At 42.4% G+C, this 142,489-nt stretch overlaps 1 protein-coding gene and 1 long non-coding RNA gene across 5 annotated transcripts; one reads left to right on the top strand and one right to left on the bottom strand.

Moving 5' to 3' along the window:
* The first annotated feature begins 57,128 nt into the window (after window positions 1–57,128).
* On the top strand, window positions 57,129–130,462 carry LOC117406037 (runt-related transcription factor 1-like). Of its 4 annotated transcripts, XM_059030335.1 has the most exons (8): window positions 57,129–57,222; window positions 57,405–57,543; window positions 111,059–111,312; window positions 114,990–115,146; window positions 117,759–117,863; window positions 119,703–119,879; window positions 125,388–125,546; window positions 126,182–130,462. In XM_059030335.1, exons 2-8 carry the CDS (start codon window positions 57,486–57,488, stop codon window positions 126,664–126,666), a joined length of 1,395 nt encoding a protein of 464 aa, XP_058886318.1. In that variant the 5' UTR covers window positions 57,129–57,222; window positions 57,405–57,485; the 3' UTR covers window positions 126,667–130,462. The 4 variants fall into 4 exon arrangements, with proteins under 4 accessions (XP_058886318.1, XP_058886320.1, XP_058886319.1 ...); XM_059030337.1 differs by lacking the exon at window positions 119,703–119,879; XM_059030336.1 differs by lacking the exons at window positions 57,129–57,222; window positions 57,405–57,543 and adding an exon at window positions 108,895–109,978.
* Window positions 101,694–105,814, bottom strand: LOC131737948 (uncharacterized). Its single transcript, XR_009329529.1, has 2 exons — window positions 105,648–105,814; window positions 101,694–103,547 (listed from the first exon to the last, which is right to left on the bottom strand). It is a non-coding gene; the product is annotated as an uncharacterized LOC131737948 (long non-coding RNA).
* Window positions 130,463–142,489: the final 12,027 nt, after the last annotated feature.

The following is a 142,489-nucleotide window of genomic DNA, read 5'->3' as shown; positions in this document are numbered from 1 at the left end:
ACTGTCCACGGTACATTTGCTGTGTGATTGTGCTGTTTCCTCCACATGCTTTTCCCATGGTTATACTGTGCATTGTTTCCATGGTTTGCCATGTTTTTAAATATGCTTTGCCGTGCCCCTCTGTGCTATTCAGTGCTTAACTATGCTTTACCATGCTTTCACTGTGCTTTATTACACTTTGCTCTGCTTTTACTATGGGAAACTTTTATTATAGAAGGTGAAGACACATTGCACTAACGTGAGCCACTATAACACACAGAACTGGATCTCTTTTGGTGCCACTGTATTGCATGGTGTACTGTACTGTACAGTGTGTGAGAGAGAGGTGGCATCTCTTTTGGTGCCACTGTATTGCATGGTGTACTGTACTGTACAGTATGTGAGAGAGGTGGCATCTCTTTTAGTGCCACTGTATTGCATGGTGTACTGTACTGTACAGTGTGTGAGAGAGAGGTGGCATCTCTTTTGGTGCCACTGTATTGCATGGTGTACTGTACTGTACAGTATGTGAGAGAGGTGGCATCTCTTTTAGTGCCACTGTATTGCATGGTGTACTGTACTGTACAGTGTGTGAGAGAGAGGTGGCATCTCTTTAAGGTGCCACTGTATTGCATGGTGTACTGTACTACAGTATGTGAGAGAGGTGGCATCTCTTTAAGGTGCCACTGTATTGCATGGTGTACTGTACTGTACAGTATGTGAGAGAGGTGGCATCTCTTTAAGGTGCCACTGTATTGCATGGTGTACTGTACTGTACAGTATGTGAGAGAGAGGTGGCATCTCTTTAAGGTGCCTCTGTATTGCATGGTGTACTGTACTGTACAGTATGTGTGAGAGAGGTGGCATCTCTTTAAGGTGCCACTGTATTGCATGGTGTACTGTACTGTACAGTATGTGAGAGAGGTGGCATCTCTTTAAGGTGCCACTGTATTGCATGGTGTACTGTACTGTACAGTATGTGAGAGAGGTGGCATCTCTTTAAGGTGCCACTGTATTGCATGGTGTACTGTACTGTACAGTATGTGAGAGAGGTGGCATCTCTTTAAGGTGCCACTGTATTGCATGGTGTACTGTACTGTACAGTATGTGAGAGAGGTGGCATCTCTTTTGGTGCCACTGTATTGCATGGTGTACTGTACTGTACAGTATGTGAGAGAGGTGGCATCTCTTTAAGGTGCCACTGTATTGCATAGTGTACTGTACTGTACAGTATGTGTGAGAGAGAGGTGGCATCTCTTTTGGTGCCACTGTATTGCATGGTGTACTGTACTACAGTATGTGAGAGAGGTGGCATCTCTTTAAGGTGCCACTGTATTGCATAGTGTACTGTACTGTACAGTATGTGTGAGAGAGAGGTGGCATCTCTTTTGGTGCCACTGTATTGCATGGTGTACTGTACTGTACAGTATGTGAGAGAGGTGGCATCTCTTTTGGTGCCACTGTATTGCATGGTGTACTGTACTGTACAGTATGTGAGAGAGAGGTGGCATCTCTTTAAGGTGCCACTGTATTGCATAGTGTACTGTACTGTACAGTATGTGAGAGAGGTGGCATCTCTTTTAGTGCCACTGTATTGCATGGTGTACTGTACTGTACAGTATGTGAGAGAGGTGGCATCTCTTTTAGTGCCACTGTATTGCATAGTGTACTGTACTGTACAGTATGTGTGAGAGAGGTGGCATCTCTTTAAGGTGCCACTGTATTGCATGGTGTACTGTACTGTACAGTATGTGAGAGAGAGGTGGCATCTCTTTTGGTGCCACTGTATTGCATGGTGTACTGTACTGTACAGTATGTGAGAGAGGTGGCATCTCTTTAAGGTGCCACTGTATTGCATGGTGTACTGTACTGTACAGTATGTGAGAGAGAGGTGGCATCTCTTTAAGGTGCCACTGTATTGCATGGTGTACTGTACTGTACAGTATGTGAGAGAGAGGTGGCATCTCTTTTGGTGCCACTGTATTGCATGGTGTACTGTACTGTACAGTATGTGAGAGAGGTGGCATCTCTTTAAGGTGCCTCTGTATTGCATGGTGTACTGTACTGTACAGTATGTGAGAGAGGTGGCATCTCTTTAAGGTGCCACTGTATTGCATGGTGTACTGTACTGTACAGTGTGTGAGAGAGAGGTGGCATCTCTTTAAGGTGCCACTGTATTGCATGGTGTACTGTACTGTACAATGTGTGAGAGAGAGAGGTGGCTGAAGCTGCTGGTCCAGCAGAGCCCCTGATTGCTGGCTTTAGGGCACTGTCACAGGCAGGTGCACTCAGACCCATACAGACAATGCCACTGAAGATCACTATGAAACATGACTGGTCCTTTAGAGATCTGTCCTACGAGTCCTCCAGCGATCAGAGCGCATTAGAGGAGTGATGGACAGGGAGAGGCAGCAAGAACACATCAATACAAAGAAACTTTACCTTTAAATAATTCAATATTCCTAATGAAGCCCTCCATGACTGAGAGACATATCAATGCAACGGGACAGCAGGCTAGGCCAGCTAGGAGAAACGCATTACATTACTTGTCATTGTTAGGACTTTTCTTTTTCACTATATCTGCAATTAAGTTTTCTGACCAAATGTGGTGGAAATGCATTAACTTAGGTTAGGAAATGCATTAACTTAGGTTATACATCAAGCGGACAATGCGCTCACCCTGCTTACTGCTTCACACGGAGGCACCAGTCCTGCTCTCAGAAAGAACGCTTTCTGTGTCTACAGTGATTAAGATGAAAAGAGGTAAAGAAATAAATATTGACTCAAGAGTTCCATTATTGCCTTGTTACACTGCAATGCAATTATATGACTTTACATTGTTGAAAACCGAATGGCATATATTTCAGATATGTATTTTTTAAAATTATAATATAGGTATTAGCCAAATACTGTATTGGTCACTTAATTCCTTACATCACATATTATGTGTTTAACCAGAATATGCATTACCATGCTTTCACAATGCTTTATTACACTTTGCTATGCTTTTACTAAGTTTTATATAGCAGTTTGCAGCTAGGTCTTGACCATCTTCACTCATGACCTGCTAAGTCTTTAAATCTTTTGAAATTCTTGGGTTCTCAAAACCTTACTTTATCATGCAATTGAAACTCAGAATTTAAGCAAAACATGATGCCTTCCTGGCAGCACCAGAGACCTGTACAGTGCGTACCAGTCTTGGTCGCCCCTGTCAATGCTGTTTCCATGAGCGAGCATTGCCTGGCTCGTCAGTCCAGTACATCTCAGAAGTCACATGGTCTCCGGGCGACCTGCCCACATTCCCTGCCTTAGTCTCTAGACTTCAAACTGTTTAACTGCTTCAGGGCGGAGGAGGGGGGCGGAAGAGGGGGGCGGGGTCAATATGTTGTCTTTTCCAGGAAACCATTTGCGTGTTCATGTGCTGGACCTAAATAATAATGGCACATTAATATTAGGTTCATAAAAAGCACACACATATATATATATGTATAGTAGCATGCAATAGTTTGGGACCACATATGAATGTATTTTGTCTAAAAATGATTGTTTCATTCAAAATGAAGGTAAAAGCAAGTAGTGGCGCTGAAACTGAAAGAAGAAAAGGTTGTACAGTTAGACAGAATGCAATAATATTGAATATCTCACCCAGCACTGTCAGCAGGATATCAACGGAAATTGATTCCTTGCTTAGATAGCCCTGCTCTGTACATTGTGCTGATATACAGTACGTCATGGTCATCGACAGCTTCCTCGTCTCAATTTACAGCCGGGGCGAGGGATGAATGGTTGTTTATGAAACAGGGTGGAGACTGGCTATGCGAAAGAGCTTTTAACCTCATTTCATCTCACTGACAGCGAACAGAATCTGTAATGGCAGCGCATCACACAACAGTTACATTGCATTTAGATTAGTTCATGCCCCTAAAGATCCCATCAACCATCTCCCCTCTCCTGGTCCTGTTTCCATGGGGCCATCTGGGCGTGCAGCACTGGCATCCTGCTTGCACCTGGGGGGCCTCTTCCTCTGTGTTTCTGTGCTGTGAAAGCATGCACGCTTTTACTGTGCTGTCCAGTCCACATGTCTCTTCTGCACACAGCTCTCAATGAAACATGCACATGTCAAACCCTACAATTGAGGTGGAGATGGGCAAGCTTGGTTTTAATGAAAGAGTAGTTGTGTGATCAGTGAGATGGTGACATGGCATGACTTGTACTTGAGTGAGGTCTGACAAACACCCAGTGACTTATGGAATAGGACGGGGGGCTGGACACGAATCAGTGACCATACACACCGCCAGTGTCCAAAGGATGGGTCAGTGGGGAGCCACCTGGTGTGCTTCACGGCTCTGTGCTCTCCAGGCTGCAGCCGCCTCTCTCCCTCTCTTGCAATGAGCTACAGGCTGTGTTAACCTGAAAAACTCTTTCTCTCACTAAGCACTCTGGTTCTAAATCTGGCGCTCGGCTCACTCTTCCAGTAAGGCAGGACGTCAGCAGATTCCTCATTGTGGCTGGCTGTGACTCACCGCATCTCCGGGGGCTGACGATGGTGGTGGGGAGGGGTCCTGACTTCTAAACTGCATGGGCACTGGGGAAACTCCAAACACAGCAGCGCTGTTGTGGAATTCAGGAGCAGAGCCAGACACCTCTGTTAATAGAGTCTGTGGAAACCAACTGAGCCTCTGTGTCAGTGTGTGTGTGTGTGTGTGTGTGCAGTGTTAGCAGACAGAATAATATCTTTATTGCCACAGGGTGCTGATGGTATCACTCTTCAGGGGAGCCTTTTATTACCCTGAGTAAACTAATAGTGGTCGACACTCTTCACTTATCTCTGTCCTTCTGCTGAAAGCTGCTAGGCACACCACTCTTCACTGCCGGTCTCTAATCTCGTCAGGGAGACCAGGCCACATACTGTACTCTGCCTCTCCCTTCTCAGGCTTGCTATACTGTTGTCTGCTTTCATATACCCTGTCATAGGCTCTCTGTTCCTCCAGTAATATAAAAGGAAGCTTGTATAAACTCCAACCTCCACTGATGCTATGGAATTCATGACAGGTTAGAGAGATGTTGTATGTCTGTGTGTTCAAACCCCTGGCTATCAGTATATGACTGCTGGGCTCCCATAGTACTCTGTTTTAACAGAAATGCAGTGCTGTTACTGTTCTGTAGATATCACTGTTTCCATTGGTACACGTGTCCTTTGGTGTTATAACACGGTACAGTAAAGTCTTGCTTATTCAAAACCTCAACATCCAAACACCTCTGTCATCCGAACTGCCCCTGGCAACCTGTGGAGTTGTGTGCTGTGCTCTTCTGCCCTGTTGTCATAGAATTGCTCGATTGCAACCTCAATCTCTGGTATTTAACAGTACATTACTGTGTGCTGTATATTTATAGGCAAAGCGGCTGGCGCTCGGCTAATTGAGTGCCGTCCCCTGGGAACTCCCATCCTCGGGCGGCAAAGGAAGAGCCTGGACTCGAACTGGCGATGTCTAGACTATAGGGCACATCCTGCACTCCACGCAGAGCGCCTTTACTGGATGCGCCACTCGGGAGCCCTCGAATGATATCTTTTTAGGATGATTTCCACTGGTTTTACTCTTTACTGTATTACGGTAGAGACCATGGTCTGGATTTTCCACTTGCCCTTATTCAATTGTGTTGTATAGGACTCTTCATTTAGGGTAGGTATGCCAGTTTAAGGGGCATTCAATATGAAACTTAATATATTTTAGGAGTAAAAGAAACATATAAAACAGTGGTTATTACAGAGTGCTGTTATAGCAGAATATTTCAACTTTACTAATTCATGCCTTCTCATTAGAACACAGTGGAATACAGGGTCCAGTGCCATTCCCCGAACTGTGGATCTCAGGACTCAGGACTCCAGACATCTCCATCAATTCACACTCCTAATGCCAGCCTCATACAGCAGCTGTCTCTGGCATCACTGAGCTATAGAAACAGGGTCTAGTACCATTACCCCCACTCTGGATCTCAGGACTCAGGACTCCAGACATCTCCATCCTTCACACTCCTAATCCCAGCCTCATACAGCAGTTGTCTCTGGCATCACTGAGCTATAAAAAAGGGTCCAGTGCCATTCCCCCCACTCTGGGGATGAGTCTGAGGATAATGACAAGCATGGCCTGTAGGTGTACATGTCACACTGCTCGTGAACAATCACAATGATGAAAACATTTAGATTAATAATGAGCAAACTGGTTAAGTTAATCACATACAGGCCCACTGGGGCATGGCAACAATACTTTGGAATGTGTGTGAATACCGCTAAAATGTCAGATAATCTTTTCATTCTTCACTATTTTTTTATACTTAATTCAGATTAAACAATACATTTTAAATACAATACTATAGACGTGTTGCGTTCACACGGGTTTGACTACATGATTTTGAGAAGCTGATCTAATGTGATCTTTATTGTGATTTTGAAAGCTGACCTTGATAATGTGATTTGTATTGTGATTTTGAGAGCTGATCTTGATAACATGATCTGTATTGTGATTTTGAAAGCTGACCTTGATAATGTGATCTGTATTGTGATTTTGAAAGCTGATCTTGATAATGTGATCTTTATTGTGATTTTGAAAGCTGACCTTGATAATGTGATTTGTATTGTGATTTTGAGAGCTGATCTTGATAACATGATCTGTATTGTGATTTTGAAAGCTGACCTTGATAATGTGATCTGTATTGTGATTTTGAGAGCTGATCTTGATAATGTGATCTGTATTGTGATTTTGAAAGCTGACCTTGATAATGTGATCTGTATTGTGATTTTGAGAGCTGATCTTGATAATGTGATCTGTATTGTGATTTTGAGAGCTGATCTTGATAATGTGATCTGTATTGTGATTTTGAAAGCTGATCTTGATAATGTGATCTGTATTGTGATTTTGAGAGCTGATCTTGATAATGTGATCTGTGTTGTGATTTTGAGAGCTGATCTTGATAATGTGATCTGTATTGTGATTTTGAGAGCTGATCTTGATAATGTGATCTGTATTGTGATTTTGAGAGCTGATCTTGATAATATGATCTGTGTTGTGATTGTGAAAGCTGATCTAATGTGATCTGTATTGTGATTTTGAAAGCTGATAAGCCAGGGAGATGTGTTGCCCCCTGGGGAAGCGTTGCTCTGAGCCAATAAAAGTAAATTACATTGGAGCTGTGTGGAGAGGAGTAGCTGTGCTTCCTAGAAAGAGTGTGGTGCTGGCGAGACCTCAGCAACTATCAGCTCTCTGTGGTTAGACCTCAAGTTGTGTGTGAAGCGACTCCCACAAGCACCCTCGCAGAGCACTTGTCATTGTGTGTGTAACCACCGTGCAGGGCAGCGCTGCCAGCTAACCGCAGGCTGAATGAAGACAAAGTGTCTTTCCAGGCTAGGAGTTGGAGTTGAATTTCCTCTTTTCTCTCTTCCACAAACAGGATGCAATGTAATTATGCCACATACTAGCTTGAAACTGCATCTTGTATTTGATTTTACTCATACAGGTAACCATGCTCAGGTATTTGATTTTACTCTTACAGGTAACTGTGCTCAGGTATTTGATTTTACTCTTACAGGTAACCATGCTCAGGTATTTGATTTTACTCTTACAGGTAACTGTGCTCAGGTATTTGATTTTACTCTTACAGGTAACCATGCTCAGGTATTTGATTTTACTCTTACAGGTAACTGTGCTCAGGTATTTGATTTTACTCTTACAGGTAACTGTGCTCAGGTATTTGATTTTACTCTTACAGGTAACCATGCTCAGGTATTTGATTTTGCTCTTACAGGTAACCATGCTCAGGTATTTGATTTTGCTCTTATAGGTAACCATGCTCAGGTATTTGATTTTGCTCTTACAGGTAACTGTGCTCAGGTATTTGATTTTACTCTTATAGGTAACCATGCTCAGGTATTTGATTTTACTCTTACAGGTAACTGTGCTCAGGTATTTGATTTTACTCTTATAGGTAACCATGCTCAGGTATTTGATTTTACTCTTATAGGTAACCATGCTCAGGTATTTGATTTTACTCTTACAGGTAACCATGCTCAGGTATTTGATTTTGCTCTTACAGGTAACTGTGCTCAGGTATTTGATTTTACTCTTATAGGTAACCATGCTCAGGTATTTGATTTTGCTCTTACAGGTAACCATGCTCAGGTATTTGATTTTACTCTTACAGGTAACTGTGCTCAGGTATTTGATTTTACTCTTATAGGTAACCATGCTCAGGTATTTGATTTTACTCTTATAGGTAACCGTGCTCAGGTATTTGATTTTACTCTTACAGGTAACCATGCTCAGGTATTTGATTTTGCTCTTATAGGTAACCATGCTCAGGTATTTGATTTTGCTCTTACAGGTAACTGTGCTCAGGTATTTGATTTTACTCTTACAGGTAACTGTGCTCAGGTATTTGATTTTACTCTTATAGGTAACCATGCTCAGGTATTTGATTTTGCTCTTACAGGTAACCATGCTCAGGTATTTGATTTTACTCTTACAGGTAACTGTGCTCAGGTATTTGATTTTACTCTTATAAGTAACCATGCTCAGGTATTTGATTTTACTCTTATAGGTAACCATGCTCAGGTATTTGATTTTACTCTTACAGGTAACCATGCTCAGGTATTTGATTTTGCTCTTATAGGTAACCATGCTCAGGTATTTGATTTTACTCTTACAGGTAACTGTGCTCAGGTATTTGATTTTACTCTTATAGGTAACCATGCTCAGGTATTTGATTTTACTCTTACAGGTAACTGTGCTCAGGTATTTGATTTTGCTCTTACAGGTAACTGTGCTCAGGTATTTGATTTTACTCTTATAGGTAACCATGCTCAGGTATTTGATTTTACTCTTACAGGTAACTGTGCTCAGGTATTTGATTTTACTCTTATAGGTAACCGTGCTCAGGTATTTGATTTTGCTCTTACAGGTAACCATGCTCAGGTATTTGATTTTACTCTTATAGGTAACCGTGCTCAGGTATTTGATTTTACTCTTACAGGTAACTGTGCTCAGGTATTTGATTTTGCTCTTACAGGTAACTGTGCTCAGGTATTTGATTTTACTCTTACAGGTAACTGTGCTCAGGTATTTTATTTTACTCTTATAGGTAACTGTGCTCAGGTATTTGATTTTACTCTTATAGGTAACCATGCTCAGGTATTTGATTTTGCTCTTACAGGTAACTGTGCTCAGGTATTTGATTTTACTCTTATAGGTAACTGTGCTCAGGTATTTGATTTTACTCTTACAGGTAACTGTGCTCAGGTATTTGATTTTACTCTTATAGGTAACCGTGCTCAGGTTTTTTTGTAATTGCTCTTATTTAAAATCATTCTGATCCATTGATCATACTTACTACGTGTTCTTACTGGACTTTACTCATATATGCAAATATTTACTATGAGTTTTAACTGCTCTTAGTCAAACTCACTCTTATAATTTACTGAATTCTTTATTTTGCTCTTACTTGAATTGATCTTATTGTACTTTCAGAACTGCTCTTATCTGTATTATGATATTCTGTAATGGGATATTTTATAATGTAGTAACTTGTAATGTGATGTTTTATAATGCGATACTTTGTACTGTGATGCAGCTTCCTTCTTGCCTGAGGCTCAGACAGTCCAGTGCCGTGCTGCACGACAGCTTTGATTGTCACAATTGTGGACTAACCCCAGCTAGCTGTTGCTGTGGTGACAGAGTTGTGGAGAGTGTTTCCTCTTGACTGGACCTCAGTGACATGACTGTATCTCTCTGGGGAGAAAGCCTGCTGTGGCTGGAGGGGACAAGGGGGCCACACCTTGTTCAACCAAGCAGGGGAGCTTTCAGCTTTACTACAGCTGGACCATGTTTTCATCCACCTTCAGGAGTAAAAAGGTCATCTGGACATTGCTCCGTATTCCAGAATCTAGCTGAATCTAATCTGTTAATTGTATTGGTGTGTGAAGGAAGTGGAATCCTGAAATTCAAACCATACCGAATCTGGGGGTATTCAGACTGCAGCCTGACGCTCTAGGCTGTCTAATTGGTTAACTTTAGATCGTGTTTTCTCTATGCAGATGTTAACTCTGGCTTAATAATTTGAATCCAGCAGGGTAGTTTAAAAACTAGAGGAATGCAATAACGGGAAGAAGTAATACAATGTACCAAAACTACCGTTGTGCTCAGTCCTGCCTGCCCTTAATCTTTCATTTCCAGTTGGGTGAATCAGTTGGCATGACTTTCCGATCGCAGGCTCTTTCTTTCCTGTTGTCCGTTTGAAGTGAATGCAATGCTCTGCTGTGATACTGATAACACAGCAGCAGCAACAGGGGCAGCAAGCTGATTTGCATAACTGCCAGGACTGGCTCAGATAGAGGGGTCATTGTTTTCTATGAGAACAGCACTGAGGGCGTGGAGGAAGCGCTGCTTGATAAATGAGAACGTTGTTGTTGTTGTTGTTGTTGTTGTCTGGAGAATGGTAATGTCTGTCTGCCCGAGGACTGCACGTGGTCAGGTTCTTCCTGGAGAGGCCAATGTGAGGCTCTAATCAGTCCAGTCCAGAGCAGAGCCGCTGCCCACAACCAGGCAGACAGCTGTGCAGGACGGGGAGCAGGGGTTTATTTATTTAGTTGTTAGCTGCTACTTTTGCTCACTGGGAATACGTGCCCATGAGTTTTACATTTAGTAAAATGATAATGTTAATGAAAATAGTAATGGTAATAATAATCATAATAATGATAATGATAATTGGTCATCTTAACAATTTTTCAGTGTACTGCAGTGTAACCATTATATATTGCCAATACACCTTTAACAGTTACTTAACTTCCCTCTTCTCATGTCTCTCTTGCTCTCTTTTTAATTATGAAAAATTCCCTTACCCAAGAGTTCCCCACAACCGCTTAGGATAACTGAAGGTCCCATGATCAGGCCAACTGCCTCTTTAGACCCAGGAGGACTGACAAACTCCCAGTTGCTGGAAGACAAAGGCCAAGCCTTGCCCTTTCACACTGCCAGGACTCACACTGCACTCCATGCATACAGTATGTGAATCTATCTCCTCATGTCTCTTAGCACTGTTGACATAGAGAGTGGGAGCAGGCTTGTTGAATGCAGCTCAAACCTGGCCACTGGTAAATGGTGCCGTCTCTTAGGTCTCTTTGCACTGTTGACATAGAGAGTGTGAGCAGGCTTGTTGAATGCAGCTCAAACCTGGCCACTGGTAAATGGTGCCGTCTCTTAGGTCTCTTTGCACTGTTGACATAGAGAGTGTGAGCAGGCTTGTTGAATGCAGCTCAAACCTGGCCACTGGTAAATGGTGCCGTCTCTTAGGTCTCTTAGCACTGTTGACATAGAGAGTGGGAGCAGGCTTTTTGAATGCAGCTCAAACCTGGCCACTGGTAAATGGTGCCGTCTCTTACGTCTCTTACGTCTCTTACGTCTCTTATGTCTCTTACGTCTCTTAGATCTGACAGTTGTTGTGCTGACCTGGTTCTGGACCGAGTAGATTGCGAATCAGTTCAGGTTAGGCGCTGTGACTGGAACTTTATTAATAAGCTCTAATTCTGAAACGTACTTCTGCATCACCTGTGTCAGTCACTGAGCAATCCGCCTGTGGGCAGACCTGCTTCAGTGTTTCCGTGATGCATTCTCAGCTAGATTATGCTCATTTTGTTTTCGCTCCTAATGTATTAATTTATTTCTGATATAAAGAAGCTCCCATGAAAAAGTGTCATTTACAACGTCTGACTCGGGTATTACGTACAAAACGAAAGTGATTCTGCTTTATATAGGAGTGAAGGCTGTGTGAAACAAATCCTGCGTTTAAAGGAAAAGAGAAGTGACATTTACAACAGAGAACTGAGAGAAGATTGTACAAACCAGGTGACTGTTATCAGCATTCTGAGAATTCACAAGGACTTCAATACAACCACACGGCATACATAGACCTGGACACACAGCAGTGGAGTACTATTCCAGGTGGGAATACTTTACATGAAGTGTCTCTAATTACTGTGTATTTACATGAGAGTTACTTAGTAAATACATGTGTACTTACACATAATTACAATGTACTTAATGTGTAAATCGTGTTGCACAATAGAGTTAGGGTTAGGGTTAGGGTTAGGGTTAGAGTTAGGTTTACAGTTAGGGTTAGGGTTAGAGTTAGGTTTACAGTTAGGCGATCAATCACAGAGTGTAAAAGCTGCTCCTTGCTCTTCGACTGTGGGGCTTGCAGGTGGGAAGTTATTGTCAGTTACTTTCACCTACTTGGAAGCAGATCAGTCTGAGAACTCACTCTACTTGACTTCTCTGAAGCCACAGGAACACAGAGGGATGGAATAAGGAGATGTGAAACACAGAAGTCATGAATTTATCATTTCCTGTTCATGTTGGGGTCAGTGCTTCAGTAAGATGCAAACACACAAACATACAGTCAGTTTGCTGTCCTAGTTGAACCGTTTGCAGAGACTATGCACAACAACATTACCAGAACTGGTAACACAATGGATATGCACAGTGCCCCCGATGGTAGCACACTGGTACTGCAATGGGTTGCGGTGCGTATTGGTTCATTGCCTAAGTAAAAAAAGACCATATTGCAAACACAGGCGCAAACCCTGTTCTGCACAGTAAAGGAAGGTGTTCCCTTTCCCTGTGTGTTTACAGCAATAAACAGCAGCTTACATGTTACAGTATGAGCCTGAGCCCTCAGTGATGGCAGTTTCTATGTAGAGGTTCCAGGAGTCGAGGATGTCGGCTGGTATTCAGTTCTTGCAGATCTGTGCCGCCGAGTGTTCTTCATGGCCAGCAGCATGGCATCACAAAGCAGCTACATTTTTAAACTACTTAAGCTTTTTTTGATTTTACATACAGATACATAGATGCATGTATATCTGGAGCGCACCGTAATGTCTAATATTTAAATGTTTTTAAAGATGACCCCTTCACGTGCAGCCTTGCCAGATATAAACCAGGTTCTTCCAGTTTTTAATAAACAAACTTCTTCTTTCATTTCTTTTTTTTTGGTTCCATGTCCTTAGAAACCAACCGTTTGGGGTTTTCACCTGGGAAATGTTACCAACTTCCCCATTTTACAGCAGATTGATATATATATATATCTATATATATATATATATATATATATATACAGTATACACAAACACACACACATATACATGCACGTTGATTGGCTATATCTAATAAGACATCTGTCTGAGGTAAAGTATTAAAAATGGCCTTCCATTCTGTGAAAAAAAGCTAACATTTCAGTTCTTTGCTAATAACCAAGAAGGCTGCAAAATGAGCACCTATTATTTAAAATAGTGTTTTTAACTGCTCTAATAACTACTATTAAAACTGGCATCTCCACAATTCTTTTACCCAAGTCAATTCTTTTACCCATGTCATACAATTACAGGGAATAGAAAGAAACTATTTGGGAGCCATTTGCAAGTAGTGGGGTATGTACCCAAGCAGAACCATAACACAGTGGGTCAGGTAATAATACATATAAATGGGTTGGAGTTGAATAGGGTATCATCCTGAGTATGCACATCACTTTAAAGTTGCAGTCCTCTTTTTTTCTATGAATTGGCATCTCAGCCCACTGAATTGAATGGAAAGGGAAGGGCGGGATGCGAATCGCAAAGCATACAGTTCCCATATGGAAAATAAATATATTTTTAACATATGGAATTATATATTTCTTAAACCTGAAATGGTTTAAGAAATATATATAAATGTATAAATCACATTTATACATTTTATTTTTCTAAATTATATTCAGAATACATTGTAAAATATGTTGTATATACAGTGCCTTGCGAAAGTATTCGGCCCCCTTGAACTTTGCGACCTTTTGCCACATTTCAGGCTTCAAACATAAAGATATGAAACTGTAATTTTTTGTGAAGAATCAACAACAAGTGGGACACAATCATGAAGTGGAACAAAATTTATTGGATATTTCAAACTTTTTTAACAAATAAAAAACTGAAAAATTGGGCGTGCAAAATTATTCAGCCCCCTTAAGTTAATACTTTGTAGCGTCACCTTTTGCTGCGATTACAGCTGTAAGTCGCTTGGGGTATGTCTCTATCAGTTTTGCACATCGAGAGACTGAAATTTTTGCCCATTCCTCCTTGCAAAACAGCTCGAACTCAGTGAGGTTGGATGGAGAGCATTTGTGAACAGCAGTTTTCAGTTCTTTCCACAGATTCTCGATTGGATTCAGGTCTGGACTTTGACTTGGCCATTCTAACACCTGGATATGTTTATTTGTGAACCATTCCATTGTAGATTTTGCTTTATGTTTTGGATCATTGTCTTGTTGGAAGACAAATCTCCGTCCCAGTCTCAGGTCTTTTGCAGACTCCATCAGGTTTTCTTCCAGAATGGTCCTGTATTTGGCTCCATCCATCTTCCCATCAATTTTAACCATCTTCCCTGTCCCTGCTGAAGAAAAGCAGGCCCAAACCATGATGCTGCCACCACCATGTTTGACAGTGGGGATGGTGTGTTCAGGGTGATGAGCTGTGTTGCTTTTACGCCAAACATAACGTTTTGCATTGTTGCCAAAAAGTTCGATTTTGGTTTCATCTGACCAGAGCACCTTCTTCCACATGTTTGGTGTGTCTCCCAGGTGGCTTGTGGCAAACTGTAAACAACACTTTTTATGGATATCTTTAAGAAATGGCTTTCTTCTTGCCACTCTTCCATAAAGGCCAGATTTGTGCAGTATACGACTGATTGTTGTCCTATGGACAGAGTCTCCCACCTCAGCTGTAGATCTCTGCAGTTCATCCAGAGTGATCATGGGCCTCTTGGCTGCATCTCTGATCAGTCTTCTCCTTGTATGAGCTGAAAGTTTAGAGGGACGGCCAGGTCTTGGTAGATTTGCAGTGGTCTGATACTCCTTCCATTTCAATATTATCGCTTGCACAGTGCTCCTTGGGATGTTTAAAGCTTGGGAAATCTTTTTGTATCCAAATCCAGCTTTAAACTTCTCCACAACAGTATCTCGGACCTGCCTGGTGTGTTCCTTGTTCTTCATGATGCTCTCTGCGCTTTAAACGGACCTCTGAGACTATCACAGTGCAGGTGCATTTATACGGAGACTTGATTACACACAGGTGGATTCTATTTATCATCATTAGTCATTTAGGTCAACATTGGATCATTCAGAGATCCTCACTGAACTTCTGGAGAGAGTTTGCTGCACTGAAAGTAAAGGGGCTGAATAATTTTGCACGCCCAATTTTTCAGTTTTTTATTTGTTAAAAAAGTTTGAAATATCCAATAAATTTCGTTCCACTTCATGATTGTGTCCCACTTGTTGTTGATTCTTCACAAAAAATTACAGTTTCATATCTTTATGTTTGAAGCCTGAAATGTGGCAAAAGGTCGCAAAGTTCAAGGGGGCCGAATACTTTCGCAAGGCACTGTAAATATATTCACATTAATATATTTAAAAGTGTATGCAGTGTTTTCAAACAATATATTTATATATTGCATATAATGGGAGACTGCGATGGTCAGGCAGCACTAAATTTAAAACAAGAAGGCTTCATAAGTTTATTCATGTACGGCAGATAAAAACACAGACACTGTGATTTTAATTCGGTAAATAAGTGTATTCTTGACGGAACAAATATGGTTGTTAATCAATCTTTCTGCAGATACAGAAGTGTTACAGATACCTCATAAAAAATAACTGGGCTAAGCCTAGTATTTAGAAGAAGAAAAAAATAGAGGTCAATAACAATCAAGGACACAATAGGCTGTTCATATTTCAAGCCTGTTCATAGTTCAAGTCAACTTATATTTAAACTGTATACCCACCAATATGAAAAAAAGAATGAAATTGTAAAAATGTATTTCCAGTTTATTAGTGAGTTTTTTTTACTTTCATAGCTCTATTTTCAGCAACAATTCCATAGCTATTAATGCATTTTTAATTGGAAGCAGCAGTTTTTTGTAACGTCTCATAGTTTCAGAAGAACAATGTTAGCAGGTCTACAGAGAAGCAGCCCAAACACCTGTTGTAATGCAAACAGTCTTTTAGCATATGTTGAAAGCTTTTCATTTTTGTACTTGAGTGTTTTATATACACTGAATTTTTACAAAACGTTGATATATTCCGTTATGTTTAAAGATAGTGGTTATTTTTAAGTGAAATTGCGGAATTCCATTCCTTTCTTATTTATTTGCTTCATATCTGTTTGGTGGAACACATGCAAAATATGATGTGTGTCCAGGCACTTTACAAAAACACATTTCTGTAGAATTACTTGAGCATCAATTGCTACCAGACGATCATCTTTATTAACTGGAATAACTGGAATAATGTGTTCCAGTGAGAGCTGAACAATTTGCTTTTCTAAATTGTAACCGAAACATGTGTGAAGTTTTCATAATTTGCGCAGCACTGCAGGGTTACAATATTGTAAACTTACTGATGTAGAACTTAATCGTCTGATTATAAGGAAGGCTCTTTCCTTGGCTGTTGCATGTTATTGTGGTACAGTCTGTTTTAGTAGCAAAACAGTGTATATGACTTGTTAAATAACTTCTTTTTTTGTTAGCCTGGTGAGTCGTTTTTTTTTGTTTATGACACCAATATGGTAATTACATGCAGATTTTTTTTTTTTAAATTAAAAATGTTTTAAATTTAAAGTCATGTATGAAGAATATATTATTTATGTAGCCTACTTTTTAAAAGGTATTAAATATTTACTGGGCATTGTGAATACATTATATAATACATGTTTAGTAAATATATTGAATAATACATTTCTAAAAAATACATGGACAATATAATTGATATAGTGTTACCTGAAATTATATTTTAAATATATTTAAAGTATGTTTAAGCAAATACATTGTAAATATATTTTCCATATGATGAAAACGGGCCAATTTTGTAATATGTTAAATATATTTTATATAACGTTACATACATAATACATATATTTTTCCATATATTTTATCATTCCCAAAGACTATGAGTTTTATATGAATAATATGTTTACAAAAATATATTTAAAATATATATTTTTTTAGTATGGGTTGAAAGGCGGACATGATCCCATTCAACTGAAGAGCCAGCTCTGTAGTCGCTAGGAGGAGATTCATTCCTCTCTTTACATTACATTGCAAATGCTGTTTGCAAAATACCCCCCACTCTAAGTATAAAAGGCCCTTTGAAATGTATTCTGTAAAGAAGTACTGTAGCAAACAATAGAGTAACAGACCATGACAGCAAGGGCTATCATTTATAGTACTGTACTCAGCGCCTATTCCCAGGGCAAATCCTCTCATAGAGAACTGCTGTAGAAATGAACCAGGGAATACTAATTAGGAGTCTTGATAAACATAGAACTTCTGTTACATTTCCACAAGACAGTCCATGTGATGCACAGCACTACTTTACATCCTTTATATCCTCATTTCTATAGTATGTATGTGAATTAGCATGCCAGAGCACTGAGCACAGGAACAGCAGATCCACGTATTCTGATTGTGAGAGGAGTCACAAGCAGTAAGAGTTGGGAGAGTTGAGTTGTGTGGTGCTTGCATTACTCTTATCTCTCTTCCCTGAAGTGGCTTTCTCTGAGATGTGGCCATTGATAAAGACACACGTGTTTCTGAGAATGCAGACGCATATCTCCTTCCAGCAGAGCAAAGGAGCTGTTGTGCAAACAGGAATGAGGGGCCCTTGTGGTGGGCTAGATAAGGGGGTCTGGGCCTCCCCTGGCTCATCACACTGTTATCAGAGCTTGTCCACAGGGGAGCGCAGGCCAGCACTGGGGCAGACACTTCCTGAGCTAGTTTCACTTGTAAGAAAAAGAGAAGCTGCACAAGAAGCTGCAAGGTCAGACCTGACGACAGCTAAAGTACAGAGAACATAGAGTGGGGGAAGTGTCCCTCATGATGGAGGTGAAAGGCTGCTTTGTCACCACTCTGTGCGTTAGCAAGCACCCCTGACAAAGCACAGGTCCCAAGTTTCATCTGCTGGAATGCTGGTCCGCACTATTGGCTGCGAATGTTGTTTGCTTTTTCTTTTATTCCTTTTTCTTGCCCACGCGTAACTCGTAACAGGTATTCAAGTGCAGTGGTAAACGTTTTTTTTTTTTCTAGACCAGAAAAATAAATCCAAAAATTTGACCTGCAAGACCCCAGCAGTCCCAATATGGGTCACAGAGGGACCTGGAGCTGTCTCCTATCATTGCTGTCTTCTATCATTGCTGTCTCCTATCATTGCTGTCTCCTATCTTTGCTGTCTCCTATCTTTGCTGTCTCCTATCATTGCTTGTCTCCTGTCATTGCTGTCTCCTATCATTGCTGTCTCCTATCTTTGCTGTCTCCTATCTTTGCTGTCTCCTATCATTGCTGTCTCCTATCATTGCTTGTCTCCTGTCATTGCTGTCTCCTATCATTGCTGTCTCCTGTCATTGCTGTCTCCTGTCATTGCTGTCTCCTATCATTGCTGTCTCCTGTCATTGCTGTGTCCTATCATTTCTGTCTCCTGTCATTGCTGTCTCCTATCATTACTGTCTCCTGTCATTGCTGTCTTCTATCATTGCTGTCTCCTATCATCGCTGTGTCCTGTCATCGCTGTGTCCTATCATTGCTGTCTCCTGTCATTGCTGTCTCCTATCATTGCTGTCTCCTATCATTGCTGTCTCCTGTCATTGCTGTGTCCTATCATTGCTGTCTCCTATCATTGCTGTCTCCTGTCATTGCTGTCTCCTATCATTGCTGTCTCCTATCATTGCTGCTTTCAAAGCATGATGTCAGCACTGTTTATCACAGTGATACCAGTGCATTCAGAATCTCTTTTTCCCATCGAGCTGCGGCAGGTATTGCACAGTTAGTTTTCTCACCAGGGTTTTGCATTGCTTTGTTGCTTTGTGGAATCTTGCACGACAGACTGATGTTTTTTTCTAACTGTTTAGTCATAACAAGTGATATTGTGAAAACGATGCTGCAGTCATTGTCAGGAATTGCTCAAAGTCAAGCCAACAGCAAACTGTTTTTGTTTTAAATAAAGTGGCGTCCTTGCTCTTTTGTGGGGGGGGGGGGGGGAGGGGCAGGCAAAACATCAGCATGGAAACAGCAGCCTTGGCAGATCCCATTGTTACTAAAGCGCTCCGTCCACACTGCCAGCTCGCTGAGGCCTGCTGTCCCTGACACTGGGCTGTGAGTGCCGTGTTATCTTAGTGCCCCTCTGGCTTTCATAGAAATGGCCTTAACCTTGCAGCTGATGGCTGCATCCAGCTCATCTGGAGCCTTTGTAATTGCAGCGATTGCCTGAAGGCCTTCTTTGGTGATGTTTATTACTCTTCAGTTTTTTGTTTTGTGATACACCTGTCTTGAATCTTGTCCAAACTTGTATCATACATTCCTAGACTCCCATAGACAGTTCAGTATTCAATTACTATAACACACAATTTGTAACCAATAGATTAGTCTAGTCTGTGATTGTGAGGACTCTCAGCTCACAGCTTCTGTATTTTTTAAGGATGCTGGACTACTTTCCCAGCAGATCCTTCCTCTCCCCCTGCCACTGCATTTACATGCTAGCTAAGCAATGCAGACACCTTAGATGCAGACATTAACTCAAGCTGCATTTTGTTAATACTATTTTGTTGTGAGTGCTTGTAAACTTTCCAAAGGGCTTTTGGAAACCACTGAAGACGGTTTCAGAATTCTTCAAACAGTCTTTAAAATAACAGCATTTAAATGCAAATCAATCCTTTCATGCATGATGTATATATATATATATATATATATATATATATATATATATATATATATATATATATATATATATATAGCTGAAAAAAGAACTTTTGGCACACAACAAATATATTTTTCACTGTAAATGTTTTCAGTTTTTTCCAGTTGCTTTATATAGGGAGACAAATGGCATCCTCATGAGGCTATCATGCATTTACGTCTTCCATATGTCCCACATAAGGAGAAGTTTCTTTTTGCCCGTCCCCATGCATGAAGGTCAGCTCTGAAGTGTGGGACACACCTGTAATAATACACAAAAAGAGATCATGGCGACAACACTGTATCTACTTCAAATATATACATGTACTATAAAAATAATTTCTTGAAATCTCCTGAGATGTGTCCTCTAGCCGGGCATGTGAATCTGCTTTGATCGCGTTGGGAAGGTGAAATCTCCTGAGATGTCGTAGCTGCTGTGTTTAATAAGGATGGGTTAAATACACTGCAAGGACTAAGGACTGTGCTGCTGTATTGTATTATTATTATTATTATTTATTTCTTAACTTATTACTTACTATAAATACTCTTACTCTATACATTTGCTGTGATAAACTGTTATAAAGAACGATAGCCTTGAAAAGAAATGCCACTGCAAAAATAGCAAGTTTGACACTAACGTCTGTATGTCAGTATTCTGTAATTGGGGCTTTATGGTTTATTTGAAATGTTGAGTTTCAGCCTCTCCTGCTTTGTGATCAGCTGTTTAAGTTTGTTCCTGTGTGTTGTAAACCCCCTTCTATGACTTCTGAAAATGAGCAGTACTCGTAAGGGTAAGAATTGATATATTTCCCTTTGATCTAATCCAGAAGTGGAGTGTGTTATCTTGTGAAATAGGAGATACGAAACCACAGACACTTCAAATGCCACGAGTGCACAGTATGTGCTTTGAACCTGCATTAAACTCTTATCATGTAATGACAGGGGTGTCCAGCTCAGGTTCTTCTCTTGACAGTCTTACTGAGGATCCCTAAACTGGGATCAGCATGAAACCCAGGAGCCATGAGGGGTTCCGGAATCTGATGCTTTATATTGTTAAGAATGGGATTATAGAAACGCTTCTATGTATCACTGTTGTTTTCCCATATAGAACATTGACAGTAAATATTTGTATTACTTATTATTCTTTATAGAACCTTAAGAAAGTAAGAATTCCATAGAAAGCTTGAAGAAACCATGTGTTCCAATATATAACATCCAGTAACTACAGTAGTGTGACAGGTCTATGTATTATACAAACACATTTCATCTGCATTTTACAGCATGTCCACTGGGTAAAAATCACACACATATTGAAACACTGACCAGTAACTCATCCTCATCATCACTGTCATCTACTGTACTGTTTATTCATGTTTGTTGCTGTGGCCGTGCGCAGGTGTAGAGGTGATGCAGTGCTCAAACAACGACAACAAACAGTGTTCACGGTCCTAACAGTTTCTTTAATTTGTTTTCATGGTTGGCACTGTTAAATAATAATGCTGGCAACTACACAGCAATGTGTAATTGCACAGCCAAACAATACAGGGTTTCAGTCCCGAAATAATAATACACAAAGGCAATGTACAGGCATGGCATTGCGTTCTTTGTTGGTGCTCCCGTGCTGGTGCTGAATACACAGTTAAGTGTGACTGGTTCAGTGTCTGTAATCCGGGTTGGATGCTGGCTTAACAGTGACAGCTCCCGGTTTGCTTAGCTGTCTAATAATTACAAATAAACAGTTAATAACAAACACAAATACAAAACACTCACGGTTACTTTCAGTATCGCCCGTCCTTTACAGGTCTTTCCATACCATAACAAAGGAACAGATCGCTCGGCCACACACCCTCATATACCTTCAGTCACGCCCCCTTTGGTAGCGAGTGCAATCACGTCTCCTCCAATCCAGTAAAGCACTGAATTCTAGTATTGTGGCTTCGCCCCCTTTTTGGATGGCTGACTTCCGACTGACCCTGGAATGAACTGTCAAACCATCCAGCTGCACATTTCAAGCTTTTTTAACTAGTCAATTCCTTTCGAAGAGTTTGCCCCAAAAAGATAATAGAAGGATAAAGATAAATGAAGAAATTCTTTTAACAGTCTGAGCTGACTGTAAAGTGCAGAAACAGTTAGTGTGCGCTGTGCAGAATATTATTATTATTATTATTATTATTATTATTATTTATTTCTTAGCAGACGCCCTTATCCAGGGCGACTTACAATCGTAAGCAAATATCCGAGTGTTTGAGAATCATAGGGAGAGCGAAAATAAAAATAGCGATGACCGTTCTTTTGATTGCAGCATCCATTGCTCGGGCAGTTTATTTTCTGAACGTAGAACTGCTAATACAGACCAATACTATCCCACAATCCGCCAGGGACCTTTTGATGCAGGACAGGAACTTCAGAGGTTGGCTGTTTGGAAAAAGCACTGAAAAGTGTTTTTCTTGGCCAGACACCAGGTCTGTTTCCCCTTTGTTTAGATTTCAAAGCATGAAGCAATTAAAAGCCGATCTGCAGAGGATGACAGTCTGTTTGCGTGCTGCTGGAGAGCACACTGAACAGTGATCTGTTTTACTGAAAAGAAGCTGCTGTTGTTTTGAAAATGCAGGGAAAGCCTCAGAAAACCCCAGGCTTTAATTCTGGCATTCTTGTTCCAGATACTTACAGGGGCTTCACTGCAGGTGCATGCCTGCCGTACACCCATACAGAACATGCAGTCTTCAGGTAGCACTCGGGGGCTCAAGATAACCTCTTCTATTGCCTTCCCACATGGTGGCTCTCCCGAGGGCAGTGTCAAACTGTCCCAGTCGGTGCTCAGTGACAGTGATGGAGTGACTCCTAATCCCACACTCAGAGGATCTCAGAGGATCCATTCAACCTCAAGTGCCGACACAAGCACTTTGTTTTGTCTGCAGGGATCAAGACTTCTTATCACTTTGTGAGGCTGGAGGTCTGAGGGGTCTGATTGTTTGACTGTTCGTTCATGAGCCGCTGCAGAGGAGCACTGATCAGTGGGGACGGAGCGTTCCTCTGTTAGGGGAGAGCTCTGCAGTTCTGCACTGTGGGTTGCTTAGACTTTCCTTTGTGTGGGGCAGTTTGGTTTAGTGGCTTCTTTGATAGCTTTGACTCGTGTTGCTTTTCTTGTAAATTTACATAAAGCTGGACTTCTGTATGAACCGTGTCAAACCTCTTTTCTTCACATACAGTCAACAACCTGTGCTGGAGAAGGTCCTTAGCAAGCAACCACTTTTCCTATTGTGATGAAACTATGTCTAGTAGACAGTTTTTTGATTGAGTGTTTTAGACTTACAGATGAAACTTTCAAAGAAAAGATACTTGTTATTTAGTGTGTCATAACGTGGGGGGAATATGGATTCTGTCTGTCCATTCAACTGCCTGTCTGTCACATTTACAATTTGACATGTAATCAGAGAAACGTCTGTCCAGTTGTGATGAAACGTTCTGAGGACGTTCTTAGAACAAGTTATTAAGGGCCGTACAGAGGCTGTCTGTCTGTCTGTCTGCCTGCCTGCCTGTCTGTCTGTCTGTCTGTCTGTCTGTCTGTCTGTCTGTCTGCACTAGAAGAGCCAATTGATAAAAAAAAAAAAAAACGTTTTACAGAAGATCAAATAATGACCACAGTAAATATTGCACAATGACTTTGCGTAATCAGCAATATCAAAGTTGCACACAAATAAACTACGGTCAAACAACGCAGTGCATTGCTCTGCATATTGAATGCGCTTGTAGGCCAACTAGACTTTCACAACTGTGTTTCATGCAGGTCAAGCAGATCCATCAAAATGAATGTGAAATAATGTGACCTTATTCTAATTTGTATTGAGTTAAACACAAACAAGATGCTGTATTTTTCCAGAACAGATTATCTTTGTCATGTAACACAGAAGCATTGCCTTCGGTACAGTGTTTAGTGTGCCAGTGACTGAGGGGGTTCCATGTCGAATTGCACACTTTCCTGTGCCTCGCTGCTTCACTCTCATAGCAGTACTTATGTTTCCCAACAGGTGGCAGAGTAGTCACAGTTACTGGTCAGTACTCTGGATATTCTGGCTCCTTGAAAAGACTATCAGCAGTATGAAACAGCCCATCTACAGTACAAGTGCACTGCATTATAGTGAAGTAAGCACAGTGAAAGCACGGTACAGCACAGGCAAGTGTAATAAATTACACACTGTCACACGGGGACCCTGACAATCGTGTATAAAATAAAGAAACTTCAGTACATCTGCTCAGAACAATAACTGTGCTGTTCTTTACTTGTTTGTTAAACCGGTAAAAATAAACAAAATTCAATTCTCTAAAATTGTAATTCAATTTCCTTATTAAAGATAGGACACCAATATAACTGAAAACATACTGACCCAATATAAATGCTGTCCAGAAAAAAGGCAAGCATACATACAGTATATACAGTACATATACAAGTAGTCTCTGCGTATAGGAACACCTCCTAAGAGAACACCCTTGTGCTAAAACTGATTTTTCCCATTGTAAATGCTCCGGCTGAAGGAACAGGAACTTTGTTTAAAAGAACACCTTCTTGACATCACTAGGAATTAGTTCACAATGGATATAGTGCTGTTTTGTAACCTGATAACTCAGTATCATCAAACTAAAATTAAAATGGTTTATTCAGTCTTTTCAAAAGTAACTTGTCATCGCGAGAGTGTCTTCAGGCACACTGATTAGTTTATTAAATCTTTCATCGAAAAGCGTCGCGGTTTCTGTTGCTACAAAAAGTTGGAAATTGTTCGAGCTCTTGAAAAAAACCTGAATCAGACACACGTCGCCGAGCAATTTGGTGTTTCCTGTTCTGGTGAGTTGCTTCACCATTCTGTTAAATAATGTGCATGTCTTGAATATTGCTGCTGCATTTTCTAACGTGTGTAGGGGTGCTGTGTTAATTTAGTTTGACAGTTTATTGACGTTAGTTTGTCTGTTAATTTATTATTATAGTTTATTAACATACACTCGCCCATGGTAAATGGTTCTTAAGGGAGCTGAGAAGTATATACTGTTGAAACACAGAACTTGAAATTGTTTTTCAAGGGGAAATATAATCCCCTTGGCTGAGTGGTTTACCATGGCTAATGTACTGTTCCAAATGTTTCAGTATCCAATGAAAATAGTATTTCCATCTTTATTAAAATCCAGAGTGATGTCACCTGTTTGTTGAAGGAAGTTGCTGCTCCTCTGTTGGTGTTGGCTAGATATTATTTACATGAGGTGAGTAACTTCTTTACAGTCATTAGGATGTGCTGATCTTAATGGGAATCTGAATCAGCTACTGTTCCATTCACAGACCTGAAATGAGTTGATTTTCCAGTTGAATTTGGAGTAACGTCATCCAGGTTAGAATAAAGGATGGAGGAAACTCTTGCGACTGCCTACACAAGACCACACTTTAGAGGAAATCCAGGGTATCGCCACAGCTATCCCTGTTGTTTTAGCACCACACCAAAACAATTATATCTCAAGCACAGGGCGCGCACTGTATTAAAGATCAACAAAATAAAACATCTTAAACACAGATACAAAAGTCAGCTAACAGCAGCTTCTTACTTAAAATGACCTTTATCACAAAGTCTGGGTAGCACACACTAGCACAGGGCAGCTACAGCCCTTTATAATCATCTATACTTTGCAAGGGAACTGATTGATCCTTAATTATTCATTTCACTGCCAATCAAAGGCAACGGTTTCCTCCATTCTAGCCACATTCTCACATATTACAACCAAAAAAGCACATTTAAATATGAAAATAAAGGTACTGCTGTTCTTGAACGAATCTGGTGGAATAATTAGGTGCATTTAGATTGTGGAATATGGGAGCGAAAGCAAGGTGCCAGTACAAAATAAATAAACCACAAAAACAAATGCTATTTACAGGTGTTATCACCCAGTCACAATCACATATAAAACAACAGTGTTATATCTGTGGATACAGGACAAGAGACAGGCAGTCAAACAGTGGACAATCACCCAGTCACAATCAAATATAAAACAACAGGACGAGAGAAACACAATGCAGGTGCAAATGAATATATACAGGGAACTTGGAAAAAAGTATAGTTTTTGGGCACTTTTACTTTTGTACTGGTGTCAAAGCAAATCATATAGCTACATGCCAGCCAGTGACAAAAAACAAGATGACATTAATATGTGTTTGCAGAGCACAGCAAAGGGGAAGGGTTCCTAAAAGAGGGAACCGGTCTCTCAGGCTTCATCTGGACTGTGGGGAGCTCAAGAAATCACCAACAGGAAAGCCCTCGGACTCGCATGTTTCATTAAAGCTCAATAAGACAGGCCAGGTGTGGCAAGTTTTCAGCAGGAATCCTGAGTAATCCAGGAGAGTGCTGATTGGCTGTGCTTTACAAGAAGCTGAGTGATCTATTCAGCTGCTATAGACAGGCGGATCTGAGAAACACCGCTGTCAGGAGAGTGCTGATTGGCTGTGCTTTACAAGAAGCTGAGTGATCTATTCAGCTGCTATATTTATTCATTGTTGCTGGTTTTAGACACAATTCAATATATAAAACTGTATTGCGATGGCAGTTTCAAATGTCTTTACTTTAAAGATGTTTAAAATGACAGGAACTGTACTGTAACTGCAACTTCAACCTCAACGCATCTATCGGAGATAAGTCACAATTAAAATACACGAGCATACAAATACTGCACACACACAAGCTCTATTTGTGTATTTAGTGAGGGGGTAGTCTCAGTGTCTCTTTGCAGCTTTGTTCATCAGCAGAACAAGTGAGTGCTTTCTGCTGGGTAATAACTGCACCACTCGTTTACCTGTCTTTTAGTTTGTTTGGGGTTTTGAACGTGACACCAAGGTGTGCTTGACTAACTGGTTAATGTCTTTATCAGGTGAGACCCCCAGCAGAGTTCTCAAGGTCTGATTAGTGGCTATTTATAATTTTTTTGGCCTCTTCTGAAAAGATGCACCCACGCAGTGTTTAGGAATGCAGACACTGACTCACTTTCAGACAGCACCTCATGTTGCAGTCTAGGAGTCTCTTTTTTGTGTCTGTGTTTTTTTTTTGTAATATGTGGCCAATGGAAAATGAACTGCTTTCTCTCCAGACTACCTGGGTGATTGCAGTAGAAAAGAGTGCTGTGTTTTATATCTAAAGCAACAGAAGGACCTATTGTTTTGTTGCTGCTGCGCCGAATATATTTTGCATGAACGATCTTGATAAGTTGGCCACAGTGGAAAGGGGAAGTTCGCTCCGTTGTAAATAACTGAAAGTGGTGAGGCGGTGCTGTTCCAGGGATAGGGAGAGGCTGACACCTTTAGAGTTCACATGCTAAATACAAGGCATAAAAACAAGCAGCAAACCGAATAGCACAGTTTAAACTATTGGCAAGTGCCTGATCGCTCAATATATTAGGACAATACACTGCTGTTCTGCTTTCACAGAAAGCAACAGACAAAGGTGTGGGAATGTGTTTTCTGGAGCGACGGCAAGCTTGGAAGATGGAAAAAGCAGAACAAGTGCCGTAAAGCACAGAATGGCTGTATTTTCAAAGCGTTTACCCCAGTCTTTTAATTAACTCCACTTTTTTTTTTGGAGGAGAAAAAAAAGCTGCTGATTTTATTAAACAGTGTTTCTGTTCATAGCCTTTTTATACACCTTATAGCTGTCTGCTTCTCAGTCTTATATCATATGGGATTTCCTCCTTTCCAAAAGTAGGAGTTAATTAAAACTGATGGGAAGTGAATTTTCCTCTCATTCGGAGTTCTGACAATTTATAGTCGTGGTATGTTTCTGTTTCTGTTTCTGTTTTCTTTCAAGTTTTGGAACCATAACGGTTTTTATTTTTCCTTTGACCAAAAAAAAAAACATTTACATTTGAATAAAAGGAGAATTTTGTCACTTTACGCTGCTTAGTTTTGAATTTCATTTACATATTCTAATGCTGTATCTTACTAAACAAACATTCAAATCCCCTGCAAATTTAGAGGAATAATAACCCATTATATCCACTGTTGTTTGGTAATGCAGCCTGGCTTTGTCCTGGAAACACCAGCTCCTCTTTCCTGAATAAATCAACTGCTCTTTAGGATCCACAGACATGCAAATGTATCAACTGCAATCGAACTCATGTTTCGCATCTCTCCCCCTCAGACAGGGGAACCTCAATACAAGTGGACCAGGGTAACACACAGCAAAGTACAGTGAAGCAAAGAAGTGAAAGCATGGTAAAGCATAGGTAAGCATGGCAAGCAGGTACAGTACCCATGCCAGACCCTGATCAAATATGGTGCATGCATATAATAAGCATGGGAAAAGCATGGGTAAAATGCAAAAGTGCTATGCAAATGAACCACAGTATATGTAAAGCACTATCGTAAGGCTGTGTATTGTACTCTCACTGACCTACCCATCCCATCTGACTGCTACAATGAGAAATGTGCTCAGAGAGTACAGTAGTATCACAGATTAAATGCAATCCAATTTTGTTTTTGTTTTTCCTCTCCTGAGTGCTAACGGACCGTACTGGCACCAAAGCGAGCGAGCATAGGTGGGCTGAATGGCCTTTCCTCCTTCTAGAATCTCTTGTGTTCTTATGTTCTATTATCCTCCAGAGGGAATGACATCCCTGGTGACTGGAAGTTATTCCACATTCTTTAAATCAGTCTAATTGTTTTGCTTAGTGTAACAGGGCGAGGTGCCCTGTACATTGTTTTGTTGATTTATTTTTAGATCGGGGTCTCCCCCTCCGCCCCTGTGCAGAGTGTTTTGTATTTGTTATTGGTTTGTTTATTTTTATGTCGGTGAAGCGCTGTATGTTATTGTTTTGTATCAGGACGGCGTAGACGATTGTTTTGTTTAGCGTGGATGGGTAGCCCATACACAACATAATTAAACTCGTGCAGAAGGTGGCCATCTCACCTGAATATAAAAAGCCTGCAGCTCTCTAGCTCGTGGTGGGTGTTGTAGGAGCGGAGAGAGCGAGAGCGAGAGCGAAGCAATCGTGTGAAAACGAAACTAAATTAAATTATAACATACAGGAACAGTGACAGCGACTGCCCAGCCTGACCTGTATGGTTTATTTGTTATTTATTGTTGATTTTGTGTTCGAGATTTGTTTTTGTTTACTCTTTTATTTTGCTCAGTGAGCGCCAGTGTTTTTGTTTAAATATTTTATTTATTTTTGCTGAATAAAAACGGCACAGCCGATTCTTTCTTTTGAACTGCAGTACTGGTGTCAGTTTGTTTTCGTGCCTGCTTCTGCCGTGACGTCACCACTCAGCCACCCTGTCACACTTACCTTATGACATATAGCTATTAAATACCCCTTATCCAATTTTGTAAACGTCCTTCAATTTATGTTTTGCTATTTTTAATTTACAGCCGTGGCAATGTACAGTATGTCACACTGACATGCTTGTTTATAACTGTCAATACAAATGACATTGAAAAACAATTGCTACTATTATCTGGGACAATAATGGAAGTGGATATGTGTTGAGTGCTGCCGTCTTTCCCCCTCCTGGGGGGGTTGCTTGTCAGAGCATGGTGAGGGTATGGAATGGGATACCTAGCCATGGGGCTGATGCTGGGATCCTTTAAGAAGTTTAATATGTTCTTAAATTAGCCTTTTAAGACATGAATTCCAGTACAGGTATGAGATAATCCCAAAATGCAAGTGGTGGTGTTGCAAAGATTTAATAATAATAGTTGCTCGATGGAGCTCCTCTCTCACTGTTTGCCCACACACTTGACCATAGCCTGATAGGTGTACCTCATTCAAATGGGCTGTGCTCTCTGGCTCATCGTGTTTCTGAGGAGAAACCACAGAGCAGGGCTGCCTGTGGTGGTGGTGGCTAGCCACACTGTGGGATACAAACACACATACTTTACATCTCATACCAATCAGAACATGAGACTCACACACTCGCAGAACACTAACCAACACAACCACACTGACCTACCCAACACAACTACAATAACACACACACACACACACACACACACACACACACTCACACACACACACAAACACACACACACACACACACACACACACACACTCACAGAACACTAACCAACACAACCACACTGACCTACCCAACACAACTACAATAACACACACACACACACACACACACACAAACACACACACACACACACACACACACACACACACACACACACTCACAGAACACTAATCAACACAACCACACTGACCTACCCAACACAACTACAATAACACACACACACACACACACACACTCACAGAACACTAACCAACACAACCACACTGACCTACCCAACACAACTACAATAACAAACACACACACACACACACACACACACACACACACACACACACACTCACAAAACACTAACCAACACAACCACACTGACCTACCCAACACAACTACAATAACACACACACACACACACACACACACATACACACACACTCACAGAACACTAACCAATGCAACCACACTGACCTACCCAACACAACTACAATAACACACACACACACACACACACACACACACACACACACACACAAGACTTCCAAGGGTCAAGGGTGGTTCAACCTTTCACAAGAGGAAGGACTTAATGAGATGGAAGTTATAAATGAACCAACCAAGCACAACCAAGTCCACTCTCCATCGTGTCTGGCTTTAGCCTGTGCCATTGTCCGAGTTACACTATCTCACCAACTAGTTGTAGAAAGATATACAAACACTGGTTTAAAAAGTGCCTAAAATTGCCTCCAGAGACAGCAAAGAGGGGTTCCCTCCTCCAGGGGCCCCCTGCTGTGCCACACTGTGCCCCAGTGCTCTCTCTGTACCTCTACGAGCTGGGGAATGGTGAAGACTGCAACTTGCTGTGTGTGGGAGGGTTCGGAAGCTGTGACAACCTCTGCAGATCTGACTAATAATACCACTGCCAGTGTCTAGACAACCCAACACTCAGCAAGCAGGTGGAATATCATAAAAGAGCAGTGCTAGACCTGTGAGAACAGCCCTGTCTGTGTCTCAGAGAGCACTGGGAAGGCCTCTGGTGCAGCTCCACAGTTAAGCATTCATATCACACAAAGGAGATAAACCACCTCACTTGCCATGTATATGGCTATGAGGGATAGAAGGTTAGATTTTAGTTAGTTGGATATAAAATGGGTAAGTTTGTAAGTTTCTGAGTTGTCTGTGCTTCTGTATCTTTAAGGAACAGCAAACCTAGACATCTTACAGTGAACATCTGCTGAGTTTAAATGTTTCATGTTCAATTAATTGATTACATCCTGAACTACTGTAACAAAACCAACTGCTAAATCTTGACCCAAACTTTTTCCTCTTATTTTTGTTCACCTAACTAAAACAGTTCCAAATAACCCATTCTGGGCTATGTGTAGTTTTAACCATCACTCTAGACCATTAGACCATTATGAATTCAGTTTCTTTCTGCTTTCCCTGGTGGAAAAGGGCGTCATGAGAGAGTGGCAGAGATGCGTTGATGGTTTCATCACTTTCAAGCTTTGCATTTGATCAAATATAAAGAGCATTATTTGTTTGGTGTAGTGTAGTGATGCTTCTTGGTAATATATCAGCTGCATTGTTTTTTACATGGAAACTTTATCTCACATAAAGCGAATCAGATAAGCTGTGGGAGATAAGATCTTAAAAATGGGTAGAATCTAGTTCCCTACAACAGAAAAAGGCATATGATCTTCAGCTTTTCAGAAGCTTTAGTTTAAATGAATGGCCTGTTTATGGGAATGCTCCTCACTGAGCATTCCGTATCGGAATACTCCTCATTGAGCATTCCGTATCGGAATACTCCTCATTGAGCATTCCGTATTGGAATACTCCTCATTGAGCATTCCGTATTGGAATACTCCTCATTGAGCATTCCGTATTGGAATACTCCTCACTGAGCATTCCGTTCAGCGAATTCACTTGTGGTCAAAGGACACTACCTTTTCACCTGGAATATGAGGTGGTCTCTCGCTGCAGCACAGCTCAGTTCATGGGCAATCCCAAGTAGCCTGAGCCTGGGAGAGATAAGGTCTGAATCTGACATTGTATTGTGGATCTACACCTGTAAGGTGCTTCTACACTTATCACATCTTTGCTTTGGGGCGCCAATACCATTGCTGAAAATAAATGCCCAGTAGACGACTAACTGAATAATGAACAAAGTTTAAATTACATTTACAATAAGGATAGTAGATTTAAACAAAACGGTACACCGTAAGGCTGTCATTTCTTTGAGGGTTTTTAGTGAAGCATAAATCATGATAGTGCTAGCTCAAGTGATTTATCAATGTAAAAAACAAACCCTGAAAATGATTTCATTGTTGTAAAGATTTCTAAGTTTTAATTAACATTATATTGTAACTGTTGTATGAATTGAATGGTAACTGTTGTATGAATTAAATAATAACTTTTGTATGTGGCTGTGTGAATATGCAAATTATCATAGGGCTTAACAGAAGATGATTAGTGGGGAGTTAAAGTGTTTAACAACTCTAACAGCTCCAGCCATAATTCCTGGAATCGTCCTTGTGTGCTAGTCACAGCATGGCAGCAGCACCTGCTCTGTCTTGATAACTGATATGAGACCACACTGAGTCAAGTCACTGGAGTCGTTTTTTTATTGCAGCAGCAAGAGGGATGTCAACAACATGCTGTTTCACAATCATGTTTCTTGGGTGAAACAGTACAAGCAACATCCTATAATGAAGGCAATAGAAACAAATGTATGTGTGTATGTCTGTCTGTCTGTCTGTATGTATGTACAGGTAGTGGACAGAAAAATGCAAACACAAATGTACGGTCACTTAATGGCGTTGGGCCACTATGGTATCCCGCTCTGCAGTTCTCGGCGGACCATTTTTGATGAAACTGGCTGCTTGTGCCCCAGGATGAAATTTGCAGTCAATTGATCTGCAGTTGCTCGCCTGTTTTGCTTTGCACTTTGAATTAATGCACGGATATCACGATCCTGGAGTATGCGCTTCCGCCCACTGTTGCCCTTTGCTGATGATGTCTTTCCCTTGGAGTTCCATGCCGACATCACCTTAGACACCGTTGCTCATGAAACATCAGCAAGTTGAGCTGTCTTGGTCACTGAAGCTCCTGCCAAACGCACCCCAACAATCACCCCTCTTTCAAAGTCACTGAGGTCTCCTCTTGCAGCCATGCTAGTCATAATTATAGGCAACCAGGCCTGTCCAGCAATTTTATACATGACCCTAAGCATGCTGGGATGTTTTTTGCTTAATTAACACATGAGCCACACCTGTGTGGAAGCTCTTGCTTTCAATATACTTGGTGTGACCTCATTTACCCACTACATGAGGGACACTAGAACTCATTTATCCATGTTTTTGTCCACTACCTGTATGTATGTATGTATGTATATGTATGTAGGGCAGCAGTGTGGAGTAGTGGTTAGGGCTCTGGACTCTTGACCAGAGGGTCGTGGGTTCAATCCCAGGTTGGGGACACTGCTGCTGTACCCTTGAGCAAGGTACTTTACCTAGATTGCTCCAGTAAAAACCCAACTGTATAAATGGGTAATTGTATGTAAAAATAATGTGTAAAACATAATGTAATTGTATGTAAAAATAATGTGATACCTTGTAACAATTGTAAGTCGCCCTGGATAAGGGCGTCTGCTAAGAAATAAATAATAATAATAATGTATGAATGTATTTTTTTAAAGTAGCACTGGAAGCCACTTGTATCTAAGGTTTGGCATGTCAATGTGGCTTATCCCAGTAAGTGGTACTCTAAGTAACCATCCTGTGACCCTCATGTTCAGATTAATTGAAGCCCGCAGGTGTTTGACACTGACCCTTAATGGCTTAACGATCCTGGAACAGAGCGGTCTGGGGGGCTACAGCAGGCAGGCTGACACTAATCCTCTACAAGCAGTCTGACCGTTTCACCGCATGATACAATGAGAGCGCAGTTCACACCTGGCGACTCTGATAAAGACCTCTCAGAGTGTCCCGGGATAATAGAGACATTGTGCTGATACAGTGTGCACAGTGCAGCCAAAGCCAGTGATTCAGCCCGCAGGCCTGCGAGTGGGCCAGTGAGTGTGTGAGCGAGTGTGTGGAGGTATTGTAGCAGAGAAGCTTTGATGTGGTCGAATCCCCACAGCTGGGTTGAGCTTTGCTGCATTGCTCAGACAAGATCGCAACAACTGTTTAAAGGGAGGTGTCCAAGATGCACGTTTCAAGCACTTCAATTCATCAGTGTTTCTTCAGTCTTTCATTCCTTGTACTGAACAAGCTGTCTTGTGGTACTGACGCACTGGTTGGCGTAAAGGGTTCCTTATTAAACTCAGGCTTTGGCCAACTGGACTTCATCTCACAACATCGCCCCGGATTACTGCTTTGTTAATATCAAGCATTGTTGGTGCATCACATTTTTTTTTAAAGTTTTAAACTGCAATTGTAATGAATCATTCCCCCTCCTAATTTAGCAATAAATTTTGCTCAGACAATCCATGAGGAGTAAAAGAGTGTGAGCTTGCTGGCTGAGGTCACATGTACAACATGCACAGTGTGCAGTGATGATTTATAGAATTCCACTTGGAAAATGTTACGCTGCATATTTCAGAGATGATCGTGCTGAATGAGTAACTTGGGCATACATTTATATCTTTAGAGTTTTCATTAGCAAATCTAGGAAAGCTTTTTTTCCCTGTTTTTTAGCTAAGTAGTTCCATAGCAGGATAGCCCCGCTGAGACACAGTGTTTGTGGGTAACGCATGAGACACGGATCAAGCAGGTCTAGAGGCCCAGCTCTCCTGGCTCTTGCACTCTGACCAGCAGCCTGCACCACATCCTGATTAGAAGGGTAATGGCAACACTTTACATTAAGACTGGCTGTGAAAGGGTCGGATTGGGTAGCCTGGTAATAATAATAATAATAATAATAATAATAATAATAATAATAATAATAATAATATGTGGTTGAACAATGACTACTCAAAAGAGTAATTTATTTGTAATTAATATCACTTCATTAATAATAAGAATGGAAATAATGCACATTAAAACACTATATTTTCATTGTTCGATTTGCCATGTGTTTTACTCACAAACTTGAGGGATCTAAAATGAGCCACGAGTCTGTTGTGTGTCTCACTGTGTCCTGTAGTACTCAGTCAGTCAGTAATGTATATGTTGTGATAGCGTTGACATTAGATAACAATGCTAAACAAAGGGCACGTGTGTCTGGATCACACTAAAGCCTATCTGCTAATTGGAATTCAGTAGACGATCACCAAGCAGTGGCCACTGTTACTGAGCAGGAAATCAAAATACAGAAACAACAGTTGTCATTGAATAGTTGGCTTGGAAAGTGTGCCAAAGGTTGTTATCAAGCTATGTTGGCACCCAGCCCTTACAGCTGTGCTCTGCCACTGCAACTACAGACAGAGGGGCTGAACAATCAGACTGACTAGCTCACAGGATCACTTCACTTCTTTATCTATTCAATACTCAGGATTTTTGACGTTGGTAATGTGTACATTTTTTTGGACGATATAAGTGTGACCCTAACTCTATCACAAACTATAACTATAAACCTAACCCAACCCTAACCCTAACCCCCTAATGCTTTTCTGATACAATTGTGTACTTACATATATCGTGCAAAAAGATGTACATGATAAGTACATTGCCACTATGTATAATAACATTGTAAGTATGTGTAACTACACATGTACTTACTATGTAACTACTGTGTAAATACACAGTAATTAGAGACACTCAATGTAAAGTGCTATCAACTTTTCCATGACTGAGATTGCTTACAATTAAGATAAAAAACTTCCCAATATCAGTGAACTTGGTAGATATATATATATATATATATATATATATATATATATATATATATATATATATATATATATATATATATATATATATATATATATAGTAATTTGGAAGCCTAAATATACAGATGTCTCAACTATTGAGGATTTGAGTCAGCAAACTCCTGGAATTTACCCTCAGCAATGGACGGAATACACTGCACTGTAAAGAATCTAAAGCTTCGACTGATAGTGTTTGCCTGTCTGTCACACTTTTATGGTGAACACGATAACTGCCTTGAATGTACACCATCTTACACTTGGATAAATCTGATAAACAACTGATTGTATATGTTTCTGAGTGTTTCTAAAGATCATGCAGACTCTACACGCTGTATGGATATGCACAGGTTTGTTAACCTGTAGACACCAGCTTGGTGTTAATGTCCTCCTCTCAGGATCTCACATGTCAGCATGAAACACTCTGAATTTACATCTGCTCGAGGGCCCAGGACACCAGGATTCACTATGGAAGAAGTGTGACGGAGCAGCAGAATGTCCTCCAATGAGTAATAAACTTTATCACCAAATTAACATCCCACCAGGATCCTGCCTTGGGACCTGCTCTCCATCCAAAGAGGGCAGTCCACTCAATTGATGATCGCAGGATCTTTGACACCACCAAGTGCCGTAATATTCCATTAGGAGTCCCTGAAACAGCTGCTTACTGGATCCAGTGGGGCTGGTCTTCATGGGCTCACAGCTTGATTCCTGATAGCTGATCTGGGACCCTGTTTGACCTGTTTAGAGTGTGTAATTGAGGGCTGTTGAGGAACTCAAACAGGCAATGGGCTTCAGGGAGACATATGTCCAGGATGCCAGTAATGTTTCCTTATACTGTACTCTTGTATACCTCCCTGCAGCACAACCCTAAACTCTTCCTCAATCTGTACCTCACTATAATAGACAAATAGACAGTACGGTACCTCAGTGTAATTTGTAGAAAAATAACCATTGATATTGAGGTATAAACAACAACTAAGCCTAAAGCATTACAGGGTGGTTCATCACAATAAGATGACAGCCTACATCTAATGAATGCTCATATCCTCTCAATCTGTGCCTCACTTTACAATGCTGTCTGCAATGTGTTTGCTTTAAAAACATAGTCAGTCAAACATAGAATTCTAAACAACATATGTGTAGTGTAGTAGTATAAAGATCCATCATTTAATCCAGTATCTGTACCTACAGAAATCATAAGCACAATGCATCATCTAAAGGATATGTTACCGTATACAGTAGTTTTATAGAAAAGGATGTCGATCCAACTCTTCATTAAGACCATCCGGATTCAAGCTGCCCAAAGTGTATATCTATAAGCATGCACGTTTTACCAAAACATTGCCACCTCTTTTTGGCACAAAAATCCTTTCAATACCCAAGAATCTAAATAAACCATGTTTATTCTGCAGAAAATGTTTGGCAACAGGATTGTCAATATCACTACGACGTGGGGCACCTTTGTGTTCACTAATATGAATTTTCAAAGGACTGGATGTTTTAACAATATAAGTCAAATGACATGTGTATTAATCATGTGGATGGCATTCTTAGTATTACAGTTTAGAACACTTCGTACAGGATAACTACTGTCACTTCTAGGGTGACAAGAATATTGGCTACGATTAGTACTGTTACAGAGGCAGCAGTGACCACATCTGTTATTACCACGAGGAGGCAAAGGCAGGTTATGCTGCGGTTCAGATCTTAAATCAGAGTGCACCAATTTATCTATCAAATTAAAGGGTCTGTTAAAAGTAAACTTTGGTGGTGTTCTAAACAAAGAACCAGGTTGGATAGATATTATTAATAAAGGCTGAAACAAAAGCTGTTCCAGTCCAAATCAAAAGAATATCATCTATGTAATGGACTGCTAAGCCCATGGCAGAATACCTTTGATGTTACATTTATCTTGAAATGACAATGCTTAGCATGTGACTGTTTATTACAACAACCTACAGTACATTGTACACTTGGGAAATAACAGAAAAGAAAACAAAGCATGGTTTAAAATCTGTAAGCAGAAAAAAAGAGTACAGCATTTAAGATGATCAGTAAGAACGCAGTTTCATTTCAATAACAAGTTCTGGTCAGTATTGAGCAGTTGAATCGCGTTCAGCCAAGAAACTAGATGAGAAAAACATGCTGTGGTAACTCAATCAGTGCATTTAGCTTGATTCACTTAATCTGACCCGGGCAGCTGCTCTGAGAGTTTGGTTGTTAAGATGAAGAGAATTACTGTTTGATTACAGCAAACTCCAAACAAAAAGAAGTGCTTTGGATGTTATATCTTTGTAAGGTATTAGGATATTTGATCATAGGGTCCCACAATAGCTGTGAAATGAGAAGACATAATCTCTTTGGGTTCTGGCACCAAACCCACATCTTTTGAAGTCTGACTTGTTTTATACCCTGTGACAGAGTGAAAGGGAAACTCTCGTCATCAAAATGTGTTGCAGTGTTTAAGCAAACTCACACACAATTATTCTCAGCTGTGATTCATAAAGAGAACAACATCTACCTACGATCATAGTCAGGTCTTTCATTCTCATTAAAAACACACAAATTAAACTGTCTTAGCCAATTGCACCCGTTCAGGAGCTGCTGCAAAGCCGCAGTGATGGTGATGTCAGACGCTGGTCAACGTCACTGATTTAATCTACAGTTAACACACAATCTGAAGAAATGTATTCAACCTCTGTAAGGTTAAATCTGTACACAAGGTGGTAGCCATATGGAATCATCTATTAGAATATTTGCATAAATACATAAAACATTTTTAAGCAACAGTAAGTTATTTCATCAGCCCTTTAAATATTAAAGAAATTATTCTTTAAAAAATAAAATTAATTCTCCTGTATCACATTTCTTTTTATCTTTTTCAACACAACTTAATAAAGGGAAAGTGCAAAATCCAGGTCAGATACACAATGTAATTTCTGAATGAACAACAAACCCCAACCCCAACCCTTTAATAAGTGGGGAGAGCTTGGATTGGTTTAGGAGAAGACTCAGAAACGCTTGGACTGGTAGTAACCCATGGGCCTCTTATGTGTTGTAAAAATTGTAGATCCTCCAAGAGAAAGGGGGGCTTTGCAAATGTCTTTCCAACTAGTTCAGCTTTCCTGTCTGGAAACTCTTCAGTTTACTGTGTGTGACACATGACAGCGGCTTTTGTTGAGGGCGGGGAGGCTGACAGCCGCTAACAGTGGGACAGCTGTAACAGTCAGCATGCTAATAATCCCAGGCACACGAGCCACTGCCGCCGCCACTGCTGGTACAACAGAGACGTGTGTCTTAGCCAAGGCCCTTAACTAAACACACTCAGAGAAGCACATAAAGCTCCACAGGCTGCTAGCTTCCCCCTCCCATCGATACACAAGGGGCCAATTATCCCATTCTCCGCGCTCTGCTGGGCTGCTGGCTCCATCCCCCTATACTCCCTCTACCCCAAGAGATAGGAGAGAGGACCCTGGGGTCAACAGACAGCAGCGAAAAAACACACAAACACAAACAGTTTCAGTGTCAGGGCCAGGGCTGTTAGCTAATTAACTTGGCAGATCCTAACAAGGGGCGCTTAATTAGGGAAGTGAGTGTCAGGGAAGGAGGCTGAGCTAAGGCACGCAGCCCAGGCATTGGGGGAATTGCCGGAGCGGCTCCCACCGTCTCTCTGGAGAGGGCTCCCGCTCCCTGCCTCATCCAGCCCAGTCTATTCTGTTCAGTCTTAGGACTCTTGTAAAGGGGGGCTGCTGTCTGTGAACCTCCGTCATGGCTTAGTGTGGGGCGATTTTACTCCCAGGAAGAGCCACTTCTCATGTCCCCATTCACAGAGGAGCTGGCAGAGGTCTAGCCATGTTTAGATAATTAGCCAGGCTGGTTGGGTAGCTAATGCAGATGATTTACTTATATTTAACTCTCATTTTATTTGTTTTAATGGACCCTTAATGTCCACCAAGTAGGCAAGACCTGTTTTTGAGCAGCTCATTCTGGGGAATTGTGGCCTGAGGTTAGTATCCTGGGTTTCCATATGAAGTCCTAAATCAGGGCTGTGAAAAAATATACAAAGGCAAGTGTTTGCGTTCAATAATATGATGCATACAGTACTTCAATTACAATGCTGCTTCTTTGATACACATGCAACAAACAAATCTGTTCATTGAATCTATGCAAGTTTCATGAAGTTTAATGTGTTAAAGTACACTATTACAATCCTCTGGCACGTAGAGTACTCTGAGAGACTAGGCGTTTAACTAATTTTTCTGCTTTTGAAAAAGCACTTCCACTAAAGGCTTCAGTTGGGGTTATACAATACAGTTCTGCTGTTCATACTGGGCTAAATTCTCAAAGTTCTTCATACCACACCCTCTGCTCCCCCGCTTCCAGAGCCCGCTCCTTCTCCACCCTTGCCCCTCAGTGGTGGAACGGCCTACCCACGGAAGTCAGGACTGCTCAGTCCCTGACCACCTTCCAGCGCCTCTGCAAGGCACACCTGTTCAAACAGCATCTGTAAACCTCACAGCTCTTGACAATACTGGACTATATGGCATCCAATTGTACCAATACTTGCATCAGCTTGCACCTGCACTTGCACTGAACTGCTCCATACCTTGCCGTATTCTACTACTGCTCTTAATAAATAATTATAATAGAAATGAAATGGTCAGACATTTGATTTAGAGGCTTGTAAGTACTCTTGAGTCATTTCTCATTCGTTTTAAAATATTCAGTTTAAGGAAGGAGTTGACTGCATTTGAAACACGCATGACAAGGACGAGTTGCCTGAGTTGTTTATTTATGCTTTGATAACTCTGTTAGGTGCGTCTTTACTACCTGTGCTAATGCTGATTAGGAGTAGAGTGCTGAGAATCCAGCACATTGTCTGGTTGTCTTTTTCATTCTTTTAGTAACTCAAGCTTTCTGTATTTCCCAAAGGATCCCTCCCTTAAGATATAACCTCTGAGCCTCCAAGAACAATCTGCAATCACATTAGAGCACGTATCTGTAAGGATGGTATTGATGTGCTTTTGTACACACGCTCTTATCTCCTAATTAGCTGAGAAGCACAGGGGGTCTGTATCCATGAAGCATTAGCGTACGAGTAAATGCACTGCTGTCAAAATCATTTACCAATACCTTTGCATTATGAATATATCCCCATGCGCCTTACCATATGAGCATTTCAGCACGGCTCCATTTATTCAAGGTATACAGTGGATGAGAAGAGCTTTTGCAGGCAGCATGGTCTCAGGTAAACTTTAGTGTCGTTTTTTCCAGTTGCGGTCTACTATCACACAGCAATCAGCATCGCTGGGAGGTGGCTCACCCAGCTACACCACAATGAGAAGAGTTCATTTAGCAATGCACTACAGCTATGGCCAAAAGTTTTGCATCAACTAGAATACAATAACATGTACTCAAAGAAACTAGAAAATGATATTGCAAAGTCTACCGGAAGCTATAATAATAGTATAGTATTTCATGTTAGATTTTAAAATGTCACATGTTTCAATGTTTGCCTGTTTTTTGTTAAGTATATGGAAAACTACAAAGTGGTATTTAATTCAATATGTTAACGTAGCATTAGTCAGCAGGTTTCATTCAGCTTTATGAAGCAAAATTAATGCTATAGGGTGATTCAAAACTTCTGGCCAGAGCTGTACATAAAACTTGATAATAGTAACTTAGACAAATGTTTTGACCAGAAAAGTGAAAATATAAAAAGGCCTTGTTAAAGGCTTCTCATCAAAGCGTGTGTTTGTCTGCTTGTATTAGAGGTTTCTTTTTTAGTAGATCTGCTTCATGTATCTCATGGCTGCGTGTTTAAAGCTATATTTAGAGCACTGTGTCACATGCAGGATGCGGGTAGCCAACAGTCAAAGGTTTCTAGAGACAAGATAAAAACATTCTGAACAAAAACACGCCCGGAAAGGAGAACCGATCTTCTCACAAGGAAGCTGTTTGCTTTTTTACAGGTGTATTGATTCCTGGGTTATTGCTGAGTTCTCCCAGCACATACTCAAGGCATGGTGGTGACAAACACAGGTTTTCCAAAGTGTGGTTGCTCACAAGCTAAGCCATTAGTGTGGGTATTAAACAAGACCCAGGGACAACTGCTGGAGTTCAACTGCAGTTTATATTCAGTTATCTAAAGGTGCTTTTCTGTCTACATGCAGTACCGCAGCGACTCTATATGCAGTGGCTCTTCTCCACTAGTCTGTGAGAGTTATTTCAAGTATTCATATATATATATATATATATATATATATATATATATATATATATATATATATATATATATATGCTAATGGTGATTAGGAGTAAATAGCTCTGAGAATCTAGCCCATAGTGTGACTTTATCAAAGAAACATGTGGTGCCTCTAATAATGGTAATAAAGGACAGAATCATGTACTAACTGTCATGCTGGAATAATTCATCTTTTATGTTTCTTGAAAGTGAGAGTAGCATTCTTTGTGAAGCTTGCAGAGAGAGCACTTCCCAAACCAGTGGAAGCACAGAGAGAGAGCAGGGCCCAAACCAGTGGAAGCACAGAGAGAGAGCACGGCCCAAACCAGTGGAAGCACAGAGAGAGAGCACAGCTCAAACCAGTGGAAGCACTGAGAGAGAGCAGGGCCCAAACCAGTGGAAGCACAGAGAGAGAGCACGGCCCAAACCAGTGGAAGCACAGAGAGAGAGCACAGCTCAAACCAGTGGAGGCACAGAGAGAGAGCACAGCTCAAACCAGTGGAGGCACAGAGAGAGAGCATGGCCCAAACCAGTGGAGGCACAGAGAGAGAGCAGGGCCCAAACCAGTGGAAGCACTGAGAGAGAGCAGGGCCCAAACCAGTGGAGGCACAGAGAGAGAGCAGGGCCCAAACCAGTGGAAGCACTGAGAGAGAGCAGGGCCCAAACCAGTGGAAGCACTGAGAGAGAGCAGGGCCCAAACCAGTGGAAGCACAGAGAGAGAGCACAGCTCAAACCAGTGGAAGCACAGAGAGAGAGAGCACAGCCCAAACCAGTGGAAGCACAGAGAGAGAGCACAGCTCAAACCAGTGGAGGCACAGAGAGAGAGCATGGCCCAAACCAGTGGAAGCACTGAGAGAGAGCATGGCCCAAACCAGTGGAAGCACTGAGAGAGAGCAGGGCCCAAACCAGTGGAAGCACTGAGAGAGAGCAGGGCCCAAACCAGTGGAAGCACAGAGAGAGAGCAGGGCCCAAACCAGTGGAAGCACAGAGAGAGAGCAGGGCCCAAACCAGTGGAAGCACAGAGAGAGAGCACGGCCCAAACCAGTGGAGGCACAGAGAGAGAGCCGGGCCTAAACCAGTGGAGGCACAGAGAGAGAGTAGGGTCCAAACCAGTGGAGGCACAGAGAGAGAGCAGGGCCCAAACCAGTGGAAGCACAGAGAGAGAGCACAGCCCAAACCAGTGGAAGCACAGAGAGAGAGAGCACAGCCCAAACCAGTGGAAGCACAGAGAGAGAGCCGGGCCTAAACCAGTGGAGGCACAGAGAGAGAGTAGGGTCCAAACCAGTGGACCAGCACTGTTACTCATTGGTAGGATTCTGTAATTATGATGCAGATTCTAAACGTTTACCATGGTAAAGAAATAAAGCAATTAAATACAGCATAGGTAATCATTATAAAGCCCAGAAAGGAATAGTAAAGCATATTAAAAAGTACAGTAAACTATGGTAATATAAAAGTGATGTAGTATAACCATGCGGAAAAACTGAAATGCAAATTTATCATGGTAAAACATTTTTTAGGGGAAACCTTAATTCTGCAACCAGAGCTGATACGTCTACAAGAAGAGAGCCGAGTGCAATCCCGCTCCAGAATGTGATGTGACAGCATGAAACGCTTGCTGGGCACATGCACTGAATTAGAGGCCAGACAGGGCATTTCCCTGCCGCTCGGTTTTGCCAAGACACACAGTAGCCCCTGGATGTAAAACGAACAGCACAATCCACCAATGAGCTCTTTGAACTGACATTAATTGGAGAGACAGAGAGAGGGAAAGAGGGGGAGAGGGGGGAGGAGGGCGAGAGATATGTTTCCAATCTGTTTGTTTTTTTAATCTTTCAATGATTAACACAGGAAGCAATTTTTGCTGCTAAATCTAGCATCATTTTTCAGGGGGAAAGTCTCTTCTGTTTCATATTACCTCCTTCCTAATATTCCAGCACCGGAATTATTTGAATTTTCCACTGTAAACCAGCACTGCACAGTGCAAGGAGTGGTGATATAAAGGTTAGTGTGGGTAGAGGAAACAAAGGCATATTTGCTTTATTTTTCTTTTGTAATTACTATACCACTAGCATTATTATATATTTCAAAAATGACTGCATCAGTTTTTATTGATCCAATACTTGCATGCAAACACTTTGATTTGCTGGCCGCTGTGGGAAAACCAAAGCTGTGACGTCATGCTTTCAATCCCCTGGAAAGGTGAGGAAGGTGGCAGCTGAGCTGAAACAGAGAGTCCTGATCTGGGCAGCTGGAAATCAATCCATTGTGATGCGCACCTGCAAGTGCAGGAGACACTCCTTAATCCAGAGAGCACCTGTCTGTAGTGACACCTCTCCCTGTGCCTCATGCTGGGGCTTTGATGTGACACAGCCTACATGCTCCGCACATCCCCTCGGTCTAGCCTGACCCATCATCTCCTGGACCTGCGCTGAGGGGACACTTCACAGGGGACACACAGCACCTGTCTGTGGTGACGCCTCTCCCTGTGCCTCATGCTGGGGCTTTGATGTGACACAGCCTACATGCTCCGCACATCCCCTCAGTCTAGCCTGACCCATCATCTCCTGGACCTGCGCTGAGGGGACGCTTGACAGGGGCTATAGTGACCCTGACAAAATAAATCATATTCTGACTGATTGAGCACTGAGAAGCCATTCAGCACCAAACACAACATTATTTATTTTGTGGTAATCTCAGCTGGTAAATTAACTCATGCATGGTGTAGAACATCCAAATGCATTCAACTGCAGGGCTGTTGAAAAAAAGAAAGAAAGAAAGAAAGAAAGAAAGAAAGAAAGAAAGAAAGAAAGAAAATATTATTTCCCTCCCACACTTCCCACAATTGACTGTCCCAGAAAAACTGGCAGTCCTACTGGGAGAGGGACACACAGCCCCACTGGCTGCCCAATATGTAGTAGCCTGCCACAAACACACAGTGAACACTCTGCACAGGGGCATTACTTTTCTACCACTACTGTGTGTTACATTTTATATACCAGTGGTCATTATTAGTATTGATATTGTTAGTATTATTATTAATATCATAATTATTACCAGTATTACAGTTATTGTAAATATATTCAAAGAAAGAAAGAAAGAAAGAAAGAAAGAAAGATTGACGTCTGGGATGGAGTTCATTTCTATGTATTAGCCTGAATGAAGTTTTGGGAGTTTCTATGAAAACATACTCCCGTGCACTTCTAGGGTAGGAGGTCGACACCACAGTAGCAGAAAAGCAAACTGTTCATCAGCAGCAATGCCAACAGCCTTCCCTTGAATTGCTCATAGGAAGTTATTTTAGACTAGAAGAGGCCCATTGTCACTTTCTCTCTCCTGAAAGTAAATGGGGTTTGTTGCTTGTTTTTCTTGGCCAGCAGACATGTTATTATTATTTGTTTATTTAGCAGACACCTTTATCCAAGGCAGCTTACAGAGACTAGGGTGTGTGAACTATGCATCAGCTGCAAAGTCACTTACAATTACGTCTCACCCGAAAGACAGAGCACAAGGAGGTTAAGTGACTTGCTCGGGGTCACACAATGAGTCAGTGGCTGAGGTGGGATTTGAAAACCGGGAACCTCCTGGTTACAAGCCCTCTTCTTTAACCACTGGACCACACAGCCTCTCTGTGGTATTGGTATTCAGGCCAAGAGCTCTCTCTCTCTCTCTCTCTCTCTCTCTCTCTCTCTCTCTCTCTCTCTCTCTCTCTCTCTCTCTCTCTCTCTCTCTCTCTCTCTCTCTCTCTCTCACACGTACATTGCTGATGACACAGCACTGTCTACGTATTTTGAAGCTGGCCAGGTAGGAGCTGAGTATCAATGTGGTGTCTCTGGTTTAAGAAACCAAGATTGGGTAGATAGACCTTTTCTGGTAGTTCTCATCTATCACTGGTTTTATTGCCAGTAATTCAGAGAATTTGAAAGTCCTTGCATATTATTTCCTGTCACCATTCTTATGCAATCCCAGGAATTCCTATAAAGAAAAACATTAGGCTACATTCTCAAAGCTTTTTACTCCAATTTGTCATCAGCTCTTGTTTTCAGAAAAGAGAAACGCCCTCAATAAAATTACCCAACCAGGCATAAACAAGGGAGAGTTTTAATTTAGAGGCCTGGATGAAGTGTTACATTGTTTCTTATTTGTTTTTGATGTTTAATTGATGTTCTTTCTGTTCCAAAAACAATACATTAATGATGATTTGTAGTAAATAGATTTGAGAAGCTAGCCCTCTATGTTTCTTGTCTTCAAGCATCATTGTGAAAACTGGAATGCAGTGCAGTAGATGCAGGCTGGGGAGATGCACTAATTCAAACATCATTGTGAAAACTGGAATGCAGTGCAGTAGATGCAGGCTGGGGAGGTGCACTAATTCAGACACCATTGTGAAAACTGGAATACAGTGCAGTAGATGCGGGCTTGGGAGATGCACTAATTCTTCTCTCTTCAGTGCGTTTTTCCATTTGCATGAAGAATCAGCGGGTGCTTTTATCTTGTTCTCTGTGTATCAGGTGTGGCCCCATCTCCTGCCTTGTCATCAGTGCAGAAGATCACAGGCTGAGACCTGTCTAAGACACACAGTCAGCCGGGGGAGGGGGGTCACAGAGAAGGCTCGGAGGGCTTCGTTGTCTATGAATGTACCATAGCGAACCCAGGTTTTGTAAGTCTCACTTACTATCATGCTAAAGGGTGCTACCAAAGCCCCGTGAATGTAACAATGTAAAGTGTTGCCACCACTTGTAATGGAGTGTGCATTTGCGCAGGAAATGAGTGTGTAGATTTACTACAACAGCCAGCTCTCCCTGTTACGTAACCATGATGAACTATCACTTTTGTCTGCTACAGTATTGGCAAAATATTGTAGTTCTCTTGAGTAGAAAATCTTCAATGAGTCCTATGGGATAAGTGACAGTACTATTGTATAGTTTTTATGTGGGTAGTGTAAATGGAGTCTGTGACCACAGGCACTCTTTACATCTTCCAGTTACTCTGTTTATAGAGAATGGAGCCTTTGTTTTCATGAGTGCCTACTTTCAAAAAGGATTCTACCTATTGCACAATTACAACAAAGTACAACTTGTACAAATGATACAGGCAGTAAATATGCCTAAGCTTAGTTAACACACCTGCAGATCCTCCAGTCACTCCATTGTAAAATAATAATTATAAATGAGATAATGTTTGACTTTAATGAAACCGTTCCAGTAACTTCAGTAAACAAATTCACATGCGCCAACCCTCCCCTAATATCAAATTGGAACTGCAAATTGCAATGATAAAATAAATATTAAGAAATCCGTTATGCAAAACTAGCAACCTTGCTAATTGTATAAAAGTATGTAGGAGAGACAGGTGCAGCATTATATAAAAGAATACAGAACCACCTCGCAATCATAAGAAATTAAAAAGTAAATGAAATAGTTCAACAATACAACAAATGAACATGTAGTTACCATGGCATCAAAAGCCGATCAGTACCTCCACTGTTTGTTTTCAAACGCACTTTCCCTTCACAAAGGCATGTTAAACATTCTGAAATGTTGGGAATTTGGTTCTTTTGAGCAAAAACATATGATTACCTTTTTTTTCCAACAGTTTCTGGACAATGACAGTAAACTGCACCAATATATCAGCGTATATCTGATCCATTATTTTTCCTCAGTATTTCTTTGACCAGATTAATGAGTAGAAAGTCTGTGGTACAGGCCGAGATACAGTACAAAGCACAGCATGTGTGTAAGCGTGTAGTTCATCCAGTGTGTGCAGGTTTGGAAATACAATGTCCTGAATGTGGGTAATTAGATAATAATCTGGGGACCAGCTTGTTTCTGATTTATGGACTTAGGGGAGATGCAGATGTAATTTACTATTGACTGGGGAGATAATCACATCATGACTGTTACCTTTGCATGTAATGATCTGCAGCCTGTGGGCAGGACTGTATCAGCTCTCTGTGTCTCAACAGTATAGAGTGACTCCTGCACCACTCCTCTCCACTCCAGACTCGCTGCCTTTCAAACCCCCGCAGGCTTTGGCAGTGAATTAAACAGCCGGTGCTTTTCAAAGATGCACAGTTTTGTTTCTCTCTCCCTCGTACTTGATCTTCAGGACAATCACCTCTTCAAGAGACACCTGGAGAGGCTGAATGAGCCATGCCCTTCATTGCAGGAGAGAGAAGTGCCTGATGAGCCATGCCTTTCATTGCAGGAGAGAGAAGTGCCTGGTGTTTGCTTAAGGAATTCCTCTTTACCGAAGGATTGCAGACTCTGTTTTGATAAAGCCTACCATACATTTGTTTATTTTGTTGCTTTTGTTTTTACTTTCTCATAGCTTTAGACATCAACACTCACTGTACACATGACAACCAATAACAAAGTACCATTGTAAAGCACCTCTCACAATGTGTGTTAAAAGGTGTCCTATAACTGCAGGTTGTATGTCCTTTATGCAGGGGTTCGTTTGGAATGCTGGTTTCTTGCCTTATTGCTGATGTAGGTAGCTGCATGCCAACCTCTGCCCAGCCATGTTTTAACATAATCTTCAGGTATGAACAATAGCCAGTGGTGGACCGACTAATCTAAGTAACAGGAGCAACAACCGTTAGTTTTTTTGGCGTTTCGACATTTGGGTTGTGAAAAAACAAGTAATTTTCTTACACATAGACGTCGCATCTTAAAATACATCATTACAGAACACTTTAGTCATTCAATTCCTGTAACAGGAAAGTGTTTTTATTGTACATGTTGAGTATGAGTTTCTTTTTGCAACATAGTTTTTCATACGGTTCATTATTTGCAAACTATATAATTCTCGCCTGTCAGACAAAAAAGTACCAGATCTGTGATCTGGCACAAATTAACCCTGCCTTTATGTAGTTCTCTAGTTTTCAAAAGGTAAATCAAATGGGTACATTTTCATTCAACATTTTATGCAAACAAAACTCTCCAAAATAGTGCGATGCTTTCTCCCTGTGTGCACAGTGTTGACACAAAAAGCTTAACCTGAGTTTCTTTAGCATTCTAGCTCAGAGATCACTTAATCTTGATAAGACAGGACCCAACCAGGGTAGATATTAATCAAGCACATCATGGATACACTGCATTCAAAAGTTGTATAACGGGACACCAGTGAAACTTCTACCTACAGCATTAAACGCCTATACCCAGATTACTACTTCCCCATATTGACCAGTGACACTACATGTAATACAGTAACTGACCCGACTGTCCCTAGCTGACCCCTGAGCTGGGGTCAAGGTGCACTTCCTGTTTATTTACAGCAGTCTCCTGGTGAGGACTCCTATGACCTCCCTCTGGTCCCTTGCCTCAAGCACTTTATTGTTTAGTTTAGTTTTAATTGCAGGTAGCAGCAAAGGGCCTTTAAAACCGGATCAGGTGTGCACAATTCTAGCAGTCTTGTAAGGGGAGGGTCTGTATACGGCACACCTGGACTATTCTTCTAATTTTTGACAGTAATTATAAAAGGTGATTTTTGCCCTGACAAAAGCACAAGCCATCAGTTAATAAGGGATTTTAGATTGAGGAAGGAGTATTTTTTTCACAGAAATGGATCCGGAATTCCAATGTAGGGTTCATTTTCTTTATAACTAAACGGTTATATATATATATATATATATATATATATATATATATATATATATATATATATATATATATATAATGTGCTTTGCCTCTTCCTATCCCAAAAAAATCATAATCCAAAGAAATTGCCAGGTTATGGACTCCCACGAAGGCCTCAGTACAAGGGGTGCAGTGTACTGCAGTAAACACCAGCCACACCTGAGCCCATTCACTTCTCTGCCAGACTCCTCATTCACACCATTCCTGCTTGTCTCCTGTGAACAAACAGCCTCTCTCTTTCTTGAGGATGAGGTCATCATCCTCCTTCTAAGAAACAAAGCCTGCTACTGACGAGCTGTCACAGGTCAGTGCCCGAGGCAGCATTTTTACTAATTCAAACAAAGACAACACTTGTCACTCTTCATTAGTGGAGGCACTTAAGATAACCTACAGTGTTGAATTCTAGCGGCGCTCAAGTGAATCTGCGATGGGGCTTTACAGGAATCGGTCCCCAGTCTCCTAATGATGATATGCATCGAGAGGTCACCTGCAATGAAGACACAGGCCTGGAGGTGCTGTGAATGAAGAGCCAGCAGCGGGGAGCCTGCAGCGAGGCAGCAGGAAGCTGCACTGTAGGTAACTCTACACAGTGGAGGTAGTTTAAAGGCAGGCTGCAGACCAGGCTTGGCAGGAGTGCAATCACAGTATTACTAAGCTTGCTCTGCAACCTGTTATTCACGGCCATTTCCGGCTTCAGCATACAAGTATCATGCATGGGTTCCGCCCACGTTTGAAAATGAATTACCACGGAAATGGGACAATGAATTACCATGAAAATGGAAAAGGCAATTCCTAAAACTTCAACAGCACAGCTTCTTCAGAGGTTGTGCTGCTGGATCCCCTGGCCCCTAGAAGTCCATCTTCCCCTGAGCAGCAGAGGGCGCTGCAGATCTGTAATCGCCCAAACAAAGGGGACAAGGGGCTGCAAACTCTCAATCACCCCACTTCAAAAAAGGGAAGAATAAAGTTTTAAAGTTTGGAGTGCTCGGAGAACGCAAGGCTGAGCAACGCAGGAGCAGCGGAAAGAAAGGACTCAGCAGAAATGGTCTTAATCAAATTTCCTCTCCTATTCCCTTCTTCTCTGTCACTCAAATGGATCTCTGCTGCTGCACTAGAGCCAAGCAAGGTTAGCACTCTGTCTGCAGAGCACACCTTAACATACCCAAGCTGAGCACTCTGTCTGCAGAGCACACCTTAACATACCCAAGCTGAGCACTCTGTCTGCAGAGCACACCTTAACATACCCAAGCTGAGCACTCTGTCTGCAGAGCACACCTTAACATACCCAAGCTGAGCACTCTGTCTGCAGAGCACACCTTAACATACCCAAGCTGAGCACTCTGTCTGCAGAGCACACCTTAACATACCCAAGCTGAGCACTCTGTCTGCAGAGCACACCCTTAACATGCCCAAGCTCAACACTCTGTCTGCAGAGCACACCTTAACATACCCAGCTCCAGAACATAAGAACATAGGAAAGTTTACTAACAAGAGGAGGCCATTCGGCCCATCTTGCTCATTTGGTTGTTCGTAGCTTATTGATCCCAGAATCTCATCAAGCAGCTTCTTGAAGGATCCCAGGGTGTCAGCTTCAACAACATTACTGGGGAGTTGGTTCCAGACCCTCACAATTCTCTGTGTAAAAAAGTGCCTCCTATTTTCTGTTCTGAATGCCCCTTTATCTAATCTCCATTTGTGACCCCTGGTCCTTCTTTCTTTTTTCAGATCGAAAAAGTCCCCTGGGTCGACATTGTCAATACCTTTTAGAATTTTGAATGCTTGAATCAGATCACTGCGTAGTCTTCTTTATTCAAGACTGAATAGATTCAATTATTTTAGCCTGTCTGCATACGACATGTTACTCTGGTGTAGCCTGTGGCAACTGCCAGGGGCAACCATCTGTGTGTTTCTAATAACTGTGTATTTACACAGTAGTTACTTAGTAAATACATGTGTACTTACACAATTACAATGTTATTATGGATAGTTACAATGTACTTAATGTGTACATTTTTTTGCATGATATAACCTTAATTCTAAACATAACCCTAACCCTAACCTGCAGAACACTGATATAGAGTAAAATGTCTCACTTCACAGGATTAAACCTGCAGAACATTGATATAACCTGTCTCACTTCACAGGATTAAACCTGCAAAACACTGATATAACCTGTCTCACTTCACAGGATTAAACCTGCAGAACACTGATATAACCTGTCTCACTTCACAGGATTAAACCTGCAGAACACTGATATAACCTGTCTCACTTCACAGGATTAAACCTGCAGAACACTGATATAACCTGTCTCACTTCACAGGATTAAACCTGCAAAACACTGATATAACCTGTCTCACTTCACAGGATGAAACCTGCAGAACACTGATATAACCTGTCTCACTTCACAGGATGAAACCTGCAGAACACTGATATAACCTGTCTCACTTCATATGAAACCCACAAAACCGTATAATAAATTGGGAAGAAGGAATTCAATATTTGAATAATGTGGATGATATAAAGCAACAGGCTCCTTCCTTCCTAACGTTCTGCAAGACTCCTGACTCCTGACTCATCATGCCCATGGGAGAAGGAATTTAAACAGGTGGCCTCGCAGCCCTCGCTCCCTCAGCCGGTGACCCTGTGGGCTCCTGACTCATCACGCCCATGGGAGAACTAATGTAAAAAAGTACCCTCCCAGCCCTCGTTCCCTCAACCTGTGACCCTGTGGGCACCTGACTCAGTCCAGAGCAATGAGGGAGGCTCAGAGCTGAGAGCCCAATTCCTCAAGACGAGGAGCGGAAATGACAGCAAGGCCGTGGGACGCCGAGTGAAGAAGATGATGGAGGAGAAAAAGAATGCTATGAAAAGAAGAAAAACACAGAAAACTATACAACACAGGACATATCCTCGCCCGGGCCCCTCCCCACTTCTCAGGGACACAGGAGAAAAAGGAAAAAGGAGTCCTGGGAACAGCGTGGACATGAGAACAAGAGCAGGAAGATGTGTCATAGGTTTTTAAACATGCTTCAGTGTGATCAGAGATCCTAGTTCAAAGGGAGCTGTTCTTTCAGGTGAGGCTCTCCTGTCCTCAGGGCATCATTATTCAGCATGGCACTGTGTGGCCTCATGTGTCAGATGCAGAGATAGATGAATATTTATATCTCAATTCCGGGATGTGAGAAGGAGTGGCAGGCAGCTAGAGTGTCAGTACTGCCCTCCCCATCCTGAGATCCACACAGAGGGTGCATTGAATCCCAGAGGCAGACCTTTACAATCTAAGAGAAGCATTCCTGTGACACGGCATCACAGCCAGACCATAACAACAGTAAATGAGATCCAAGCTCACAAGAGCTGTACTTCCACCAGCCCTGGGAGTCACTGTTCAAACAGCTCTGCTCAAACAGCTTTAACTCACATGTTTTTTTTTCTTTCTTTTAAAACTTTTAAAGTTCTGTATGCATTTATTTGTTCTTGGTTGTCGTTAAAGAAGCCAAAATCCACCAAAAACTTGTAAAATGAGTTTAACAAGTTGATAGTGAATTAACTTCATTATCGATGTTAATGATGGAAATTACTGCCAAAGTATGAAGTGTCGCTAACTGCACTGAAAAACACTGCAGTAACACAGTAAAAACACATCTATCTATCTATCTATCAATCTATCTATCTATCTATCTATCTATCTATATAGCGCCTTTCATAGTGGACAACCATCACAAAGTGCTTTACAGAGGTAGGCTGTGAACTGTGTATTATATGCAGAGTCACTTACAATAGTGACACTGATTTAACATCTCAGCTGCAGGATGGAGCACAAGGAAGTTAAGTGACTTGCTCAGGGTCACACAGTGAGTCAGCCAGTGGCAGAGGTGGGACTTGAATCGGGGACCTTCTGGTTACAAGCCCTGGACTTTAACCACTCGAGATATATAGAAGAGGGACTAGTTATGTTAAGAATGAATGACATCAGATATTAAACACTAGAACAAATACAGATTAACAGATCAATGCAAATGTAAAATATACACTCATCCATGTAATACACAGGTGCGTATTATATGTAAGAAATGAAATGACATCCAGTATGAGATCAAAATGAAAAGTTCCCTGATACAGATCCAGCAGGTAAACTCTTTAGTGGCCTGTGACCCAGTGTTAATGAATATACTGTGTTTCTAGACACTTTCTTTTAGTTTTTTTTTTTTTTTGGGGGGGGGGGGGGGGGGGTTGGTTAAACATCACTTTGAAAATGTTCCTTTTACTTGGTAACAGCAGAGAGGTTCTGTACTGTGAGACTCACACTCTCACCAGGTTTGCACTGATTTCAGTCAGGAGATGCTGAAGGATACAGTCCAGGAGTCACACTTTCACTTGATGTGTCACACCGACTCTGTGCAGCATTGGATTGCATTGTTACTACTCTTTGATGGATTAAGGACAAGCACACATGATACTGTAGCATTAAAAACATATACGGAATATAGAGATATAGATAGATGTATAGATATAGATAAATAGGTTTGAAAAGAGGTATAACTGCAGTGTACATAAATGAAAAAAAATGAATGACATTTTTTTTTTAAGTACACAAAAGGGTGAAATGATTAAACTTTTTTTTTATTTCAGGACTTCAGCTACGTAGAAAGAAAATGTAACAAAAATAAATAAATATTAAAAAAAAAAAAAAAAAAAAAAAAAAAAAATATTTCTTAGCAGACACCCTTATCCAGGACAACTTACAAGATATCACATTATTTTTACATACAATTACCCATTTATACAGTTGGGTTTTTTACTGGAGCAATCTAGGTAAAGTACCTTGCTCAAGGGTACAGCAGCAGTGTCCCCACCGGGGATTGAACCAATGACCCTCCGGTCAAGAGTCCAGAGCCCTAACCACTACTCCACACTGCTGCCCTAAATATTAATTCTTTATGCTACAATTCTACGAAATATCCTGAATATGAAAGGATGATAAGACAGAGGATATTTACAGTAGGCTGTATATAATTGTAAAAACAAATAGCATTAATTTTGGTTGATGCTTGTGGACAAAGGGGCCTGCAGGTGTACCAGTCGAGCTCCCCGCAGCCAGTGGAAACTCAATACTGCCTGCTCTGAATGGGGCTCCAGCTGCCCAGCGGGGCCATCCAGCCCAGCGTGCTGCCACACTGCCAATTACCACGCCCTGCCATTAGGCAGTGTGCAGGGAGACAAGACCACTCAGTCAAGGTGAAAGCGAGAGAGACGCGCAGGTGTGGAGAAACGCCATTCCAATGCGGAAACAAACAAGGGAACTGATCCTCCTATTCAGCATGTGTTATAGGACTGCAGTGGACTTGTAATCATGGCATTAACACTGACTCTCGAGGCACAGTGTGTGTGTGTGTGTGTGTGTGTGTGTGTGTGTGTGTGTGGGTGTGTGTGTGTGTGACATCATGCACCTAGCAGGGGCGAGGCGGGCAGTTGCTGTTATTATCCTCCTAAGCAGGTGAGCGGGGGATTAGCCCTGCAATTAAAACCACACTCCTCCCCTAGAGCCAAAAGAAGGCCCTCAGCACCCGACCCTCATAATTAACCTGGCAGCTTCTCTGCCCATGCAGCATCTACTTTATTGTGATGCTGTGACACATGCCTGTTTTAATGGGGCTTTTGTTATACTGTCCAGCTACTGTCCAGCTGGCTCAAGTAACAGACTCACTCACTCATTCAGTGCATTTAACCGCTTTATTTACAAGAGGCAAAGGTGCAAACATCCAACTGCAGGCCCCCAAGTCATTAAAAAAGGGTACTGTCATTTACAACAGACATACAGGCAGGTTAGACTCTAAAGGGGGGACAGAAATATACAATGCACGATCAGTGTACACTATATCAAGTAACTGATGCAGCTTAAATATGACTTTTGTACAGTAATACACCACCCTCCAACAAGCCAGGTGTAGCCACAGCAAATTACGCAATCCCCAGTAGAAGAGCATGTCCTCTCCAAGTGGCTCAAACTGTAAGCATGTCTCATGTCTCAAGGCACCAGACCCTCTTTGAGAAGCTGTATTTACTGCACCGAAGGGGAAGGATTCAATCACTACAGAACCCGCATTCCATGCCTGTTCTAAGAGACACTCAGTCAATCCAGAGACACTGCATGTATTTGTATTAAATGAAGGTCTTGCACACTGCAAGTTTGCATTCCTATGTCTGAGAGTTTAATTGAACAGCGCTTTAAAACATTCAAATAGCACAGGACACAAAGCGACGCAGTATTGAATGACTGACTTTGCTCCCAGAGAAAGAGCTGACTAACTCCTAATACACTCACAGCCTGCCAGAAGCTCGTTATCAGCTCATTAGAAGAATTACAGACAGGACGAGAGTAAGAAGCTGCAAGGTCAAGAACATAAAGGAGTTTCTCCTGCCACCCTGGGAGTAATATGAAACACCTCGGGAGAAACAATATGCAGACGTGTCCCTTGTGTCCTGCATTCTCATTTCTGATTGTGAGTGTAACACAGAGAAGGCTGAGCGTGAACCGGTGACCCTGCACAATGCCAGTGAGCGTCTTAACCACTGTGCAAAACAGCTCCTCTGCATTTCTGCTTATAGAGCTTTTAACCTCATCTCATCTGACTGGGGACAGAATCTGTAACAGCAGTGTATCACACAACAGTCCGTTAGATCAGCTTCACGTGGAATAGATGCATTTCTGTGCTGGGTGGTCATATGGTCAGTGCAATGAGAAGGGTGACTTTTGTGGATATCTTAGGAGAACCAGACATTGCATAAATGTTTGCACAAAAATAAATAGAGCAGTGTCTGTTTGTGAGTGAATGACTGCTAACCACAGACAAATAAACATACAGCAAATTCAAACCAACAGAGATATATATATATATATATATATATATATATTTATTTTTCTATAGCGCCTTTAATAGTGGACTACCATCACAAAGTCCTTTACAGAGGTAGGCTGTGAACTGTGCATTACATGCAGAGTCACTTACAATAGGACAGGAGTGTGATCTGATTGCATGTGCACAGAAGAGAAAGTACTATGGACATTGCTGGCTGTCTCTCTCTGAATCATATTAGGCTGTAATATGGAAAGCTGACATGGAAATACAGCCTATTAGGTGAGGGTGAGACAGAGAGCTAATTGAAGCTCCACTTGGAGTGAGATTTGCATAGTTAGAGACTGAGTGAGCCACTCATTTTTTATAACAAACCCAAGTCTTAACCAAAAAGGGGAGGGCAGGTGGGGTGGGAAAGGCATGCAACAATACCAGATTAAAAAAAAAAAATCCTGTACATCACTATATCACGTGACAGCCTGTGCCCAATTGGTTGAAGTTTCCGTAGAGGAACAGTTAAATTTGTAATTTGGGTTATGCGAGGCTGTCTGTGGGCCACCACACAACCACAAGACAGGGTTGAGAGCAGTCACAGTAGAGTGAGTCCGAGTGAGAGAGAGAGAGAGAGAGAGAGAGTGAGAGGGAGAGAGAGAGAGAGAGAGAGAGAGAGAGAGAGAGAGAGAGAGAGAGAGAGAGAGAGAGAGAGAGAGAGAGAGGGGGGGGGGGTCCATGTGTTGGATGATCTCGGAGCGAATCACTCGGATTGCAGAAACCACAACGACTTTTTCTCAAGTGTTTTATTTCTCATCGACAAGGGTAAGCATTGCAAAACCACAGTGCAGTCCACCAGCTTTACATTTCTCTATTGCAGAGTCCAGGCTTGAGGAGATGAGTTTTGCATCGGTGTTTTTTAACTAGGGTGGGGGGCAGTGTGGGGGGGCGATAACCAAACAATAACCATACAGGATGCTCGCTTTTTTTATTTTTTGTCTTTGCAGACAACAGGACGCGTGGATCAGACTTAAAAATAAATATTTAAATTATCTTTTTTAAGTACAAAGAGGGTTTGAAAGGAGGCGATGGCTTCGAACAGCATCTTTGAGTCTTTTTCGTCGTTCCAGCCGTGCTTCGTGAGGGGTAAGTCCTGTGAAACTTCCTTATTCCAACAATGGCTCAGCCAGGAGGTCCTGGGGGTCTGCAAGCTCAGCCAGGAGGTCCTGGGGATCTGGGGCTCTAGCCAGTAGATCAGAGCCCTGGGTGGTGGGGCTGGTGCTATTCTTTGGTATGGATCAGTGGTGCACTATCATATAGATTGTCTGCAAATGCTTTGTTTTATGGCTGGAGTCTTTGAAATCTTGCGGGCGATCAGATTTAGCTGATTTTGTGGTTTTGGTAAGAGATCATCTTAACTTCACATTGTTCCAGTGCGAAGTGACCTTAAGAAACTGGTCATTTAGGAAGAAGGCATGACTACCTAACTTTGTTAGAGTTTCACCTATGCAGAGTTTATGATTGAGTGTTTGAGGTTGTGGATGAGGACCTAAAGGAATAGCAGGCACTTGAAAGGAGTTATTGTGTCCGGTACAAATGAGATTCTAAACTTTCACTCGATAACCAATAAGGATAACACTACAGGTTATTACGACAGACTTAAATAGGGGGTGGCGCCTAACAGGTTACAGCACACAAGCACATCCCCATTGTTAACCTTATGGAAAGTGTATTTAGTGCAGAGGTTTTGAAATGTACTTACAGTCACATTCATGTTGCGAAGACGATTACAGGTACCACATAAACTGATAAACTTTAGTCTAGCATTGCACATCTCCAGACTAGGTATTGTGAATCTGTTGGGTTTAGTTTGGGTCACCCTGTCCATATTGAAACAGGAGTTCCCAGCTTTCCTGAATTCTGAGTTCCTCTGGGACGATATGCCTCCATGCAATGCACTGCACCAGAGAGATTGGTTCTCCTCATGTTAAAAGTAGCGTACAAATGTGTTGGTCTCTAACTATGGACTTTGTTTACTGTTTTATTTTTTCTTGGAAAGTGTCATTACATTTGTCTCATTATTGGCAACACTTACCTGACATTAAATCCATTGCTAGAAAACAGAAAGGATGTATACAACACCTGGTACTTCCCAATCAAAGCATTACACCCCCAGGTTTTCTTATAGTCTGGGACAGGTGCTTCATCCTTTGTGCTTTCTCTGGGACCCTTGTTGTGTTGTTTCTATACAGAACCATCATTCAATACGGAACAACAGAGGGTTCTGCATACTAGAATCTAAATAGAACCATTTTATCCAACAGAACCATAATTCATGGTTCCAAAGTTGCTGCTTAATGAACTGTACCCCTTTATACTAACCCTCATTGTCACAGAGCCCTGATCTCTTCACCATGCCTCTCTATACCTCACACTAACACAATGCATTGCTTTAAGAGAATATCCAGAACTCTAGTCAAAATGAGTGGATCACCAGCACCACAATTTACACTTTACAAACGTTTGATAAATTCCTTTAAAATACTTTTGCGGATTCTGATACATTTTACTGTGGGGTCTGTGGAGTGCACAAACTCACACTAAAGCTCACTTTAGCTTTGTCAAAGATGGTGCAAGCATCACTGGCGAATAGGCTCCTAGCATCTCAGAATTTGGTTATTTAAGAAGAATGTCATAGTAGAACATGTCTCTTCCATGCAGCTTTTACAGAAGCAAGAAATGAAATCGGTTCTACAGTATAATTGTATACTGTGTATGATTTCCATGACTAAGCAATACAATAACATGTCAATTTGTGTCACATGCAGAGGCAGAAACACAGATATACATGATTACTTTGTGCTGTTTAGAAGTATTATTATTATCATGTGTGAAAGGCAACCAGTTATCATATTTACCCCGGTGATTTAAACAAGTGTAATGATCAAAAAACAAATGCAATGTGTTCGTTTTGCACAGGAAGCATTTCTCAGTAGCTCAGTGGGATACATTGCGGTTTGCAATAGTCAGAACATATTGAGGTGTTCTTATTTCAAGGGCGTGTTCTGAGGAAAGAGTGCATCAAACCGAATCAAGTTGATTCATACACATATACAGGTATGGGAGTCCTGAGACAGGCTTGTGATTCATACACATATACGGGTATGGGAGTCCTGGGACAGGCTTGTGATTCATACACATATACAGGTATGGGAGTCCTGAGACAGGCTTGTGATTCATACACATATACAGGTATGGGAGTCCTGGGACAGGCTTGTGATTCATACACATATACAGGTATGGGAGTCCTGGGACAGGCTTGTGATTCATACACATATACAGGTATGGGAGTCCTGGGACAGGCTTGTGATTCATACACATATACAGGTATGGGAGTCCTGGGACAGGCTTGTGATTCATACACATATACAGGTATGGGAGTCCTGGGACAGGCTTGTGATTCATACACATATACAGGTATGGGAGTCCTGGGACAGGCTTGTGATTCATACACATATACAGGTATGGGAGTCCTGGGACAGGCTTGTGATTCATACACATATACAGGTATGGGAGTCCTGGGACAGGCTTGTGATTCATACACATATACAGGTATGGGAGTCCTGGGACAGGCTTGTGATTCATACACATATACAGGTATGGGAGTCCTGAGACAGGCTTGTGATTCATACACATATATGGGTATGGGAGTCCTGGGACAGGCTTGTGATTCATACACATATACGGGTATTGGAGTCCTGGGACAGGCTTGTGATTCATACACATATACGGGTATTGGAGTCCTGGGACAGGCTTGTGATTCATACACATATACGGGTATGGGAGTCCTGGTACAGGCTTGTGATTCATACACATATACAGGTATGGGAGTCCTGGGACAGGCTTGGTAGCTGCTGTTAGTTTTATTCATTTTGATTCCTTAAGAGATTACATGTGGTGGGGTATTTTCTTTGCTGTGATGGCCTGAATCTCAAAGCTTTACAGTAACCCATAATACTGTTTTGACTCCTGCTTAATCCCTTAATAAATGTCTAGAACAGTTTCACGCATACATAATTGCACGCAATCTATTAAAACCTTTTAAAATAAATCATTCTTGAAATAACCTTTTTAACAAAGCTTTGTGAATGGGGCTGCACGATTACATTTGTTTTTTTACTGCTTGGGTTTTCACATAGATAGCGGTTCCATAGCAGGGTAGTTGCTGCTTTGATTTTCTGTAGTTGATTGATTTTTGTTTTATTTGGTCAGCTAACCTTTATTAACCCTTATAAAGGTTTGCCACAGTAAAAGCACAGCAAAGTGTAATAAAGCACAGTGAAAGCATGGAGAGGTATAGGTAAGCACTGTAAAGCAATGACAGGTATGATAAAGCATATTTAAAAACATGGCAAACCAGGGTAAACTATGGTAAATGCATCGTCTAACCACGGGATACAAACTTACTGAGGGTTTCTATTAGGCAATGGAATGACAGTACAGGATAACAATTACAAATATAGTAATCCGTTTTTCTGAATGAAGTGTAGGTTTTAGCAATACAACAAACTTATAGCAACTCCCAGACTGCAGGAAATAAACTATAAATGAGTTAAACATTCAGCACATTGCCAATATCTACGCCAGCCTGACATGCAACAGACCCAGGTTAATCGGAAGTGATTACATAGAAACTGGTACATGATTTTTTTGTAAAAATTGAGTTCAAGTACGTTTGAAGTAAATATGAATTCTGATGCTCGCTTTTTTTACCAATTCACAAATATTGTGATTAGAAGAAACAGTATTTTTTTTTTACATGTAATGAAGTGTACATCTACATATTATAATGAATTGGCACATTGAATTGAATGGAAAGATAAGGGCTGGATGCAAACCGTACGACTCAAAGACAAACGTCTTTCCGTTCAACTAAATAACAGGCTCTGTAGTGGAGAGGTCAGTACGGGTCTTATTGTGATGTCAGTGTTATTACTCATCAGCTGCTAGGAGGAGAGTCATTACAATATGTACTACTTCACAGCATCTTTCAAGAGTGTTAGTGTAGAGTAATTGCAGGCTTTTTAATTCTAAAGAGTCTGTTGTTTGGGCTGCCGAGAAAGGACCTCATCAGACATGCCTTTAAGTCATTTTTAATTTTCAGAAAAATGCAAGTTGGCTCTGCTTCCTACACCTACCACAGCTTTAATAACTGTAATTACAGTCTGTGAGGGCTTTAAACTTGTGCTGGGACAAACATACATTTGTCATGGTCTGTATTTGTTTTCAGAATTCTGAGGAATAGTTGAATATTCTTAGATTTTTAATAAACAAAAAAAACCCATATAATAGAGCACTATGTATATTACAATAGAGGAGTAATGAGGCAAGGACTAGGAGATGCAGAACACAGCAGTATTTACAGTTGTTTTGCTTTCATTTCCGCTACATCAATATTAAGAGATGCTAAAATGAAAGTATAAATGAATACCCAACAACAGGGCACATGCAATCCTAATTTAAGTCCATCAGCATCCTGAGATTTAGCTTTTTTACCTGTCTTGAAGTCAAACGTACTGATTGGTTTGCTGGTTTCTGGGTAGATTTCTGTGGCATGCAAGTTAATAAAAATGAAGATGACTTTCCTAACAGGTCTGTGGCACTCTGCTGACCTTTGACTTGGATGTGAACCTTCCGTGCTCCTGCACAGAAGGAATGGGGGGGTCATGTTAAAACAAAACTCCCTCACCCCCATCAAAGAAACTATCCTGCAAAAATGCAAACCTGCTCTTACATTGTACACATTTACAAGATAGCAGGATTAAATAGGCATTGGGCAGCATGCATCTCTATGTTACATGCACACATCAATACTCATTTAACAAACAAATGTTTGTGCACTTAGTTCTTTCTTTTTTATTTAGGATTTCTGTATTCATTTCCCATTACATGTGTGCTGCAGATTAGCAAGCATATCTATATAATACTGTACTGGTACCAAGAATGTATTATTTAAGCTTTGACAATGCTTCTTTACAGTAAATATCAGTTCAGTGATGCGATACATTACTTTGTGTTATTCATATTTCTAGTACAGTATATTTCAGTGCAAACCCATATACAGACGTGCTCAAATTTGTTGGTACCCCTCCACAAAAAACGAAGAATGCACAATTTTCTCTGAAATAACTTGAAACTGACAAAAGTAATTGGCATCCACCATTGTTTATTCCATATTTAATAGAAATCAGACTTTGCTTTTGATTTTTTATTCAACATAATATTGTAAATAATAAAACAAATGAAAATGGCATGGACAAAATGATGGGATTGCAATCACTGCAATCAAACGTTTTCTGTAGCTCTCAATGAGACTTCTGCACCTGTTAACAGGTAGTTTGGCCCACTCTTCCTGAGCAAACTGCTCCAGCTGTCTCAGGTTTGATGGGTGCCTTCTCCAGACTGCAAGTTTCAGCTCTTTCCATAGGTGTTCGATAGGATTCAGATCAGGACTCATAGAAGGCCACTTCAGAATAGTCCAATGTTTTGTTCTTATCCATTCTTGGGTGCTTTTAGCTGTGTGTTTTGGGTCATTATCCTGTTGGAGGACCCATGACCTGCGACTGAGACAGAGCTTTCTGACACTGGGCAGTACGTTTCGCTCCAGAATGCCTTGATAGTCTTGAGATTTCATTGTGCCCTGCACAGATTCAAGGCACCCTGTGCCAGGCGCAGCAAAGCAGCCCCAAAACATAACCAAGCCTCCTCCATGTTTCACTGTAGGTATGGTGTTCTTTTCTTTGAAAGCTTCATTTTTTCGTCTGTGAACATACAGCTGATGTGACTTGCCAAAAAGCTCCAGCTTTGACTCATCTGTCCAAAGGACATTCTCCCAGAAGGATTGTGGCTTGTCAATATGCATTTTAGCAAATTCCAGTCTGGCTTTTTTATGTTTTTCTTTCAAAAGTGGAGTCCTCCTGGGTCTTCTTCCATGGAGCCCACTTTTGCTCAAAAAGCGACGGATGGTGGGATCAGAAACTGACGTACCTTCACCTTGGAGTTCAGCTTGTATCTCTTTGTCAGTTATCCTTGTTTCTTTTTCTACCATTCGCACTATCCTTCTGTTCAATCTGGGGTCGATTTTCCTCTTGCGGCCGCGCCCAGGGAGGTTGGCTACAGTTCCATGGACCTTAAACTTCTTAATAATATTTGCAACTGTTGTCACAGGAACATCAAGCTGCTTGGAGATGGTCTTGTAGCCTTTACCTTTACCATGCTTGTCTATTATTTTCTTTCTGATCTCCTCAGACAACTCTCTCCTTTGCTTTCTCTGGTCCATGTTCAGTGTGGTGCACACAATGATACCAAACAGCACAGTGACTACTTTTCTCCATTTAAATAGGCTGAATGACTGATTACAAGATTGGAGACATGTGTGATACTAATTAAAGAAACTAATTAGTTTGAAATATCACTATAATCCAATTATTTATTATCTTTTCTAAGGGGTACCAACAAATGTGTCCAGGCCATTTTAGAATATCTTTGTAGAATAAGCAATAATTCATCTCTTTTCACAGCTTCTTTGCTTTATTCTATGACATACCAAAGGCATGCAAGTATACATGATAAAATAGCTTTTAATTTCATCACTTTTCAGGAGGAATGAAGCATTATTTCAATGAGCTGTAAGGGTACCAACAAATTTGAGCACGTCTGTGCATCATTTGCATGTAGCTGTTTAAACAAATCATAAAGTTCTTCTTCATTGTTCTTCAGGAGAGCTTGTTTAAATGAAACAAACATTCCCAGTGTCTGTCTAAAGTTTCTGATTAATCAGTTAGTGGAGGGTTTGTAACCCCGAGTTTCTGTAAAACTGCAGGAATAAAACAGAACTTGAATGGAAGTATTGTGTGGTTTTCGGTGGAGTCGAGTCGAGTCATGAGGGGGAGCTTGAGTCGTGAATTCTTGTTGCATCGGTCAGAGCGCTTTACTGCAGGAAGCAGACACGTCTCCTCCATACACACACACTCACTCATCACAATGGAAACACAGCATTCTCCAGTGAGAAACACCCCCTACATTAAACGCTTCTTACATCTTAGAAAAACATCTAAACTTGGACCTAACCCATCAAGGTAGCGTCTTGAGTCTCTCCGATTTGAATCCTGACCATGCTGAGTTACTCTGGGGGCCCACAGAGAGTACTGTATCGACCTTTGTGCAACTGATGGGATTAGGGATGACATTTGGGTAGCCGTAGTTCACTTCAGCAACAATACCTGAAATGGGTTGAATATTGTGCCAGTTTCTAAACACCATAGTGTTTTATTCCATGTTGCTAACTGATCTGTTACACACAATTTTTCATTTGGTTAAATGATAAGTGTGGAGTCAGATTAATATGAATGTTATTATTGTTGGTGTTGCCATTGGTAATCCCTGAGCTAGAGTGTAGTACAGAGTACCTGGGTGGTGTCTGTCATAGAGGGGAGGGAGTCACAGCAAAGTAACAGCAGCCAGCATTACACCCCCCCCCCCCCCCCTTTCCCCTGGGAAGCATGGAGCTGAGAACAGGGAATCTCATCCATGATCTACTAGTCTGCGGTCCTTAACTCGGTCCCATGGCTTCATTAATCGTTCTCAATATTAAGTCAATCATTTTCCCTGCTGTTTCCCTTGCTGAAGCCGTGACACCCAACTGAAAAGGAACACTGGTACCCCACCGCCTACAAAAATAATCAGACTTTGGGCTGAATTGTTCGTCATCCCATATATCTGTCTGTTGTTTATGTGGAAGTGTCCACGAAGGGCACTTTTTCTGTCTTTTCTTTCTTTGTTTCTCGATGCTCGTAAGAATTTATGGTGTCCCCCCCCATATCGGCGTGTGAAGAAAGAGAAAAACAAGCTGTTTTTGTCGTGAGATTTTGCTTTATCAGTTCGTCCAGGTTTTACAGAAGGAAACTCATAATTCTTGTTTTATCCGAGTTGGGTAGTTTTTTTGGGGAAAAAAACAGTCGCACAATTCTTTAAAAGAAAGCTCTGGTGTCAGAAAGCTCATATATTAATTTGAATGTGGTTGACCACAAAGGATAAGGGCCTTCTGCACCATTATAATCCAGGCACTTGCTTACAGACCCTACCCAGGAAACTGAGAAAGACTCTTAGTTAAAAACAACCTCCCTTCCCCCAGTACTGAAGCATTCAGTTTGAAACATTGGCATGATTTCCTTCACTTCGAAAAAAGCTGAAGCGATGATAATCTTTTCTTGTGTATATTGCACACACATACATAGTTTATTTTGCATGTGTTTATTTATTTATTTTGGTTATACTGTATAAGTATTTGCATGGTTGTTTGCTTGAATGAGTTTCATCTAGTTCAATTCCACACTTTCCCCATTCTTCTATTGCATTTACGATGCTTTATCTTGATAACATAATTTACCTTATTCCTTTTTCTTTTTTTTTTACCATGCTTGCCTATGCTTTACTGTATGACACTTTGCTTTGCTTTTACAGTAAACTTCTGTAACAGCAGTTTTTCATTCAGGGTGCGTTCACACACGGGATGAAACAAATGATAGTTTTTACAAGACATGAAAATCTGTTTGCTTACATTATTTGCAGGTTGTTTTTCAGCCTGCAATAAACAAAGAACAGATGCTTCACTCAAACAGCCTTTGGTGACCACTGGTTGACAGAACATTCTAAAAACACTCTTATATCTATGCTTCACGAGCACAGATATTGAAACACTGTTGCTATTTTGAGCAGAGTTATGTAACATTCGTAAGATTTTTTATCACGAGTAGGTAAAGTTTTTAGCTGTTTAGAACTTTTTTCTCCCAGCAGTATAACAAGCTACTGGAAGGGGAACAGGGACCTTCTCAGTTCTGTGAGAGGGATGTATCTTCAAAGCATTTCCAACAGTCTATAATTTACTCCTTGGACTAAATTCTCAAAGCTGTTTACTCCAAATGGTCATTAGCACCATTTGTTTTCAGAAAGGAGAAACACACCCAACAAAGTTACAAAACCAGGAATAAACAAGACTTTCCATTCAGAGGCTTGAATGAAGTGTTAAGTTATTCAGTTGTTTTTTTCATTGATAACAAAATTGCATTACTGACGATTTGGAGTAAATAGCTTTGAGGATCCAGCTCCCATTTTTTAATTCTCTGCCTGAAATGTTTCAGTCATTTTATCAATTCTGACTGTGTTAGTGATACCCTGAACCAAGCATGCTATAGTATTTAACAGTTTACATTTTAATTTAATTATATTTCAAATTGTTTAAAGTACCTTCATTTCTGCGTTGTCATAACAGCTGAGAGCGACGATGCTGGACTTGGTAAGTGCGGTACAGTATGCTGCACTTTCAACATTTATTGCAGCAAATAATAAAACCTTGCAGTATTCTCTGAGGGTTATTGTATGTTAACTCATTATGATGTGGCTGAGCTGCTCATTCATTGGCTTTATTATTTTAGGATGTGGTTTTTAATTTACAAGTTGTTTTCTGGTTCTTGGACCTGCTCACTCCCCATGACCTCACTCATACTTTAAGATCTCAAGATGCTGGTATTATCAGAATAAAAGATCTGTGCTAAGTCTGATATGTTCAAATTCCACATGTGTACAATACACTGTATATTGTTAGACCGCTCTGCACCGTTCGTATAGACTATTGGCTGCGCTGTCTCTCTCTCTCTCTCTCTCTCTCTCTCTCTCTCTCTCTCTCTCTCTCTCTCTCTCTCTCTCTCTCTCTCTCTCGCTCTCTCTCTGCGTTTCTTTGTTGTGCTGCCTCTGTCTGGCTTTCCTTCTCTAAGAGACCTCTGTGCTGATCTCAGACGCGCTGATGAAGCCACAAGTTGTCGGCTGACCCCAGTTATTACTCACCTATAAAAATCCCTCTAATAGGCCGTGTCGGCTCCTCCGTCTCTCCCAGACACCTGCCCTGCACCATCACCACCACAGCTGCTGAGAGCTCCATTTTACACTATTGTTACTGGCTGTGTCATTGCTGGGTATGGCTGTCTATCCCATCTCTCCCCTAATCCTCCAGGCTGGATTCCTACCCCAAAGGAAAAGCAGCACAGTTGTCAGACAGAAACCAGCGTGAGGGAGAAAATAGGCAACACTGCACTGGGTGCTTCCTTCATCCAAACCAACTTGGACAGAAACAATTTAGCAAAGGGGTTGGTTCCATTCCTGGAGTATATATATATATATATATATATATATATATATATATATATATATACACACACACACACACACACACACACACACACACACACACACACACACAAAAGGATATTAAAATAAGGAGTTTATCTTTGTTTGTATTGAGGAAGGAGAGGTGAAGAGGAAGCAGGTTGAGTCTTCATTTCCTCTTCTCACACTCAAATATTTTCTGCAACACGTTTTAAATGGGGCTTTCCAGTAATCAAACAGTTCTAGTTGCTGCTCCTTAACAGAAACTCAAAAATCAAGGTGCTAGTGCTTCCACTGTGCGTTCATACGGTAGAATAATCAAACATCTTCACTGGGGTTGCTGAATCCACAGGGGCATCAGTTGACCGAAATTTGTAGATAAGTTGTTTTGATATGTATCGATAGAAACAGATGTTGGACGTAAGAAAACAAACTGATAGATATTGGTATACAAATGTGCTGTTTGTGCTGTTAGAATTGATCTCCTTCTTCTTCTGCTTCTTCTTATTCTTCTGCTTCTTCTTCTGCTTCTTCTGCTTCTTCTTCTTCTTCTGCTTCTTCTTCTGCTTCTTCTTCTTCTGCTTCTTCTGCTTCTTCTTCTTCTTCTTCTTCTTCTGCTTCTTCTTCTGCTTCTTCTGCTTCTTCTTCTGCTTCTTATGCTTCTTCTTCTGCTTCTGCTTCTACTGCTTCTTCTTCTGCTTCTTCTTCTTCTTCTTCTTCTTCTTCTGCTTCTTCTGCTTCTTCTGCTTCTTCTGCTTCTTCTTCTGCTTCTTCTTCTGCTTCTTCTGCTTCTTCTTCTGCTTCTGCTTCTTCTGCTTCTTCTTCTTCTTCTGCTTCTTCTGCTTCTTCTGCTTCTTCTTCTTCTTCTTCGTCTTCTTCTTCGTCTTCTTCTTCTTCTGCTTCTTCTTCTGCTTCTTCTGCTTCTGCTTCTACTGCTTCTTCTTCTTCTTCTTCTTCTTCTTCTTCTTCTGCTTCTTCTGCTTCTGCTTCTTCTGCTTCTTCTGCTTCTTCTGCTTCTTCTGCTTCTTCTTCAGGAAGGTAGTTGGCTTTAGTCTCCAGCATGATTGTTTCAGCACAATAACAACAGTACAGTAATATTACACTGATAAAGAATTCTAAAAAGTCATTATCCTGTGATGATCAGAATGGTATATCATGATCCCCGTTGGTATATCTGTTAGCATGTGTGCAGAAATCCTGAAGTCAGAGCATTGAAATGATAGAAGTAAGATATGAGACTGCTCCCTTGAAATGCATTGTGCGAGAATGTACATTTCAGTGCTTGTTGGTGCTGTAGTCAAAAAAGGAATCTTCAAAAGGGGTGTCCATAAACTTTGGTGAAATAGAAACTTCTATCTCACTCTCAACAGCTGAAAGGGTTTCATGAAATGCAAACTGAATTCAATTAATCAAAATGGTCCTTAGCAAACAGCCCTTACAACAGTTACTTCAAGCTTTGTGAATACGGCCCAATGTTTCCCTTAGCTCTGGGTTATTTTTATGGAGGTATTTTGATCCCAAAACCAGCCTTAAAAAATAGCTGGAGGTTGCTGGCTGTATAACCATAGAAGTACTATATTTCTTTATTCGGTTTGCTGGGTGACAGTGCTGGAGAGGTAAGAATGAACAGTTTTGACTAGTGTTCATTTTTCATGTGCAGGATGAATTTTAGGGGGACATATTTCTTGTCCTATTCAAGCCCATCTGCTTAAGAGTAATACACACCCACACACATTCTAATGCTGTCCAGTAGCAAACAAACAGTTCAGTGAAACAGAGCGGCGAGCCTGTGAGTTTCCAGCAGTGCTAGCAAGGCTGGTCTGACTGTACAATGGAGCCAGGGTGAGAATGCCATTGTGTTCTTATAACAGACTCGGGTTTCTCACCGCTGGCTGACTCAGACTGGGGGTGGGGTTGGTGCTGTGCTGCTGATCAGATAACACTCCCGTCATTCCCAACACATCCCTGCACGCCTCTCTTGAAATATCCTGGGATTCATTCCATTCAAGCTATCTCCACCCACGGCTGCACCTGCTCTGGCTCGAATTAGGGGCTGCTGTCCAGACTTCCCCTCTCAGGGTGGGACTGCACTGTCCCCACTGTTGAAATAAACAAGCTGGTTCCTTCAACACCCCCACTCCCCAACCCAGAATATCTGTAGTATTTTGGAAAGCTATCCAATTTCATTTCATGAACTACCCAAGAGGAAATGCAGTATTTTGCTCCACAATGTCATTAGAACCATTCTGAAAAGAGAAAACATTTTTTACAAAACTAGAAATAAGCAACTGGACACATCAGAGTTATTGTACGTAATAGAATCATGTGATTGTTGAGATTCACTGCATCGTTTTCTGTTTGAGTCATTACACTCAGTGATGCTTAGTGTTGCGGGGGGGTCAGGTTGACGGTTACACTCTGGAGTACCTAGAAGTTTAGACATGTTTTGGGGAGCTCTAATGCAGCTGCACTGAGGCTTTGAAGGGTTTCAAAGTCGCCAGGATGTGATGACTGAAACAGAAAATGATACACAAACTGAATCTAAACAACATGAAGAATGCATTACTGGTTTTAGAATCAAGCATTCATGTGCTCCGTACTCAAAAATAAATTAGCCCAAAAGGAATTCAGTCCCCCAAGTACAAATGTATTTTTAACCTTCAGACTTTTCAGTTTGCTGATTTTACGTTACACGCTGCGTGAAATGCCTTGAGCATTATATTGTTTCCATGTCAGTTCTGTTCATGCCTACCACATTGAATCTTGATTTTCAGATAGAGGCTTGGGCTGTGTACTGTAGTTGTCTGAACTTCCATTGCAGCTACACCGTTGCTTTATGAATATGGTCCCATTTGTGCCAAGACCTACGAGCTACATTACTGCTTCAGATAGTGAAAAATGAAGTGCAGCCACAGCAACATATAATAAAGCACAGTGAAAGCATGGTAAGGCATATTCATAAAAATACCATGCAAAAACACTGAGGTAAACTTTTATAAGGGTGGTAATACAGTAACAGGGGTGTCAAAAAGACTTTGGAAATGAAGAGTAGCAGTGAACACATGCAAGTGTAATGTGCTTATTGTCCAACAGCTGTCTAGAACATTACTAGCTTTTAAACAGCTGTATTGTGATTGCACTGGGCAGATTGACTGCCTGTTTCACTGTGGGTGCGTATTATCTGTTAATACCTCTGCTTCCTCATCGAAAGCAAGGCCAGAAATAACGTGTGGTTGGAGTAGATGGGGGTTCCTGAGGTGCTGAAGGGCTGGGGAAGTGGAGAGGCCGGGCAGGAGGCCTCGTGTAGCTCCCTGACAGTTAGAGTGAGGGACGGGCATTGCGAAAGTATCAAACCACAGGCTGCTGATAAGAGCAAGGCTTCCGGAGCTCAGCACTCTTCAGGCAGGGTCGGCCCGAGCACAGGCACCCCCTTCCTGTAAACAGCTCGTCTCTCACGGCTGCACGCTGACAGTTACTCAGCCCCAGCTTTCGTTTAGCTGAAATAACAAGTGCAGCAGTTATTGCCAATCGAGAGTCAAGCGCACATGCAGGTTCCAAACACTGTGTTCTTCCTGCCTCGCTCTTTTTTGATGCGTGTTAAAAAAAAAGTTTTTACAGGAAAGTGTAACTGCTAACTGATATTGAAGTAGTGTGTCGTTATTAAGCTGCCAGGTTACAGTGCTGGAGACCAAAGAATGGGAGTATTGTAAATATTTACAAACTCATTGACAATACATTCTTTTAAATGACAATACAGCCATTAGCCTGACATAATGATCTTGATTACTAATGAAAGACCAAACTAGCATAGAGTGTACCAGTCAACAAGCCCCCATGATCCTTTGCAAATAAAACAATAAAAAGGAGTTGCGAAGGGAACACAAGGCAGGCATTCAGCCCTGGGGGTCGCGCTGACGTCAGTAAGCACTCCACTGGGTTGTAAACATCAGCAGAGCTCTGAAAGACAGAAAAACTGACCTGTGTGGGGCTTGAGCCACCATCGTCAAGTTAAACTGGACTGAAGTTAAATGCCTGCTGTGTTCTTTTGGCACAGTGTCTGACATACAGCCTAAAAAACCACAACCTTCAAGTTCAGTATTTACAACAAAAGCTACTTTTGACATAATCCTTTATATCACCTTTATAAATGCATTATTAATTACTGGTGATGGATTTATAATAGTATGGATACAACTGTCTTTGCTTGTGGTTCCCTTAACTTTTCCTGTACTTGCTGTTAGTTTTGAAAGCACCACATCAGTGAGTGCGCAGTGTTTGCAATCAGGGTGCTGGGTTTGCATATTTGGTTGTTGGTGTGGGCAGAGAGCAAGCCACATACCTCACCACCTTCCCCACAGCACTGATAGCTCCCAGTGTGGGCACTCATCAGGCTGGGTCCAGCCACAAGCGCCGCTCACACCTGACCTCATTCTCCCATTATTGAGCTTCTATCTCTGCGGCTATCAGATTTATTCAATAGCAGGGCAGACAGGCAGCCACAATGACTCGCAATGCACTCGCTCACTCACCCACCCACACACACACACACACACACGCTGCAGTCATGAAGCTGCACAGGGTATATACAGTAGCTTATCCACTGTAGAGGTGGTACTCATATTTCCATACCCGATATGAATCCTTGCTCCCTACAAAGCTCCCTGTGTTTTAGCCTTATTCTCTGCAGCCTCAGTCCTTTGGAATATGATTTGTCATACAAATGAGTACATTGCTGATAACGCTGTGCCGTGCATGCAGTCACAGACCCTGGGCTGTTCAGCTCACTGGCTGCTCAAACACAGCTATTGTCTGTGAGCAAATGAACAAATAGCAAGGACAATCTGCAAGCTCTCAGTTAGCCTCTCTGTGTCTCTTTTGTTCATATAATTGCCAGACTGCAGGTAACCCTTATAAAAGTTTACCACAGTTCTTTTGCACAGTAATTTTGCAGTTTTCCCTTCACACGTTTCCCATGGTTATACTCTGCATTTACCATAGTTTAGCCTGTTTTGCCAAGTTTATTAATATGCTGTACCATACATTGCTCTGTTTTACAATGCTTACCCTTGCATTACCATGCTTTTCATTTGTGTTTATTTCACTTTGCTGTGCTTTTACTATGGGAAACGTTTACACAGCAACAGATAGAGATTACAACAGTACTAGAGTTCTGGTTCATTTTAAAGTTCAGAAGAGAGGTTTCTGTTTTTTTTCTTCTTCTTCAAAATAGAATAAAAAGGTGATTCAAAAGTAGAAATATGATGACAAATGTTTTAGATACGACTTTACCACTATAACAAATTGTAATAATTAAAGTTTCATTTTCAATAAGATATGTTTACTTTGTTCTTCTAAATGCATATGATTTGGTAATTGCATGACCCTGCTGTCATGACTCTATACTGTGGTTAGAAAATCAGGTGTAATTACACAACCACCCGAGTAAATACAGCGTCGTTACAAAACATACAGTGCCAGTTTACAGCGCCATTGTTTAGGAAGATCGGAGCGTTTGTGTCTGTCTGGGTTTTATTTTCACAAACAAAACGTTAATTTTGCATTTCTGTTGCTATAGTGCAAATGTACTAATCTGTTACCGTGTAAATACTGCATGGTATATCTCGGAGTGTAGCTGACTGTTAGCTTTTTTTAACGTTTTTGTTTTTCTAAGATTATATAACCTACTTACAATTAAGTAAATGCATCTTTTAGCTCACGTAAAAAAGTAATAAGTGAAAAAGCAGCCAGTATACATACAATAGTGTTCCTGTGTTGATGCTCCTCTTGCTGTGATTGTTCAGCAGCTTGTTCCAATAGTTTATTCAATACCCTCCTGTTCAAAACTTTATAAAACACTTGCGCTGCAGACAAATGAACACAAGGCTAATGCTGTTGTGGTGTGCTTGAATAAAAACAAGTTATGTGTTTGCAGCCAATTTAATTAAATGTCTTCACACCATCCAAACCCAGAGACTAGCCTACACTTTACATCGTTCACTCGTTCACTCGTTCACATAGTTCACTGCATACATTGATATATATATATATATATAGGTACCTACAGTAACTAATGACTTTGTTACAGAGGAGGAGGACAGTTGTCTGTAGGGTGTGTGTAACTGCACAGTGTTCTCCCTGTCGGTGGCAGCATGCAAACACTATACAAGCACAGAACAGCACAGCACAGAGACATAGCACAGCACAGCACAGCACAGCACAGAGACATAGCACAGCACAGCACAGAGACATAGCACAGTACAGCACAGAGACATAGCACAGCACAGCACAGCACAGAACAGCACAACACAGGAGAGACATAGCACAGAACAGCACAGCACAGAGACATAGCACAGCATAGCACAGCAGAGACATAGCACAGCACATCACAGCACAGAGGCATAGCACAGCACAGCACAGAGACATAGCACAGCACGGCACAGCACAGAGACATAGCACAACACAGCACAGAGACATAGCACAGCACAGCACAACACAGCAGAGACATAGCACAGAACAGCACAGCACCGAGACATAGCACAGCACGGCACAGCACAGAGACATAGCACAGCACAGCACAGAGACATAGCACAGCACAGCACAGAGACATAGCAAAGCACAGCACAGAGACATAGCACAGCACAGCACAACACAGCAGAGACATAGCACAGCACAGCACAGCACAGAGACATAGCACAGCACAGCAGAGCAGAGACATAGCACAGCACAACACAGAGACATAGCACAGCACAGAGACATAGCACAGCACAGCACAGCACAACACAGCAGAGACATAGCACAGCACAGCACAGCACAGAGACATAGCACAGCACAGCAGAGCAGAGACATAGCACAGCACAACACAGAGACATAGCACAGCACAGCACAGCACAACACAGCAGAGACATAGCACAGCACAGCACAGCACAGAGACATAGCACAGCACAGCAGAGCAGAGACATAGCACAGCACAACACAGAGACATAGCACAGCACAGAGACATAGCACAGCACTGCACAGAGACAAAGCAGAGCACAGCACAGAGACATAGCACAGCACAGCACAGCACAGCACAGCACAGCACAGAGACTAAGCACAGCACAGCACAGCACAGGATAGTACTCCCCCCTGACCCGCCCCAGTGTCTTTCATCCCATATGGCAGGTTCATCTCCAGGACCTGCATTCCCTTTCATTTCAATGTGGAGTTGATTTCTCACTAAGGCTTAACCAGTGAAAGACACATGTAACAGACAACACCCACATTATTGCTCTGATACACGCACCTGAGAACACATGGACCACCAAAGATCAGCTCTCACTTTATTTATCAACGTCTTTGCATGTTTACAGCTCTTTCAAGGGGGATATTAAACTTGTAGATTCAGGCCTGACTATCCTGCTCACTTATGGGGGGTGGGGTGGGCTCTTCCTGCCCCCGTGGCACTGATGAACACAAACTTTAAAAATTGTTTTAAAGAGTTTTTGTTTTAAGGCTGCCATTAATTTAGGATTCTTGACTCTGTGCAACTTGCAGACCACCAATTAACCTTAACAATTGCTACCAGAGTAAAAGTTTATCATCTATTTTATGTGCTTCTGACTAAGAATGAAAGAATGTTTCATTATTGCCGTCCTGTTGAAAAGCTGTAAAACAAGCAGCTCTGTTAGTGATCTGTTTGGTTTGGCTGGACGTACGTGTGTGTGCGTGTGTGTGTGTGCGTGTGCGTGTTCAGTGTTTGGATCTCCCTGGGTTCCTGATCCACTAGAATATAAGGTTTCCCCAGGTGCTCCGTCCCTCCCAACTCCCAGAGCAGCTGCTGGGTCGGCACCACCTAATTACATACTGCTGAGCACCCAAACCCACACCCACACACACATACATACACTCACACACACTCACACACACAGACCAAACCCACACCCACACACACATGCACACACTCACACACACATACATACACTCACACACACAGACCAAACCCACACCCACACACACACACACTCACACACACATACATACAGTCAAACACACAGACGAACCCCCCCCACACACACACACTCACACACACAGACCAAACCCCCCCTCCACACACACACACACTCACACACACAGACCAAACCCATACCCACACACACACACACACACTCACACACACACAGACTAAACCCACACCCACACACACATGCACACACACGCATACTCACACACACACACAGACAGACCAAACCCCCCCACACACACACATGCACACATGCACACACACACATATGCACACACACACGCACACATATGCACACACACATATGCACACACACACACACTCACACAGACACACACACACGTGTGCCCCAGCATCTGCCTCTCCACCTCGAACGGTCTTCTCTCTCTCTAATTGCTTTTTAGGAAGCTGTTGTTTGATGTCTTGATAGCTGCAGTAACCCCCCCCCCCATCACTGGCCACCGATCATTCAGGCTACTGATTCTGCCTACATAATTACTGGAGCTGAGTAATTCATTGAATACTGGCTTCTGTTTGAAAAAGGCTATGTGGTCCAGTGGTTAAAGAAGAGGGCTTGTAACCAGGAGGTTCCCGGTTCAAATCCCACCTCAGCCACTGACTCATTGTGTGACCCTGAGCAAGTCACTCAACCTCCTTGTGCTCCGTCTTTCTGGTGAGACATAATTGTAAGTGACTCTGCAGCTGATGCATAGTTCACACACCCTAGTCTTTGTAAGTCACCTTGGATAAAGGCGTCTGCTAAATAAACAAATAATAATAATAAAAAAACAATACAAAAGAAAGAAAAGAACTAGAAGGATTTGCATGACATTTTACAGCTGCAAAATGAGCAACAGATTGCACCTGGAGAAAGGAGCCGAGCAGCTTGCATAGAAAAGCCTGGAGCATAGGGGAGCCTGCTAGCTATCAAAGTGGTGTGAATGCTACATAAGGCTGGATTCCCAAACATATTTATTCCTGAAAACGTCATTTACTCCAAAAACACACCCAATTAAGTTACTGAATCAGAAATAAACAACTCAGACATTTCATTTAGGTGCTTGTGAGCAGTCTGTAGTAGGAGTTTCTTATTTGTTGTAGAATTGTAATTGTTCTACAGAAGGAAAAATAACACTAATGCTGCTTTGATCCTGGAATCCAAGACTAGGTAATTGAGGGCTGATTTTGAACAAGTACCTGTAGTAGAGCCAGACCCTGTCCCCTCTCTCCCAGTGTGAGGTGAGATGAACCAGCTCATTCAGTAATGCACGTGGGAATGACCTGTGCAAAGCGTCACAAGACACCTACAGGGGAAGTTCACAACACCATCCAGAACCACATCATTTGTAGCTGTTGTCCTTTAATTGTCCGGTGACGGAGTGAATGCCAAGGCAAAACTAACACAATAGGAATTTAAAGTGGGAAGACAATGAGTTTCAAAGAATTGAAAACGTCAGTCTGTGTTCTAATTATAACAAGCCGCACACACCTTTGAAATCGCCCTGTGCCTCGTTCCAAGTGTGTCTGTGGCTGCCAGCTGAGCAGACACAAGCTCCCATAGTCATGAAGCAGCAATGAGGTTACCCCAAAGTCTGCTCTCACTGACTGTCTCCCTCACCAGGAATGAATGAGTCAGCTCAGGATACAGCTCTGCAGACTCAACACAGCCTCCCTGGGGATTTCACACATAGACAAACAGGCCTCTGCTTTCCTACTGACAGCATTGACCTGTCAGACAACACACCTGTTATTTATTATTGATTTATCATTATCATTGATCTTCCCATGTAGTTAAAGATCGTCTAGTAGTGAATAGTTATTTACGGGTGGAACCCAGAACTACTCTTTTACCCCCTCCAGCGCAGGGTAACTACAGATGTGGTAACTGTGTACAATGCAACAACACATATACAACCACTACTTTAATCACAGCATCACAGGTAAAAAGGACCAGATAAAGGACTTCCTAACTTGCTCGACTAAACAAGTTCTTTACTTGACTAAAGGCCCTGTTGTGTAGCGAATGTGTGGAAAACCAGTAGAGCCCTAAACAACAAATAAGTGAACAGAAGAGCGCAGTTAGAAGGGGTGGCTTAAGTTGCCCTGTAGTGGTTCATTTAATTGGGGCAGAGCATCTCACAGCTGCGTTTTATTGTGAAAAAAACCCATCTCGAGGAGTAACATGGACATGTATGTAAAAAGAAAGGAGAGCTATTGGATTCATGAGTCAGAAACACTGAAAGCTGTAGGCTAATGGAGGAATGGGATTGATACCTGTTCTTATAACATGCTTACAAAATACCCTAGGGACGCTTTCAATTTTATATATGCCTATGAAAATATTATAAGGAATGATTTAACATTAAATAAATGAGGGATTGACATTTATAAAGATTTGAATACTGGTGGGGCAAAATCTAATTAAATCAAATTGAACTTGGCAAAGAAAATAATCAATATTGGATAATTGTGATGAATTTGTTATAGAGATATGGTATCAGTGGGCTCTCTGTGAGCATATGGTTTTATATTGGATTTTTTGTGATTGATGTAATAATTAATAACAGGTGAATGAGAGAATGCAATAGGTATTGCTGTCTATTGAACTAAGCCTGACTTCTATTTTATGTAAACTTATGGAAATTATAATAAGATCCAAAATGGAAAATGACCTATATGGTAACAGTATCCTGGGAGACAGTCAACATGGTTTTAGGAAACTAACCTGCTTGATTTTTTTGAAGACACAACATTGACAATGGATAATTGCAAAGCATATGACATGGTTTATTTAGATTTCCATAAAGCTTTTGACAAAGTCCTGCATAAAAGATTCATTCTCTAACTGAACGCAGTAGGGATTCAAGGAAATGCATGCACATGGCTTAGGGAGTGGTCATCAATCACTCAATCAATCAATGAATCACTCAATCAATCCTTTATTAAAACAAGCAAGTCCATTGAGAACAGAGTCTCATTTTCAATGACGACCTGGACAAGAGGCGCCTGGCCAGCAGTGCACTGTGTGGTCTCAATGTTAGTGCCAAGCACCGAGAGCCAGGAAGGGCTCCCCGACCCGCTCCCTGACTCCTCGCCTGGCCTCCTCTCTCCTCAAAGCTGTAGCACCTCACTGAATGAGGAATGGTTACCAGACAGTATGCGATAATGATTCATTAATGAACACAGCCCTGCTGTTGTTGGGTGTGTTTTAAACTGGGATGAGATGCAGAACGCAGGGGTCCATGGAGGGTGTGATGATGTGTTGCAGGAGCCTCCCACAGAGAACTCTTTGGCTGTTTTTGTTGTAGTTGCTGTTATTATTCCTTAAATAGCTGAATATTGACTAGACAAGACAAGTGCCTTACACGGTAAGGTCTGTATTATAGGGCATTCTTTGAACACCTTTAGTTATTTTGTTTTTAATAATAAAATAAAGTAATAATTAAACTGTTCTAGACTGAGACATCAAAAGTCTAGCCCAGTTTCATGACTATCAAACTTTGTCGTATTTATAAAAGCAGTCCCAAAATAACAGTTCAATCTTAGTGAATAGTGTCCATGCTTTGAGGCCAGTGTTAATAAACCACTCCTCAAGTGTGTGAGGTGCAGGCAACATCACTCCCAAGCAGTGTCATCGCGTTTCTGGAAAAGAGTTCAGGAGATCGAACCAGCGTAGACGAGCTAGGAGCTTTACTTAGAATTTGGTCATTCGGAGTGCTCATTTGTCCAAGCCATTTGATAAGAAATGCATATTTTGTACATTTACAAAGGGAGGGGGTGGCTAAACACCCCCTCTATATAGACTGTTTTTTCCCACTTGCCCAGTTCACCCAGTCTTCAGATGGATCTACAGGAGGCCTGTTTACCAGACACAGACTCTGTCGATATCCTCATCCTGGTTCAACTCTCTCCTTCTCTGAATATGATTGTGTTTAGTCACAGACGTCACAGAAGCCAGTTGATCCCCCTGCTCACCCCCTTGCCATTCCCACCGCTTTCTCACACAGGGCATTCTGTCTGGCTCTGTGCTGTGAGCTATTAAATCCTGAGCTTGTAAAGGTGACACACACACACACACACACACAGAGACAGAGCTGGATTTCATGGCATGCAGCTCCAGTGACTGAGTCAGGGACCCAGGGAGGCTGCTGCCCAGACTGTCTGGCCCTGTGTTGATCACAGCGGGGGCGTACGAGAGCCAGCCAGCAAGGGATAAACAATCTCATTATCCTGGCTGAAGTTTTAGTGTTAGCGCTGTGGTAGACTTTCCCAAATGCCTGTATGACTCCTCTGCTTGGTAATGTTCAGCTGCCTCCACACAGTACAGAGATCAGGCTGTCATTCTGTTACTAGCCCTTATGAAAATGAAATATATGGATCATATATTTATAAATATGTGCATTACAATATATATAAAAATATATTACAACATATTACAACTTTACAATACAATATATAACTTTATATGACAATAAGCAAGCAGCCTACTCTGAGACTGGTTTTAATATTTTAATGAAGCTGTACCACTAGGGGGCACTGTGAGCTGTGTAGCTGCACTCCTGTCAGACGCAGCATGCCAGCTTGCATACAGGCTTTCCATTCAGGGAAGCACTGAACTGTCTGCAGGAGCTGTTGCCTGGCCCTAGAAATGGAAATGGCCACCACATGCTTTTATTTTTTCAGTGTCTCATTGTCTTCTGCTTGCTAGCTACTTGCCTAGACAATATTTGCCCATCCATTAACAGCTGGTGCAGTATAAATTGGTACCCTTGTCTAGATTAACTGAAGGGATTTGTCAGTTCAAGCCCCATCTCTTGCACTAGTTAAATTAGTTCTGAACTAAACAAGCCACACGGCCTGCCCTCATGAACTCACTGTAGACATTTCTGGAGGATGTGTCAGCCCAGGTGGTATCCCATTCCACTGGCGTCTGCATTCACAGCTGCTAAAGCAGAGCAGAGCAGAGCAGAGGATGGGAGTGTGCCTCTGGTTCAACTGGCAGCCATATTCACAAAGCTTTTGCTCGTGAGTTTTTTTTTTATAATAAGAATAAAGTTTGATAGTCACAAAATTGTTCTGGTCTGTGTTAAATAAGCCAATAGCAGTCTGGAACAGTTTCATGAAGAAGCAAGGTAATAATGCAGAGAGCAGCTTCTTATCCAGGGAGCTTACACAGTAGCTGTTCTACACAACACTGTATAGAAACAGGAAAGACATGCACCAGGGTTGATTCCTTACAAGCAGAGGAAGGTCCATTTGTTTTAAAAAGGTGGTGTCAGAAACTGTCCCGTCCTATAAATCCATCTCTCTGAGTATCTGTTATCATAATCAGGTCCTGCATTCCCTCTAATGGAGCAGTGACACCAGGAGTCTGTAGGAGCCCTTGAATCCAGGGTCTGCTTTGCTGACTTCTTCCCCTGTCATTATCTCCACCGGGCTCCAAATGAGTCTCTGTGTGGAGTTCTCTAATGAGTCTCTGAGTGGAGTTCTCTAATGAGTCTCTGTGTGGAGTTCTCTAATGAGTCTCTGTGTGGAGTTCTCTAATGAGTCTCTGTGTGGAGTTCTCTAATGAGTCTCTGAGTGGAGTTCTCTAATGAGTCTCTGTGTGGAGTTCTCTAATGAGTCTCTGTGTGGAGTTCTCTAATGAGTCTCTGTGTGGAGTTCTCTAATGAGTCTCTGTGTGGAGTTATCTAATGATTCTCTGTGTGGAGTTCTCTAATGATTCTCTGTGTGGAGTTCTCTGAGGCTCTGTGTGGAGTTCTCTGAGGCTCTGTGTGGAGTTCTCTGAGGCTCTGTGTGGAGTTCTCTAATGAGTCTCTGTGTGGAGTTCTCTGAGGCTCTGTGTGGAGTTCTCTAATGAGTCTCTGTGTGGAGTTCTCTGAGGCTCTGTGTGGAGTTCTCTAATGAGTCTCTGTGTGGAGTTCTCTTACAGCAACGTCTCACCTGAAAGACGGAGCAGAAGGAAGTTAAGTGACTTGCTCAGGGTCACACAATGAGTCAGTGCCTGAGGTGGGATTTGAACCGGGGACCTCCTGGTTACAAGCCCTTTTCTTTAAACACTAGACCACACAGCCTCCTCCTGGGCAATAAGCTATAAATGGCTGAAATTCTAACTCGACTGCTCTGAAAACCTCACTGACGCTGGCATTGCTTGTGAATTGCCAGGCCAAAACACGGTTTGTTAGATGCCCTGCCTTATGAATGAAAACCTGCTGGAATTAGGTTTTGACGCACTCTGCCTTTTTGGCTGTGGAAAATACTAGCTGTATATACTATTGTTTACGCACTTATATTAATACGGCACTAGTTTTAAAGTGTGTGTATATATACAGTATATACACCTGTAATACAGCACTAGTTTTAAAGTGTGTGTGTGTGTGTGTATATATATATATATATATATATATATATATATATATATATATATATATATATATATATATATACACACCTGTAAGTCACCTTGGAGAAAGGCGTCTGCCAAATACATTTCTACTACTAATAATAATACTGACTTCAAAACATTTTGCAGCTCTGCTCACAGTATGCCAAACACCTTGGCAGGATAGGGATGAGATCTGTGGTGTCATTGTACCTTTGCTGTTTTGTAAAGTCACTGATGGAATCAGTCCAATACTGAGGTTTGAAGAGGTACTGTAATCAGTAGTCACAGTGAACAGACAGTACAGCAAAGCAAATCTCTTCACATTTCTATCGCCAGTGGGCAGTGTAACTAGGGGTGGAACTGAGTCTGAGTCTGCTCCCAAACACATCCAGAAACCACCAAAGTAAAGAGCAGATTGACCTATAGATGGTAAACACAACTAAACCCACAGTCAAGCACACAATAAAAAGAAGTGAAATGAATTCAATATGAATCACTGATTCTTAAACACGTCACTTAGTTTACTTTTGGTGCTGTCTTTGGGACACAAAGGACCTGTAATATAAACCTGGTTTGTTTGGTCTGTGGGATCATTTGAACCAGCCTCCATGTGAAAGATGTAAAAACGCAAAATAAATATTGTACACCAGCAGTATGCTGTTGAGAAGCATGCTGTCTGGCCCCTGCTCTCACAGCCCCTCGCCTGTACCGCTGGTTCCGTTGAAGCTGGCTCCATTGCATCAGCAGCCCCACCAGTTCCCTCTGACACCATTTCCTGGCATGTGGGGAGGACAAGGCAGCCAGGGATCATGTGACCTCCTGGCAAGAGTACAAAGTGCTGTCTCAGTCGTTTGATCTGCTATCTGGAGCGGAGCAGTGGGCCAGGCGAGGAAGAGCCTCTCTAATAGAGCTCTTTTCATTTCCTTTTCCCCTTTCAAGTTTATCTTTGAGTTCTCCTTCTGCTCCGCAGCTCTCCGGAGCCGGCACTCAGCTGCTAGCAATCAGGATGGATGGGGTTCCTGGGGCTCTGCCCACCGGGCGGGCTGAGGGAGCTGCTCGTTTACTGAGCCCGTTAGGATGCCTCTGCAGCAGGGCTTCCCAACCCTGGTCCTAAAACAGTTGTAGATTTCAAGTTAGCTATAACATTTTATAAGAAACTTGAACTCTGCAACTTTTTAGGAGCTGAGGACAATTAAAAAGGTCTAATTAAGCAAATGATTAGTTCAATTAAGGGTCTAGTTAAGTAATTAAGAGCTCAGTTGGAATGAAAACCAGCAGATACAGGGGGGCCCCAGGACTAGGGTTGGGAGCAGATCAATATGTTAACATACTAAAGTGAAGCTGTTATTGAAATGATGCACAAGCTTGCTATGGTAAGATTACACACTAAGCTTCTAGTTCACCATCCCTTTGCCTTGCTTGGAATAGCAAACCATGAATTATCTTGAGAAGGAATTAGATTCACTGATGAAGCCTTTTGAATAACTGCCCAACAAATTACTATGACAAGTCATTATTGAACCAGACGTTTGTTATAAACTAAAGATGCCACTAAGTTGGCTCGGAGCCTGAAGTCTTAATACATGTAGAGAGAGAGACAGAGAGACAGCGGAGAGAGAGACAGAGAGAGAGAGAGAGAGAGAGAGAGAGAGAGAGAGAGAGAGAGAGAGAGAGAGAGAGAGAGAGAGAGAGCTCTCTATATTGCACTGTATGTGTGGATGGATCCCATTAGCTGGACCGTTTCTTCACTCTGCCAGAGATGATTGGAAAACCCCAGTGTGAGGAAGTGGAGACAGGTGGTGCAGACTTTTATAAACTGCATGAGCATGAGCCAAGTCGGTTTCATTTAAAACAAAAAAACAAAAACCTCAAGCCTATATGCTGTCACTTAAAAGCTTAATAAAAGTTAAAGACAGTAATATGAAGCTGAAGGGGTGCAGGACCCGAATCCATCTGACTCTGTTATTGAAAGACTACTGAATACACGCATGTGGAAGAGCAGAGACGACAGTGCAGCTGGATACCAATGGAAACTGTTATTGAATCACACATGCATTAATGCATTCATTTTCAAACACAATCTTTATGAAGAAAAGGGACAACTAATTAATGAGAAAACACATCTTTAAAACAGGAAAAACAATCAAACCAATAAAATATACAGGGCGAGGCAAAAGTTTGTATTGAAGTATAAAATACATAGAAGCTTTGCCTGTGTTTAATATACGCAAGTTTAAAAGTCTAGAAGTAAACGTTCTGCATGGCTTATTTGAGTAACAGACTTTCAGAATCGTTCCTTTTTTTAATAAACCCATCTTTTCCTCTTTTTGAAATTACATAAGGCCTCACATTTCAGCCGCACTGCGGTGTACTGCGGTGCTTAATCAAGGGCTTCGTACTACAGTGTAGGACAGACAACCGAAACCAGAGATCCGGAGTCCCACTGCTTCAGGACAAGTAGCGAAGCCTCCAATCCATGTCTGTGAGGTTAAGGTGATTGTATCTGGGTTATGGTTTCAGTGTAGAACCACACATTAGCATGACAGGGTGGCCAGCCTCTCCCCAGTGTGTGGTGCCACTCTGGTGGTGTCTCTACAAACCCGCAACACGTCCCCTCTGAGAAGCTCCATCCACAGCTCCGCTACCAGCCCAGCTCAGCCCCCCGATCCACAGCTCTGCTACCAGCCCAGCCCCTGATCCACAGCTCCGCTACCAGCCCAGCCCCGATCCACAGCTCTGCTACCAGGCCAGCCCAGCCCCCGATCCACAGCTCTGCTACCAGCCCAGCTCAGCCCCCGATCCACAGCTCCGCTACCAGCTCAGCCCCTGATCCACAGCTCCGCTACCAGCCCAGCTCAGCCCCCGATCCACAGCTCCGCTACCAGCCCAGCCTCGATCCATAGCTCTGCTACCAGGCCAGCCCAGCCCCCGATCCACAGCTCCGCTACCAGCTCAGCCCCCGATCCACAGCTCCACTACCAACCCAGCCCCTGATCCACAGCTCCGCTACCAGCCCAGCTAAGCCCCCTATCCACAGCTCTGCAACTAGCCCAACCCCCGATTCACAGCTCCACTACCAGCCCAACCCACCTCCCTATACCCAGCTCCACAACCAGCCCAGCCCAGCCCAGACCCCGATTCACAGCTCTGCTAACAGCCCAGCCCAGCTGACCAGGTCTGATTGCTGCTGAGTTAAGGATAGGGTTAGGGTTAGGGTTAGGGTGGTGTATTGGTGGATCCACTTGTTCAGGGTCACCTCTGCAGGTTAAACTGTAATGGTGAACTGCTTGGATAGTCGCTATTGCCCGCTCATTGGACAAGGCAATTTTGCAAGGGTGGAAATGGGGGTTGAAGTGTGCTGGCAATGAATATGAGCACAATGAGTGGCAACTGGTTTGCATTTTGAAGTTACTTGTTAATTGGGAAGGTTGTGTATTTCACCTTACCTTGTACTGTATTGCCGAATGAAATGTAACAGAGTAAAAACATGCCCTAAATCGTCTATGTTGCCATAACCCTTGTACATGATTGTCCCTCCTGATACAATTCTAATAAAACAACATTTCAAATAAACACATAGATGAATACAAATAAACTGCACTTTGGACTAGGATTCAAGCCCATGATCCCCTGGATGTTTGTGATCTTTTCATTTTGTTGCACGACTAATTGATACAAATCTAAAAGTGGATAAAGGAATTATAACAATATGTGATGCCGATAAACCTACATAGAAAAATAGACGTTTCAGCACTCAGAACTTTTCTGTAAAGAAAGTTAAAGATCAAATAAAAGTCACTGGCAACGCTCCGTCTGTCTTTTTTCTTGTTAGAAGTGCTCGCTGACAGATAGCTGAGTGGAAGTGCACTCCGCTCTGCAGCGAGGTGAGACATCACAGAAGCCCCCAGCGCGTTCCGTTTAAGTGCAATTACTTGATTAAAAAGAGCGGCAGTGCATTTCTCCCGAAAACCGCTACAGGAATAAGCAATATAGCTGTCAATGCTGTTCATGCAAGGCAGGGGGCTGGCGCTTGCAATGGAGACCACATCTTTGCACGGCCAGCAAGCCATTTCCATCAAGACCCGGGTAATGGACTGGGCCGTCATTCGCACGGGTCAGCTGGGAATTCGTTGATATGCGAATGACCTTTTTCTTCATCAGCGTGTGGTTAACGAGCTAAAATGCACACGGCATCATTAATTTCATCCCTCCTGTCCTGTCATTTTACTTCTGCAGTAGATTTTCATTTATTTATTTGTTTGCTTAAAAAAAAAAAAAAGTAAAAAAGTAACAGCGATGGCCACAGGCACCTTGTCACTCTTTCTTAATTCAGATTACTGAGCACCCATCACCCCAGAGAACACAGAGAGAAGATCTGGCAATTATCAAAAGGTGGACAAAAAGTCAAGCGCTATCATGCTCCACAACTCTGGCTAGCTAAATATTGGTGAGGTGAGGGTCGTTAATTGATTTTGTGGGAAACTAATGACTTTTTTATTGAGCAGCCTGCCAGAGCCTGAAGCTTCCTCCCAAATGAAAGTGGTGCAGAGCTTGCCCATCACTGACTGGGACTTCTTGCCATGAGCATATGGGAGTCACTGATCTCTACAATTAGCCGGAAAGCTTGACACTAGTGGCACCGCAGGTGGTCCAGCCCAACCCCGCAGACATTTAACAGAAATTAGCAACCTGATGCAATCAGACTGAACTGCAGTCGTCCCATTTGCTTTGGTTTTACTCACCGTTGTTCACCCCGGATCTCTGTTCCAGCACAGTCCCTTAGATATCCAGCTTGAACTGAAGGTGAACTGAAGCTATTTAGCCTAGAACAAAGAACAATCTATATAATCTTAAAAGGAGTTGACATAGTTAGCCTGAACCATTACTTTAAGTGCAATGCAGAAACCAGGACCAGAGGAGATAGACTTTGGACAGACGGGACACATCATGACACAGAGAGTGGTGTGGCTATGGGATGGGTCACCTAGTCATGAAGGAGACACTTCATGACACAGAGAGTGGTGAGGGGATAGAATGAGTTACCTAGTCATGAAGGAGACACTTCATGACACAGATAGTGGTGAGGGGATGGGATGGGTTACCTAGTCATGAAGGAGACACTTCATGACACAGAGAGTGGTGAGGGGATGGGATGGGTTACCTAGTCATGAAGGAGACACTTCATGACACAGAGAGTGGTGAGGGGATGGGATGGGTTACCTAGTCATGAAGGAGACACTTCATCACACAGAGAGTGGTGAGGGGATGGGATGGGTTACCTAGTCATGAAGGAGACACTTCATGACACAGAGAGTGGTGAGGGGATGGGATGGGTTACCTAGTCATGAAGGAGACACTTCATGACACAGAGAGTGGTGAGGGGATGGGATGGGTTACCTAGTCATGAAGGAGACACTTCATGACACAGAGAGTGGTGAGGGGATGGGATGGGTTACCTAGTCATGAAGGAGAGACTTCATGACACAGAGAGTGGTGAGGGGATGGGATGGGTTACCTAGTCATGAAGGAGACACTTCATGACACAGAGAGTGGTGAGGGGATGGGATAGGTTACCTAGTCATGAAGGAGACACTTCATGACACAGAGAGTGGTGAGGGGATGGGATGGGTTACCTAGTCATGAAGGAGACACTTCATGACACAGATAGTGGTGAGGGGATGGGATGGGTTACCTAGTCATGAAGGAGACACTTCATGACACAGAGAGTGGTGAGGGGATGGAATGAGTTACCTAGTCATGAAGGAGACACTTCATGACACAGAGAGTGGTGAGGGGATGGAATGAGTTACCTAGTCATGAAGGAGACACTTCATGACACAGAGAATGGTGAGGGGATGGGATGGGTTACCTAGTCATGTTGTTGAAACACTTCGATCCTTTAATCCCCAACTGGACAAAGTTATGTGCTCAATCAGGTACTAGGAACCAGATGAGCTTCGATGGGCCAAATGGCCAGTTCTGGTTTGTACGTTTTCTTATGTTCTTATGTTCTAAAGCACTTGACCAATGACCCACGGTCATGGGCCAACACTGACCTTACAGCCATTGCTTTGGATGAATTTCCATTCGAAGCTTTGTTTCTATTATTATTAGCATCAGTGGTACCAACTGAACTCCGTTCCCCAGTTTAATTCTTATTTGTGATTGGCACACGTGTCATTGCGTGATGCATTTAATTCTTGTTTGTGATTGGCACATGTGTTGGAGATATTCAGTGCTCCCCCTTGTTAAAGCGCCACAATGTGACAGCAGTGTCATTTACATTCTCTATTGCCTAAATTAAAGTGCAGTCCCACAACAAAGGCAGGTTTTGTTGGATTGTTCTGAGAACACACGTGGGTTCCGTGTTCCACCCTGGATATAGTTATTCACCACATAACCCAGTTAAACATTCCTCTCTCTCCCTCTGTGTCTCTCTTCCTGATTTTGGCAGAAAAAAAAACGTATTTTTTTATCGCTTCCTCTCACTTGCCAAAAGTCTTTCTATAATTGATTCAGCATGACCCATTGTTAACGCTAGAGGAACAGAAATTAAACAGATAAATTATCTTCATCTGAAACATATAAATTATCTTCATCTCTCAAACAGATAGATTATCTTCATCTCTCAAACAGATAGATTATCTTCATCTCTCAAACAGATAGATTATCTTCATCTCTCAGACAGATAGATTAACTTCATCTCTCAAACAGGGACGCTCTCTGGTTCCTCCTTTTTTTTATTATTATTTGTTTATTTAGCAGACGCCTTTATCCAAGGTGACTTACAGAGACTAGGGTGTGTGAACTAAGCTGCAGTCACTTACAACTACATCTCACCCGAAAGACGGAGCACAAGGAGGTTAAGTGACTTGCTCAGGGTCACACAGTGAGTCAGGGGCTGAGGTGGGATTTGAACCGGGGACCTCCTAGTTACAAGCCCTTTTCTTTAACCACTGGACCACACAGCAACACAGCCGCCTCCTCTTGCAATGGCACTATGGGGGCATTCCTGCTCTCGATAGGGCTACTGGATGACAGACAGATGCTGAAAGAGGGAGCAGAAGGTTTTCTGTTTTTGGTTTCCTGCCAATATCCCTCTTCAATCCCCTCTTTTATTCCCTCATTGCTGTGGCCTGCAGTCCAAACACTTCCTCGCATCGGGCAGCCACCTTTTGCAAGCTCCGAGCCAGGGACATAAGGGGGTTCATTACGAGCCAAGTTTCATTGCTTATTTCCTGCTGCTAATGCTGCTTCCAACAAATGAGAACAAAAGCAGAGACACCGTTTGCAAACATTTCATTCAGCTAAGTGCTATTGCATATATATTTTTTTCATGCTATAAGTTTATTTGTTCAGTTTTAAACATCAATATATGTGGCGTGAAAAATACAAAACACATTTCCTGAGCCTAGCACAAACACACAAGGTGCAACTAAAGAACTAGGAGATAACAGACTTGTGAGTGCAGACTTTGTACAAGCCTGGGAGACGGTTCCCTCCATGTGCACTCATTGCATCCTCTACTGTTATGTGTCAAGTGCTGCAGGCTTTCCTTTCTTAAGATTCTTGATTTTTTATAGAAGACGTCTGTCATGTGCTGCTTCCGCTCACTGTGCTGGCCAGCCTTTGAGAAGCTCTTTTATTGAAACTGTACCATGCCTTGTTATCAAAGGACCACACAATTTAGAAGTTCAATGAAAGAGAAAGGCAGAGAGATCCCGCATGTCATACAATTTCAATTAAAGTCAAACATATTGCTCTGCTGCTGACTATTAAATCCGAATGTTTGTGATATATATATATAATACTATCCTTCCTGTCCCCTGTGTTTGAAAGCTTCAACCAGCCAGATATAATTCTGAATAGTGGAAGCATATTTAACGTTTTAGCTAGCTCAACGCATGCTCTTCTTAATCAAACAACACATTGGTCTTTCACTGCATTGTATTCTTATTTTAGAGCACAGGGATTGTGTGAGGCTTATTACCGGTATTTAATAAATTTGACTCCAAAAGCCATGCTGGCAACTGATGGTGTGATGAGGTTATCATTCAAACAGGGTGAATGGGCTGAATGTCTTCTGTTTGGCTCCCAGTTGTCTATGGAGCATTTTTAAAAAGACTAACTAAAAACTTGGAAATATGAATTTGCTGATTTGTATTTCAATGTATTTGAAGAGGAAACACTATTCCAGTGCTAGTTACCGCAGGGTTATAGGATGTCTGTGTATGAGATACCATAGCTCAATGTTATAGGATAGCTAAACTAAAATCAACCAACCAAACTTTATTTAGTCCATTGTCGTTTTCATTGAGAAGAAGGAAAAGGCTAATGAAGAGAATGGTTGTTAAGTGGCTGAGATACATGTTACATTCAGCTGCAGTTGAAGGCCATTCAGAAAAGTGCCTCGGGTATGTTTTTTTGAAAAAGGTGAAGCCAACCATACCAATATTGAGAACACATATTGAGAATCTCATCTTTGGGAATCAGTGAGGATGAGATTTAGACATTTAAGAGCAGGCAGCAAGGCTACATTTTAGTATCCATATTTATTGATTGATTTATTTCTAGTTTAATAACACCCAATTTGCTTGGCCCCTATTACTGAGCAGCCTGATCCCAAACACCCAGCCAGCTCACTCCTCTCATTCCGTGCTCCTGCAGTCACCTGCATTTCTGCACCACTGGCAATGATTATCCATTCAAACTTCACTAAACATCGCCTGAAGGCTGGCTCGCTCGCTCACAGCTCTGCTCCTCCTCACCTTCCTGAAGATTCAGGCTTCAGCACTTCCACAGCAAAACAACAGGATGTGCCAGTAAGGCTACTGGGCTGACTGGGAGCCTAACTGGGACTGTATTGGGTAGCGGGCAACCTGTATTCTGACATCCTGTAGAGCATACACAGTATACCAGCTGAACATGCCACAATCTATTTCCCCATTGAATCCCCCACACACCCAGTGGGACGGGGGCGCCCCCCTCTGTCAGTGTCTTTTTGGAGCAGAGACAGGGAGGGAGAGGTGTAGAGCTCTTGATTCTCTTCCGAGTGACGGCTTTCTCGCTGTCATTGCTTGTGTCAGAAAATCAATTAATGATTCAGAAAAAAACAGACACAAAATATGTTGATATTTTCCCTGCTCTTTTCAGAGGCTTCTAAATTATTCACTAGCATCTTCCTCTCCCTTTTAGTCCAGAACTCATCCATCCCTAACTTAAATACATACTCTACACTGGTCTCTCCGCTCACTGCCAGCAGCATCGTTCTTTAAACAATACGGCCAGCAGACAAAATGGAACGCGGCCAGTTGGGTACTTGAAACAAGGTTGACAATTTTTAAAGCAAGAATATTCTTCAAGATTAGCCATGAATGAGAATGGGCAAGAAGTCTGTTGTGGACTCTGTTATAGTGAGAGAAAGTCACACAGACTTAGGCATAGTTGGTGACTGCTACAATGCAGTGAGGAAACAGACTGAGGGTCATTTGGGGTTTTAGTTCCAGTCCAGTTTTCTGGACATGTGTCTCCCTGAAGCCCATTGTCTGCTTGCGTTCCTCAACAGCTCCCAATTACACACTCTAAACAGCTCAAACAGGGTCCCAGATCATCAAGCTGTGAGCCCATGAAGACCAGCCCCACATGGTCCAGTAAGCAGCTGTTTCAGGTACTCCTAATGGAATATTACGGCACTTGGTGGTGTCAAAGATCCTGCGATCATCAATTGAGTAAACTGCCCTCTTTGGAAGGAGAGCAGGTCCCAGGGCAGGATCCTGGTGGGATGTTAATTTGGTGATAAAGTTTATTACTCATTGGAGGGCAATCTGCTGCTCCAGCACACTGACACTTCAACAGTGAAACTTGTTTCAGTGAGTCTTACTGGAATATAATGGCTGGCACTTTGTGGTGACACAGATCCTGTACTCAGGATTCAGATGAACTGAGTGTGTCCCAGGGCAGCAAAGGAAGATGAAGTTAATTCATCATAAAATGCACCTGTTGTGGGAGGACAGACTCTGCCCTTCAATCAGAGGAATTGCAAGCTCTGGATCTCATTAGGGTAACATTTCCATCTTATTGAGAGGCACAGCACCGTGTTTAGGATCAGCCCCTGTGGTGGATGTCAATAAGACTCTAGGCTCTTCTTGAAATACTAAAAGACTTCTTGTAAAATGCAATGTCATCAATTAAAGATTCTAGGCCCTAGCAAATAAAATGATTTTAACAATAAAAATCCAGCAGAACATCCAACCAAAAAAACCAATAATGTCATTGTGTCTTGCCAATTTTATGCATTCAATAGTTTTTTTTTCTTCTCAGAAAATGTGCTTTTGTCTTTAAATACATTACAAAATATGGCCCTCTCATTTCTTCGAAGATTCCGATTGATATTCAATGCTATATAATCTGCAGCACATCGAAATCAGGTTGATAGAATTGCATCTCTGATTAGTCTTGGTTTTGTTTGTAAAAACCACCACTCCACTCCACACATTTGCCATGGCTTATCATTCATGATTAGCTCATGTAAAAAGACTGAGAGGACTGGCTTTGAAAATGCTTCAAAGGTTTTTGCATGGGGGCAGGGTCATTCCCATTGAGTGGAAACGACTCATTAAACAGAAGTTTCAAAGTCGTAACTTGTTGCTTTCACTTTTTGAAGGGTTGGGTGGGGTGATAAGATATTTTTCCTGTGTATAATTATTATTAAAGATTTGCAAATCATTCAGCAGTTGGTACTAATGTGTTAGGCTGAACATCACAGCTATGGAAGATATATCATTACAGCATCAATGCATAAAATACCTTTCACTGTAATTTTGCAGGGCAGCTGAGTTTAAAGTGCGCTCTTTTATGCTTTAATAATATATATTTGGGTGAGCTGCCCTTCTGTCACCACATTACTTAAGTCTCTAAACGGTGATCATACAAGCAGTCACAGCTGCTTGCTTATTTGTTTGCTTTTAATCCATTGTGTTGCTAATATTGGTAATGTTGTGGTCTGCTAATGCCACTGCTGGTGTTTCTTCAGAGTATATCATTGGCATTTTAATGGTATCTCAGTGGGATTCTCAGACTAAAAAGCTGGAACTTAGTGGACAGTTTTGAAGCCACAAGGATGCAAGCAGTGTCTCCGGTGGAGGGAGAGGGGGTGTGGGGGGTGGCAAACCTTGTCAGAGATGATGGAGCTGGGTTTCTCTATTAACTCCTGCTGGGAGGGACATCTGAACATTTCAGGGTTGAAGCTGGCACATGGACATGCGTCTCGCTGAAGCCCATTGTCTGCTTGCGTTCCTCAACAGCCCCCAATTACACACTCTAAACAGCTCAAACAGGGTCCCAGATCACCTATCAGGAATCAAGCTGTGAGCCCATGAAGACCAGCCCCACAGGGTCCAGTAAGCAGCTGTTTCAGGGACTCCTAATGGAATATTACGGCACTTGGTGGTGTCAAAGATCCTGCGGTCATCAATTGAGTGGACTGCCCTCTTTGGAAAGAGAGCAGGTCCCAGGGCAGGATCCTGGTGGGATGTTAATTTGGTGATAAAGTTTATTACTCATTGGAGGGCAAGCTGCTGTTCCGACACACTTCTTCCATAGTGAAGTCTGTTTATCCTGGGCCCTCGAGCAGTTGGCCTGTGTTTCATAATGACAGACCTTGAGGAGGGGGGGGGGGGGGGGGGGGGGGAGGGCACTGGCCACTGATGAGAGATTGAGACACCCAGAAAAGGCTTAATAATCCAGACAGAGCTCTGTGTGTGTCAGCTGTGTGAATCCTGGGATGTACACTACAGTGTTCAGCTGATAGGGGGTCTCCATGACAGAGCTCTGTGTGTGTCAGCTGTGTGAACCCTGGGATGTACACTACAGTGTTCAGCTGATAGGGGGTCTCCATGACAGAGCTCTGTGTGTGTCAGCTGTGTGAACCCTGGGATGTACACTACAGTGTTCAGCTGATAGGGGGTCTCCATGACAGAGCTCTGTGTGTGTCAGCTGTGTGAACCCTGGGATGTACACTACAGTGTTCAGCTGATAGGGGGTCTCCATGACAGATGTCACAACAGTTCACAGAGAACAGCAAAAAGAGGTTTTGAAAAGACCATCCTCTTAGATTCCATGGGAAATATCTGACTTTGAGAGGGGAGGTCCTTGGGGATGATTGGCTGTTAGTGTTTGTGAATTGGAAACAATACTGCTCCAGGAAGGCAGGTTGAAGTCTGGAGATGGTCAGTGTGATTTCAGGGGACAGATGTCCATGCAGTAGAGAAGCTGGGTCATTCTAATGAGGTGTCAGGCTGTCTGGGGCCCTTATATACATGTTTTCTGTTTTCTTTAGAAATATTTTCAACTTCCATAGCTATGAAAGTCAATCCCGGTAAATTTTGAAATACTGAAAGAAACTGCGTATATCCAATCATAACAAAACATGTAGACATTGAGGAAGACTAGTCGAAACGCTCTTCATTGAATTTACTACGTTTCTTTTAGTGTGCCTAGTATTGTTGGCTTTATTTGGGATGGATTTAATAAGTACTACCTCTATACGTGTTACAAAATGTTTCAATTAACCAATGGAAAAGACAAGACATCAAAGACCATGAGCAGCAGATTTGGCTATTCTTTATGGGATAATTACCAACAATAGTCCGACTTGCTCTGCAATGTATGTTAAGTGTTTGGTGGCTACCTCTAAGTTGAGAGTGTATTTCTCGCACACTCTTTGCTGCGTTCGGTCTATCATACAAAGAGTGTAAGAGAAACATTTCGAATGCTTTGTCATTGACATTCTGCATGCATGATCTATACTCTCAGTGAAATGAGAAAGTGTAGTGGCTGCTACAGTAAACTGCAGATTCCAATGGGGACGTGACTGATAATATTGACTACCAAGAGTGATACAGTATATTATCTATCCATTCTGCTTTTTTTCTTGTTTTCTTCCTTTTTGCTTCTGGATAAATCCATTGAAAAAAACCACCCTATGTTTAGGGTGCATAAACATCCATTGAGAACAGTTGTACATCCAGTAAAAAACCTATGTTAATGGCCCGTATTCAGCATGCATGCATTTCTAAAGGTACTGCTCCTCATCCCGACTCTGCTAGGGGGGGTGGGGGGCAGTAGAGCCTCACTCCTTGTCAAAGCACAGCGCTGCTAACTGATATGTCAGAAAATCAATTCATTACTTTTAAGTAGCAGTTAAGAGTATCCACACAATACAGCCCAGTGAATTATTAACGAGAACAAAAGCTGAGTTATATTTTTTCCTCTTCTCTTAACAAACTGAGATCTGTTCTGAACTGAAAAGAGCCGAACTGTGTCAGTGGCCCCAGGGTCCCGTTTGAGTGAGTCTGAAATTAAATATGTGTGGATATTGCGGAGCAGAGACAGTTGAGCAGCCATCAGCGCTTACTCCAGTTCATCTTGGGTTTTAAAATGTGTGCCTTGCAAAATAATTTTTATGTTTCTTGGTTTGGATTCACTTTGCTTCTCGTCGATAGGCTTTTAGAAGCAAGAGTGTAAATGTTCTCTAAATGCAATAAAGCATTTTGTCAGTTGAAAAAAAGATTCATGTGCCCGACAATCCTTATTAAATGAATCAGTTGAGTTCTGATTTAAATGGGAGAACTAAAAGTATTTCCAGAGCAAGGGTGTGGATATTCTTGTTTCGGCAAGGTCTCTTCCTGGCAAAGTCGTAATTTCCTTGGGTCTTGCAAACCTGCCAAATGATCCAACTTTTCAATGTGATGTAACCCAGTCATCGATTTAGTTCCCTGTGTTGTTATCCAGCTATTAGCACTACCTGTCAAATGTAGAGCTTCAACAGCAGAACAATACAATATCCATTTGACACTTTCTTTTTTTAACACAGCCCATTTAAAAGCACAATCCACATACAGTAATAGGGGTACCATTATACACGTTTACCATGGTCTTTTTGCGTGGTACGTTTTCCTATGCATTCCCTCGGTTATACATTTGCATTTACCATAATTTAACATTTGTTTTTATTCATACATGCTTTACTATACTTCACTGGTCTTTGCAGTGCTTCCCTGTGCTTTACCATGCTTTCACAATGATTTATTACACTTTGTTACACTTTTACTGTGGGTCATTTCTTTAATAGTAAGCACATCTCTCTCCACCCTAGCATGGTCAACCGAGACTAAGCTGCTACTTCACAGGGTAGGAATGTGATAGTGGTTCCATCAGGACTCCCTTCTTGACCAGTGGTCTTCAAGCACTGAATACCTCCTTTGACATGATTTCAAACTTTAGCCTGATCCTTCCTGCAGACACCAAGGTGCTAGTGGTGTATGACATCTAGCATGGTGTGCAGTATCTGTGGTTCAGTCAGGAGCAAAACATTATGTGTCAGAGCGATGCAGACTTCGATGCTACGATTCTGGTATATGCACTGGGCTTTTTGTTTCTGTGATCTAGAATCAGAGGGTAAGGAAAACTCACTGGCAGCTGAAACGGCGTCTTTATCAAGCAGAGTGGTCCACTTGTAATGAATCTCCTCCTAGCGGCTGATGGGTTAATAACACTGACATCAGCATAAGACCTGCATTCACCTCTCCACTACAGAGCTTGCTGTTTATTTGAGTGGTAAGACGTTAGTCTTTGAACCGTACGGTTTGTGGTCCGCGTCCAGCCCTTGTCTTTCAATCCAATTCAATAGGCTGAGATGCCTAACCATTACACACCCTGTCCTCACCGAACTGAACCTTCCCTGGACACTCGCGGGGAAGCAGCTCCAGCAGCAGAGAAGGCTCTCCCCTTCCAGCTGGATGTTGTTCTAATTGATATCAAGTGGGCTGACACATTACCAATTCACCAGAAGATAGCTGTATTGATTGTAGCTCCTCAGGTGTCGATGTTGCACTGGGGGACTGGCCTTTAGTTTGCCAGTGGCTCAGTGGGAAGCAGACATGCCTTGGGCTACAGGTCACAGGTTCAATTCCTGCTTTGGGACTCTCCTCTGTTGCAATTGTGTTTTTCACAAAAGAAGATCAAGCTCACAAACAATGAAAATAAAATCACACTTTACGATTTACGTAAAAGCTTTAAACATATAAACAATGTGCATGCACTTATTTCTAAATTGTAAATGTGACTAAACTAGCTGATTCATTTCTTACCTTTAAGTGGTGTCTATAGTAGGCAGGTTTTTAAAAAAATTTTTTTACAGCTATTCACAAAGCTTTAACTTATGAGTTATTTGTGTATGTGCCCCTATCCTTATAATCAAACATATGTAATGCAAAATTTGACATAATTGACAAAATTGACAAAACCTGACTTCAATCCATAAGCATTTCTTGATATGAGGATAGCAGTACCAGACTTAATTTTTAAAACAACTTAATTTTCTCTCTAGCACACTAATTTATTCACAAACAGTAGTTCTTAAATCCATGACCACAATTGGCTGTGGTGCTAATTCGACTGTGGCCAACAATGTTTAATCAAAGCGACAAGGGTCTGCTGAGCTAAACCGAGGCCCTGTCCTTGTATGAGGGTCTGACTCCACTGCGGAGACTGAATCTGTCAGAATATTGTATTGGTGGAGCAGCACTGGTGAACACTGCAATGTGTCACGGGCTGAGGTATAGGGGCCACAACGACACAGTAGCAACACGAATCACCTCCACTGATTCATTTCCTGGTTTGGAAAAAACAACTTACTGTTACAATGTGAGGCATGGAAACCACCCAGAGCCACACACCACACAGGAATTCAAAACCCTGCTCTGAGTAAGAGCCTGCTAGGAACACGGGGTCTTAGCGTGTGGGTTTTTGTTCAAGTTTCACTTTTTTATTTAAAATGTTGTGTTTTATTTAACACGGAAGGTAACATAGTTAGCTAAAGAAAGCATTGTGAGTGTCTTCTTAGTGTTAAAATGAAGTGGTGTATTCAGCGGAGGGTCTAAAATACCCCAGCATTTATTGAAGATGATCTCAACGTTTGTATAGGACTACATATTAATCACAGCATGGTATACCTTGTTTGTTCCATGATGTAATGGACTTTTAATGGGAAACTCTGCTTAAGCATGTTCCCACAATGAATTACCTGTTATATTAAAAAAGACTGTCAATAGCTAGCTTACTAACACACATTAACGAATGTGCTTGTTTATGGTTAGTTAATGTAGAATTACTTATATAGTGTAATCTTAATGATTAGTAACTTCATCATGGTTAGGATTTGTTTGAACCATTTTAAAGTAAACATTATTTCTTTAATCTAGTTGTTAACTGCTAATAAACAAAGAAAAGTGGCCTGTAAAATACAGCGGGACCAAATAGACCAAAGAACAGGTAACCATGGAATAATCTTGAGGGTGCGTTCCTCTCAGAGCTTTCAGTTTCCAGGTTTGAATTCCTGCATGTCTCCTATGCACTCAGATGGCTTCAGCAGTCACTGAACACCGCCAAAGCTTACATCTCCAGAGAGCTCACCTCATCATACAGACATATGCTTAAAGTCCTGCTTCTTGCTATGTGGATGTATTGGCAAGGACTGCCAGGGTAGATCATACTGTACTGATCTGATTGTCACACTCAAAGTGCAGATAAAGCAGGCTCCCAGTGTTGCAGAGAACACAGAGTAGTTAAAGAGTATCCTTTGCTCTCAGGCTGCGGTTCCCAACCTCATGTGACTCAGTCCCTTCTAGAGGAGTGATCATGTGATGCCCTCAGCGAGGGGACAGCAAGGTGAGTCTCAGAGACCCAGGTCTTGTCTGATTTTCTGCCATAACACCATGTCATCAGTTATGCATGGAGAGCATATGACTGACTGTGTTTGTATCGCAGCATAGTATTGTCATGTGAGTCTCACATTCACAGTGCTTCGAGCCTGCTGTTGGAATGAGTGTTGCCAGCTCATGATCACAGAGGTGAGGATATTGTTTCACCTGTTAGGTTAACTAGCTAGATATATCTGTATTCTTCTGCAGCAAATGCAACAGTGCAGGGGCTGGGTGCAAACCGGCGACCCTGCACACCATAAGAGAGCATCTTAACCACTATGCAAGAGCTTTTAACATCATCTCATCTGCTGTGGCAGAGTATCACACAACACTGCCCCTTACATCTGCTGAAACAAATACACCTTTTAATCAGATTGATGTATAACAATGATTGGTTCATTTTGCATGCTGTCACACTATGTGTAAAAAATATATATATATATATATTGCAGTTGACAAGTAGACTTTATGTAAAATGCAACACTGTTTGAATGGTTTATATCATCTACCTGTGCATAACAGGTTCGCACAAAGGCTAAAATGATCAGGTATTTTTTCTTTAGAATCTCCAGAGCGATTTTCCCCTGTGCGTTGAACTGGACACTATCAAAGAGCTCGGAATAGTTTTCTTAAAACTCTGTCACTGCGTTCAAGAACAAATGAAGTTCCAGCCATGAAATTCCGATACTAGATTAACAAATAGCATTAGCGTTCCAGTGTTGCAATACAAAATATAGAAATAGGGTGAGAAATCGAGTTTGAACCAAGCAGAGTAGACGGGTGAAACCACGAGCGGGCTGTGCAGTATAAACAGGCCCCTGGCACTGTGGAAGGTGTTTCTCCTGGCTCTGAAGCCTGCCCCTGGCTGAATGTGTCCCCTCTGCTCCAGGAAGCAGCCTGAGCACACCTACCTCAACGCTTCCAGAGACACAGGAGGAAGTGATAAGGAAAGGGGTCCATTGTGAAATGCTTGGGAAGGGCAGCAGGGTCCTGAGATATCAGTGTGCACTTCTGCTGCTTTCTGTTACTCAACCAGCTGACCGTGTTGCCCAATGGATGACCAAGCAGACAGGGCTCCGGTCAGAAAGACTGCCACGATGGGCCTTGAAAAGCTGAGTTAATGCACCACAGTTTTTGGATATCACTTTGTGAGGCTGTTGAAATCACAAGCCTGCGGTGCCTTGATTATAATACAGATAAACTTCACTTGACAATACCCCCCCCCCCCCCCCCCCCCACACACACACAGAAACACTGATTGAGAAACTCCTCTCTCCTTGTGCCTGTCCTCCACATCTTCCCCTGCTCTCTGAAGCAAACTTTTTGAGTGAAATTAGTTTCGCTCTTGTCCATTTGAGTAGCTAAATGAAATTACCAGGTTAAAGATGCCTGGGGCAAACTGAAGCGTATTCTCTAGTGGCCCTGGTTAGTGCAAAGAATATATTAGGCATGACTGCATGTCATTTTTTCAATTTGCTGGTGCTAACTAATAATCCCAGGGGAGAGGGGGTGCATATTAAAGGAGGCAAGCCGACTGCATGGGGATCCTCACTCTTCTCTGAGCCTCCTCCACACACACCGGACCCAGAACCCCCGCTGACGGGCTGAACCATGAACCACGGCCAGTTTGGCATGTCCTCCCCTCTCTCCTGGACCATGTACCTGATGCGGAAAGGCAGAAGCACCAACCCTCTCTTCGGTAAACCGGTGCTTTCGTTGTCTTCTCTACTGCATGTCTGTGTTTAACTGCTCTGTTTGTTTGAATTGTGTGAATACGCTTCTTGCTGGAAACCAGGTTCTCAGCTTTTGTACTTTATTCGCATGAATTTGCTCAGAAAGGAAAAAGACGGACATTAAAGTTATCAAATCTGAATTAAACAAACCAGGCATTTCATTTAGTGTCTTGTAAATATCTATCTATATCTATCTATATTATATTTCATAGTACATTCTCTTTCATAAATAACCTGTGGTACCAGTAATAACAATTTGGAAGAAAAAAAAGCTCTGAGAATTTGCCCCAGGATGTTTCCACACTGTACTTTATTTGGTGTAGTTTACAATTCGGGAACAGAAAAGATGATCACATTGGCATCTCACTTCACAGACCATAATATCTGCACCCATGTAAAAGAAAAAATGAAGAACGCCTTCGCTTGTAGTAATGTATTTTGCAAGATGGATCAGCTGTCCTGCTTGTTTGACAGGTTCTTGCAGGTATACTATGCTATCAGTGAACAGGTTGCTTGTTTGAGAAAGGTTTGTTTGACAGGTTCTTGCAGGTATAATATGCTCTCAGTGAACAGGTTGCTTGTTTGAGAAAGGTTTGTTTGACAGGTTCTTGCAGGTATAATATGCTCTCAGCCAGTAAGTTAAAGAAGCCTCTGAAACAAACGTGGGGCTTTCCTGTTCAGGCTACTGCTACTAAGTGGTGCCAAAAACAGCCGAGACAGCGGTGAAAGAATATTCCTATCCTCCGAAGTGCCATCAATATCATACCTGCGGTTATGACTTCATAAACCCTATAAGAAACAAACTATTATCAAGTAATTGAAATATCTGTGTGACACATGAGAAGTAACACAAGGTCCTGCATTCAACCATAAGATATACCAGACTTATCTAAAGATTTGAACCAGGATAATTGGCAGTGCTGTCTCCCTTATAAAGGTTTGTCTGCAGTAAAAGCACAGCAAAGTGTAATGAAGCACAATGAAAGCATGGTAAAGCATAGGGAAGCATTGTAAAGAACAGATAGGTATGGTAAAGGAAAAAAAATTCATGTCCAACAATGGTAAATTATGGTATAACTGCAAAATGACCATGCAGATGTGCGTAGTAAACTTTTAAAAGGGCTGTATAAAGCCGTGAAGCACAGTGTATGAAGCTGTAGCTTTTAACCACATCTAATAAGTGCACAACAACGTCTATAGATTGTTAGGTGGTTCTATTTTCAGAACAGCACGTGTTCTTTAATGTTATGATGACATCAGCACATGGTAGAATTACAATGACCATGCATTTTTAACAACAGTTTGTGTTTTATATGTTTTATACTTTAGAAGAAATGTGTTTGAAGGTCAAGATCAGTCCAAGTCTTTCACACGTTTTAAGGGATTAACATTTTGTTCACCAGTTGCTTCCTGCGCTTTAGGCTACTACTGTGTATTCGTACACACAAAAAACAGCTTGAACATAGACAGAAGGCCTCAAATGTGTATACGTGTTAATCTGTTTTTTTTTTAAAATATATAATGAAACGTTAATGTCAGTTAATACTAACAACAGCAGCAAAATATTAATTCTGTACTACTACAACAACTAATAAATACTATTACTACTACTACTAATAATACAACGCCATATTTTTGTGAAAACGAATTTATGAATTGTATTTAAAACAAAGACATCCAGCAAATTATATAAAACTACGGACAGCTATGTACTATTAACGAAAACATCTCAATTTGGAATTATGAAACAAAATACAAATGAGAAAATGGGTTGGTTTTTTAAGTAGACATTCTTTACAATTCTCTGGATTTCTGTATTTTGTTTAAATTACGGTTTAATAGTTAGGTTTAATAGTGATAAACAATATAATAAAAGGAGGAAAAATAAAGAAAACAGTTTAAAATATTTTCTTCAAAATATTTTTACTTAATTGGTTGACACTTCTCTCCTATAGCTTCATCTTATTTTTATGCAACTGTTTCCTATAGGTTAGTGATATCAAAGCGACTGCGTTGTGCATTAAAAAAAAAGATAGGAACGGCGAATCGAATTACAGTGTGCATCAATTTAAAGACAGCATATGCACTCAATATATAGAAGTTGTCCCGCTTGAACTCAGCCATGGGTTAATCAATCGTTGAAATCGCCATGGCATTGCTAAACATTGTTGCGTACCGCTTATCTGCTGGAGCGGTCTCCGAGACAGCGGCACACGCGCAGCGGGGTGCCGGTTCATGGAGTTCACCTCTCAAAGGGGCTCCACGACGTCCCCCCGTGTCCCATGCGCTGGCCGGTCACGAGTTTCATGGGGCCGGTGGCGGGCGGGACTGTCTCGCAAAGTTTAAAAAGTTTAAATTAAATGTTCTCGTTCACTGTCACGACTTTTGTTTCAAATGATATAATTAGCTGGATGTCTGTTTTAAATACAATTCATAAACTCGTTTTCACAAAAAAAATATGGCGTATTATTATTATTATTATTATTAGTAGTAGTGGTAGTAGTAGTAGTAGTAGTACAGAGAGAGAGAGATAGATAGATAGATAGATAGATAGATAGATAGATAGATAGGAAGATATTGGTAGATAGACAGATACACAGGTAGATGGACTGATCAGAGGGCACACAGATGTGAAAGTTCTCATTCTGACAGAACACAGCACATCTCGCCAGCTCTCGTCCTGCTGGGAAGGGCAGGTATGTCGATGCAGTGCTGGGTGGTGGTGGCTGGGTTTATTAATTATTGAGCTGTGCTTGTGGTACGGCTGCGGCTGGCTGTCGGAAGACTCTGTGTGTGTTTCTGTCTGCAGCCTGTTTTAGAAATGCAGAATAAAACAGAGTCAGTGAAGAAACCCAGAGCTGACTCACAGCGATATCGCCTGCTCTGTAACCAAACAGGGGTCCTTCCTGCAGGCCCTGTAACACAACTCCGTTACACCAGATCCTTTTATACAGAACACATCGGCTGGGACACACGGCTGGGAAGGGTGGATTTTGCCTGCAGTTTAACAGCACTGTACCTGCAGGGAGAACCCAGTGCTGTGCATCCATCTAAACCAACCACAGAAAACAAAACACAATGAGTGAGTCTGGAACTGAAACAGCTAACACAAGATAAGCACTGCATTGAAACAGACTGCAGTGCTGTCTCTCTCATAAAGGTTTCCCAGAGCATAGCAAAGTGTAACAAAGCACAAAGCGTGGTAAAGACTGGGTAAGCACTGTAAAGCCCAGAGAGATATGGTAAAGCAAATTGAAACTGAAATAGAGCCAGTATAGGTTACAATAACTTCTGAGCGCTTGGCTCCAGAATTAACCAGCATACCACAGGGGGTTCCATCAGCCGTGCCTCTGTAATCCTCACTTGGTGTTTTCACAGCCTTGCCCCTGTAATCCTCACTTGGGGACACTGATATAGCAAGCCTGCAGCACACAGGCACCCCCAGACTTACCCATCGATGACCATTACCACATTGTTACATATAGAACCATTAGAACCTCCAAGGCCAGGATTGATGTGTATTTGGAGCCTTGGGTTTTACATTGAACCCAGCTGACAGACCCACTGTGGTTCAGTATGAGAATGGTCCTTTATAGAATCCAACCACAATAATGGTTCTATTGAACGCCTGGTCTTCTAAACAGAACACATGCAGTAACCTTATTTTTTAAAGAGTTTAGGCAGTGCTATCTTATACAAAAATAAAAATAAATAAAACTTCCCATTTCTAAACAGGCTTGTCCAGTTCCCCGTGGTTCACTATCATTATTTCATTCAATGTCAAGCTGGTCCCAGAAAGGAATTTCTTTATTCCAGTGAATGTTGTCAGTGTGTTTGCTCATCTGCAGTCAGTTCAGATAAGGGAGATCCACAGTAACCAGCACTGGACCGGCAGGGAAGCAATCACAAATCTTTCATTTTTTATATTGCACCCTGTGGCTAAACTCTTAAAGCAAGGATGCCTTCAAATAAAAAGAGAAGTAACAGACATTTGCCTTAAAAAAAAAAAAAACCTGACAAGTGTCAGCCAGCTATCAGTGTAAAATCAACCTGACAAACAAAGCAGGGTGCATGTAGAGGATCTTTAGAACCGTGGAATGAGCATTCTATTCTGACATAATCATGACATCATCCACTGAATTCTCGAACAGTCACAAGTTTAGTGCGCTGCGTTTACTCTTCTTCTACACAGCTGAACTTCCATATTTAAATCATTTCAACATTTTGTGTGTCCAAATAATAAAAAGTGTCACTCTTTAAAACACAGAGGCAGACGGATAGTAGAGGGGCTCCTATTGGGATTTCATTGGGCGCTATTCACAGCACTGTGACTTTTATAAAAAAAAAAAAAAAAAAAAAAAAAAAAAAAGCACTGTTCATTGCTTTTTGAAATAAACATTCTCTTAGAATAAAGCTTTGAAACATGAATAATTGCTAGCCTTCTCTAAACAGTCAAAAGAAGATTTTGTGAACTGCAAACTTGATTTAAATCAAAATTGCCTTAAAGAAAAAACAAGAATAAGAACAAAACATACATTCCTTAAAATAGAGACCGTTGTTTAGTGTGTGCTCGTTGGTGTTTTAATTGCAGGGGATGAGACTATATAAATCTTCATAAGTTGTGTGTGTATTATTGTAGTGAGTATTTATATAAAAGTGCAATCATATAGCCGGACTACGCCAGAGTGGAAACCCACTCAATAAGTACGGGGGCAATTACGCGCACCGGCTCTTCTGTTCGGCACTGGAATGGCTGTGGAACACCACAAGACACAGGGGGAGAAACAGTACGACTGAAATTGAGACGTTTGCATGATTTCCAGGCAATTTACAATCAATACATAAAGGAACTAACAATTATTAATAACACAAGAGTACACAGACAAAACTGGTAATTATAAAATCACTTTTTTCCGTATGGTTAAATCTGATGCGATCGTTCTACCACGCGGTGAAGCTTATAAACAGTCCAATCTAACACAAGCGGCTTCCACGAGACAGGAGATTTAAGGATGGCCCGGCGCTGTAGCGCAGCCTGGAAGTCCTAATACTTTCCTTACCTTAAAATAAACAGACCAACAGCAACATCAATATCAGTTTCTCTGTGTCGCTCGTTACAATTAGCCAGCCAAAAACCAACAAACACCAACCTTAAAACAAACAGAACAGCAACATCAAAATCAGTTTCTCTGTGTCGCTCGTTACAATTAGCCAGCCAAAAACCAACAAACACCAAACTTAAAATAACCTAAAACAACATCAGTTTCTGTGTATCATTGCTGCTGTGCTGACGAGACTGATTTCAAAGCCACCCCAGATTGATCAACAGGTGAATTACTTAATTAGCAGGTAAAATGGTTAGGGAGGGGGCATGATCAGCGGGGCCAAAAAGCTGCAACTACTCGAAATACTACACGTGAATACTACAAAATCAAATCAACAAACCAGTGCACAAAGCAAACGTGAATAAAATAATAACGTGTACTTTATATAATAAAATATACATATACGTGCTCAAAAGAAAACGTGATTAAATAAACAAACATGCAAATAATCATACACAGAACAAACAAGTAGGCCTACTACTAAAGTGCAGCCTTACATCATTGTTTTATTAATTCAGTCATTCTAAATAATTTCATTGATCAACTCTTAATTCTTTATATATGTGTGTGCGTGTGTGTGTGCGCGCGCGCGCGCTATATAAACTAAAGTAGTCATTATGCCTTGCACACAAATATAAGCTGCAGACTGAGATGAAAAGTACCCCCGAACAGAAAGGCGTGAGAAAGAGCCTGAGCTTGTTGGGGTTCTTCCCTGACGACCTCGCGCTTCTTATCGCTGATCTCCCGCATTTGAACTGCCTGGCTCTCCTGGGAAGCCCAATAGAAACATAATGTTTGTTTTTGTGTTCTTTCAGCAGGAAGGGAGAATAGACAAGTCGGCTACTGTTCAGCAATTGCCCCTCTAATCTAAGTCTCCAAACGGTGATAAAAACCGCACCTGACTGATAGGAGCGAAGTGGTTTGTATGAGCTGTCTCTCAAAGCAGTAAACCTGTCCGAACCGTGGTGTGTGCCATGACCGATGGGTCTCGTAACGAGAACGGGGACGACGTTCTGGAAACTGCGCAGTCACTTGCAGTCCGAGGCACCCGGGCAGTGTCTAGTGTTTAACAAGGCATTGCAGACAGCGTCAAGCCGGAGTCATCTTTTTAAAATGGGTTGCATTACACAGTCAACTGCTGCTTAGAAATGTTGCGAGGTTTACATATTCTGCGTATTCAATTAACAGTATACACACATGCCAGCTGCACTGTAGTGCACTGAGAAAACCTGGATAGGGTATAGGCCTATATTAACAAATACTCATATTTGAATAAAGGGCTTTTTTGGGAAAGAATTGCAAACATGTTGTAGCTGTCCCTATAAAGCAGACAGCAATTTCAAAACATCAAGGCAAAATAAAACAAACAGCAATGCTGAGACACTTGTTATTCGGGTTGTAACCCTTAAAGCACGAGAAATCAGTTAGTCCGAAACATTATTCTAACGTTTCTTCTGAAGGACTGCTTTGAAATATGTAGCTTTCTTTGTGTTCGTTCAAAGAGGTGTATTATTATTATTATTATTATTATTATTATTATTATTATTATTATTATTATTATTCAATAGATTTACATTTTAAGCACACAAATAAGTGATTATTGTGTTATAGCTGTGTCTCTCTGAAAAACCATTGTGTGAGCGAGCATCGAGGTTTCTGGGTTCAAACCCGCAAACCAGCGACCTGTCCACTGTGTGTGACTATTCGTATTGAATGCAAAAGCAATACACTGCCTGTTGTTGAACTCTAATTAAATAATGACATGTCTATAGTAAGTTATTCCCTCGCCCTAGTTGATTAATGGTTTTACTCTAAAGAATCCATAATGCATTTATTTACAAATGTATTTGTTTTAATATGTATTTATGCACGAATCACAATTGTATTTAATATTATTAAGACACGTAACAAACAAAAAAACCCAGATAATTCCATAAACTGAACGTGCTCACACTAATGAACCTGGAGGCTCGTGTGTCAGAAGCCGCTCCATGCAGTGCAGTTTTGAGCGCACGTCTTTCTCCACAGCCTTCCTCGCAGTATCCCCGAGATCATTTGCTGCCCTCTGCAGGCCTTCGGGTGTGGCTGCAACTTAGACAAATAACTTGTTTTCAAAATTTTAGGGATTTTTCATTTTCTTTCTTTCTTTCTTTCTTTCTTTCTTTCTTTCTTTCTTTCTTTCTTTCTTTCTTTTTAAAATGGTATGTTATATAGTCTTATTTCGTGAGAAAAGTACAAGACAATCTGTCACCTTGATAAGAATGAAATGACATCTATCTATCTATCTATCTATCTATCTATCTATCTATCTATCTATCTATCTATCTATTAAAATAAGTTAACTATTCTGGTAATTCTGAAAATGGCCATGGTTTAGGTAATGCTGGTTTTACTCCATGCTTTATAGACGATCTGTAGCCTACATGGAATCACTGCATCCAACAGCTGGATCTCTATATTTCCTGAACACCGCGTCTGATGTTAACCGACAGCGTGTGCTGTCATCTGGCGCTGCTGTTCCCGGAGTTGAGGCTGGAGCGCAGCTCAGCCCGGCCAGCGGCGGCTGGAACGGCTGGATTCCTGTGGTTACTCGGGGTAACTCGAGCTGGACGCGCAACCCAAACTAGCTTTCATCGAGCTCTGACTGAGAAGATCGGCAAATTTGAGCTCAAGCACAGAAACAGAAGCTGAAAGCGTGATAGGTCTTCTGAATTATTGTGGTCTGCTGGAGAGAGACCACCCACCCTGGCCGGTATGAGATGCTTCTATTTTATATAGAATTTAGAGCAGTTGCTGCTGTTTAGAGTAGGGCGCTGCAGTCTGAACACCGGAATAACTTTTACTTCTCTGTCTATAATGCATCTCTTTGATTATTTTCTTTTCTTATTGGACTATGATGCTGAATAATGCATATTTTAATTGCACTGACTGCAATAAAACTGAAACCCTCGCAGCCTGCCTCAGGAATCCCATTGACTGTTTGAGGCGGTTTAGCATAGAGGACTGACTGACAGGGGCCGTGCGCGCCCCTGATTGGCTGGATGCTGGGCCAGCTTCAGTCTCCCCGATTAGCCGAGAGATCGATGTATGCAAACGAGCCCTCCCCTCCCTCATTCCTCCGGAGCCCGCTTACAGTAAAAGTGACTTCATTTCCAGGCAATGTCATTCATATAGCGTGTGCACAGCGCAGAGAGAGAGAGAGAGAGAGAGAGAGAGAGAGAGAGAGAGAGAGAGAGAGAGAGAGAGAGAGAGAGAGAGAGAGAGAGAGAGAGAGAGAGAGAGAGAGAGAGAGAGGAGGAGAGAGAGAGAGAGAGAGAGAGAGAGAGAGAGAGAGAGATAAGCACAGGAAAGCAGCGTGTTCGGGTTTGCAGTGGAACTAGTGACAGTGGAGAAAAATAAGACATAGAGGGATCTTGTCAACCCCGGGGGATTACTTACTCAAGAGAACCGGTGTCTGTGCTTCAATTGGGAAATCCGCGCTCTCTTTCTGGTGTAGATTTGCAGCCAGCGTTACTGTCAAGTGACCTAGCAGCACTATCACTATCGCTGTCAGCTCGGGACAGCGCACTGAGTTCGTCTGGAGAGCTCAGACACCAGCTCCACTGCCTGCCTGTCCACCCAGACAAACTGTTAACTGTTCATTGTGGGACGCAGGACCTTTCTCCTGCATGGGCGCCTGCTGAGTTTGGACTTGTCTGCAGTGTTTTAGTCTGCTGTCCAGTACCTTTTTCTCTGGAGAAGAATGCTGCCGCTTTCCGCGCCCTACCAACTGTTGCTTTATTAGTTTGTGTGAGTGTCTGTGCTCAGGAGGGCTGTGTTGCGTCCTTCACCTGTTTGTTTCAGGACTGTGTTTTCTTTTCTTATTGATGAATGTGAAAGTGAATGCGCCGCGCTTCCACCTGCTGTACTTAACACGATCTGCCTGTGCGCTGTGTACAGGAAGCGGGGTTGGTTTTCGTGGGCGATGCGCGACTTGTCAGTGACTCACCGCCTCTGTTGGTATTGAGAGCCTCTGTTCCTTTTCAAAGTTTCGCGAAGCGCTGCTGGGGATTTCAAGTTAAAGTGTTACTGCTGTTGAGAGCACACAGCCAGCAACAGACCGCGGAAGAATACACCACAAAGTGTAACCAGGATCCCCTGAGTGATTTTCAGATGTGGCTCCGTGTTCACGTGTATCTCCTATGAATTGACTGGGTTAGAGAGAGAGAGAGAGAGCGAGGTCTGCGAGGAGAGAACAACAGACAAAGCTGAACTTGGATGATATATATATTTTAACTGGAGTAGCTAGTTGACACTGCCAGTGTCGGCCGCTTTTCTTCCTCTCCATCAAGCGGAATATACAACAGTAATGGTTTTCCTTTGGGACGCCAAATACGGTACGATAATCGCATGGCTCTTTTACATTGCAGTCAGGGGTGCTGGAACTAGGGGTGCTGGGGGTGCGGCACGGCTTCCATCATATACAGGGGTACAGTTTCGTTCAACGGCTTTCAGCACCACCACTTTAAAAATGGCAGTGCCAATGATTGCAGTTATCTGTTTATATCTCGTTAACCTTAAGTTTGCAAGAGAGGACTACAAACTTAACATGACAATAAATAATGCACACATAAATGAACACATACACACTTACACTACATACATACAGCTATGGCCAAACGTTTCGCACCACACTATACTATTAACTCAGTTTGCTTCAAAAAGTCGAATGAAATCTGCTGAATAATGTTACTTTAACATATTGAATTACATACCGCTTGTAGTTTTCCAGATACGTAACGGAAAACTGACAACAACTGAAAAATGTGACCGTTCAAAATCTATCATGAAACACTATTATTATGGCTTCCGGTAGACCTTTGCGATATCATGTTGTAGTTTCTTTGCTTACACGATGTTAAATAAAATATATAAATGATGTTCACATACCCGTAGTTAAAAATAAATAAATAAATAAAAAGGTGTCTCAATCCTAAAATTATAGGGTGATGCTAAACTTTTGGCCGTAGCTACACGCACACGCACACGCACACGCACACACACACGCGCGCGCACACACAAGGAGATATTTATAACTTCGTCTGTAACTTCTTCATTTCTAAATGAGCAACAGTTTAAAAAACAATGTCTTGGCAGGAGCCTATGCGTGGTTGCCAGCTTTATAAATGAAAGCAACACATGAATGGACATTGAAGTCGTTATTGTAGATTATAGGGGATGATTGTTCTATTACTAATAGTATTAGCTTTGTTTTGCAAGAACTGCAAAAACGTACCCCCAACTGATACCTGAATGAGATCGTCATGGTTTAGTCACAGCTGAGGTGCGGTTATTGGAGTGTTGTTTGCTAAATTAGTAAATGTTCGCAAACTTCCAAAGTGTTCCTCTCTGGTACAAGCCTGTTAATAACTGATCTCTCTTGCTGCCATTTTAACAATGTGTTGCTTTCGCCACAGATGCTGCCCCTGGACGCAGGTTCACGCCGCCGTCCACCACTCTGAGCCCTGGGAAAATAAGCGAAGGCTTGCCGCTGGGGGGGCAGGAGAACAGCGCTGCCCTGGTGGGGAAACTGCGCATTACAGACCGGAGTATGGTGGAGGTGCTGGCAGACCACCCCGGGGAGCTGGTCCGGACCGACAGCCCAAACTTCCTCTGCTCTGTCCTGCCAACACACTGGAGGTGCAACAAGACCCTGCCCATAGCTTTTAAGGTAAGACGTGCACTGTAAAGCAATGGGTTTAAAATATCCCATGCAATACATCTTAAACACGCTTTAATTACCTTTAACTCTTAAGATGTACAGTGTTGCATTCCTTAAACATCTGGGTTCATGGTGTTTTCTACTACTTATATTAATACTAATACGCGCGTTTTAATCTTTGATCAATGCATGTCTAAAATGTTATTTAATTTTTTTTTTTTAAACTGCGGATTTTCAAACGGAGAGTTCTGAGAATCCACTGGGTGGCGCTTTTCACGTGGGGCAGCAAACATTAACCTCAGGCAATAATAAAATACATCCGCATTTGTTAATAAATGTAGATATGATGGCTTGGTTTAGGTATCACGCAAGCTCTGCTGTGAGAGGGGACGGTCTGTATCAGAACCTCTATAGTCCAGGAAGTGAATTAGTAATCATGCTCCACCGCTCGCTGTATATCGCGGAATTTATTCATTCAAAACAAGGGTTTGACAAAACATCAAATCTGCAGCAACTGAAGCGCCTTTCCTTTATAAAATAACAGTGGTTGCTATTCAGTTTTTACATTTGCACATTAGGTTTGTAAAATAATAATACTATACTGTAAAAAAAAAAAAAAATAATAATAATCTGTTATTTTTACAGTAAAAAACTGGCAGCTGAGTTGCCAGTAATGTACCGTATGAAAATTGTATCATAATACTTCATATTACTTAATCCTTCCTGGAAAACCATAACATTTACGGTAAAAAAATAATAATAATCTGTTGCCGTATAAATAACAGTTCTACAGTGTTACATTACGGTAACATATACTGTACATAGCAACAGAAAACAACGGAAAATATCCGTTTTTAGTTTTTTAATGTAAAAAACGTTTTTTTAAGGAAACGTTCTGTAAAAATAAACATGTTTTCTTGTTAGTATGAAGGTAAGAATCATTCCATATTACACGTTAATAAGCACATTCGTTTGCATCACTTTCCCTCGAATAGAATCATTCCATATTACACGTTAATAAGCACATTCGTTTGCATCACTTTCCCTCGAATAGAATCATTCCATATTACACGTTAATAAGCACATTCGTTTGCATCACTTTCCCTCGAATAGAATCATTCCATATTACACGTTAATAAGCACATTCGTTTGCATCACTTTCTCTCGAATAGAATCATTCCATATTACACGTTAATAAGCACTATTTTTTTTTTGGGGGGGGGGGGGGGGGGGGGGGTCACAGATAGTCCGAGGTCTAGTCTTCATTTCCTTGCATTTGTTTCCACTGATAATAGTAACGATAATAATGAGCATTTCCTTTCACTTGATAAACGCGTGTATACGCATGTACAGCTTGTTTGAGTTGAACGTGTTGTCGTTTAATAAAGATACATTTAACTCAGGTTTTTCTTTACAGTGCAACCCAATCATATATATTGTAACTCCCGAAACATAAAACAGATTTGAATGTCCCTGTATACGGCTTCGTGTTTGTTGCTTTTACAAAAACAATACTACAGTACTAGTAATACTAATAATACTACTACTGATAATGATGATGATAATAATAATAATAATAATAATAATAATAATAATAATAATAATAATAATAATAATAATTGCAAGCTAAACGAATATACTGTATTATTCTCCTAAAAGCCCATTTGCTATCCTAACGAAACAATGTGGCTTGAATTAGATATCGTGCGGGTTTCAATATGCACCACTTATACACCGAAGATATATTTTAGCTAAATATTTTTTAACGCATTTCACATTTGTAAAATAATAATAATAATAATAATAATAATAATAATAATACATATATAAATAAATATAATAAAACAAATACAAAGGAATGTCTGTATTTGTTTTTAAAGTCTCTCAGTATTTGATGTATCATTTTCTCTAAGCACAAGTCATAAAGGCTGGCTTTAAATATCATTCGTTTTGTGCTTTAAAAAAAATAATATTAAAACCGCTTTCCGCTTTTTAAAACAGTACTACACATCATTTTAAGATCGAGCAGATTTTGCTAATGTGGGCATGATGAGATGATGTTTATGTTGCTTTTGTGTTATGCCTACACATTTCTTTAAATGTACATCATTTTATCAAACAATGACGTACATTTAACATATATGAACCAAATACAAGCTTACATTTCGTGTTTCAAATTAAGATGTTCTTTAATATTAAACAAAGCTGAAAGCCTGATAGCAGGCGATCATAAAGTTTCTCAGTATGTCAGTTATTTACTACGACTACTACGTCTACTACTACTACTACTACTACTACTACTACTAATAACAACAGCACACCTCATTGTAACGCTGTTGTCTCGCCGTGCCACCACGTTTTCTTCTCAAATGAACACATATTAGCATTACAGTCAGTAGGCCCTATATACATTCGATTAGCAAAGTTATAAACAAGGAAACGCTTTTGTTACTATAAAGCCTATATCCTTGGTTTATTTATATTAAGTACTTTACCTTTTCTTTTTTAAGATTATTGTACTGGTAATACCATTGCTTCCTTTGCACTAATAATAATAATAATAATAATAATAATAATAATAATAATAATAATAATAATAATAATAATAATAATAATGGTATTACACTCGAAATCTTCCAGTGATTAAATATCTTGTTTTAAAATGAAAATCGTGCCGGTTGCGCCAACCGTTTTACCGACATGTATATTAGTTTGTTTTTGTTTTTTACTGAGTTACCTTTACGGTCTAAGAGCAAACCAAAACAGAGGTATCGACGGCATTGCAATGCAGCACTGTGTAAAACAATCTCACTGACATTTCAGAACATGCCCTGTTGTTCATGTTAGTAAGGGATCTCCTCTGCATTGCCAGCCCCGTAGACAGCGTGGGTCGTAAACGCGCGTGTGCAAAGGATTAAGAGAATGCATTGCTTGATAAAGGCATATGGAGTGCACAATGCACAGCCTTTGCACAGTGCCAGGGTGTTGTTTGCTATTTTCTTTTGTGTATTTTATTGCAGGTCATTGTCACTTCTGTGTGTAATATATAGACTTGTTCCACGTTTGCTTGCGTGCAGTTTTGAATGCACAGAGTTTATTTGCAGGTCCTGTGCTGCGGATGACGTGCATTCTGAATGCTGCTTCTGCTTCTCTGCTCCTTCAATTGGAATTAGTTATTTGCATCTCTTTTTGGCACACCTGCTATTGATCTGCTGCAAGACAAAGCAACCGAAATGTGCTCACTGTTTGTTTTCTTTTAATATTCTGTATCTTATTATACTGCTATTGCTGAGTTATTAATGTCCAGGAGTTCACATCAGCATAGTCTATTTACTTTTTACATGTTCATACACAATCAATAGTTAATTGCTGATCTGCATGTCTGCAAGTCTAAAATAGTATTCAAAACGTTACCTTTATTTGCAAGGGGGTGTTTCTAGAATGGGGAAACTGGGTAATAACTTATTAACATTTCATTTCCTCTGCATTCTATCTGACTGCTGGCATGCACATGTGCGAACATTAACTACAGCAATCAGAGAATACCACATTAAAACAACCAGGCAGTGCAGAGCCAGGGCAGCCAGCCAGTCAGCTAGCACACAGACAGTCTGTGAATGAGCCCCGGTGATGTTTGCATGTCATCATTCCAGTAACCCTGCCATTCTGTCTTGTGTTCTGCGCAGGTGGTTGGCCTGGGCGACGTTCCCGATGGCACGCTGGTCACCGTGATGGCAGGAAATGATGAGAATTACTCGGCAGAGCTGCGCAATGCCACGGCCGCCATGAAGAACCAGGTGGCCCGGTTTAACGACCTGAGATTCGTGGGGCGCAGCGGCAGAGGTGAGTGAGAGCCTAACATCCGACTAACACAGGCCCACAGCCTTCACTGCATTGCTCGCCATTCAGGAGACATCAACATCTTGTTTATCTGAATATTTATTCACTGCATTGCATCACCATTCAGGAGACATCAACACCTTGTTTATCTGAATAGTTATTCACTGCATTGCATCACCATTCAGGAGACATCAATGCCTTGTTTATCTGAATATTTAGCTGGACTCAATTCAAATGAGTGGAAAGAGAGTCTGTCCAAAGAGACACCGCAGACAGAAGCGACACAAACGCAATCAAACCATTGCATTGACACAGACCGACACTAATTAATAACATTAGCTTTCACTGGCTGGGTGTCTGATATCCCATTAGCACAGCTTCAAAGGATCTGGGGGCTGGCATGGTAATATAATTAGGTAATGCATTCCAAGGTGAAGAAGTCTTACAGGTACAAGTCATTTACAGCTCATTAGCTGGAACCAGTACCATTTAGTAACACGCCATAACGTTTATGAAGACAGGCGCACATGCAAACAAACCAGGCTAAGCCAGCTCCCTGCCAGAGATGGGATTGGCAAACATGTTAAAAAACCCAATGGTTTGAATCCCTCTTCAGCCACTAATGATATAGGCTGGCTGTACCCCTTTCCCTGGGGGATTTCATTGGCCTGTGCTGTAAAACTGGATAGTAATAGTACCGTCTGACCTCACACCAGATGATACATCTAATAGCTTTCTTTTACCGTATCGTACTGCAGTGTTTCTTGGGGGACATGCAGTTTCTGTGCATACAGCATGGTACTTAGGGAGTACCTAATGTGCAGCCAGTGATATTTGTATCAGATGCAAGAATGTAGTAAGAGGTACTGCAGAACTGAAAATATGTAACCCATACAGATCCCTGCAATCAGAGGAGCGAGCGAGACAGATTCATATTGAACGTCTGCAGCAGACCAGCCTCCCTCGCTTGCTGCTGTGGATGTTGTGGGTCTGAGATGCCAGGGAACAGTTATACAGTGTGTTACCAGATATTGACAGATAATCTCAGTGGGATTTCTTTCCCTCTGAGAGTAAGATATCTGTTCGGGGGTGGACCCCTAGTGATGCATGGGATCACTCGGGTTTAATGTGTATGAATTCATTTCTTCAAATCACTTCAACACAAACACAATGATCCCTGGCTCCAGTGTCTAAGCAAGTTGTAAGGATGACAGATTACTGTCGACGTTCAAGAAGGTCCTTCATTGCGTTCATCGGCAGTGGAAGAGCTGGCATTGCTCCAATGGGAGACTCGCTTCCTGCTGTGGAGTCTGAGTGGAACAAGCATCTCCACAATCATCACAGCTTGCAAGTGTGTTCATCACACCAGGGTTACTCTGCAAGCATTTTCATTTGTTGTATTTGTACAATTTTAGTGGCACTTATAAAGCTTTGACATATGTTTTTTTTTAAAGAGGAAATGTGTAATCAGGATGAAGGGGGCCTATTTTGAAGAACTTTTTTTTTTCTGAGATAAATACTCCATGGGAAGAGTCTGTAGTAAAGACTCAGATATTGGTGGATACTGTGCTGCACATGAACCTGTAAGCTTCTTGTATTGTGATTGGTTTAATTAAGCTTGGCAGTGTTCCCCTCAGAACCAGGCTGAGACCTCCAGAACTCAGTGCAATAGTGCCCTGGCCAGGAGGTTGTGCCTCCAGAGGAGTGTGTGTTCAGTGCACGGTGCTTGCGTAACAGTGTGTGTGTGTGTGTGTGTGTGTGTGTGTGTGTGTGTGTGTGAGTGTGTGTATGTGTGAGAGTGGGTGTGGGTGTGGATGTGTGTGTGTGTGGGTGTGGGTGTGTGTGTGTGTGTGGGTGAGTGTGTGTATGTGTGAGAGTGGGTGTGGGTGTGGATGTGTGTGTGTGTGGGTGTGTGGGTGTGTGTATGTGTGAGAGTGGGTGTGGGTGTGGATGTGTGTGTGTGTGGGTGAGTGTGTGTATGTGTGAGAGTGGGTGTGGATGTGTGTGTGTGTGGGTGTGTGGGTGTGGGTGTGTGTGTGTGTGTGGGTGAGTGTGTGTATGTGTGAGAGTGGGTGTGAGTGTGGGTGTGTGGGTGTGGGTGTATGTGGGTGTGGGTGTATGTGTGGGTGTGGGGGTGTGTGTGTGTGTATGGGTGTGGTTGTGGGTTCTCTGCAGACAGTCAGGTGCTTAGATCAGTGCCTCTAATCCAGAGTTGTTCACTGGCATCCAATTTCTCAGCACTCTATTAAGGGGCTGGAATGAGAGGGCTGCAGGGCACTTTTGTTTGCTGATTAAATGAAATCATCCAGGTTTGTCACTGATAATGCAGCTTGACGATTTTTAAAAGCAGTGTGATTACACAAAAAGAAAAGTAATGCATTTGAAATAGTGCTGTTTTGTCACAGTATTCTTTCTACGTAGGAAAAAACAAATGACCATGCTATATAATGGAACTAACCAATTACCTTGGTTATGAAAAAAAACAAACATTAAAGCCTGTAGACACCTGTTGATAAAGTTCAGGCACGGGAGTTGTGGAACTTATTGTCTGTAAATGAACTTTTCTCTCTGGCTTCCCCGAATGAACTGACCATCCCTTTACATTCTCTCAACAGGGAAAAGCTTCACACTGACCATCACAGTGTTTACAAACCCGCCACAAGTGGCCACGTACCACAGAGCCATAAAGATCACTGTGGATGGACCACGGGAGCCAAGACGTGAGTACAGCAGCTACAGGGCAATTCAAGATACTAACCAGGAGCACAATACAAAAGCACCGTGACAAAGCACACACACGCACACACACGCACGCACGCGCACACACACACGCACACACATGCACACACACACACATACCCGCACATGCACACACACGCACACACACACACGCACACACACACACACGCACACACACACGCGCGCACACACACGCGCACACACACGCATGCACACACACGCACACACACACACACACACACACGCACACACACACACGCACACACACACACACGCACACACACACGCACACACACACACACGCACACACATACACACACACACACGCACACACACGCATGCACACACACGCACACACATACACACACACACACACACACACACATGCACACACACACGCACACACACGCGCACACACACTCACACACACACACACACACACGCACACACGCACGCACGCGCACACACGCACGCACGCGCACACACACACACACATACACGCACACACACATGCGCACACACGCACACACACACACATGCACACACACATACACGCACATGCACACACACACACGCACACACACACACACGCACACACACACACACACGCACACACACACACACGCACACGCACACGCACACACACACACACACATACACACACACACACGCACACACACACATGCACACACACGCACACACACACGCACACACACGCACACACACACACGCACACACATACACACACACGCACACACACGCACACACACACGCACACACACGCACACACACACGCACACACACACGCGCACACACGCGCGCACACACACACATGCACACACACACACACACACACGCATGCCTCTGCCTGTGTAATCTTGCACCCTCTCTCCTTTGTGATCACCTCTACCTGCCTGTATAATCTTGCAGCCAGCTGCCTACCTTGCGATCATCAAAGCGAATGCATATTTTTTCACTCCATTGCTGTGAACTTCCACTAAATTGAGACAAAAGAGACCCGAAAGGCACTGAGAAACAAGTGCGAAGTGAAATCTCTATACAATGTTAGAGTGTAAAGGAGCAGGCAGGGCTCGTAAGAACAAGTGCCAAAACGGCAGTGGAAAAGTTTCTGCAGCTGTGAATCTGGTGACAGAGCTAGCTGGAGCGGAGAGCCTCTATTTTTTCCCTCTCGTGGTTTTGCAGCCAGGCTGGAATCTGGGAGAGCAGGCACCGCCCCGCGAGCGGGGTGTGTGTGTGTGTGTGTGTGTGTGTGTGTGTGTGTGTGTGTGTGTGTGTGTGTGTGTGTGTGTGTGTGTGTGTGTGTGTGTGAGAGAGTGAGGAGTTGGCTCCAGCATCAAAGACATGGAAAGGAGTTTGTATTTTAGAAGTGATTTCCTCAGGATAGCCCCAGGGGTAGGATAGCAGAGAGGCGGCAGGCAGGTAGGTGAGGGCACTGGTGACAGACCCCCTTCTCCTTGAGTTCCATAATCATTCATTCCCCTCCATGTGAGGTCTGCTCTACTGAGGGGATTTACACTGAACAGATGATACTTCAGCCACTCTCTGCCTGAACGTCCAGCCATAAACCTGTAAAAAAGAAAAGGAGATTGAACAGTGCATGGGCAGAGAGAGAGAGCAGCAGAAGAAAAACCACAGCCTGCATTATCATTATTTCTAACCGAAATAATTTCTACTACATGAGTAACTGCTGGTGGTTTTGGTGCAACTTGTTTATAAGCCTGCACGCTCTGATAGGCCCCTCGTGTGCTCCTCAGAGAGGTTAACGCCGCTCCCCTCCTCCCTGTGCTTCCACACGGCAGGGCACCGTCAGAAGCTGGATGAGCAGGGGAAGCCTGGCAGCCTGGCGTTCTCGGAGCGGCTGAGCGAGCTGGAGCAGTTGAGACGCACCGCCATGAGGGTCAGTCCTCACCACAACCCCCGTCCAGCCCTCAACCACAGCACCCCCTTCACGGGACAGCCACACAGCCAGATACAGGGTGAGTGAGGCGGGGAGAGCGGGAGAGAGAGAGGGGAAAGATAGCGAGAGAGAGACGGGGAGAGGGAGAGCGAGAGAGAGAGAGAGAGAGGGAGAGAGAGAGGGGAGAGAAACAGCACCCCCCTGTGACCCATAGCTGTAGTGCTAAGCAAATTTCAAATGCTTTTCTATTTCCACAACAGCAAGAAGTGTCAAGCTACCCTTATCCTACACACTTCTTCACAGCAAGTGAAGAGCAAACAAGCACTTTGCCACCCAGCAAACTGTATGCCTCTGTGCCTGTATGGAGCCAGGCCCCTGCAAACACACAGAGATCCTGAGCGTCACAGAGCTGGACCGCTCCTGTAATGTTTCATGCTGTCAGGGGAAAGGTTGCTAGTGGTTTTGTTTGTTCTCTTATAGAAATACAGTATGCCAGTAACAGAAACCTTCCCAGATAGATCAGGTCCTGAGATCTAAGAACAAAACAAATAGAAAAATAAAGCAAGCCTTTTGTGCACCGACTGCATGCCTGAGCAAGTTACAAACACACGTCCTTAACCCTTCATAGTACCATGAGAATGGGGCAATGTAACACACCTGTATGCTGTAAGGGAATGGATTATACAGCTAATGTACTGCCCTTGATTTACAGCAGCTTCCATACATGCTTCAAGTTCTTATCTGCTAGTGGATCAGGGTCTTGTCCTTATTGGTGTCAGCAGCTGCATGCCCACCATAGTGTTCAGGTTTGAACAATACCAGAGGCGAGCCGACTGATATGACGAACAGGAGCGACGACACTGTTAGTTTCTTTATTTTATAAGGGGTGCAGATAGATTTCACCCACACTTACCTGATGAGAAAGCCACGTTTTTTTAATGCTCTCAGGAGAAAGTGAAATAAAAAGTATAGTCATTTGACAGGAAGATTACAAAAAATAATATAAGTATATCAATATCTATATCCCCTTTGAGCTTGAAATTGAAAAAAAAGAATTTGTATGCATTTTTAGATAGATAGATAGATAGATAGATAGATAGTAGATACCTTTACAAAGGTACTCTGAGATTAGTGCTTCCCATGGTCTGCGAGCAGCTGCAGATTCTGCAGTACTACATCAGAAATGTTTTAACAAGGTATCTTTATTCATTTATTTAGTCTGCCTTCACTTTGTATCTTTCTGCTCTGGTACAAGGCTCACCGAGCAGCAGGTCAACAAAAAGGAATTGTAAAAAAAAACTAAAACCTGTGGGAGCTGCAGCTGCTGTGTTGCAGAAACCCAAACAGCGCAGTGAGAATGTGCACAGACTGTCTGCAGCCTGCCCGTCACAGAGCTGCTGTTTGGCAGGATCTGCTCCTGTCTGACCAGAGGGGCTCAGTGTGTGTGGGTTACAGTGTGTGTGTCTGTCTGTGTGTGTGAGTCTGTGTGAGTCTGTGTTTTGGTCTGTGTGTGTGTAGGGGGGGTCTGTGTGTGTGCCTGTGTGTGTGGGTGTGTCTGTGTGGGGGGGTCTGTGTGTGTGTGTCTGTGTGTGTTTGTGTGGGTGTGTCTGTGTGTGGGGGTCTGTGTGTGTGTGTGTGTGGGGGGGGGGGGTGAGTCTGTGTGTGTGTGGGGGGGGGTCTGTGTGTGTGTCTGTGTGTGTGTGTGTATCTGTGTGTGGGAGTCTGTGGTGTGTGGGTCTGTGTGAGTCTGTGTTTTGGTCTGTGTATGTGGGTCTGTGTATGTGGGGGGGTCTGTGTGTGTGAGTCTGTGTGTGTGGGGTGGGGGTCTGTGTGTGTGGGTCTGTGTTTTGGTCTCTGTGTGTGTGTCTGTGTTTTGGTCTGTGTGTGGGTCTCTTTTGGTCTGTGTGTGTGGGTCTGTGTTTTGGTCTGTGTATGTGGGTCTGTGTATGTGGGGGGGTCTGTGTGTGTGAGTCTGTGTGTGTGGGGTGGGGGTCTGTGTGTGTGGGTCTGTGTTTTGGTCTCTGTGTGTGTGTCTGTGTTTTGGTCTGTGTGTGGGTCTCTTTTGGTCTGTGTGTGTGGGTCTGTGTTTTGGTCTGTGTTTGTGGGTCTGTGTGCGTGGGTCTGTGTTTTGGTCTCTGTGTGTGTGTCTGTGTTTTGGTCTGTGTGTGGGTCTCTTTTGGTCTGTGTGTGTGGGTCTGTGTTTTGGTCTGTGTTTGTGGGTCTGTGTGCGTGGGTCTGTGTTTTGGTCTCTGTGTGTGTGTCTGTGTTTTGGTCTGTGTGTGGGTCTCTTTTGGTCTGTGTGTGTGGGTCTGTGTTTTGGTCTCTGTGTGTGTGTCTGTGTTTTGGTCTGTGTGTGGGTCTCTTTTGGTCTGTGTGTGTGGGTCTGTGTTTTGGTCTGTGTTTGTGGGTCTGTGTGCGTGGGTCTGTGTTTTGGTCTCTGTGTGTGTGTCTGTGTTTTGGTCTGTGTGTGGGTCTCTTTTGGTCTGTGTGTGTGGGTCTGTGTTTTGGTCTCTGTGTGTGTGTCTGTGTTTTGGTCTGTGTGTGGATCTCTTTTGGTCTGTGTGTGTGGGTCTGTGTTTTGGTCTCTGTGTGTGTGTCTGTGTTTGTGTGGGTCTCTTTTGGTCTGTGTGTGTGGGTCTGTGTTTTGGTCTGTGTTTGTGGGTCTGTGTGCGTGGGTCTGTGTTTTGGTCTGTGTGTGTGTGTCTGTGTTTTGGTCTGTGTGTGTGGGTCTGTGTGCGTGGGTCTGTGTTTTGGTCTGTGTGTGTGGGTCTGTGTTTTGGTCTGTGTTTGTGGGTCTGTGTGCGTGGGTCTGTGTTTGTGGGTCTGTGTGCGTGGGTCTGTGTTTGTGGGTCTGTGTGTGTGTGTCTGTGTTTTGGTCTGTGTGTGTGGGTCTGTGTTTTGGTCTGTGTGTGTGGGTCTGTGTTTTGGTCTGTGTTTTGGTCTGTGTTTGTGGGTCTGTGTGTTTTGGTCTGTGTTTGTGGGTCTGTGTTTTGGTCTGTGTGTGTGGGTCTGTGTTTTGGTCTCTGTGTTTGTGGGTCTGTGTGTGTGGGTCTGTGTTTTGGTCTCTGTGTGTGTGGGTCTGTGTTTTGGTCTGTGTTTTGGTCTGTGTGTGTGGGTCTCTTTTGGTCTGTGTGTGTGGGTCTGTGTTTTGGTCTGTGTTTTGGTCTGTGTTTGTGGGTCTGTGTGTTTTGGTCTGTGTTTGTGGGTCTGTGTTTTGGTCTGTGTGTGTGGGTCTGTGTTTTGGTCTCTGTGTTTGTGGGTCTGTGTGCGTGGGTCTGTGTTTGTGGGTCTGTGTTTTGGTCTGTGTGTGTGGGTCTGTGTTTTGGTCTGTGTTTTGGTCTGTGTTTGTGGGTCTGTGTGCGTGGGTCTGTGTTTTGGTCTGTGTTTTGGTCTGTGTTTTGGTCTCTGTGTTTGTGGGTCTGTGTGCGTGGGTCTGTGTTTGTGGGTCTGTGTTTTGGTCTGTGTGTGTGGGTCTGTGTTTTGGTCTGTGTTTTGGTCTGTGTTTGTGGGTCTGTGTGCGTGGGTCTGTGTTTTGGTCTGTGTTTTGGTCTGTGTTTTGGTCTCTGTGTTTGTGGGTCTGTGTGCGTGGGTCTGTGTTTGTGGGTCTGTGTTTTGGTCTCTGTGTGTGTGTCTGTGTTTTGGTCTGTGTTTTGGTCTGTGTTTTGGTCTGTGTTTGTGGGTCTGTGTGCGTGGGTCTGTGTTTTGGTCTGTGTTTTGGTCTGTGTTTGTGGGTCTGTGTGCGTGGGTCTGTGTTTTGGTCTGTGTTTTGGTCTGTGTTTGTGGGTCTGTGTGCGTGGGTCTGTGTTTTGGTCTGTGTTTTGGTCTGTGTTTGTGGGTCTGTGTGCGTGGGTCTGTGTTTTGGTCTGTGTTTTGGTCTGTGTGTGTGGGTCTGTGTTTGTGGGTCTGTGTGTTCATTTCAGTTTCTTGGAGGAGCTCCTGGGCTGGAGTCAATGCTGACTCTAACACCTGCCCAAGACAAAGGGAGCCTTGTTAGAAACACCCAGGCACTCTGCTGGCTTGGTGGGCCTCTGACTCTTATTTTCATATTTAAAAAGGACTGGCCATATGACCCACTTGTGTACAAGGTATCAGGGCTTTCAATTGCTGATTTGCACTTCCTCAATGTTAAATGTATTTTTGCCACACCCCAAATACTGATACTACAGCAGCTATTCCCCCATGACAGAGATGCGTCTGCTAATAAATAAATAATAATAATAATAATAATAATAATAATAATAATAATAATAATAATAATAATAGTGAGAAAAGCAACTGGGCTTGTAATATTATCAGGTTCCTGACAATGTGGGCCTGGGTCTGGTTTCTTGGGTTTGCTTCTTGTTTCCAGAGTGTGAAGCTGGCAGGTTAAGAGATACAGTTATCCTGCGTGAATCTGCCTCATTTTTATCCTTTAAGGTCTTGGCAGGCAGCCAGTCATTGGGAAATGAGTTGAAAGATCATAGTTGTAGCCAATGTTTGTCAAGTCTTGTGTTATTCTTGAATCCTGGGCCAGTGTTTTTTCATTGCTTCTGATCTGATAGCAGTCAGTCCTTTGTCGGGTGGCCTGCAGTGTTGACTCACTCGCGAGCAGATGTAATCAGGGCATGATGGGAAGGGGCTCTTCCTGTCTGAATGATGGCTGTGTTCTGATCCCATTCCCATAAATAGATGCTGGGTTTCTGCCAAAGGAAATGATTATTAAGTAATTCAAGACCTTTTTTTTGCTGTTGCTTGTGTTGCCGACATGTCAAAGATTTGCAGCAGCTGCTTCAGCCTGTTTTAAAGTTCTTCCAGTTATGATGTGTGGTTGTTGGGGTCAGGCTCTGTGTATGAGAGGGGCCGAGGTGCTGTACACTTCTGAAACACTCAGCACAAGATCCTGCTTCTGGATTCTTTGGTTTCATATGCTAGGATCCCTGTTTCCTTATTTCATTGGCTAGCCTAAGTTAAAAGCACTGAATTATCGTCTTTGAATTTGCTGGTTGTGAGAATTTAGCTTTCTGCATTGAATCGGCACACACTGGATTCTCGATACTGTATGGAATTTGCTGACCCTCAGATCACTGTTGCTCAATTCTCTATGGTTTGGAAGTGGCTGTTTCTAAAATCCTCTAGTCCAGCGATATCTGTTCTGCCTCTCTGATCGTTCCTCTCTATAATGTACGGTATTTGGATGTTTACTAAAAAAAAGAAAGGAAATACATAAACATACCCAAGGCTCTGTGCGATCTCCTGATCTGAATTACTGTAAATCCAAGGCTCTGTGCGATCTCCTGATCTGAACTGCTGCAAATGTAAATATTTGTGTAGTTAAGAAGAGCCTTTCCTAGGACTTTACATATTGTATAGACAGCAATACACCCTGGAGACACATGCCCTTTTGAGTCCTATTTGATTTAAACAGTGGCCGTATTGAGATCAAGTGAACAGGCCCTTTTATTTATACCCATAGACCAGTCAAGCTTTTATCAGAGTAATCTGGTGTATAATGCAGTAACCCATCCTTGTGTCCTGAGACTAAGCTGCCTGTGCGTATGTCTTGCACAGCCTGCTTGATCTGAGGTGTGTGTATTCTTGTTTTCAGATTCCAGGCAGATGCAGGTGTCCCCTTCATGGTCCTATGAGCAGTCGTACCCGTACCTGGGTCAGATCTCCACCCCGTCCGTCCACCCGGCCACCCCCATCTCCCCAGGCAGGGCCAGTGGCATGGCCTCCCTGACTGAGCTCTCCAGCAGGCTCTCCGGTAAGGGCAATGCGTGGAAGCAGCACTGACCCCCCCTGCAGAGCCAAGCCTCATTACACAATGCCAGCTTCCTTTTTACTGTAGCAAATGGATGTCCTTTTCCACCTGGCACTTCTGCTAAACTTCTACAGCTACAAACAAGAGTTTTGCGTCACCTAAGCTTGAGACACAATTATATACATAAAAAAAATATATATGAACAGAATTTAGATCTTTTATTTAACATCATGTAATCAAAGAAACTACAAAATTATATTGCTAAAGTTTACCGGAAGCCTTAATAGTAGTACATAATTTCATGTTCGATTTAGAAATGTCTCATTTTTCAATTTTTGTCAGTATGTGGAAAACTACAAAGCGGTATGTAATTCAATATGTTAACGTAATATTATTCAAAATTAGTTCATTCTATAGGGTGAAGGAAAACCTTTGGCCAACACTGTACTATTAGACATCCCTAGACTAAATGCTTACGTGGTAAAGGCTCAGTTTAGCCTGCCTTTCCTAAGATTTTACTATGCATTCATTGTACTTTATCCAGGGTTATTCTTTACTTCTCTGAGATGTGCCATGCTTGCCTGTGCTTGCCTTGGTGAGGCTCCGTTATCTAAGATCTGTTTTAACCCTTCTCCCAGCTGCTCCAGACCTGACAGCCTTCAGCGACCCCCGGATGGGTATCGAGAGGCAGTTTCCCACCCTGCCGGATAGCCGCTTCTCAGACCCCCGCATGCACTACCCGGGAGCCTTCACCTACACCCCTACTCCGGTCACCACGGGGATTGGGATCGGCATGTCAGCCATGAGCAGCGCTGCTCGCTACCACACCTACCTGCCTCCCCCCTACCCCGGAGCCTCCTCGCAGGGGCAGACCGGTGCTTTCCAGACCAGCTCGCCGCCCTACCATCTCTACTACAGCACTTCCGCTGGCTCCTACCAGTTCTCCATGATGTCCGGGGGGGAGCGCTCCCCACCACGCATCCTCCCGCCCTGCACCAACGCCTCCACCGGCTCAGTGCTGCTCCACCCCAACCTCCCCAGCCAGAGCGAGGTGGTGGAGGCCGAGGGGAGCCACAGCAACTCTCCCACCAATATGGCTGAGGCAGTGTGGCGGCCTTATTGAATCTGAGCAACTTCTCCACCAACATGGCCGAGGCGGTGTGGCAGCCTTATTGAATCTGAGCAACTTCTCCACCAATATGGCTGAGGCAGTGTGGCGGCCTTATTGAATCTGAGCAACTCCTCCACCAATATGGCCAAGGCGGTGTGGCGGCCTTATTGAATCTGAGCAACTTCTCCACCAATATTGCCAAGGCGGTGTGGCGGCCTTATTGAATCTGAGGAAGTCCTCCACCAACATGGCTGAGGCAGTGTGGCGGCCTTATTGAATCTGAGCAACTCCTCCACCAACATGGCCGAGGCGGTGTGGCAGCCTTATTGAATCTGAAATGAAAAAAGAAAAAAAAAAACATAGAGACAAAATCAGTATTGGTGGTCACACTGATTTTCTTTTTTTTTAATCAAAATATCTGTTGACTATGCAAGATATTTGAGAAAAGTTGGGTTTTATTATTATTATTATTATTATTATTATTATTATTATTATTATGGACCACTAAACAGGTGGTACTAAACGAAACTGGTTAAAAACTGTGAATGATTTACATTCAGAAATGCTGTGAATAGATTTTTTTTTCCATTTTCATGGGGATGTCATGTTTATTGGAAGCTCTCTTCCTCCTCCTCCTCCTCCTCCCCCTGATGGATCCCTGCTCCTCCTCAGGACCTGCTTGGCTTCACAAGGGCTGGACTGAGTCGGTTCCCAGAGAGATAGTTCAGAATCTGTTTTTTTTCATGAAGAAAAGCTTTCTGTAGCTTATTGTTCTTTTTTTCTTATGAATTTCTTTGAGCTCTGATTGAACTTCGTTGGAATATATATATATATATATATATATATATATATATATATATATATATATATATATATATATATATTCTTGTGACATCAGAGCAGCATTTTACTTCTCTGTGTTACACTGTAATTTGTACCACACAGACGCACACATAGACTCAGACACACACATAGATAGTCACACAGACACACACACTCACAGACACACACACAGACATGTGTGTGATTGTGAAGCCAATGTGTTCATTGCAGTGGATAACATGTGGCATTACAAACTGTTTTTTATTTTGTTTTGTTATGAAAAACACTTAGCCTGTTCCACGGTGAGATTGTCAATGAGTACCCTTTGTATTTCATTGTTTAAAGCTTACTTTTTAAAATGCATGTGTTTTTCCAAAGTCGTTGTCTTCCTGTTGTATCTCTGTGACACCACCCGGCTGGCCAGATAGAGACACAGCCCTCCAGAAGGGCTTGAATTGAGCCCCGAGTTTGGTTGTGTGCTAGGCCTTAGTTATTCTGCAGGGACCTCCTGCAGCTTGCTTGTTCATAGCAGTATGTACCTGGGTAGATTTCTGCTAATCTAAGTCATTTCTATAATACAGCATCTAACATCAACATACATCCCATAGTACCAGAGAGACCTCCCTTAATATCACGTCAATAACTATTATTTTGGATGGCCCACCAAATAATTTGGGGTTGTCTCCAGAATATAAGGTGTATATCTTAAAATCAGAGATGTAGTATTTGCATACATTTAAATACTACATTATTTAATGTGTGTATTGAAAAGAAAATGTGTTAAATGGGGCGGATTTTCCATAAAAATGTTCTCTGTAAATATGAAAATAAATATCCTAATCCATGGATGTGAACCCCTTTTAAATCTGAAATGTTTCAGTGATGTCTCTCATCTACTGTACATACATACAACCAATATAGTCCTTTCATTCAGAGACATTAAGGAGTACAAAATAAATACATCAAAAACTCTGATTTTAACAGTGGAGCAAGCTGGAGTAGTTGTAGAATATGCTGAGAAAGGGGATTGGAGCAGCATTCACTCTGTAGAGAGACTCTGAGAAAGGGGTTTGGAGCAGCACTCACTCACTGTAGAGAGACTCTGAGAAAGGGGAGTGGAGCAGCACTCACTCACTCTGTAGAGAGACTCTGAGAAAGGGGAGTGGAGCAGCACTCACTCACTCTGTAGAGAGACTGAGAAAGGGGAGTGGAGCAGCACTCACTCACTCTGTAAAGTGTGCAATCAGATCTCCAGCAGGGTCAGAGCGTTCAGTCTTGTCATTTCATTCTTTGTCAAACACAAAGCCTGGGTCAATTGTAGCACTATTGAAGAACAATTCACAGAAGCAATATTGTAACAACATGGGCACCCAACAGAACTTATTTTTAGTATTGTTTTAGGTTTTTGTTTGGAGCTGTTGGGTGTCAATGTAGCCATCACTGTATTCCTAACAGCCGGGTATTTCAAAGATTTGTATCTGCCTAACTTGTGATGATGGATTGAATGTTATTGAATTTGTTTTGTTGTTGTTTTTTTGTTTTGTTTTTTTAAATGAAGGCAGGGATATTGTATATTGCTGGTCAACACAAAAGATCATTTGAAAAGCAGGGCTTTAAAAAGGAACCTTGTAGAAAATGTAAATGACAAGCAGGTCAGGGATGGGCTGCAGGCAGCATCCGGCTGGGACTTTATCACTGGTTTGATGTCTTACTGATCAGGACGTTTTGTTTGGTAACACTTTCAAATAATGGCCCTGAATCCCTTTGAATCCAGCATGAATATTTTAAGAATACCATTTGAATGCTACTATACATTTCATCAGCAAAACCATAATAAATTCCAAAGAAAAGAATATACATTAAAAAGCTGATATTCCAAAAGAAATCAAACGGACAGGAAGAAAATTTTGTAAAATGTTACCCTTCTTCCACTTTGTTTCTGCTCCAGGACAAGATGTACAGTAGATTTTATTTTCTTGTACAGCTTGGAAATAGAAAATCCTTTTGTTAGTAATGACAGAGTTTATTATGGTTTATTATTCTCACAAACATTTGACACAAAGTGATGTGGTTTTATATTTTTATACAGTTCCTGGTCAACAATTTGGATTAGTCCAATAGGGATGAGATTCAAACTCTCATCTACTCTGTAAAAATCTGTTGTTTTCAGGCCAGACGTGGATCTTAAGTGTTTAAAATCGATGCCATGTGGCTTTTCGAAGACGTCTCTCTCGTCTTCCCTGGCAAGGGCCCGCTGTGGAGCTGAGGACAGGCAGGAATCCTAAACCGTAACATGAAACCTCAGCTGGGTTATCAGCGAGATTAAGTTTATATTTAGTAATTTATTATTTATTTGATTTATTTGCATTTTGAATCCCTCTCTGACGCAAGCGAGATGAAGCGAGTGTCACACCCTGACCACTCGTCACTACGCTGAACTCCTTGGCCTAGATGGAATCAGTTGTTTGTCTAATGTTCTTAGCGTTTTGTGGGCGGTGGTACATAACGCTTTCCTATGATGATACACTGTAGCATTTTGTGGGCAGTGGTACAGGGCAGGCCCCTAGTTTTTGGATAACTCTCAATCGGTCACAACAGCCATTTGAAGTCGGTTCAGCTACTCAGGTCAAGGAGGTGCTGACTGGAATTAAAAGGCCCTGCAGTGCTCTAGTCATAAAACAGTTACTTGTGTTTGGACCCACAAACCATGTTTCCCAGCCCACAGGAGCCTGCAGGGTTGCAGTTTGTGCTCCTCGTCACATCATGCGTGTCTCCCATTGTGGTAAATGCTTCCAACAAGAGCAGAAGGAACTTTTTTGCTGATATTTTGTTTGAGGTTGATGTGATTTATTTTGTTGACATGTCTGTAAATAGCTCCACAATGTTATTGACCCTTATTACACAACACTTTGCTGTTTCACCTGGGAAACTAATTGCCTAATTTTGTTTTATTTTTTAAATATACTTTTCTGTTGTGTTGCTGAAATCCACTGGTGTCTGCTGTGTTTTTTTAGTATTATTATTATTATTATTATTATTATTATTATTATTATTATTATTATTATTATTATTATTATTATTAGTAGTAGTAGTAGTAGTAGTAGTAGTAGTAGTAGTAGTAGCAGTAGTAGTAGTATTTACATTACTTGTCACAATGCAATTCCATTGAGAATACAGGGAGATGCACCTGTAGTCTGTTTCTACCCCAGGATCACTCATTCTGTTGAACCCCCAGATCCTTGTGATATCAGCTCTGTGCAGGAACATGCACTACATATCAGTTAGATTGCTGCTTACATCATTAAAAACATACCTTGGAATGCTTTTTACAATAGTTGTCTCAAGTAGAAATGAAAGAGGCAAACTGGAACACCTTAAGGAAAGTGTGTGTGTGGGGAGGGTGGGGGGAGCCCCAATCTTGTGAAGTTTTTCAGTTACCGCTAATATTAATGTTATTAGTACCGTTAAAAATAATAATCAATCATATTGAGATAGTTTGAAAGAGGGCCACGATGCCCCAGGCTGTTTGGGGGCTGCAGACACACACAGAGCGCTTTAGAGCAGCAGGGGTACGTCAGCCCCTCATGTGATTAGTGGAGAGGAATGCCGCTGGGTGCAGGGGGACGCACGCCAATCCTTCGGACACGGAGGATGAAAGGCGCCTCACGTCAGCAGGTGTCACATGATCGCAGACACAACCCAAGACTAAGTGTGGGAAGCCTCCAGGACTGGGACTCGTTAGATACAGCAATTCACCAGGGACCAAAGAATCCTCTTTGATTTCCGTCAGCAGCATTTGATTTGAAACCCTGCTCACTGAATTTATCCATGCACATGCTGACACACAGACCTGAAGCCAACCAGAAAGCACATTACCAGAGACTCGCATGCTGTCCAGTGAATGACTGCAGCATAGCACGGAAAAGGTACAACAAAGTGCAGTAAAATAAAGCAAGAGGAATCTCAGAGGAGTCTTTGCACATTATTTCTTGTTTTACTATTTTTACCATGCATAAAAAGTGACCCTCCCACAATACAGAAGCACCTTCTTAAAATAATCTTAATGTGAGTTTGTATTATTCAACAGTGATTGTGTAGATAAATATCTCATACACTGTTGATCAGTTATTTATTTACATTACACACAACATGACTTGCAGGGGACGTGGGGGTTGTTTGACCATTTATTTACCCCCCCCCCCCCCCCCCTCACTCTCTCCTGACAGGACAGAAACACGTGGGATCCAGTGAGTGAGCCAACCCCACAGCCTCCCAGCTTGTAAGCTATTCCTGAACACAGAAGGAATTCACAACACACACTTCAGAAGACAAGAAGACAAGCCCAGACCTGACTCCAAGCAGGTCTGTTTCTGTCGGAGCGTCGTTCCCTCTGTCTGCCGGGCCAGAAGCCAGGAAGCAATCGCGAACAAATTGAGGGATAATATTTCCACCAGCGACATGGAAGATTAAACTCACTCACCTGGTCCTGTTCACTCATTGCCTCCCAGCTTTCCAATTGGAATGCGTCCGAGCCAGAGAGGCCACATCGTCACTGCACACCAGAGAACTGCACTGAGGGTTTGGAAATTGCTCTCACTGGTTTCTTCCCAGTTACACAGCTGGTCAATCCTATTTTGGACCAGGTACCATCCCCAAAGAGGTCATGCCTCCTTGAAAGGGTGGAACTGACAGACCCTCAGGTAGTACCACGACTAGCACAGCAATCCCAATCACCACAGCCTGTTTCACTGGAAATCAAAAGTGTTTGGAAATAAACCAGGAGTTCTGCTTCCTCTTGACAGTCTTTCTGTTGTTTAAAAATAACCCCAAGTCTCTCTGGAGACACTAAGCAAATCCACCATATCACACAGGTCTAGAATAGCCCAGCTATTACCTGGTATTCCAGTCCTACTCTGTTACAATAAGCACTAGCTTTAATCAATGTACAATAGCCATGAGAATGCTCTGACATTTTATTTTGAATAAGAGAAATTCCAGGAAAGGGGGCAGTTTGGATTGATGGATATGTCATATGAAGATCGACTGAACGAGCTGAATCTGTATAGCCTAGAAAGGAGGAGAGCCAGAGGCAACTTAATAGAAGGATTTAAAATTGTCAATGGGGTTTAACAAAGTAAGTGCTGAGAATTATTTTTCACAGGTCACAGAGAACAGAACCAGGGGCCACGGGTGGAAGCTGAAGAAGGGCATATTCCGAAGCGAGGGGAGAAGGAGCTTTTTCATGGAAAGGGTGGTGAACCATTGGAACAGGCTGCCGGACAGAGAAGTTGAAGCAGAGACTATCGGATCCTTCAAGAATAGACTGGGTGCTGTCATGAACAATACTGTATAACCCTCTCTGTGACCTTTAGTTAGCTTCCTGGAGGAAGGGCAGTCCGTTTAGCCACGGATTGCCAGCGGTTTCATTTCCCCTAATAACTTAGTTAGGGTTTTTTTTTGTTTTTCCTCTCCTGTGTGCTAACGGACCATGCTTGCATCAAAGTGAGCGAGCATAGGTGGACCGAATGGCTTTTTCTCATTCTAGAATTTCTTATGTTCTTATGTTCTAATTGTATTTTAACATCCTCTACCAATTTCTGCTTATTTATTTAAACATCAGTGCTGAATCTTCTTAATTCAACATTCCTGGGGCCATGAATTACATTTAGGTGAACAATGGGGGGTTATGTCTAAGAGAGTATAGTTACTGACTCTGATAGCTTGTCGCAGTCTTGCTACTACCAGCGGCACCACCTGTATACTATTAAGTACACCAACACCACCTACTGGACACCTAACGCATTACAGCATACATATTTTTTATTTATTTGTTCTTTAACCAGGGAAACCCATTGAGATCGAAGCCTCGTTTACAAAAGAGTGTCCTGCAGTAGACAGTATTAATTTCACATGACTTATTAGACATATCACATGACTTATTACACATATCACATGACTTATTATTATTATTATTATTATTATTATTTATTTCTTAGCAGACGCCCTTATCCAGGGCGACTTACAATTGTAAGCAAATACATTTCAAGTGTTACAATACAAGTAATACAATAAGAGCAAGAAATACAATAACTTTTGTTCAAGTGTGACAAACCACAATTCAATAATACAGCAGATAATAGTGATAGTTACATCAGGATATGATTAAATAGTGATAGTTACATCAGGATATGATTAAATACAAAATACTACCGGTTAAACACTTGGCAGATTACAGTATTCTGAAGTACAGGATTAAATGCAGTAAAATAGGGGGCAGATAAGAGCAAAATAAAGCACATTTACATGAAGGGTGATAGTGTCCCAGGATACAAACAGAGGAGTTCTACAGGTGCTGTTTGAAGAGGTGAGTCTTAAGGAGGCGCCGGAATGTGGTCAGGGACTGGGCAGTCCTGACATCTGTAGGAAGGTCATTCCACCACTGCGGAGCAAGGGTGGAGAAGGAGCGGGCTCTGGAGGCAGGGGAGCGTAGCGGAGGTAGAGCCAGTCTTCTAGTGCAGGCGGAGCAGAGAGGTCGAGTGGGGGTATAGGGAGAGATGACTTATTACACATATCACATGACTTATTAGACTATAAAAACATTATCACTGGTTCAGCCTAGGATCAGAAAGAGTTACACTGTGACAATTCTTGAATAATAATAAATGTAGTCTTAGTCATGAGTCTACATTTAAACTTATCCAAGTTATTTATCGCATTCAATAAGATACCACTGGGCAGTCAGGTTTATAGTTAACAGGGGGTATGTTATGTGGAGCTGTATACTTGAAGAAAGATGGTTCATTTGGGTTATCAGTGGGTACCATCGCACATCTACATAAAGATATTGCACCACCGACTGGAAAAATAGGGTTCAGTAGATCAGGACAAACCCCCACCACACACAAATAATTGAATAATTCATATTTTATTGATGATTATGCGATGTACAAAATGAATAATCGCCTCAAACCTGCTTGGTTTGATGGTCCATCACCTGGCCTGCTGGACGAGGCAGTAGACCTCTCATAACTGAGAGTACCAGGGGGGTGGAGCTACAAGGGTGGAGCTGGGGGAGGCAGAGGGATGTGGATGAAGCAAACGCAATAGAAGGGTAAGCTACCAGTCTATTTATAGAGCTCTGATTGGCCAGAATTGATGACGTAATGTGTGAAGGGGACAGTCCTTCCTCCCGAACCTTAGGTTATAATCATTTTGATAGCAGTTTTGATGTATCCGCCACCATGGAAAAACATGCATCCTCAAAGCACTGTGGACGTAATGCTTTCACTTCCCTGCCAGGAGCACACAAAGCGAGCGCCTCTGCGCCTCTGTCTGCTGCTACTCCAGGTGTGTCAGTGTGTGTGTGTGTGTGTGCGTGTGTGTGTGTCAGTGTGTCAGTGTGTGTGTGTCAGTGTGTCAGTGTGTGTGTGTGTGTGTGTGTGTGTGTGTGTGTGTCAGTGTGTCTCCCCTCCATATAATAAAATAACCTACTGAAAAGGCCCATTTGATGAATCCTCCCAGTTGTGCTAGGTTATTGGTTTTGAATAGGAGGCTATTTGAATAAGAACATTCTACAGTATGTTTCTGCAGAGGCTGCAGCTGGATACACAGTACAGCTCAACCCTGAGCCCAGCCTCCTTCTCAATAACAATGTTCTGATGAGAACCAGTCCAGAGACCACAGTCTCACTGGTGTGTGAGCTGGATACACAGTACAGCTCAACCCTGAGCCCAGCCTCCTTCTCAATAACAATGTTCTGATGAGAACCAGTCCAGAGACCACAGTCTCACTGGTGTGTGAGCTGGATACACAGTACAGCTCAACCCTGAGCCCAGCCTCCTTCTCAATAACAATGTTCTGATGAGAACCAGTCCAGAGACCACAGTCTCACTGGTGTGTGAGCTGGATACACAGTACAGCTCAACCCTGAGCCCAGCCTCCTTCTCAATAACAATGTTCTGATGAGAACCAGTCCAGAGACCACAGTCTCACTGGTGTGTGAGCTGGATACACAGTACAGCTCAACCCTGAGCCAAGCCTCCTTCTCAATAACAATGTTCTGATGAGAACCAGTCCAGAGACCACAGTCTCACTGGTGTGTGAGCTGGATACACAGTACAGCTCAACCCTGAGCCAAGCCTCCTTCTCAATAACAATGTTCTGATGAGAACCAGTCCAGAGACCACAGTCTCACTGGTGTGTGAGCTGGATACACAGTACAGCTCAACCCTGAGCCCAGCCTCCTTCTCAATAACAATGTTCTGATGAGAACCAGTACAGAGACCACAGTCTCAATGGTGTGTGAGCTGGATACACAGTACAGCTCAACCCTGAGCCAAGCCTCCTTCTCAATAACAATGTTCTGATGAGAACCAGTCCAGAGACCACAGTCTCACTGGTGTGTGAGCTGGATACACAGTACAGCTCAACCCTGAGCCCAGCCTCCTTCTCAATAACAATGTTCTGATGAGAACCAGTCCAGAGACCACAGTCTCACTGGTGTGTGAGCTGGATACACAGTACAGCTCAACCCTGAGCCAAGCCTCCTTCTCAATAACAATGTTCTGATGAGAACCAGTCCAGAGACCACAGTCTCACTGGTGTGTGAGCTGGATACACAGTACAGCTCAACCCTGAGCCCAGCCTCCTTCTCAATAACAATGTTCTGATGAGAACCAGTCCAGAGACCACAGTCTCACTGGTGTGTGAGCTGGATACACAGTACAGCTCAACCCTGAGCCCAGCCTCCTTCTCAATAACAATGTTCTGATGAGAACCAGTCCAGAGACCACAGTCTCACTGGTGTGTGAGCTGGATACACAGTACAGCTCAACCCTGAGCCAAGCCTCCTTCTCAATAACAATGTTCTGATGAGAACCAGTCCAGAGACCACAGTCTCACTGGTGTGTGAGCTGGATACACAGTACAGCTCAACCCTGAGCCAAGCCTCCTTCTCAATAACAATGTTCTGATGAGAACCAGTCCAGAGACCACAGTCTCACTGGTGTGTGAGCTGGATACACAGTACAGCTCAACCCTGAGCCCAGCCTCCTTCTCAATAACAATGTCCTGATGAGAACCAGTACAGAGACCACAGTCTCAATGGTGTGTGAGCTGGATACACAGTACAGCTCAACCCTGAGCCAAGCCTCCTTCTCAATAACAATGTTCTGATGAGAACCAGTCCAGAGACCACAGTCTCACTGGTGTGTGAGCTGGATACACAGTACAGCTCAACCCTGAGCCCAGCCTCCTTCTCAATAACAATGTTCTGATGAAAACCAGTCCAGAGACCACAGTCTCACTGGTGTGTGAGCTGGATTACCGCTGTTCCCATTGTCAAGTCATTGCCTCTCTCCACTCACCAAACCCAAGCAATGAATGCAACGAGGAGCGCCACAGTGGCCAATGCAATCCGCCTCCTCTGACTGAATACACCCTTAAACAGCGCCGCTCACAAAGCAGCACTGTATGTTTTCAATGCAACCCACCTCCTCTAAGTGACTGAATAGACCCTTAAACAGCAGCGCTGTATGTTTTTTATTGAATAAAAGGCCCTTAGCCTTAGTCAGTAAGAGGTTTTGAGGCCTCCAAAAACTGAATAAAAAATGACAAGGTTTAAACTTTTCAAAGTAACCACACCTGATCAGTGAGCAAACAGAAATTATCATTTGAGGTTGTAATGCACCTCAAATATTAGATTTAATAACGGTGACAGCATTGCTGTTGATAACATTGTCCCTGCCAGGAGGGTCTGGTGTGTGTGTTTCAGCTCCTTGCTGCCCCCCTCCCACCTCTCTCACACTGGACGCTGTGCTGTGGAAAAACACCAGGCTACTTGACAGATTGGCCAATTAAGAAGGTTTCCAAAGATAACAAACTCTAAGCTGTATTTGCGCAGGTATTGTGTGAACGCACCTGCATGAAGTTTGATAACAGAGTGTGATAAGAAAGCCACTGCATCTCTGCTTATGGTTGCCGAGTAACCACAGAATAAACATCGGCTTTTATTATTTTAGTTTCATTCAGCGCAAAATTAAACTGAAAACAATGTTGCTTGAAAAACAGGATCTATGAACTTTGTCTTGCAGGATTCAACCTTTGTGGTAGCCAAAAGACAGTAGACTAAGCCAATAAAGGCAAATCTAATTCTGTGGTTTTCTTCCAGTCTCGATTCAGCTCACATGGTACCTGTAACCTGTGTGCTTTATTCTGTACATTACTGTTATTTATATTGGGTTGGGTGCCATTTTGGGGACTGATAAAGAAGTTACCGTCGGAATGTTTCGCTATTGTGGCAAAATCAGTAGAATTAAGAGACAGCAGATTACGACAGGCCATGCATCAAACATCACTCAAGACAGACAACATTGTCTCCACGAAGGCGTCTCACTTTGCCAGTTGATGGTCGTGCTTTTTGTCTTTGTGATGGACCTCTCTCAATAATGCTGCAGTCGATTCATAACAGGGCACTCCTGATCGGCAAATCCTCAAACCGCAGAGATACAGCAACAGACACTCCCACTGGCATCTATCTCTATACACAACAGCCCATTCACTCAAGAGCCAACCCTATGGACATGCTTTAAATAATATTTGCACACAGACACACAGGGCTTGCTTCAATACACTGGGAAATAGTTATTTTGATTGGGTTAGCATATCATCGGTGATGTGTTCAGTTAATCACAATAAATACCGCTCCACTTTAACTGTTTATACAGTGCTGCTTTCAAACACCCACTGTGGTTTCTAGGGTAAATCCAATAAAAAATCTTTAAAGTGGAGCCAGCCTGAACCTGCAGCAGTGCAAGAATGAGTCCTTTCACACAATCAGGCTGCACCGGAGACAGCAGCTCCCCCTGAACCTGCAGCAGTGCAAGAATGAGCCCTTTAACACAGCGAGGCTCACCAGAGACAGCAGCTCCCCCTGAACCTGTAGCAGTGCAAGAATGAGCCCTTTAACACAGCGAGGCTGCACCAGAGACAGCAGCTCTCCCTGAACCTGCAGCAGTGCAAGAATGAACCCTTTCACACAGCCAGGCTGCACCAGAGACAGCAGCTCTCCCTGAACCTGCAGCAGTGCAAGAATGAACCCTTTCACACAGCCAGGCTGCACCAGAGACAGCAGCTCAGCCTGAACCTGCAGCAGTGCAAGAATGAGCCCTTTCACACAGTCAGGCTGCACCGGAGACAGCAGCTCCCCCTGAACCTGCAGCAGTGCAAGAATGAGCCCTTTAACACAGCGAGGCTGCACCAGAGACAGCAGCTCCCCCTGAACCTGCAGCAGTGCAAGAATGAGCCCTTTCACACAGCGAGGCTGCACCAGAGACAGCAGCTCCCCCTGAATCTGCAGCAGTGCAAGAATGAGCCCTTTCACACAGCAAGGCTGCACCGGAGACAGCAGCTCCCTCTGAACCTGCAGCAGTGCAAGAATGAACCCTTTCACACAGCGAGGCTGCACCAGAGACAGCAGCTCCCCCTGAACCTGCAGCAGTGCAAGAATGAGCCCTTTAACACAGCGAGGCTGCACCAGAGACAGCAGCTCCCCCTGAACCTGCAGCAGTGCAAGAATGAGTCCTTTCACACAGCAAGGCTGCACCGGAGACAGCAGCTCCCTCTGAACCTGCAGCAGTGCAAGAATGAGCCCTTTAACACAGCGAGGCTGCACCAGAGACAGCAGCTCCCCCTGAACCTGCAGCAGTGCAAGAATGAGCCCTTTCACACAGCGAGGCTGCACCAGAGACAGCACCTCCCCCTGAACCTGCAGCAGTGCAAGAATGAGCCCTTTCACACAGCCAGACTGCACCAGAGACAGCAGCTCCCCCTGAACCTGCAGCAGTGCAAGAATGAGCCCTTTCACACAGCCAGGCTGCACCAGAGACAGCAGCTCCCCCTGAACCTGCAGCAGTGCAAGAATGAGCCCTTTCACACAGCCAGGCTGCACCAGAGACAGCAGCTCCCCCTGAACCTGCAGCAGTGCAAGAATGAGCCCTTTCACACAATCAGGCTGCACCGGAGACAGCAGCTCCCCCTGAACCTGGAGTCTGTTTGGAGCAGCACTGTTAGGCTTCACACTTTAAACAAGGATGGGGAGTTCTATAGAACAATACAGCGTCAAATTCACGTGCATTATACTGAAAATGGCCCTACAAAAGACTGTTGAGTGGAGTTACCTTTCTTATAGACCTCTATACAGCTCTGCAGTGTTCAGTGGAGTTCTCTTTCCTATAGGCCTCTATACAGCTCTGCAGTGTTCAGTGGAGTTCTCTTTCCTATAGACCTCTATACAGCTCTGCAGTGTTGAGTGGAGTTCTCTTTCCTATAGACCTCTATACAGCTCTGCAGTGTTGAGTGGAGTTCTCTTTCCTATAGACCTCTATCCTCATGCATAATATTTTGATTGTTTCTTTTTTCTACCTGTTGTTTTTTTTTTTATCTGTTCTTAATGATCATTTTGTTCTGATTCTGCAGTTGTGGGTATTTGCAAGAAATAAATAATAATAATCTTGCTCTTAATTGTATTATTTCTTGCACTGTGATTCTTGAAATGTATTTGTTTACGACTGTATGTCGCCCTGGATAAGGGCGCCTGCTAAGAAATAAATAATAATAATAATAATAATAATAATAATAATAATAATAATAATAATAATAATGTTAAATAACATCACGTCATATCTTTCCTTCAGGGCACAAGCTCTGAGCCAGCCTATAAGGAAGCCAATAGAAAACTGTGCATGGTTCATTTCCTACCCCTAGAAAGAGCGAGTTTGCAATGGAACATACTGTATCTAAGCCTGTGAGAATGGGCCTGCATTGCAAAGGTTAGTAAAATCTCATTGCCCTTCTCTGACGCTACCCTTCTGGGCAGGCTAAAGGTGCATGCCAAGTCCCAACTTCAGTGTGCCAAAACTGAGTCATCACACCCATCCAGCTTGCACAAGAAACTCTTATCACAAACAGCCAGCCATACAGCTTGCACAAGAAACTCTACTGGAGCAGCACAAGTTTGCTGGCAAAGTTGCCCAGTGAAAGTGCTTTCTCTGCTGCTAGGATCTCTGTGAGTAACCAGGTGACGCAGATAGCTCTGTTATTCCAGTTTCACTGCAGGTCACAACCCGCCCAGTTGATTGGGAATATAAACAGGATGTCATGATGATGATCTATCTGTATTTAAGTTCTTTAGTGCTTATGTTAAGGGATGTGACACTGCCATGATCCAGCCCCAATGACTGTATTTAGTGGTGAGGAGCCCCTGTAGAGATCCCATCTGATAATCCTCTATTCTCAGGCAGAGAGCATTTAACAGAGCTCTGAAGCATAGAGCCACACAGACACACAGACACACACCAGTGGAGGCTTTCATAGAGACGTGCAATTAACCCACAATACACATTCATAACAAGGCAGTCCTGGTTTCCTTCTTTCAGTGCAATGGCTTGGGGGAAACAGAAATATTTAATTAAGATAACATTACCAGGGAAGCAAAGCAAAACAAAAACTCTGAAAACTTCCATGTATGAGCCTCAATTTTATAGACCAATTGCTCCACCTTGTGGCTTGCTACCAAAACTACACCATACATATTCTCAATTAATAAATATTATTTATCAATCCAATTAGCATCTGGTTTATATTCTACAGCATATGATTAGAAACCAGATCCTATACGTTTGGCGTCTGGTTTCAATCTCTGTTCAGCATTTTTCCTCACTCAGAGTATTTTTGTTGTTGTAAATCACTGGTACGCTCCCCTCCAATCGATTCTGGAACAGTACAGGGAATATATTTAGGGTCCTCAGCCCCATGTGCACTGGCTGTGCCTGCCTGTCACTCACACTCTACAAGGACAACTGCCCTGAACTTCCCCAGTCTTCTAAACTTTGCATCATAGCCTCCTACAGACCACCCGGATTTCACTGGAGTAGAATCAGATACATTGGAGAGTTTATACACATTTTGGGAATATTTATGCAAATCAGAGAACCCCCTGTCAACATATAGGGTGCGTTCTTGTAACACAGATTCCCGCAGTTCTGCACAGATCTGCACAGTTCTGCACAGAATCCCATTCTGCAAGGGATGATGCGTGACGTCACGAAGCTCCACCCTCAAAAATATGTGCATATCCAGCACGGCCCAGCGCAGCTTTGAAAAGTAGCTGCGTGAGCAGCACACAGGAATATCCCCTAGAAAGTGTCCTGAGGGCATCAGATGATTCTTAATGGTTAGGTTTAGGGTTAGGTATTGGGTTTGAGGTTAGGTTTTAGGGCTGGGGTTGCTTAAGGTTTAGGTTGGGGTTGGGTTAGGGACAGGGTGGCTTGATTTCGTAGAGTTGCCGAGCTCTGGAAGTGAAAAGCAGGAGTAAATGGCGAGTGCCCTCGACTCATCTGATGCCCTCAGGACACTTTCTAGGGGATATTCCTTTATACTGCTGCGGGGGGCTGGCTGCGGCTGTGAACCAAAGAGAGGATGCAGAGATCACGAATGACCTGCCAATCGTAATTCAAAGAGCTACTAAAACTACTGCTGCCCCCTTGTTAGTGGAGGGGAATGACAGCTTATCATTAGAACATAAGAAAGGTTACAAACGAGAGGAGGCCATCCTGCCCATCTTGCTCGCTTGGTTGTTAGTAGCTTATTGTTCCTAGAATCTCTAAGCTGTTTCTTGAAGGATCCCAGGGTGTCAGCTTCAACAACATTACAGGGGAGTTGGTTTGAGACTCCCACAATTCTCTGTGTAAAAAAAGTGCCTCCTGTTTTCTGTTCTAAATACCCCTTGATCTAATCTCCACACACACACACACACACACAATTTATAATAATAATAATAATAATATTAATAATAATAATAATAATAATAATAATAATAATAATAATAATAATAATAATAATAATCTAGACAATTTTGTTTATTTATTACCTTAAAATAAGTACATAAATAAATAAACACATAAATAAATGGATGTGTTGTCATGGCAATTGGTGATCAAAGAAATAATAAAACTAA

This window comes from Acipenser ruthenus, chromosome 9 (genome assembly GCF_902713425.1).
Source record: "Acipenser ruthenus chromosome 9, fAciRut3.2 maternal haplotype, whole genome shotgun sequence".
Classification (NCBI taxonomy): Eukaryota; Metazoa; Chordata; class Actinopteri; order Acipenseriformes; family Acipenseridae; genus Acipenser; species Acipenser ruthenus.
This window is presented reverse-complemented; position numbering and strand designations above follow the sequence as displayed.

Coding starts and splice junctions, on each gene's coding strand:
- LOC117406037 (XM_059030335.1), top strand. CDS start 57,486: ATGGCTTCGAACAGCATCTTTGAGTCTTTTTCGTCGTTCCAGCCGTGC. Junction 115,147..117,758: donor CGTGGGGCGCAGCGGCAGAG/GTGAGTGAGAGC, acceptor TTCTCTCAACAG/GGAAAAGCTTCACACTGACC. Junction 119,880..125,387: donor GCCACACAGCCAGATACAGG/GTGAGTGAGGCG, acceptor TCTTGTTTTCAG/ATTCCAGGCAGATGCAGGTG.